We start from the raw sequence: 144,179 nt of genomic DNA on the forward strand, positions 1-144,179 counted from the left end.
CCGAAGGCTATAAATTTACTGATGGCGGTTTCTAGGCAAACCCGTTGCATTAGTTGAACACTTCCCGAGGATTTACATATAGGCGTCGGAATACCTGAACTCCCTTACTCATTGTGTTCCCTAAACGACAGGTTTCCGACGGGTTTTTAATCCATAGACGAAGAGTTGTTTCTGACGGTCTTCTGTGCTCCATCGGTGTTGACTTGGCGGAAAGAATTCGGGGACGGCCAAGAAATTTCCCTCCCGACCAAAGTGGGGAAAAAAAATCTCGACGAATTTTAATTTTCCACGGAAGTGGGAAAAGATAAATCCTTCAAAATAAACTTCCCACGAATTTTAATATTCCCTAGGTCTTAATGGAAGAATTACTCTTTCTTTTGTATCTGTTTTTCTTGATCTTTATCTCTGTACAGTTTTTTCCCTTCTTCTTCCATTAAGACCTTGTGAAACTTCGATCTACCATCTATCTAAGACACTTGCACACTGCGATCTCGAAATTAAACCCCATGTAAGTTCCCCTCTCTCTGAAATTTTCTTTGTTTATCTCCTGTAATGGTTGAATGTGAAACTATTTAATGGTCGAAATTCTTCTTTAAGTCTTCAATGGTGGATTCTGATACTTACTGTTATTGATTTCAGCAAGTTCAGGAAGCTTGAAAAAGAAGAGGTAATTCTTAAGTCATTGGTACATAGCTTATTTATGTTGGGTCTTGGTACATAGCTTGTTTCACTAAATAAACTCTGGAGTCTTAAGTACATAGCTTATTTATTTCTTCCTATTTGGATAGATATAGGCTTAGGGGTTTATAATAGTTCTTTGATCATGATCGTATCTTCTGATATGTAGAGCGGATTCAACATTATATGGCCTTCCGCATAGCTGCATTACTCCCAACCAGAGTAAAACTCAAGGTGTCGAGCTTACTTCTACAAACCTCTCTAATTTAGGGCTCATGTTACATGGTTTACTCGGGTCCATGTCTTTGATTGCCTTCATGTCATGACAGAGTTACAGGTACCTAAAAGCCTCGACTTCCTAACAGTCTTTTCGGACAAAGTTGGGCTCAGATGAAGAGCTCTTTTGGGAACACCTCTTTAACGGTTTTGTCAAAGGGTTGCTCGTAAGTTACGGGGGATCCAGCGCGTGCCGCTCATGTCAACCTCTTGCCCTTCTCCCATGTAGACCATTGTTACAAAACTACCAACAAAGGGAACTTCTTGACTATCTTGAGACGGAATTAATGTTCCACCAGATGGTTGGTGGAAGATCAATATAGATAGCATTTTTAGTGGGAAGTAGGGAAAGTCTTAACGCCACGTCCGTTAGAGGAGACTGAAGCTCAATCTTTTCTTATTAGTTTGGAAGTCGTGATCTCATTGGACCAGAGGCGTGCCGCGTGCGGGAGACTCTGAAAACCATGATCAGATATTTGCAAAATCCAGATGCCGAGGTTCCATGATGCATTCGTACTATTGTTTCTAATATAAGGCTTAGCATGACGGAAGTTCGTAACATCAGTTTCATATTTTGTAATCGGTCTTATAATGTACTCATAAAACTTGTTCAATTTTCGAGTACTTAAAAGGCATCTCAGACTTGGCCAGAAGTCAAGTATTGCAAACACCTTGTATTTGGGAAACTCTCCTCGGCGAGATTTGTAGATCAATGAAATGTTGCTCGTAGCAAAGAAAATAAAAATAATATGGCGTGTTTGGACGCAAGAATTCTAAGTAGGATTCTCACCAAAAATGAAATTCTGTAGGAATCGAGATTCCTTGGATTATTTTAGCTACCAAAAAATCATGACTCTTGAATTCTAAACTTTCTTACGTCCAAAATTTATTGGATCAAAATCAACTCTACCCTCTAAGATCTGCTAAGATTTAGAATTATTAGACCAAAATTTAAAACTAATCCAAAAAAATTCTTTAAAAACACATTTTTATACGCAAAGTAATAATTTTCAAAAAAAAATAAAATAAAGCTTTTGCAAAAAAATAAAGAAAAAAAAATCAAAAACATATTTTTACTTCTAAAATCCATTTCAAAAAACCATTTTCTTTAAACGTCGTCTTTTCCAAAAATTATTATTTTGAAAAGCGGTTGAAAAAAAATGTTGATGAAAAACGCTTTTTGAGATAAACCCCTTTCGCGATATTCGGGAAAAGAGTTTTCAATAGAGCATTTATTAGGAAAAGACGGATAACAACGTTATAAAATACGTTTTTATTCAGAAAACGATTTTCTAAAAATACAACAGGAAATTGGGCCGAAGGCCCAATTTCCTTGTTTCTTTTGTTAAAAAGACATCTTCAGTTTTTATAAAGTTAGGGCCCAAATAACTTTACAAAATGTTGTTCAAGGACAATTTTGAAGACACCCACATTTTCAAAGTCAAAATTGTCCTCTGTCTAATGAAAAATACCAAGGAAAACCTATTTGAAACCATAACCTGAAAATTTTCTCACCAAAAAGGAAAATGCCTTAGAGTCGATTTTCGTTCTCATTTGTAGAGAGAGAGAGAGAGAGATGTTTCTTCGAAGATTTGCAGGGCCATTATTGGCGAGGGTTAAGCAAACAACAGGTATCGTTGGACTAGATGTAGTTTCAAATGCAAGAGAAGTGTTGATTTCACTTTACAACAAAACCCTTAGAGAGATTCAAGCCGTTCCCGAAGATGAGGGTTACAGAAAAGTTGTTGAAAGCTTCACTAAACATAGATTAAAGGTTTGCGAGGAAGAAGATGACTGAGAACAGATCGAGAAGAAGCTTGCTTGTGGTCAAGTTGAGGAGTTCATCGAAGAAGTCCAGGATAAACTTAAACTCATCTCCAAGGTAATTACCCATTTCCTTAATATTTCTCCTCAATCAATTGACTGTTTTATGCCCAATTTTTTCACATATTAGTTATTCCCTAGTTTAATTTTTTGTTTAATTTACTATCATAGCTTGGATTGACAATAGATGGTTATTGTACACATCAATTTGTTTTTTTTCAATTTGGGTACTAAGGGTTAAAAATCTGAACTTTAGTCATCTTTCAAAATATGGCAGCCATGTTTGCATTGCTTATAGCTTGACATTTTTCAAGATATGGACTCGACATAAGTTTTATTTTAGAGATGAAAATGACTGAATTTTGCATTGCTTGCGGATATGGTTGCCATGTATGCAGTGTATCATGGACCTGCGTGTCTTAAAACTATTGTCGAGCGAGTCCATGGTCTAGCTGGTTTCGCATTTGGGCTAAAGAAACTTGGAACAGTGGAGGTTCAATGGGAACTTATCTTCGACACTGTCAAGATTAAGTGTGTTGATGCTCATGCTATTGCTGATGTTGCATACTAGAGTGAGATGAATTTGAGGATTGTGGATTCTAACATTGTAAGTTCGGTCAACTAATATTGTTGATTTCTTGAAACTTCACTAGAAGTACAACAAATTTTGATAATTTGATGCAAAATTTTTTAACTTATCATATTACCGTGGCCTTTTCAAAGTGTTTGATGGTGGCAAATCTGTCAGTATTGATTTTTCTACCTCATTTTGATGATGCTTCTACTAATTTTTAAAATGATTTCATTAAAATAACTCTCTTTATTATAACCCATTAGGTGAACTTCACTGCTGCATCTCTAGCACCAGAAGTTGAGAACGCTATCCCAGCAGGACTTGTAAGGGCAAACGCATACCTGCCTCACCCAATCTTTAACTCGTATATCATTTTTGGTAACTTCTTAGTATGAGACTATTTCTCTTTTATGGGCTGGTATTTAACTTCTATTACTTTGTTTCAGGTACCATAAAGAACATGAATTGCTCAGATACCTTCACAAATTACAAGCAAAAGATCTTTCGTTATGTCACAACATGATTCCATTAGGATCATGTACTATGAAGTTGAATGCAACAGTGGAGATGATGCCAGCTACATGGCCTAGCTTTGCGGCTATGCACCCGTTTGCCCCCACTGAACAAGCTATAGGTTATAAGGTAGCAAAACGTCAACTTCGTTGGGGAGTTCTGAATCTGGCTCGTTCATATCTTCCATATTTTGAGCGTTATTCTATTGAAAGAAATTGTTTCTTCTTTTTCTCATAGGAAATGTTCAAAGATCTTGGCGATCTCTTATGTACAACAAGAAGACTTGTAAACTTGATGTTTGAACCAGTTTTCATTACGTTATTACTTTTTAACGATAAGACTTGTCAATTAATTCATAAATTAGTTTTCATTAGCTTTCACTTGTCTTTTTTAATATATATTGTCTTCATTTTTGTTGGATGAACAATGTCGACATAATTTCTTATAATCTAAACCTTAAATCTTGATCTTGGCAGCTATTTTAGTTTGCAAACCACTGCAAATCAGTTTGCAAATCAATTTGCAAACCATATTGCAAATCAGTTCGCAAACCATATTGGAAATCAATTTGCAAACTAATGCAAATCATATTGCAAATCAATTTGCAAACCATATTGTAAATCAGTTTGCAAACCATATTTCAAATCAGTTTCCAAATCATATTACAAATCAGTTTGCAAACCATATTGCAAACCATTGCATACTAGATTGCAAATCAGATTGCAAATCAGTTTGCAAACCATATTGCAAATAAGTTTGCAAATCAGTTTGCAAATCAATTTGCAAATCAGTTTGCAAATCAATTTGCAAATCAGTTTGCAAATCAGTTTGCAAACCATACAATAAAATCAGTTTGGAAATCATATTGCAAATCAATTTAGAAATCATATTGCAAATCAATTTGCAAATCATATTGCAAATGAGTTTGCAAATCATATTGCAAATGAGTTTGCAAATCACATTGCAAATCAGTTTGCAAACCACTTTCACATCATTCAATTCTAACTATTTGTATTACGTGTTATTTTACGGGGGTTCGGGGGCGTAGCCCCCGTTCTTTTTTGTAGAAATTTTAAAAACATTAATTGAATAAAAAATGTGAAGAATTAATCTTTCGAAAAGGATTCAATCTTTTCCATTTTAATCTGTCGTTCATCTATTGAAAAAGACTTAATAAACATGTTGTGAATATTTAAAAAAGAAAAAGAAAAATTGAAACTGACAAATCAATTTGCAAACCACTGCAAATCAGTTCGGAAACCAATGCAAATCAGTTTGCAAACCAGTGCAAATCAGTTTGCAAATCAGTTTGCATACCACTAAAATCAGTTTGCAAACCAATGCAAATCAGTTTGCATACCAATGCAACTTAAATTCTTAAGACCAAATAAGTAATCAAATATGTACTCAACATAATAAAATCAAAAAAACTATTAACGATTCATCAAAATATTCACAAACACATTCATCAAAATATTCAGAACAAATACTATTTGGACGCTCCTTCACACCCTTTTCAATGGATTCTTTAACCATTTCCTTCAATTCAGCAACATTTTCATCTCTTTGTTCTTCCACGTCAAGGCCTCCCATTTTCACTTTCTCTTTTCCTTTTTCTTCGACGTCACTTTCAGTTTTTTCCTCGTTTGCGTTTTTCTTTTTCTAGTCCCTCATTTATCTCCTTCACAACATCAGATATTTCTTTGCTTACATCATGTTCATCCAATTCATTTCCTCCTCTACTATCTTCATTAGCACCATCTTTTTCATCTCTCTCGCCTCTCTCTTCTTCTTCGTGATTAGTTTGTAGGAACTCATCATTAACCTGCATAAAGTACATAATAAACAATTTATTTAGTTTATACCTAAAATGGAACGCTCGGTTTGCAAATCAGTTTGCAAATCAATTTGCAAACCAGTTTGCAAATCAGTTTGCAAACCAATTTGCAAACCAATTTGCAAACCATTGCAAACTAGGAATTTGAGCAAAATAGTAACATTTTAACATAAAGATCTTACATTATCACTCCCTACATCAAAATCAGCTCAAATGTTAACAAAATGAACAGAGGAAAAGAAAAAACAGAAAACGGATGAAAAATCTAAAAGACCTAAAAAGTAAGAAAGTTAAACTTCAAGTTGACGAACTCAAAACAAAACTACTTTCATCATTATGATCATCTTTATCAATAAAGAAACCAAAGTTGCTTATAAAAAGAATCATCATAAGACAATAACAACTAAAAGGCAATAAAGATTTCAATGACCTAAGTCACCTAACACAACTCATTAATGTCCCATAGGAAGGACAATATCGGATATCGTGCACGTACTTGATGCAATCGTCGGTCGTGACCCTAAAGAAAAACTTACGCTTGAAGTATCACAATTTGAGTTTTTACGTAAAATCAGTTTGCAAATCAGTTTGCAAATCCAATGCAAATGTAATTACAAAACCAAAGGTTTAGCATGTAATTACAAAACCAATTGAATGGAGCATTTCTACAAACAGGTTGTGAGCAAGATGTGAATAAATTCAAACACATGGGTAGCAACTAACCTATTTAAAACTGAAGATTATTTGGTTCAAGTGAAACAAATTCATTCAGACATTTCTTCATACACTTTACCAACATCTAATACTTACTTAAACAAGGTCTGTTCATATCTTAACAGAAGTAATTTATAGCCTAAAATCCTAGTTATTGTACAGTTATAACAAAACAAATTAAGAAATGAACCAAAATCTAATACTTACTCAAACAAAATGTAAGAATGCATAAGGGTTTATGATCAATCAACTCCATTTCCATCCAAAATCAACAAAAATCGAGTGTACAATTGACTAGTAAGAAGAAATGACAAGAGAATATCAAACTTACCGAATAGTATAATTGCTAGGACAATCAAAGACCCGTGGTTGTTGCTTCGATTGGTGATTCGATTGTTTCCTTCGATTGTCGCTTCGATTGATGAAAACCCTAGAGTTTTTTCGTTATCTAGTTAGAGAGAGAAACACGAGATAGAGAAAGAGGAAAATATGAGGAGCAAAAGTAATTTTTAATTTTATCTAATAAATAAGGTTAGTTTAGTCTTTTCCCTGTTTTTGATAATTTACAAAAATGCCACAGGGAGCTGAAGCCTACAAAAAGTTGATAGATCCTTTTTAACCAAAGTCCCAATTTTTTAGGGAGTTTTGGCCAAATTTCCCAAAATACAAGCAGTTTTTTAAGAAAATAAATTTAAAAACATTTAAAAAACCAAACAATTATAAATCTTATATTAGTTACCAAACAAAATCATATGCCCTTATGAATCCGCAAAATCATAAATATCCGAATGACTCATGAATCCGTAAGTTCATGATTTCTTTGTCGAAAGACACTGACTGTTTCTGAAAATGAAATGATTGTAACATTTTGGCGAAATATCAGTTGTAAATAACAATATTAGGTTCCGTTACGTTATATGGAAAAAGGAGGGGTGCGTACTGGTGCACCAAGTGTACGTTAGCTTTTAACTGGAATTTATTCTTCCCAAAAAAGCATTATGCATTCCCAGCAGCTGCCTTCGGGTATCTTCTCATCACTCACCACTTCCCCCTCAAGAAGAAATAATCACTATCAAAGACAATCAATGAACGATCAATCTGATCTTGCTTAAAACCCTAATCTCCAGATTCAAAGAAAATCTGGTTCTTCCCATCTCAGACCAATTTTAATAGCAAGGTATCAAATTGAACATTTTTCAGAGGTAATTTCTGTACTGATTCTTTTTATCCCAGTTTAGATTGTTTTTTCGGTTCAGTTATGGGTAATTTATTTCTCAAAGATTAAAATGGAGATCATCAGATATAAATTCTTTGTTCTTTTGAAAACCCTTGTGGGGGATTAGATATTTCTATTGTGGAGAGCTTTTAAAAGGTGAAAGCTTGATTTTTTTTTTGAGTTCTTCTTCCTTCTCTCTTTGTTAAATTTTAGCTATAATCCTGATCCTTTTGTTTGGTTTGAACTTGAGATAGCTATTTGAAAGTATTTGGTACATGCATAATATATATAACACCAAATAGAAAGAACTTTATTTGATTCTCTCTTTCTCCCTCTCTCTCTCTCTCAATCAAATGGTGCTTTTGCTTGCAGGATTTGAATGACATTGGGATTATTAGGTATCTAGAAAAACTATTATCTATCTATTTTGTATTAGTCATCACCTTCTAAGAAGAAGAGAAAATAAACATGGGTAGTGCTAATAATCCTAAGCAGAGAGTAGCATTTGTGCTAATAGATGGATTAGGGGATGTTTCACTTCCAAGGTTGAAATATCAAACTCCTTTGCAAGTGGCGAAAATACCGAATTTGGATGCAATTGCTTCAGCTGGAGTTAATGGTCTTATGGACCCCGTTGAAGCAGGCTTGGGTTGTGGGAGCGACACAGCTCATCTTTCCTTATTGGGTTACGATCCAAGAGTTTATTACCGTGGTCGTGGTGCATTCGAGTCCATGGGTGCTGGACTGGCAATGTACCCTGGAGATATAGCATTTAAGGTAATTTTGTCTTTACGATTTTGTGTCTTCATTCTGTCTTTAAGTTGATAAGTTATCTATAAGATATGATGATGAAATAAGGTAAAACGAATTGCTTGAATAGTTAAGACTTGTAACTTGTTATAGACATGTTTATGCATGACTTCTCATAATTGCAGAATAATTGTTGCTAAATTTTTCTTCTATTCAAAAACCCGCGTCGATGGTTAAGATTTTGATCTCAATATGAGACATAGAAGTATCCATAATTAGTTGAATGAGGGTTATACGAATAGAGTTAGTTGCTTGAAATAGCAGATTTGTGAACAGAGTATAAATCATATGTTCGAATAGCCTATTATCCCTTATAGAGGATGCGAAATAGATTCCAGTGGACAATAATCCTCCTCCCTTTACAGAAAGGATTCCAAAATATACAAATAAATGGACTTAGTTTGTTTGACCATTAAATCCTGTTCCCGTTTGTCCTTATTTAAGGCATTCAAATTATGCCATTTGATGCAGCTAGAACATTTATGAAATTTGTAGGTAGTAGGAAACTGCGAGCTTTCAATGTCGTTTCCGTAAGACTTCAATTGTGTTAACTGATAAAGTGATAACTGTCGATCTAACTTTCTATATTGCATTTTATTTTCGTTAATCATCTTCTACCCAAAGTGGAAATTTTATCCTATTGAGAATTATAAGCACCACGGTTTGTTGGAATACATAAATGCTTTTCTAATAACATAGTCATGTAAGTGAAGAAGACGGAGTTGCAGTACTTTAATCTCTGGAAAGTCTCTCGGAAGACCTTACAAGCTTCTTAAGGAGATTGTTGCTTCAAGATGATATCATCATTTTCTTAATACAAGTTTCCCCGCCTCGGAAATAGTACATATTTGTTCATCGTACCTTTATTTTGTATGGGTTGCAACTATTCGAGTTGTGGCTCTACTTTCACTACGATTAATTAATTAAGTATCTAGCCTGCGTGTTGGTGATTAATATGAGATGAGAAGTGTTGACAGAAATTTCTCTTTTGTCCATGTATTTCATGATTTTTCTAGTCTCTTGTGGTAGAAGTGGAACTTCTTTCTTGGTTCATAAGATCAAAATTTAACTATGAATTTCACAATTTTTGTGATTTTTTACATTACCCAAAGTTTTGTTTGGTTCATTCACTTTATGTTATCCTCAGTCCAATTTTGCGACACTGGATGAAGAAACTGGAGTTGTTACTAGTAGAAGAGCTGACAGGCATTTTGAGGAAGAAGGGCCTATCCTTTGTGCTGCACTGGATGGATTGAAGCTGCCATCTTTTCCCGAATATGAAGTCCGAGTCAGGTGATGATTCTTCTCATAAACGACTGAAAGAACGATTAACAATTTGTTGCTAGTCACAAAATTGTCAATTATTTTTTTCGAACTCTCTTTTTTACTGGACTGGTGTTTTTAGCATTTCAAAGAACCCATGCTTCCTGTTTGTGTGCCAAATGCCAAGTTCTATTCATGCTTTTCCAATATTAAGTAATAGGAACAAAATTCATGGTTTGAGTAGGTGATTCATTAGCATATAGCTTGTTTTTTCATTCTGTTTGTTAAACCATAGTAGTATTGACAACTCTAGCAGTCAGAAACTATGTAACTATTTGAAAATTGAGATGGCTCTGCTCTATATACTGCTGTCCTCTAATAGCCAGCTTTAGGTTTCATGTCAAGTTGGAGGTCTTTTTGGTGATTATCTTCAATGATATTTGAGAGATTCAGTTATCTTGTTGAATAAACTGATTCTATCTTCTCCTATAGATACGCGACAGAACACAGATGTGGGGTGGTCGTGAAAGGACCAAAGTTGAGTGGAAATATCTCTGGAACAGACCCGTTGAAGGACAATCGCTTACTTTTGACAGTTAAACCTCTGGATGATACTGAAGAAGCAAAACACACAGCCGTGGTTGTCAATGAGCTTTCAAAGGAGATCTCACGAATTTTGATCTCTCATCCATTAAATGCAAAACGTTTGGCAGAAGGGAAGAACATTGCTAATATTGTCCTTCTACGAGGTTGTGGCATTCGAATTGAGGTCAGATTCAAAGACTTTATATATTTCATTTTGTGGGGCATTTTTTACTTGTACCCGGATAAGAATCTTTAATTCTTATGTGTTATGATTGTTCCTTGAACATTTTTATTTATTCACTATTTTGGTTCTTTTTAGGGCTTTGTTTTCCCTTCTAATCAGATCAGTTTATTATGTCTGCTTCTTATGGATTTCAGGTTCCACCCTTTGAAAATAAGCATGGACTCTGGCCATGCATGGTGGCTCCAACCAAAATCATAGCTGGGCTGGGCCTATCCCTCGGCATTGATATCTTAGAAGCTCCTGGGGCAACAGGAGACTACCGAACTTTACTAACTTCTAAAGCAACAGCTATTGCTAAAGCACTCTCAGCTCCACTTCAACAATGTCCCAATGTGTTTGTGCCAGGAGCAGACGAACATAAACCAGGCCGAGAAAATGGCTACGACTTCGGGTTCCTCCACATCAAGGTTGGTAGCATTTTAAATTGCAGTTTCTCGTCACCAAGCTCTGAAGCATCTTAATAAGCTCCAAGAAAAATATTTCTCTCATAAATCAATCCTTCTCCTAGTACCCAATTTTGCTTCTGCTTCAAAGCATCACTAACCATCCAGACTAAAGGGGTAGAAATGTCATGTTTAATTGACACAGGCAGTCGCCTCATTATTAGGATGACAGAAGGGTACTGTTTCCTTGATAGTTTTACTCGACATTTGACTGAAAGGTCGATGTGACATTTTCTTGGCTATATACTTTCGTTAACGGTTTCTTGAAATCTCAATGATGTACGATCAAAGATACATACTTGTCTTGTCGGTGATTTTAGTAAGACAGAGTAAAACTCTATGTAATTGTAACATGCCTTGTCCTCCACTGATTAAGAAATGGTAGTTTTTGGCAGGCAATAGATGATGCAGGCCATGACAAGGCAAGTGTTTTCAAAGTCAAGGGATTGGAAGCCGTTGATCGAGCAATAGGTCAACTCGCGAGGCTCCTTTGGGAGGCAGAATCTAATGGGAACTTTGAATACTCAATTTGTGTGACAGGAGACCACTCTACTCCTGTCGAATATGGCGATCACAGCTTTGAACCAGTCCCATTCACACTCTGCCGATTAAAAGACTTTGTAGGAGCAATTGGAGGAGAGAATTTTGTAAAAGGTATTTCCCTCGATCCTTTTCAACTTCCGAAAGTCGATCCTGATTCAGATCTGAAAGAAGAGCTAAGATTGAATGAGGAGAAAGATGAGGCACAACAAGCTTTCTGTGGCGATTCAGTTAGCAAGTTTGATGAGATATCGGCAGCTAGAGGTTGCCTCGGACGATTTCCTGGAGGTGAGATGATGGGAATCATAAAGACATTTATCAAACTGAAAGCATAAAGACATCAGTAGATCTCTTGTGGAATTCTATAATTTTGTTCTGGAAATGAATAATAGTTCTCGACTTCTTGTGGTACTGAGCTTCTAACTTATATGGAGGAAGATGTTTTATCGGTTTGTCTGAAAATGAATAATGTCAAGTTTAATACTTATATTTTCTGAATATCAACTCGGAAGCTTAAATGAAGACTTATGATCTTAAAAGCACTACTAAAATTCAAACAATTGCAAATATACCAAAACTACTGAGTCGAGAGAGGTCTCTCTTATCTCCAAAGCTATTTCAAGCTATAAATACATTCGTAGAGACAAATAGTTTGAATATCAAGCTCATACAATAATCTCACTACAAAGAATGCTTCACGTCTAACAATTTAGACTGACATATATTTGCGCTAGTAGAAAGCAACAACAAAGAGGACGCAAGATCAAGAAACAATATCACTAAAACTCTTAGCAACATCAAATTCACAACCCTAGTATGGCTTCAGTGAATGAAACCCTTCTTTCTTCCATGTTTGGAAGTATTGTTCTTCTTCTGCCAGGCACTTGTCTTCAGATCACAGCATACTGCCACAAAGTCGAGGATGAAGGTAACACCAACCACTTAGTTGTCCAAGTCTTGAGCGGCTTCTATAGTAAACGGCACATTTTAACACCAAAGGTGAAATGGAATTTGAATGACTGATCCTCAAATTGCCTTGTCAAGCCATCTAGGCAATGTCAAAGAAGACTTCATCCCAAGTCTTGTGAGGAACACAGCATAAAGAATGTGTAGCAAGAACACAAAGAAGACGCAGTTGAGTAAAAGCTGTATCAAAAATCAATGATCCATATTTTAGTTTCTATATGAAAAATAGTAGCTAAAAATAACCAAATTGAGCAAGCAAGATACTCTAATTAAAGAGAAAAAGGAATATTACCACTGTGCCAAATATAGCGTATATTGTGTACATAGACGGAATTGTATTTACGCCTATAGCAGTGAGCATATAAGTGAGTGAAGCGTGAATGTTTATTGTGATCTGCAAGCAAATATAAGAATTCAGGCGTCATGGTATTAAGAGGGGTAAATATAGCTGTTGAGATTTGGGGAGAAAGATTAGTTACCAGTGAAAGTATGTTTTCTCGTATCAAGAATGAAGATATTAGAACATACCCCATTGCACCCATGGCTCTAACCTGCAAATAACGAAATTGGATTTCATTAGAAAATTTTGCTTGATACGAAGGCAAAATATCATCAAACAATGTCAGAGAATTGTAGCTGTAGAGATGAAACCATACGAATGTGCACAGAGTGATGGAGAGACTCCAATTTGCCCTCAACCTGTGAAGATACAAGAACATAACCACCAGCTAGATATTGTGTAAAGTTATAAAATACAACAATAAATTGCGGGAAAAGAATAGCTGCAGAAAAAGATGGCCTGAGACAGCATTTCTAATATACACTTCCAAGTCATTCAACTTCACCAAGTCACAATGTATTCCTTAGAATCTTAGGGGTTGTGATAAGCAAGTAGCTCGGGTACATAAAAATGGTCCGAGAAGTTAGTCAGGGTGTGAGGGACGAATTAAAGATCTAAAAGTATGTACCTCCACAGAGAACCCATGGCAAGACCAACCAATCCATGCATGAGCTGCGAAAGACAAAACAATACAAGCCAGGAGCTCCCGTTATTTAATAGTTGAAATCTAGTTTAGTTGAAATAAAACAAAATTGGTTTTGCTTCAAAGTTGTGCTTTCGTGTAAGAAAACCAAACAATACATATAAACTGATCATATATTGATATGGGCTTGTACATAGAGAGTATAGACATGTGTTGGACTCTTAACACCTATCTTGAGGGCTTCAACTCGGAGTAATGCTGTGGTTATTTAAGTTGGTTTAGCTTCCGTAATGCTTAGAATGGATGTATGTATTTATGAGAGGTTTTATATAGGAGACTCGTTCAGATTTCAGTCTCCCCTATAAATTGTTGGGACGTGCTCGTTCTCATATTTGAAGCACGGGCCATTGCAGGTGGTAATAAGAATATAAAAGTCAAACTGAAATAAAAAATGACAAACGAAAAGGCACACGTGTTGTGAATATGCTATCTCAAAGGTTTCATTAATAAAGAAACCTGCCAACCAAAGCCTATCCATTGGTTTTAAGTTTGGAGAACTGACAGAATTCACAACAGGACTCGAGTAAGGTGGAAACACACAAGGACTTGGCGTTCTTTAAGAGACTCAAATGGTACTCATGATCTACATGGGTTTTTAAACTTCACATAGCTCATCTATGATGAGACTAAACAAGGTAAAGGTGCTTTACTTCGGTCACGAAAATAACAACAAAAGGAAAATGCTATTCATCCTACGTACTTACTCCACACATGCTATCCCGGGTGAATAACAGACATAATTTACTTTTTTTCAATTGCAAACACAAAACTGCAGCACCAAACACCAAGCTAGTGCATTCATGCATTGTTTGGTTAAGTGCCCATCACAGCAAACTGCCACTCAATCGCTTAAACCACAGCAATAAGAAACAAGGATATATAATCTATAGTAACAAGCAAGACAACCCAAAAAAGGAGCACAAGAAAATCATAGTTTTCGTCGGAAGAGCTGAAGAATATAAAATATGCTCACCAGATATGTTAATGCCTTTACCGGACCAGACAAGGTAAGTAGTAGCATCGCAGTCGCTACCTGCACGAAAAAGAAGGTAAAAGAAAATTGAAGACTTATCTCTAAACCCAATGTGCAAGTGACGCGGACTCGAATCTCTAACCCATGTTAACTCTATGTGGCAGCAGCAGATGTTTTCGATTTCAACCCAGTTTTGGGATGACCAAGATATAGATAGAATATAGCCAAAGAAAGGAATAGAAAAATACCATAGTTTTCCTACCAGCTGCAAGATCCCATCTTATTGAAGATATTACAATTGGTAAAGAGAAGAAACAACCAAAATAGTTCTGCAGTAAATCGAAACTCAATTTTAGTTCATTTTGTATGATATAATACTAAGAACTATAATTTGGGTATTTCTGGATTTTCATCAAACTTTTTCTCTAATAAGATTACAATTGCCCAATCATGGAATTTCAAAATCCTATAAACTTGGGTTTATGATCTAATTGATAATCAGTTTCTTCATTCAGAGATTATGACAATATACAAAAGAAAGAAATGAAATTGAAGTATAATCATGAGATATAGGGAAGAGAAATCTCACTCTCTAACCTCAATTGCGAGTGAATTACTCAAGAAATAAGCTAACCCAGCAACAGCAGCAAACATAGAACATTCTACCAACCTCAAGGTCTTCTTATAAACAACTCCATCTGTAGCTAAATTATCAAACCCTCTTGAAATTCCAGTTTGTTCTAATTCACCACCACCACCCCAGATTGAAGCTTCTCCATCTGAAACTCTAGGGAGTTTAAATTCACGTTTGGGGAGAAAAAGAAGTGGAAAAGTAGAAGTAGTTGGAGAGAAGATAGTTTGTGAGGGGAAAGGTTTGGGTGGTTTAGAGAGAGAAAGAGAGAATTGTGAGGAGGAGGAGGGGAGGGAAATGGGGTGGAGAAGAATAGATTGGGGAATACGAGAATACTGAGAATGAATGTTCAGAAAGTTCATAATGGAAGAGGACTAGAAGAAGAAGAAGAAACGGAGAAGAAAGTATTCAGTGAGTCTGAAATTTCAGACAGTTCTAACAAATTAAAAGTTTATAGGTAAGATTTTTGGTTCTCAAAATTAGATCGTGTGACAGAGAACTCCAACGGAAGAAAGTAGACCATGTCACCACCTGTTTGGATACCCACTCCCCATACCCGAAGTCGCAAGTTCCACTCTTGCAGAAATGAAAGGCTACCGCTTTGGGGAAAGCATAAATATTTCCGGAAAAGACGGTGGAAAACAAAAAAAAATCAAACCAAACGCATTTTATAAGTCGTCGGCAGAAAGTCGCCTGCCGGATGGTGCCGGCAACGGCCGGCGACTTCATCATCTTCTCTATCTCCCTTTTCTCTCTCTCTCTTTCTCTCTCTTCTGTTTCTCTTTCTTCTCTCTCTTCTGATTCTCTTTCTTCTCTCTATTCTCTATCTCAGTCTCTGGCGAAGGGGAGGAGCCCCTTCGCCAGAGCTCGTCTAGTTTGTTCTTCAAACCAGATCCCGTCTAATTTGCAAACCAGACGAGATCTGGTTTGAAGAAACCAATCCCGTCTGGTTGCAAACCAGACGGGATCTGGTTTGATTTCCAGACGAAACCAGATCTGGTTTCGTCTGGAAACCATAGATCCGGCGAAGGGGCTCCTCCCCTTTGCCGGAGATGGAGAGGAGGATGAAAAAAAAAAATTGTCGTCGGAGATGATAGGTGAAAGGAAGAAGAAGATGAAAAGGATTTTCCACCCAAAACTTCACACCCCGGAAAATTTCTTTATTTCCCCGAAACACCGGCCGAATGAAAACCACGATCTATTAAATTTGGGTGAAAATATTAGTAGAAATAAGAATAAATTTATTACCCTTTTCTTCTTTTTTTTGTTGAAAGAAATTTACATTAAGCTAGTTATAAACAGATAGGATCTTTAACAAAAAAAAGTTATAAATAGATAGTCCATGGTAATTTCGACGAATAACAACCTATCTCTTTAATTTACTCACAAATATGGTTTGGGGATCTTCCTCCCAAACTAGATCCCAAAACAGTACTTAAAATAGAAAAAAGAAAGAGTGATGAAGAGATAGTGGTGAAGATTAAGATGAAACGATGGTGGAGATTGATTATGATGATTGAACGAAGAAGAAGAAGCTAAATTCGAAGCGTGATTCATCTTTAGTTAAACTCTGAAATCAGATACCATGAAATAATTATAAACTTTATGAAACTTTCTCTTTAAATTTTTTTTTTCATTAAAAGTGAGTACAATTAGTGATTAGATCACTTTATATATCTAATACAAGTTGTTTAGAGAGAGAGAGAGAGTTTGTTATTTCTAGAGAGAGAGAAACAGAAAACTAATTCCTAACTAATCTTTAACAGAATCTTAAAGTGTTAGTTATAACCTAAGTCTTAACATACTTGATTATACTTACACCATTGTTACACCGACGTCTATAGGCACCCACAATGCTTGAATCTTCACATAAGCTTTCATAAGCTATTTTTTCTCTAATAGAGACGATGAAGAGCAAGCGATTGCAACGGAAGAAAAAATGAAAATACAGTTTTCTTTCTAATAACATGTTTACTATATGACAAATTTCACAAACGCATAGACCAAATCAAGACCTTTCCTACAATGAGTGTATATAAAATATCCATATTAATAGAAAAAAATGGGATCTAATTTCTATTTTAAGTTAAAAAGACAAGGTATATTTTTTTTTTGGTTAAAAGCTCACAATTTATATTTTCTTTTGATTAAAAATCTAGATATTGGTATTTTGTTTGGTTAAAAACCGAATACTTTTTACAAAGATGTTACAAGGTGTTGCGAAGCGTTTCAAGTTCGCAAAGTGTTGCAAGGTGTTACATAGGTGTCACAAGTTGTTACAAAGCTATCTCAAGGTGTTGCAAAGTTGTCGCAAGTTGTTGCAAAATTGTCGCAATATATTGCAAATCTGTTGCAAATTAAAACAATACCGAGTGAGCTGAAGATTAAAAAATTTGAAAGATCTTTTAAAACAAAAAATTTATAGGAAATGTTGACCAAATTTCCATTAATAAAAAATAAAACGACATTGCACCAAATTACTTTTCACCATCACACTAAATTATTTTGGCTTATTTCTTCTCAACTAAAAAGTATAGCACCATTTTCTCAGATCAAACCTTGGTCACCCGCTTGAGGCCGAAATACTTTCCAATATACTGCAACTAGAAATTAGCATTACTTGGTGAAATACTGAAATGGGTTCTTTTCGAATCAATTTCAAAGCAAGTGTTAGAAGCCATGAAATTACAAGTTCAGTCTAATTGGAAAATGTATCACCCACCCGTCTCGATTCTCACCCTTATATGGATACCGTTCAGATTGAATCAGATATAGACTCAGTAGAATTATTGAGGGGAACTTCACAAGCAAAAGATTATATCTAAAGTTCTCTCTTGGGTTCAGATTGAATCAGATGCGAATTCAGTAGAATTACTGAGGGGAAGCTCACAAGCAAAAGCTTATATCTAAAATTCTCTAATAATGCATAAATGAGATGTCCTTGTTAGACATGTAAGACGATAGAAAGACAAAGGGAGTCTAGATTCTAGATAGAGAGAGAGTAGGAGAAATGTAACAGAATTTCAGTGTAGTGTTTTAAGAAGGGATGGGCGATATTTCGGGGGCTCTTGGTAAATGTAAGGAAGTGATGAGCGTTATTTCGGGATCTGTATGGACAAACACTAAAAATGGTGTTACCAAACATGGATGGTAATGGGGAACTAGATTTTTTTTTCTTTTGTGTTGAAAGAATGAAACTAGATGTTTGAAAAGGTAAAATTTGGAACCCAATGTCCACTTTTTTCCTTTTGTGTTTTTATTTTATTTTTTTATTTTAAGGTAGAACCCAGTCCATTAGACCATTAATATGAAAGTTAAATTAGAAAAGGATCGATAGGTTGATAGCATTAGGCCATTCTCGTGTAAGATTGTTCTTCCTAGTGAATTTCGCCAATGAAGCGGCATTTCAGTTTGGCCCGGTGTTTTTGGAAAACAAGAAAATTTTTATTCAATACAAAATTTGAAATGGAAAGTTGTGAAGAGCAACCGAAGAAAAAAAAATCGTTGACAATGGAAGCTTGCTAATGACTTTTACAGTCGTCAAGAAAATGGTTTGGGTCGGTGGGCGACAGGTGCAAAATAAAAAATATATTGGTTAAGGTCCAAATTTAATATAAAATAGGTAAAAAAAAGTTGAATATTTATTTTTTTCCCTCATACAAATAAAAAAATGTATCACTAATGTGGTAATCGTTTAGTGAATATGTACATATGTGTAGAAATGGGTTTATTTTGTACGCAACACAAATCAAATTGCGTGAAGTTAAATAGTAATATAAGCTTATTTACGTTTTGTTTGATGCAATAAGATAACAATGTCATGCAAAAATGATTTGGTGAATATCAAAACGTATATTTTATCTCCATGACTTTTTCTGTAAGCATCGTTTCGTTTCTGGATCCATTTATCTTGTCGATAACATTGCTTGAATCCTCTTCAACAATGGTTGAATACCTTATGAATCCTACCAAATAATTTCTAAAGCGGCCAATGCTTCACCCTCACATATTATCCTACGCCTCAGACAACTCTTTATTTCCCAACACGTCTATTCTGACATGTCATATTAACTCCGTGAATTCAAATGTTCGAGATCCATCCAATTGTTCAAACATACACCAAGTTATTATAATCCGCACTCGAACCGACCTCTTCGTAGCTATGAATAACCTTGTGAAATTTACTCTACTTGAGTGGTGATATGCCCAAGGCTTGCGCCCTATATGGCCATATCCACCATCAATCTTCTCATGCGAGAGAGTTGTACATTATTTCCTCCGTCTCTTGGAAGACATCTGATAAAAGTTGAATGATACAAAGAAAAAGAATTTACATGACCCCCTAGGCAAAGATGACACTCACAAACCGAGTAATAGTTTACTTTTTTAAAAAGCATAAATGTTTGTCCTTGTGTAAAACAATAATGATGGAGTATATTATAAGTGACCGGCAGTAATAATGGAAGTAAAGGAATTGTCCTCATCAAATCAAATGTTTGCCCAACACTTCACTCAATTTCCTTCCTCTCTCTCTCCACACAAACCCTTATAATAAATCCACATTCCCCTCTTCACTCCCAAGTCCCAAATGTTCTTTTCCTCTTCACTTTAATCATCACTCATGCTTTCTCTTTTGTTTTCAGTATATTAAAGTATGAAACCCCCTCAAAGCTGAACCCCAATCTCTCTTTCTCTTTCTCTTTCTCTCAAGAAGGTAAACAGAGGAAAAATGAAAGATAGAGGAAAAGGAATTGCAATTTCAAGCAATAACTGGTTTCCAGATTACTCTTATTCATCTGAACTTCCATGTAAAAAACACCCATCTTCATCTTCATCTTCAACAGGAGGAATTTGTGCTTACTGTCTCAGAGACAGATTGATTAAACTTGTTTGTTCAGATTGTGGGGAGCAACGTCTTTCTTCTTGTTCTTGCTCAGATATATCTTCCTCTTCTTACTCTGTTGCTGAGGTAGGAAGTGTGGGTAGAATCTCTTTCTTAATAGAGAATGAAAAGGAAAATTCCCCATTTTCAAATTCAAATATTAACAGAACAAGATCAGAATCAACAGTCAAACTCAAAAGAAGCAGTAGTAGTTCTTGTGATGTTAAAAGATCTAGTACTGGATTTTGGAAGTTTGGAAGGTTTTTCAGAAAGAAAATAGAAAAGGGTAGTTTTGATCTTGAGTTTTCTTCAGAAATGGGTAGTGGAAATGGTAATGGTGGTGGTGGTTTAGATGATTTAGAAGGTGGTTTTAATGGAGTTGAGTCAATTCTGGGTTGTGATCCAATTGATGAAAAGATTAGTAATTTTATTGGTTTAGAGCTAAAGGAGGAAGATCATTCAGTCACCTCAAAAAGTGGTTTAATGGATTTAGAGGACTCTGGTTTTATTGATATAAAATTTGGGTTTTCTTCAGAATCAGCAAGAAAATCTGAGTTTTCAAGTCTCAACAATGATGATGATTTCTTTGAAACAAAATCTAGTTTTAGGGTTTCAAGAGGTAGTGATTTGTCATCAGAATATGAATCTGATTCATTCAATTGTCTAAAAGGAGAAAAGATTTTCAGAAGTAAAAGCTCATGTAAGATCATAGTTAATGAGAAAGAAAATAAGAAGAAATGCCAAAAAAGCTTGAAAGTATGGAAATGGATTTTCAAGAATTATCCAGTTGGTGGAAGAACAATTTGCAAGAAACATGAAGATTATGGTATTAGATCCTGAATCTGATGAGACCCATGTCCCCTCTAGGGTTTTTGAGTAGTCCTACGCATGCACTCTATAAACAACAATGATACAAGTACAAAATGGGTGTACACAAAGCTGCACTTTGAATATTTTTGTTGGAAAAATGTCCTTGCTTTTTAATAGACTAGTTTCTTGTAAATTTACATGAGTATTTCTTTTTTTGTTGATCTACTAATTAGTCAACCTTCACTGGTTAAAAGGTCTACTAATTGACTTGGGCGACACACGAAAGATTCGTGCGTGCCCGTATATGAAATCATGAGAAACCAAGTAGACTGTCACTTGAGTCCTGACATGGGAGGTCAACACGAATCTCCCAGGTCCCTTGAATTTTGTCATAATTTAAAAGTCAATATAAGGATGGATCTAAGCCACTCTCCATTTGATTTCAACAAAAAAAAAATAAGCCACTCTCCATTTGAACCCTAACACAGGAATTTGCAAAAATATGCTTAGGCACCTTGAGTTCTCTTCTAGAGAGGGATGTCAGGTACGAGAAGCTAGATAGCATTGAAAATTTGTTTGCCCTATCTCGAGATACAACCATATTTACTATGATTAGAAAAGTTCTATTAGGGAAACGAGTTTCAAATATCGAAGAGAGAGAATGAGTCGGGTAGTAGAATCTGTTTTGTTCTTGAACAGACTTTGCTCCGGAGTTTCTAGAGAGAGAGAGATGATAGTTACTTTTTTTTTGAAGGTCGCCGACTCAAAAAATTTCCGACCGACGACATTCGTCGGAGAAGAGAAAGGTGAGTTGGAAAAAGAGAGAGGTGAGTTGGAGAGAGAGAGAGAGAGGTGAGATGGAGAGAGAAAGAGAGCTGATGTGGAGAGATATGTGTGGTGAAGAGGGTAGTGAGGTTTTTCTTTTTGATTTTATTTTGAAAAAAATATTTATAAGAGGGTAGTTAGGACATTTACATCAAAAAACAGGCCCATATTTGAATTTGTAGAAATAGGGGGTCACAAAAGCAAGCTGATCACAGAATAGGGGCCAAATAGAAATTAACTCTTTTTCAAATTATTTAGTTTTATCTGTATTTCAGTGCCTTAGCATTTCATCTTGAGATCAAGTCTCTTCTCATCTTTTATATCGTTTTTCCTACTGTGTTATCTCGTTCTCAACCGGCATAGGTTTCATGGATTCTCCAAATAATCAGTTTATCCAACATTTTTCTGCCTTAACTACAGAAGATCTACCAACAACGACCGTCGAAGGAACAAATCTTATTAGCTCATTCTCTGAAAATAACAAAGAGGGGTAATCAAATTCCTATGTTCTACAAAGATAGACATAGGTCAGGCAATGGTCTGATTCTCTCGTGTTATTCATGGACCTAATAAATTCACCTTAACTGAATAGCAAGACACAAGTTTCTCATTCGATTTGAAACGACAAATGTATTGGGTCTGGCCGATATCGCCTCTCCAGCTCTCACCCTCATCTTACTGTTGATGGAGCTTTCAAACCTCCACATGCAGCGACAGGAGCAGTCGCGAGAAATCATTTGGGGGAAATTTTAGGAACAAACACGATTAGGTTTCAGCCGATATCGCCTCTCCATAGTGAGACGAGGGTTAAAGCTGGGAAAGGAGCTGGGATATGAGGGTTTTATATTGGAGGGGGACTCAAAATCTATGGTCGAGATGCTTTCTGATGCATTCTCGTCCCTCCCGTGGCAGCTATCGGGCGACATTAATAGGCTACGTGGATGTATCTCCTCAGACTTAATTGAGTTACAATTTTGCCACCCTATTTCTAATATGGAGGCACATCAGCTGGCGAAATCAGCAATCAGTACTTGACTTGAACAGTTTGCATTGAAGTTATTTCAGTTAACTATTTTCAGCTTACTATCGGTTTACTTTGAACTTTAGTCCTTGAGTCATTGTAACGAATATTGGATGATTTATTTTATGAAAGCTTTATTAGAAAAAAAATCTATTAATGGTCCTCTCACTCGACCACCTTTAAGCATGTAATTCACCATTACCGCGGAAGCATATAAAAGACACATGTTTGCCCGGAAAAGAGATATGATCTTTACTCTTCATTGACTTTCAACCTGCAATACTGAACTGACTTGAACGTCTTTGCAGAAACTCTCCAACCCCTCCTCACCGGCTGTACGAAAGAATAGTAACTCGAAGGTACAAAGACGAATTCCGATATACACTTTTCGACATCACTACTTTCAAATCTTCTAATGAATCAAAGTCAATAATACTACATTTGCTCTTAGTAGTTGATATCACTATTAATGGGGACATTGATATTGGTTGATATTATCAGTTAACCTAAAAGGGTTCTCTGCAGCTGTCTTACATATGAACCCCAATTTCTTACTTTTTCTTTTAGCACCCATGAAAGAAGAAAAAAAATATTTTGGAGAGCAAATGAATGAGATTTGTTGATAAACTAGAAAAAGTTCCTCTCATCAGAAAAAAAAAACTAGAAAAAGTTAGCAATTTTTTGAAAAATTAGAAAAGAAAAATGGAAAACACAAAGGAAACACAATGATGGTGCGTTTGGTTGCAGGATTCATGAATCCACGGATTCATGAGTCCTCGGAATTCATGATTCCACGGATTCATGAATCCAAATGGTTTCTTTTGGTTTGTTTGGTAACCAATAAGAATTCTAGGATTCTTGATTCCTTCATTTAAAATCCTTTGGTTTGTTTGTCAATAATATTTAGATTCTTACAAAATAAGTTTCTAATTAAAATAATATCCTTCAAATTCATGAATAATATCCCAAAAACAAAATCTCATCCAAATATTGTCTCTAGGTAACTGAAATTTCATGAAACCTATTCTTTTCCGGTAACTAAAATTTCATGAAACCTATTTTTTTTCAAGAAAATTTTAAAAATAGTTATTTCTTTCTACAAAATAATTATTTTAATTTTTTTTTTTAAATCATTATTTTTTCGAAAATTATAATTTTTTCAAAATCATTATTTTTTCAAAAATCATTATTTTTTTCAAAAATCATTATTTTTTCAAAAATCATTATTAAAATTATAGTTTTTTCAAAATCATTATTTTTTCAAAAATCATTATTTTTTCAAAAATCATTATTTTTCAAAAAACATTATTTTTTTCAGAAAATAGTTATTCCTTCCCCAAAATATTATTCTTCAAAAATAATGACTTTTGAAACAAATAGTGATTTTTGAAAAAAAAAAATAGTGATTTTTGAAAAAATAATGATTTAAAAAGAAATGATTTTTTTAAAAAATAATGATTTAAAAAAAAAATAATGATTTTCGAAAAAAATAATGATTTTCGAAAAAAATAATGATTTTTGAAAAAAAATTAATGATTTTTGAAAAAAACAATGATTTTTGAAAAAAACAATGATTTTTGAAAAAAATAATTATTTTGTAGAAGGGAAATAATTTTTTTTTTGATTTTAAGTTTGAAATTTAGGTTTATTAATCCAAAATCCTAACAAATCCTAGGGGGTAGGGTGGGATTTTGGTCCAATACAAATTTTGGAATTAAGAATCCTTAGGATTCAAGAGTCCTAGGATTCTTGGTAGCCAAACAGACCAAGGATTCATGATTCCTACCAAATCCCACTTTTGATAGGAATCCCACTTAGGAATCCTGCAACCAAACACACCATGAACTTTTTTAGGGATATCTGACGGAGAAGCCTTTGCAACAACAAAATAAAAAGAAAGGAGAAGCCCATGAGTTTAGGAGGGAAATAAAGCGTAATAGGACACGCATAGTTAAGGACACGCAATCTAAAAATCAAATGTTTGCGAGGGTGCACATATTATACTTGCATTGTTGTCAAACACATTATAAATTTGTTGTTTACCACAGGTTAAATGTTGATGTAGTCGGCTTCCATTTGACGACCCATTTCTCTCTCAAGAAGACCCGGCCAAAAAGAGCCAACCACATCACCATTCGGCTTGTGGTTAGCTATTTTTTTGGACCACTTAGCATTTCTCTTTCATAATGCCTACTTATATAAAGGTCCAACTGCACAAGCACAAAGACATTTCATAAAACATGTCAAACTCACTTTTCCTATAACTCTACGAAACATGCCCTAAGACATGTTCGTACAAGTAAATCCAATGTAATTTCTTGAATGAAATACTTGTTCAAGGTTCAGGACATAGTCTGGACATTGCCTCATTATTTCGAATTAAAAAAAAAACATTTGATCTTTCATAACTTAAATTTCCCTGTGACAAATTCCCCATTTAACTAGTCTAATAAGTAGGCATGAAAGTCAACTAACACATCAATATGACATTAATCAAAGTTATCTTCTATAAAGATTTGTAAATAATCAAGATTAAAACCTCAAACTAAAATCAAAGAGGAGTTGAGAGGAAAGAAGAAAATGTATGTGACGAGGCCTTTATCGCTGCACAGAAGGATCCTAGTAACCTTTCGAATTGTAACGATACTAACGATTCAGGTTATCTTGTTATTACAAATGAGGAATCAGAAGCAGAAGATACATGTTGTTGGGGTATTTCTAAAGACTTCATAAAAAACCTCCCATTTCCTCAAAACAAGTTCATGAAAATTGTATATTCATCTGACTCTGGGGAAAATGATCATAGTAAACACGACAAGGTTTTGTTCGTTCCCGTTCTTGATCAACCTTTGTCTTCCAATCGTTATTACGTTATAAAAGCCACTGGGAGTCATCGAGGGTATGTTTTTCTGTCGTACCTTTACAAGAATATGTTTCACCAATAACAATACAAAATTATATATGTTTCTTTTCGTATGTTACCAGCCAAAGCCAAGTGAAGTGTTTCAAACAAATTTATTATTCATTTTGCTAGGCAAGCGTACACATGCTCAAGAGAGGAGGATGTGAGCACATGTTGTTTCTGCACCAACATCGAAGACTTTAAACCAATGATTTTTAATCATAGAAACATATACCAAGAAATAGAGATTGTCAAGTCTAGTAGTGGTTTCATGGCTAAATCCGTCTCTCCGGATGGTTTTCCTTCTAGTTTTCTTCGTCATAAAGGTTGGTTCGCATCAACCTCTAGTTCATACAACTCATCTATTGGTGAAGCCTTAGGGCTAAACGTTTTTTTACGAACACAAATTCCTTGAAAGGTTGGTATTGTCCCTTTATATTCATAAAAGAAGGAAAGCTTGAAAGATCAAATGAAGAGTTCCTTGGTGTATGAAATGACACTAGAGCAATATTGGGAAGAGATTTATTCATGTGATAATGATGAAACTAGTGAAAACAATACTCATAATGTTGTAGTTGTGAGTGAAAATGTGGAGAAAGAAGTAGTTAAGTGCTTTGGGAAAGAAGCTCCTATAAGGGACAATAATGGTGAGGCAAGTTGATGGATTTATTTGGTTTAGTTATGTTGAAAACAGTGAACAATTATTGAGCTTGGGATTGAGTGTAGCCATTGTAGGGAAAATGAATAGGGTTTATTGAAGAGAATGGGCAAGGAGAAGGAAGAGAAGGTGAAGTGAAGGTAGAAAAGGAGTTCAAAGGTGAAGATGGGTGGAAAAGATTTGGTTGTTTTGTGTTGGTGAAAAGGTTTTCTTTAAGAAGAATGGATGGAACTTTGTTGCTAACATGGGATATAAAAATTTTCATCAAATACAAACCAAGTGGATATGAATTCAATGAATATGATTGTATATAGAGAGTTGTGATTAAAAGTTATCACGCAATTGTATCCTACCACTTAGTTGATGCTTCGTTATGACGATATCTAAGAAGGGAGGAGGAGGCCGAATTGTCTTAGGTCATCATATTGTCTTAGGTCACCGTTCCAAGTTGTAGAGAGATCCAACAATATTTGTGTACCACTTTCAATGTGGTAGTGAAGGTACCCAAAATCCTGTACTAATTATCGACTCTGGACATTCTGTTCAGTGTACCACTTTCAATGTGGTAGTGAAGGTACCCAAAATCCTGTACTAATTATCGACTCTGGACATTCTGTTCAGTGTAAACCTCGTCCGGAAGGCCTTTTTTTTCTCCCATATCCTGCCTTTCATTTATGGGGTTCAAGATGACACAGTCAATGTAGATGAATATTGAGTGCTCAATGATGATGTTCCAAACATTTAGCAAGGCATCTTTGTCATTTGCACTAATCTTGTTTTATCTGTCTAGTCTTAATCTGGCCACTAGACTCTCTAGTCTCTTCAGCTACAATGAAGGGTTACTTCCCACATGTGCCCTAGTTTAAGATGGACTTTCTATTTGACACCCTACTTTCCCTAAGATCATCTCGAATGCAACACTGAAACTCTAAAACTTAAAACGTCATATAAGATTTTTTTTAGTGTCTTTCTTTCAAAATCATCTGCAGTGCAAAACTCAACATAAATCTTTAAAGTAATTAGGCATCATTTGTTTTAGAGATCCTTAAGAAGACACTTGTCCTCTCGAGGATCTCTAAGCGCCACTCAAACAAATCAATTAGTTTTATAATCAAAATATATATTTTAAAATTTCTCTTGAGTGTTGTATTGGAAAAGACTTTCTAATAGAATATCTCTAAATGACCAAGTAGGAAAGAGACCACCTAGAACTACTTTTCACATTTAGACGGTTGACACCTTTGATTTATAGAGTTAAAAATTGAGGTCTTACATACAGGGCACGTTAGAAAAAGAAATTAATGTTAGAAAAAATTAATAAAATTCTTAATAGTGCTTATGCAGGGGTGGCCCTGGGCCAAAGCGAACAAAGCGTCGCTTCGGGCCACCGGCTTTTAGGGGCCACCGAGACATTAATTTCTGTAAGAAATATATAAGAAGTCCAACTCTTTAAGAAAATTATAAGGGCCCCATTTAAAAAATGTTAAGTAAAAAGGGCCACCAAATTTGATGATCTTTAAATGAATGGTGAGCCCAACCGTTTGTTAGATTTCTGGGAAAGTAAAGTAGAAAGTGTTGCTTCAAAAACTGGTGGAGACAAGTGATGATTACGATAAGCTTAAGCCATTTAAAAAATGTTAAGTAAAAAGGGCCACCAAGACATTAGGTTTCAAGCTCCACAATTACGAGAAGATTTAGAAGAATTGGTGGAGACAAGTGATGATTCAAAAACAGTTTATGATGCCGAAAATATATTAAAACAAAACTTTGAAAATTTTGAATTCCTTTTGAGCATGGTTATTTGGCATAATATATTGTTTGCGTTAATATAGATATTGATATTGATGTTGCATTGAGAAATTGAATGGACTCATTCGTTATCTTGAAGATTATAGAGAAGTAAGATTGAAGAAGGCATGGTTGAAGCTAAAGAGATTGCCATTAAAATGACAGTTGAAACAACATCACAGAAAAAAAAATATTATTCGAAGAAAGAAACAGTTTAACGAGAATGCGTGTGAAGATCCATCAATGTCACCTGAAGAAGCATTTAGAGTTAATTATTACATATACATATTAGATCAGACTCTTTCTTCATTTAAGAGCAGATTTGAGCAAACTAGAAATACAAAGAAATATTTAGTCTTCTGTTTGAGTTAAAAAAGTTAAACTCCCAAGATGATGGTGATTTGAGATATTCATGTGTTCGCCTTGAAACCTTTTTCAAGCATAATGAGTCATATGACATCGACAGACTGGACTTATTTTCTGAACTGAAAGTGTTGAAGCGTCTTTTACCAAATGAGATCAAAAGACCAACTGAAGTGCTCGATTTTTTGAAAGATATGAAAGGTTGTTAACCGAACACATGAGTTTCTTATAGAATTATGTTAACAATACCAGCTATTGTTGCCTCTTCATAAAGAAGTTTTTCTAAGTTGAAGTTGATTAAGTCTTATATTCGATCTACTATGTCAGAAGAGAGGTTAAACGGGTTAGCTACATTATCTATTGAGAAGAATATGGCTGACAGTCTTGACTATTCGATGATTAGTAGTGACTTTGCATCGAAAAGTTTAAGAAGAACAAAATTTTCAGTGTTGTAATTATCAAAAAAAATTATTTTGTTATATAAATATGATGAAAATATTTTGCGGTACTTATTGTTTTCATGTAAATACATTTATACGTTTTACAATTTGATAGAAAGGGCCACATTTTCAGACCTCGCTTCGGACCACCAAAATGTCAGGGCCGCCCCTGTGCTTATGATAGGATTCCTACATTCCTAACAACGGAGCTACACCTTAAATCATGTTACAAGTTTGTTTACAGTATAGTTATTATTTCAAAACGGATGTACAAAATGAAAAGGCGTTAGGACACAAAGCGACCGCTTTAACTGTTTTGGTCGTGAACAGCCGGTGGAGAAGAAAAGGAAAGATAATATGGGCAGAAAATATAATCCTACTGTCCTACCCAAATTTGGATAGCACCCTAAGAAAATGGGGCCAAATTCTGCTATAAAAAAATTAATAAGCCATACAGAATGTTGGTCACAGAGAACCAAATTGGAATTAGCCCTAGAATAAACAACCAAGTCAATGTCTCAACTCAAAGTCCTACTCTAATAGTTTATGAAGTTATGTTTAGCACTACAAGGCACGATTATACTATTAGTTTTTTCGTTAAACCGACTATACTAATCCAATGATAATGAAGTTTACAAACAAAATTATACAAGTCAATAATGAATATTAAATAGCGATTCAAAAACGATATTGTGCACCAAATATATGTCATGCCAGACATTTCTCACCATCAATATATGAAGATAAACTCAAGATCCAAATGTATATAAACAAGATTAGCAGAAAACTTCAGAAGGAAACAAAGAAACGAAACATCAAATATGTACGTAACAAAACCACTTTCTTCTTTCAGAAACGATCCAAATTTTCTTTCGGTTTTTACGCCAGAAGGTCGTCATTCTGGTGACTTAGTAATAACTGATGAAGAAACAGAAACAGCAGATACATGTTGTTGGGGAACTTGTATAGACACTCAAGTAAAGGATTTTCCATTTCCTCAGAACAAGATCGTAAAAGTTACTTATACAGCAGGACATGGCGATAACCGAAGAAACGAAAGTAGAAAGGTCTGGTTCATTCCTGTTCTTGATCAACCTTTGTCTTCGAATAGATACTATGTTATAAGAGCTACTGGTCAACATATAGGGTAAGTGTTTTTCTTTTCTGACCTTTCATGTTAATGTTAATTCATTCAATTATCAAATACTAGTATTAAGATAATAAATTATAATTTTCGAATCATGGGTTGTAATAGACATAGTAACGCGTAAGAACTAATATGGTTTTAGCGATATTTATTGAGATTGTAACGCCCCAAATCCCGGTCTCAGTCAATGTGTTCCTAATAACGTGTCTGCGATCAATGAAGCCCGAGACAACCTTAGGTCTTCTCAACCTAGCGCTCTGATACCATTCGTAAGGTTCTGAATTATGGGTTTGAAGACAGTAAGGTTGGGATCGGGATTAAGGGCGTTACAGAGATGTATGAGAAGGATTTTGAAAATAATTCGGGACTGAATTGATTTTGTAGGTTAGCCTGCACGTGTTCAATAGAAGATGATTTGACTGTTTGTTGTTTCTGCACTTCTTTTGATGTTACTCCAAAGCTTTTTGATCCGACAGACATATATCAACAAGTAGAGATATTAAGGACTGATCATGGTTATACCGCTAGATCAGTCGCTCCAGACGGGTTTCCTCCACACTTCCTTAGACGAAAAGGGTGGATTGCACACACATCAAGTTCATATGATTGCCAAGTAGGCGAAGCTCTGGGTCTGAATGTCCGTTTACGAAATAGCCTTCCAAGGGTCACTAGTTCTAAACCCGTGGTTGTTGGGAAGTGGTACTGTCCTTGTGTGTTCATAGGAGAAGGCAGACTAAAAGATCAAATGGAGGATTCTTTATTTTATGAAATGACTCTAGACCAAACATGGGAAGAGATTTACTCGTGCGAAAATGATTCAACCGTAGGTAACATCGTTTCTGTCAATAGGACCTTACAAAAAGAAGTGTTTACGTTATACAATGAGGAAGCAGACAAGCAATATGTACGTGGAGTTGATCGATTAATAGCGTTTACAAATATGAAGCATGATGAAGAAGAAACAAGATTAGGATTGAGTTTAGCTATTGTCGAGAAAATGAGGTGGATTCAAAAAGATGCTGGGTGTTTAGAAGGGAATGGCAGAGAAGTGAAAGTGGAGAAAGTAGAGAAGTTTAAAGGAGGAAATGGGTGGAAAAGATTTCGGTGTTTTGTGCTGGTGGAAAAGTTTTCGTTAAAGAAAATGGATGGTACTGTGGTTCTAACATGCGAATACAAACACATTCATCAGATTCGAAGCAAATGGGAATGAGATCTTCATAATACTTCAATATTGGACTGTCTAATTTGTAAAGTACACAATATTTGCTTTGTGATGATTTCAAGTAATAATTGTGCTCAAAAGTATCAAAACCATATTCATCTATCAGCAAACTAGCTCAACTCTATGTGCAATAAGGGTATTAATTTCGTATTTAAATGTCACAGTATAATTGAGGAAGTCAGTAACACAGTGATTTTCCCGCCGTTCATCAGTTATTTGTGATTGGGGTTAAATCGAACATTTATGTCCACATAATTAGTGTGTTGATGACATAATTGTGTTATAAAATTCATGTCTATATTGCATAAGTTTATTATTTGCATTGTGTTCCATAATGGTTGATAATAAGCAACAGAAGACCATAATGAAACTGGGTTTAGGATTTCCCAATAAAACTGGATGAGCTTTAAAATCACCTATCTAATATGGGTAGAACTCAAATCTGGATGCACGTTCCCATTTAAGGGTAGAATTGCTCCATAAAGAATCAAGAATACAAATCCTAACCCTATCGAAGACGACAAAAACTTCAACATCTGATGTGTACTAAATCAATTGCTTCCACATAGACGCGCTTTTTCGTCATAAATAAGCATAAAGTTGGGTGCGGTACCTTATTCAATAAGATGCTTGGGTTAATATCTTTCTTCTACAAACATCTGAAAGCGTCAAAAGCATACTGCACGTTGCCAAGTTCTTCCTCGATGCGCAGAAGCTGTAAATCCAATTAGAAACAAAAGTAAAATAGGTGCAGCGAAGATTTTTGGAATACTTTGCCAACCAAGAACAAGAATACTAGTCTAGGAGAGACTCATTTATAGACTATAATAAGTGTTGCTAGTGATAATATTTTGGGCTAACTAAGAACAAGAATAATATCAAAGATTGTCTCTTTATCGACTATAAAATGTAGCCACAGTGATATAAGGATGCACGTAAACTACTGAAGAGTTAAGTTTTACAGGGAAGTGGGAATAATTGACCGAAAGTCATGTATTCTAAGGGCACATTAGAAGGACCCCTAGTTTAAAACCAACTTTCTGTTTAGTTCATTGTTTTTCATTAACTCGAGTTTGACTCTTTTCTCAGAATTCCATCCTGTGAAGAAAATGAGAGGAAAAAAAAGATGACTTGGAAAGAAAAAGAAACAGAAGAAAAGGGAGAAGATGATAAGAAACACAGAGGAGAGAGAAACAAAGTCCTAATCTAATAATAGTAACTTATGAAGTTATGTTAACAACTACAAGACACAAATACATTAATTTAATGACAATGACATTCCACCACATATTTATTTGAATTTTGAAGTGACAGCCACTCAGCCAGTACTCATCCATATATAAACAAGATTAGCAGAAAGTTTTAGAAGAAAATAAACAAGAAAGATGTATGTAACAAAGCCACTTTCTTTGTTCAGAAAGGATGCAAATTTTCTTTCAGTTTTCACACCAGAAGTCCTTATTCTGGTGATTTAGTAATAACAGATGAAGAAACGGAAACACAAGATACATGTTGTTGGGGTACTTGTAAAGACAGACATGTTAAAGGTTTTCCATTTCCTCAGAACAAGATCGTTAACGTTAGTTATACAACAGCAAGTGGTGAACACACACTAGCTGAAAGTAAAGAGGTCTGGTTCATTCTTGTTCTTGATCAACCTTTGTCTTCTAACCGATACTACGTTATAAGAGCTACTGGTCAACATAGAGGGTAAGTGTTTCTTTTGAGCTTTCATGTTAATGCTAATACTAAATTATCAAATACTTGTATTAGGATAACAACTTATGAGTTTCGAAACCATGGGTTATAACAAACGAAATTGGAAACTAAGAATTCGCTAGGTTTTTAGTGATGATGGTACATGAAAAGGATTTCATAACTGATTTCAGTTTAAATTGATTTTGTAGGCTAGGTTGCACATGTTCAAGAGAAGAAGATATGAGTGTATTTTGTTTCTGCAGTTCTGTCAATGATGTTACACCAAGGCTTTTCGATCCGACATACATATATCAACAAGTAGAGATATTAAGGACTAGTGGTGGTTATACTGCTAAGTCGGTCGCTCCAGACGGATTTCCTCCACAATTCCTTAGACAGGGAGGATGGAAAGTACACACCTCAAGTTCATATGACTGTCAATTAGGCGAGGCTTCCGGTCTCAACGTCCCTCTACGAACTCGCCTCCCAGAGCTCATTAGTTCTAAACCTGTGCTTGTGGGGAAATGGTACTGCCCTTTTGTGTTCATAAGGGAACGAATAATTAAGGATCAAATGAAGAATTCCTTATTTTATGAAATGACTCTAGACCAAAGTTGGGAAGAGATTTACGTGCTTGAAAAAGATTCAACTGTAGGTAATGTTGTGTCTGTGAATGCAAACATAGAAAAAGAAGTGGTGACGTTGTTTGGTGGGAAAGCCGAAAAGCAATGTATAGGTGGTGGAGTTGATGGATTTACATGGTTTACACATATGAACCATAGTGAAGAAGGAACAAGATTAGGCTTGAGTTTAGCCATTGTTGAGAAAATGAAGTGGATTCAACAAGTAGTAGGGTGTTTAGAAGGGAATGATGGAGAAGTATGATAGAGAAAGATATTCTCTATATTTAATATTATGATATATTTTAGAAGATATTCTATAGCTATTTAATATTAGGAGTTTCTATATTTTAGAAGATATTCTATAGTTATCTAATATTAGGAGTTTCCGTATTTTTATATTTCTAAATATTGAGTCCTAGTTAGAGTCTAATTTGTCTAGTTGTAGCCTATATATATGGCTGAGTTCATAGTAGTTAGATATGGATATGAATATTGAAGTTATTAATAAAGTTTTCTATTAGTATTACGTTTATCTTTGGCTGGCCTAGATAAGAACTTGAAGGTTCTTATCAATTGGTATCCAGAGCAAACGCTCCTATCATTCGCTTTCGCACTTTTTTTTCCCTTCGTTAGAGAATCTTGTTTTTGGTATAAACTCAAAAAAAAAAAAAAAAAAAATGGAGAAGCAATTGGGTAAATTGGCAGAGAAGATGACTGAGATGACGGTAAATCAATCATTATTGATTGAGAAGATTGATCGATTGGTCAACAATAGAGAGATTGTGTCTCAAAGAGGTAATCATTTTCAAGGTGAAAGGTTATATTTTAAACGGTTTAACGGATCAGATGTGGAAGGATGGATTTTTCAAGCTCAACAATATTTTGAAATCTATGACACTGCAGAAGACCAAAAGATTCAGTTTGCAATCAATTACTTGGATGGAAAAGCATTGCAATGGTGTCGTTGGGCCAAAAGAAGTATTCGTTCATGGGAAGAGTTTGTCGAAGCGGTTGTCGATCGCTTCGGGAAAACGACGTATGAAGATGCAGGGGATGCACAAGCAAAATTACAACAAACAACCCCATACAATGAATATCAAGAAAAATTTGATTGTCTTTCAAATATGGTTAAGAAGCCCGAAAAAGATGAGGAGAAGACAAAGAGAAAAACAACCAAAGTAGAGGAGAAGGAAGCTCACAAAGAGAACACAAAAATCTCAGAGGAAGACGACATTGATGCCATCCTGATGAATATACAAAAAGAAGAATCCAAAAAGAAGGAAATTCACATTGAAGAAAATGTTCCTAGACCTTATCCTCGATCAAACTGTTCGATGAACATCAATCTACTGAAGGAAACAAAACTGTTCATATATGGAGGATATTCCAAACAAGTAGCATCTAATAAGATTAACTGCTCTGAGAAGAGAAGTTCTACAGTAAGAAGGGTGTCTCTAAAGTTATCTCCAAAGTACTATGGTCCATACAGAATACTGGAAAAAATCAGTCCAATAGTGTATCGTTTGGAATTACCAGAGGGAACTAAAATTCATCTTGCTTTTCATGTTTCTGTTTTGAAGAAGGCACTTATCCTCTATATTGTGATTGATGATGAAATACCAATTGTCGAAGATGAGGGAGACCCGGTGTTAACAATGACCGAGAACATCCATGAGGGCAAGGATGCTGTCAAGGGAGGAGGAATGATAGAGAAAGATATTCTCTATATTTAATATTATGATATATTTTAGAAGATATTCAATAGCTATTTAATATTAGGAGTTTCTATATTTTAGAAGATATTCTATAGTTATCTAATATTAGGAGTTTCCATATTTTTATATTTCTAAATATTGAGTCCTAGTTAGAGTCTGATTTGTCTAGTTGTAGCCTATATATATGGCTGAGTTCATAGTAGTTAGATATGGATATGAATATTGAAGTTATTAATAAAGTTTTCTATTAGTATTACGTCTATCTTTGGCTGGCCTAGATAAGAACTTGAAGGTTCTTATCAAAGTAAAAGTGAAGAAAGTAGAGGAGTTTAAAGGAGGATATGAGTGGAGAAGATTCAGTTGTTTTGTGCTGGTGGAGAAGTTTTCATTAAGGAGAATGGATGGTACAGTGATTCTAACTTGTGAATACAAACATATCCATCAGATTCGAAGCAAATGGGAATGAATTGTTTCCTAATATCTCAATATAAGAGTGTCTAATATGTCTCAGTAACGAATTGTTTTTTTTCCCTGTTCATTACTTATTTGCAATTGAGTTTGAATTGAACAATTTTATCTATCTAGTGAGTGTGTGTATGAGATAATTGTGAAACAATTGGTTCCAGAGAACCTCCTATTCTGCTTTTTTAACTAATTATATTTGACATATACGTCTAATTCCACTTAAAGTCATAGACTCGCCTTTTAGTCATAAAGCATAGAATTTGGTGCAGTACCTTACTTCCATAAGATGGTTGGGGTTAATTCAGTTTCCTACAGATATCTAAAAGCTTCACCAGCATAATCCACGTCACCGAGTTCTTCCTCTATGCCCAGAAGCTCTGAATCCAATCATGAACAAAAATAAAGTTGGTTCAAAGAAAATTTTTGGAATATTATACTAACCACGAACAATAAAACTAATAATGGTTGACCCACAGTAGACTAAAAGTGTTACCACTGATATACGAGGATGCATCTAAACTACTGGATGGTTGAGTTTCACTGGGAAGTGGGAACACTCAACCTAAAATCATAGAAAAGGAAAAGACGACATACGAGGTTGATCTTTCCTACCCTCTTCTGGATTTTGTGATGGCAAAGCAATTAACTCTGATCAAAGTCGGAAACTAAAGAAGTTACCAATATTGGTCCAGCTATTGAGAAGACACTGTTGATGGCAGTACCACCTAGTTTCTCTCATTACTGTCAATCTAAAGTTTTTTTTTGACAAATTAGAAATATGAATCTAAACTAGTTTTGTGTAATACTTCTATAGTATGACTAATTGGGTGCTTTAATTCTTAACAGAATCGGTCTGAAAGCAAGTGTTGTTTTTCAAATTCAACTGTTTTCAGCTAGAAAATTATGAAAGAATTTGACAACACTTGTTTTGAGATCTTATTTTGTTGAAGACATAACTATATTCAAGACCTCATAGTAAGCACATAAATATATATATATATATATATATATATATATATATATATATATATGCGCAATGCCTTTTTTTTGAGATGTACCGTCGATTTATCTTTGAGATATTCGTGTCCGTCCGATATATCTATTATATAATTAAGTTGTTTTAACCACCTATACATGTGTCACTCAACTAGAAAAGCAATTAGAAACCACCTCATACCTCTCCTATTTTCTCTCCCTTAATACGGTTGAATTAAACTTGATTAATCAACTTAATTATATAATAGATATATCGGACGGACACGAATATCTCAAAGATAAATCGACGGTCCATCTCAAAAAAAGGCATTGCGCTATATATAATAGATATATATATATATACATACTAGGTGTCCACCGCGTCCGTAAGACGCGGTAGATCCCTTTTGGCTAACGCCTTACGAGACATGAGAACGTTCTCATCAAACTCGAGGGGGAGAAAATATATCCAAATGTTTATACATCGTGGAATTCAATTCGACACCATCCAATATTATACTGGGACTTGTAATTCGCATTTTCTATGCGAATCACAAATCTCGGTGGGATTTTAGATGCTCTAGAATTGAGTTCCACAATGTATAAACATCTGGATATATGCACGCCCCCTCGAGTTTGATGAGAACGTTCTCATGTCTCGTAAGGCGTTAGCCAAAAGGGATCTACCGCGTCCGTAGGACGCGGTGGACACCTAGTATATATATAGTCCACAATCACTACAGAAAAAACACACATCCGAAGGCTGGTGATACTTGAGTCATGCTTACAGATTTTGCTCTCAACCTAGAAATGATTCCACAACTAATCTAATATGGGTAGAACTTAAATTTGGATGCACATTCCTATTTAAGGGTAGAATTGCTCCATAAAGAACCAAGAATACAAATCCTAACCCTATCGAAGACGAAAAAACTTCAACATCTGATGTGTACTAAATCAATTGCTTCCACATAGACGCGCTTTTTCGTCATAAATAAGCATAACGTTTGGTGCGGTACCTTATTCAATAAGATGCTTGGGTTAATTCTTTCTTCTACAAACATCTGAAAGCGTAACTGCACGCTGCCAAGTTCTTCTTCGACGCGCAGAAGCTGTAAATCCAATCAGAAACAAAAATAAAATAGGTGCGGAGAAGATTTTTGGAATACTTTGCCAACCAAGAGAAAGAATACTAGTATCTAAGAGTGGCTCATTTATAGACTATAATAAGTCTTGGTCGTGATTATATTTTGGGCTAACTAAGAACAAGAATAATATCAAAGATTGTCTCTTTAGCGACTATAAAGTGTTGCCGCCGTGATATAAGGATGCATCTAAACTACTGAAAAAAGTTAAGTTTTACTGGGAAATGGGAATACTTGACTTAAAATCATGTATTCTAAGGGCATATTAGAAGGACCCCTAGTTTAAAACCAATTTTCTGTTTAGTTCATTGTTTTTCATTAAGTGGAGTTTGACTTTTTCTCATAATTCCATCCTGTGAAGAAAATGAGAGAAAAAAGAAGATGACTTGGAAAGAAAAAGAAACAGAAGAAAAGGGAGAAGATGATGAGAAACACAGAGGAGAGAGAAAACAAACCATTGGTTTCGTTACCTTGATTCCTTCACCTTTTGTTTGTTTAATATAAGAGACTGTTCAAAAACAAAAGAAAAGACAAACTGAGTATTAAAGTCATAGGGGTAATTTGGGGAGAAAAAAGTACCCCTTATTGGAGTTCAGACAGAACCTAAGAAAATTGGGTCAAACTCAAATTACAACAAATAAGAAGCCAAACAAGAAGCTAGTCATAAACTAGGGGTCAAATCAACAACCTGTATTCAAATTCCCAAGGACCTAATCTAATAACATCTGAAGTTATGTAAACCACTACAAGACACAACTACATTAATTTAATGACATTGAATTTTTTTTTTTTTGATAAAGAATGACATTGAAGTTCATCAATGATTTTTCTTTAGAGATTGGCAACTTGATGGATCCACTTACTTTTATTATGTCAATTTAAAGTCAAAGTCAAATCAACAACCTGTATTCAAATAACTTATGAAGTTATGTTAACCACTACAAGACACTACATTAATTTATTGACATTGAACTTCAGCAAGTCAAAGTCAAATCAACAACCTGTATTCAAAGTCCTAATCTAATAACTTATGAAGTTATGTTCACCACTGCAAGGCACAACTACATTAATTTAAAAGCCGTGATTCTATGCCCGACCAGTTTAACTTTCTCTCACTAGATCTTGTCCGGTCACGTCACCCGGTCGGGATTCAGCCGAGAGATTGGCCGAACGTAGTATCATTTTCCTTAATTTAATAATAATGAAGTTCATTAAGCAAAATTATACAAGTCAATAGTAATAAATGAATATTGAAGCGTCAGTCGAGGAACTTGTCCCAAATATTTATTTGAAATGACAGCCAGAACACATCCTTGTATAAAAAGAGAAACTCAAGATCCAAATATAACAAGATTAGCAGAAAATTTCAGAAGAAAAAAGAAACTAGAAAAATGTATGTAACAAAGCCACTTTCTTTGTTCAGAAAGGATGCAAATTTTCTTTCAGTTCTTACACTAGAAGGTCCTTACTCTGGTGATTTAGTAGTAACAGATGAAGAAACAGAAGCAGAAGATACATGTTGTTGGGGTACTTGTAAAGACACTGATGTTAAAGGTTTTCCACTTCCACAGAACAAGATCGTTAACGTTACATATACAACAGGACATGGTGAACACCGTCGAACTGAACGTAAAAAGGTCTGGTTCGTTCCTGTTCTTGATCAACCTTTGTCTTCTAACCGATACTATGTTATAAGAGCTACTGGTCAACATAGAGGGTAAGTGTTTCTTTTGAGCTTTCATGTTAATGCTAATACTAAATTATCAAATACTTGTATTAGGATAACAACTTATGAGTTTCGAAACCATGGGTTGTAATAAACGAAATTGGAAATTAAGAATTCGCTGAGTTTTAGTGACGATGGTACATGAAAAGATTTCATAATCCTGATTTCAGTTTAAATTGATTTTGTAGGCTAGGTTGCACATGTTCAAGAGAAGAAGATATGAGTGTATGTTGTTTTTCCAATTGTGTCAATGATGTTACACCAAGGCTTTTCGATCCAACAGACATATATCAACAAGTAGAGATATTAAGGACTAGTCGTGGTTATACTGCTAGGTCGATCGCTCCAGATGGATTTCCTCCACAATTTCTTAGACGGAGAGGATGGAGGGTACACACCTCAAGTTCATATAACTGTCAATTAGGCGAAGCTTTCGGCCTCAACGACCCTCTACGAACTCGCCTTCCAGAGCTCATTAGTTCTAAACCTGTGATTGTGGGGAAATGGTACTGCCCTTTTGTGTTCATAAGGGAAGGAATAATTAAGGATCAAATGAAGAATTCCTTATTTTATGAAATGACGCTAGACCAAAGTTGGGAAGAGATTTACGCGCTTGAAAATGATTCAACTGTAGGTAATGTTGTGTCTGTGAATGCAAACATAGAAAAAGAAGTGGTGATGTTGTTTGGTGAGAAAGCCGAAAAGCAATGTACAGGTGGTGGAGTTGATGGATTTATATGGTTTACACAGATGAAGCATAATGAAGGAACAAGATTAGGATTGAGTTTGGCCATTGTTGAGAAAATGAGGTCGATTCAAGAAGTAGTAGGGTGTTTAGAAGGGAATGATGGAGAAGTAAAAGTGAAGAAAGTAGAGGAGTTTAAAGGAGGATATGAGTGGAGAAGATTCAGTTGTTTTGTTCTGGTGGAGAAGTTTTCTTTAAGGAGAATGGATGGTACAGTGATTCTAACTTGTGAATACAAACATATCCATCAGATTCGAAGCAAATGGGAATGAATTGTTTCCTAACATCTCAATATAAGAGTGTCTGCTACTATGTTAAGTATATCATATCTGCTTAGTATGATGATTTCAAGCAATAATTGTGTTCAAAAGCATCGAAAGCACGCTCATCTCTAAGGAGGCTAGCTCAATTCTATGTGCAATAAGGGTATTAATTTTGTGCTATCATGTCTCAGTTGGTTTTTTTCCGATGTTCATTACTTATTTGTAATTGAGTTTGAATCGAACATTTTTATCTACGTGGTGTGTGGATGAGATAATTGTGATACAAATTTATATTTTTATGTACATTAGATAAGTTTATAATTTGCATTGTGTTCTATGTTGTCTAACTTTTTTTGATGAACAGTTCAATGATAATAAGCAAAAGAAGACCTTGATGAAATGGGGCTTACGATTTATCTAATAAAATTTGCTGAGTATTAAGTAACCTACCTAATCATTAATGGGCTAAAATTATTGATGCATTTAAGGGTAGAATTATTCCATAAATAAACCAAGAAAACAAATCCTCACCCAACCGAAGATGCAAATCATTCAACAGCTAAATGAGTACTAAAACAATTGGTTCAAGAGAACCTCCTATTCTGATTTTTTAACTAATTATATTTGAGATATACGTATCGATTCCACATAGTCGTAGACTCGCCTTTTACTCATAAAGCATAGAATTTGGTGCAGTACCTTACTTCCATAAGATGGTTGGGGTTAATTCAGTTTCCTACAGATATCTACAAGCTTCACCAGCATAACGCACGTCACCGAGTTCTTCCTCTATGCGCAGAAGCTGTGAACCCAATCAGAAACAAAAATATAATTGGTTAAGAGAAATTTTTTGGAATATTATACTAACCAAGAACAATAAAACTAATAATGATTGACTCACAGTAAACTAAAATTGTTACCACAGTGATATACAAGGATGCATCTAAACTACTGGATGGTTGAGTTTTACTGGGATGTGGGAACAGAACACTCGACTTAAAATCATAGAAAAGGAAAAGACGACATACGAAGTTGATCTTTCCTACCCTTCTGGATTTTGTGATGGCAAAGCAATTAACCTTGACCAAAGTTGCAAACCGAAGAAGTCACCTATATTGGTCCAGCTATTGAGGAGATACTGTTGATGGTAGTACCACCTAGTTTCTCTCATTACACTGTCACCCTAAAGTTTTTTTTTGACAAATTAGAAATATGAATCTAAACTAGTTTGTGTAATACTTCTATTATATGACTAATTGGATGCTTCAATTCTTAACAGAATCAGTCTTAAAGCAAGTGTTGTTTTTCAAATTCAACTGTTTTCAGCTAAAAATTTATGAAAGATTTTGACAACACTTGTTATGAGATCTTAATTTGTTGAAGACATAACTATATTCAAGACCTCATATTAAGCACATAAATATATATAGTCCACAATCACTACAGAAAAAAACACACAACCGAAGGCTGGTGATTCTTGAGTCATGCTTACATATTTCGCTCTCAACTTAGAAATGATTCCACAACTAAGCTAAGAACTGAAGTTCGTTTTAGTTATCTTAGTAAGCCTTCAATTCAAAAGCAATGAAAAGCTTCAAAGAATACCTGATTGTACTTGGCTAGTCGCTCGCCTCGGCAAGGAGCTCCTGTTTTGATCTTAAAATAAATATAAAAATACAAAATTTCAAAATATATATCAACAGAAGTAGACAAACATGTCCGCTTGCCAAGCCAACAGAAAGATCTGCAATGAAATTATCTTCCGTTTCACCACTCCTGTGGCTAACCATCACACCCCAACCTGCACCTCTAGAATCAAGAGCTGCTTGAATGGATTCTGTAACTGTCCCAATCTGGTTAACCTGCAATAGAATGGGGACGTAACGAGTTAGAATAAGACATCCATGATCCATCCAATCTGGGTCTAACAAGCTAATGAGAACCTGATACAAGGATGAATCGTAAATATCACTTTATGCCACATAGTGTGATATAAAAGCAGTTAGTATCACAGATGCCATGATTCTTGTGGTTGTTCGACAGCAACTACAGTTTGAAGGTGGACATTTGGAAATGTGATCCTACTCAGATAAACTCTGAAGACAGTGGTTCCAGAACAACTCTAAAGCTGAAATCTGCTTGTGGCGCCCGAGACACTCTAGTTACCTTCTTTATCTTTTTGGGATTGACAATTTCATACTATTAGATAAAAAGTAAAACGTATGCAGGGCATGGACTCATGGAAGATGTTGGTCGTGCAACAATAAAGGTCGTAGAAAAACAGAAAATCTTTAAAGCAGAACTAGCTTCAATGAAGAAATTCCTATTATAAAGAGTCAAATAATATGCCTTGCCTTCAACAGTAGGCCATTGCAAGCCTTCTTCTCAATCGCTTCAGCAATTCACTTCGAATTTGTGACCAACAGATCATCTCCAACGAGTTGAAGATCAACTGAAGACTGTAGTGAAGCCCATGAGCTCCAGTCATCTTGGTCAAAAGGATCTTCAATGGAAACAATTGGGAAGTCTCTGACAAATTCTTTGTACAGGTCACCTAGACTTTGAGCTGATAGCACATCAGCACCATAATTTTGCTGCTTCTTGAAGTTCAAATTGTATTTCTGGTCCTTCGTTAGAAACTCCGATGCCGCAACATCCATTCCTATTTTAATCTGTATCACCAATTGTTGAGTTTCACTGTCAAATGGGTTCTTTCCTTTCAATTGGTGAGTTTCTATAACATTGGTGAAGACCAGTTTTGGCGAGTTAACGTTCAATATATTGGAGCAATGATGCAAATTTTATGTCAATAGGTTCACACTGAACAATCATAAAGAAGAATAGGATAGAAAAATAAACATTATAGCTAATAAGAGTGTCCCATACTGACAGCTATAATATGTTCAGAGTGAAAGTTGATTTGAGTTTCCTAAATGAGGCCTAACATCCTTAATTGTTTTTTTTTTTACTTTCTCAGATACACCTGCAACGAAGTTTTACCCCTCGAGAGAACATAAATTAAACAAGTTAAGAAAAAATATAGAGAGGGCGGGCAGGAGAATAGACTAACCTTCAATACCCATACACAGTGCCTCTGAAGACGCGCCTACAGGTAATATCACGAATTCTTGCATGGCTAGATTGTTGCCAGCATGACTTCCACCATTTATCACATTGAAAGCTGGAACTGGCATGACAAGTTCCTTTCTTCCTGCGATTTCCTGGGTATGCTTGTACAAGGGAACTCCCTCCGCTCCTGCACCATCTCTACATACACTCAACGACCCCTCCAAGGATGGCATTAGCCCCCAATTTCGATTCGTTTGGAGTTCCGTCAAACTCTAGCATGATAGCATCGACATCAGCTTGATATCTAAAAAAAGAAAGAGAATATGTCAGAGAGTTTGGATTGGGAGCATTAGAGAGAAATCTACAGGATCATGGAAGAACCAACCAAGCAGCACCCTACAGCGTTGATATTTCTCAAAGGCGGCTCATTTCTTCTCAGATGGCGCCGTATTGGTACTACTATGAAATTTTTTACCCCTCAAAACCACCTTCCCAACACACACGCACACACCCCAACCCAAACTCAGGCCATTGAGCACTATCTCTCCAACCCACATTACTGTATATGCGCAACTAGACAAGCACCGACAGAGAAAAATATTCTCAATTGCATGGCGCAACTAGACACCAAGATCCTCAACCATGATCTCGATAACCACGCTTCAAAATAAAAAATAATATACAAACAACTCCAATTCTCAATAGAACTTTCAAATTCTTTGTCGATAGATACAAGCCTACTGCCGCACCGAATTCCTAAATATCAAATCATTCATAATTAATCACTTTTGAATTCTACCCAACTCTCAATTAAACAAATGATAAAAGCATCAATTTGAAACACTGGGTTAGCAGAAGGAAATTTAACTCCTTTTACAAAAAAAAAAAAAAAAAAATCAACTTTCATGCATGAGTTTGATTCATATGTCATATGAGCATAGAAAATCAAATACTAACTAGAACCATCATCAATTCCTTCAACAAAAATTCTTCATTTTGGTCAAAAAATTGAAGCATACATAAATTAAACACAAATTGAGAATCATATTGAAATATATTGAAGAGAAGAAAGATATCCAGAAGATATCTCCCAAGATAGAAAGAGATTAATATTATAGCAACTGTAATTATAGTTATTTCCTCTTTGTAATGTTTCCTTATTCATTATTTCTCTACAAACCCTAATGTATACTCTATAAATATGTATCCCACTCAATCAATGAAAGCACCTTTGCTAGTTATATTGGTAGCCAATACGCGGACAACCGTTTTTCTTATATGGACAACTATCTTATGTGGACAACGCAAAAAAATTAAATTTTTATATGGACATCAGTTTCTAAGGGGACAACTCTCTATTATTTTCACTCAAGTCCTCTTAGAATCAGATGTATTATTTGATGACCCCCTCTTTCTCCATAAACCCTAGGTTAGTTAGTCTTCATCTCTTCTATTACTTGTTCTTCATCATCACCCAAATTTCTAGAGAGAGAAATTCCTTGGAGAAGCATTGGTGGTTATGGCATCAAACAAAGGCAAGAGAGTTGTTGTAGAATCTTCCCAAAGACAAAGGTTAGAACCCTAAAACTCTAAAACCAACCATGAAGAAGAAGATGGTACTGATGGGAGAGAAAATCGGAGAAGATGTGGAAGACGAAGATGGATCTGTTGGTTCCGACTCTGAAAACAATGGTGAAGAGGAAGATGAATCTGGTAATTGGGGTTGTGCAAATATATGGCATAACAGAACATTACTTGCGACGTAAATCTGGCATAATCAGAAAACTTGCCAGATTTTCGTCGCAACTTAGCTTCTGTTATGCTATATTTTCGTCGCTTTTCTGCGAAAATATGGCATAACAGAAGCTAAGTTGCTACGAAAATCTGGAAAATTGTCCGATTTTGTCAGATTTTCGTCGCAAGTTATGTTCTGTTTTACCTAATCAATTTCATTAATGCCTATTATAGAAACGTCCGGAAAAACTTCTTCAGGTGCAGATTGAGGGATTTTGTCTTCTTCATCCATCTAGGGTTTGATAAAAAAAATGGTAGAAACTACAATTTACTTTTAGTAGAAGTGAAGAAAGAAGAATAAGATTAAGAAGAGATTTTGTCTTCTTCATCCATGTAGGGTTTGATAAAAAAAAATGGTAGAAACTACAGTTTACTTTTAGTAGAAGTGAAGAAAGAAGAATAAGACTAAGAAGAAGGAAGAAGATGAAGAAGAAGATAGTTTAGGTTTTCAATCTTTAACTATTATTTTTGTTAGTAGTCCACAAGTTACTAATTATTAGTATTTAAGACTTTATGGAGTTGTCCCCTTATTAAATCAAAGTCAACTAAGTCAAGCACAATTGACTCGCATCGGGCCCGAAAATAGTTGTCCATATAAGAAAAACGGTTGTCCGCGTATTGGCCACCGTTATATTTCTTGTGTCTCTATCAATTTAACATGGTATTAGAGCCAAATTAATATTTCTGGGATTTTTTGTTGGTAATAATTACTTCGTTACTTCGGTTTTATTCTTCCAAGGAGCTCTACGGATTCTTATTATCGTTATATTTTGATCATCCCAACTCCATCTTCAAAGGTCAGTTTTCATAAAAATTTAATTTTTTTTCGAATTTTTTTGATATTTTTTAGGTTAGAATTAATAATTCTGTTCCAATTCTAGGTTAGAATTGTTTCTGTTCCGATTTAAGGTTAAAACTAGTTCTGTTTCGTTCTGGGTTTTCTTCACAAAACCAGAACAGACATAATCCGGTTCCATATAAATCCGAAATAGAGAAAACCTAGTATATTAGGATACCAGAACCAAATTAAACCTGGTTTTTTTTCTCAATACCAGAGGATATCTTAAATCCGGAACAACACCTATTCAGTTCCAGATCGGAAACCAAAACTTATTTTTGGTTCACGACTTCATCTTCTCCGGCGATCAAACTCTAGAGTTTGAATCTCCTGTCGGAAATCTGCCCGAGTCGGAAACACCACCACACCTGGACCATCTTCTCGTCGGAAAATAACCACGATCACCTAGGGTCGTCCACCAAATCCATTACAAATTTGGCCGAAAGCGGCAGTTCCAGAGAGCTTTCTCTCTCTACGAATTCTCCATATTTACTTACTGTTGGTGGACGAAATCAATCGATTTCAACTACTCCCTCTTCGATTGATAGTTCCCCCTTGTTAATTACACCAAACCGATCATATTTGAAGAAACCCTAATTTGATAAACCCTCTGCCTGAACCCTAATTTTGGTCGGCGACGGCGCATCAAACAGGAACCCTAAATTTGGTCGGGAAAATCGACTGACCCTACCCGGTTGCTTTGACCCGTGACCCTACCCGGTTGTCTTGACCCGTGATCCTACCCGGTTGTCTTGACCCGTAACCCTACCCGGTAGCCTTAACCCGTGAACGACAAAGTCTACCCACTTTGACCGAAACAGTCTTCTGACTTTGACTGACCAATTTTTATTTGTGACAGCACCTCACTACGATCTTTTGTGACGGTTTTCTTTTACCACAGTTATCACCTGTTTGGAATTTTTATCTGTGACGGCATCTACTGTCCCTTTTTTACTTTCCCATATTTGGGACAGCTTATCTTTCCCACTTTTATATTAAGTGTGACTTTCTGCACCGTCGCTTATATTGTGACATAATTTCTTCTATTCTTTACAGAACAATGACTTCTGGACAATCTGCCAACATAAGTGATCTGAACTCGAATTCCGATGACACTCCACCGATGACAGATTCAACTCCTCTCCAACAAATATGTGAGGCTTATTATGTGCATCCTTCGGACAATGCAACTTCTGTTGGTGTTAACCCCGTGCTTACCGGGCCAGACTATGCTGAATGGGCTCACAGTATGCATGATGCTCTTATCATAAAAAATAAGCAAGGTTTTATCGATGGGTCGCTCCCTAAACCGACGGATCCTGCGCAACTTCATGCATGGATCCGTTGTGACACCATGGTGGCTGCTTGGATATCCAATTCTGTCAGCGAGGAAATCCGACGTAGCACGAGACGTTCGGCTTCTGCTTTTGATCTTTGGAAGAATTTGAAGGAGCGTTTTGCTACGTCTAACGCTACCTACATTTATCAACTGAAGAAAAAGATTTCTGCCCTTACTCAGGAGCACCAGACTATTTCAGCTTATTACTCTCAGTTGAAGTCTTATTGGGACGAATTGGATGCTATCATTCCACCCACTTCATGTGCTTGCCCTGTTGGCAAAACAACCATTGAATATCATCTTACCTCGCGTACAATTGAGTTTCTCATGGGTCTTCATGCACGTTATTCTGCAACTTGCAATAACATCCTTCTAATGGAACCGTTGAATATCATCTTACCTTGCGTTGACAAAGGAAAATAATGACCTTTCAGGGCTTTTGAACAACAATTTGGAATTTTCTCAACTACTTTGAGATATTCCTTTGGAGACACTTTCACTCGCTTTGAGAGTTCTCCTGCGAATGACATTCGCTTTTGTGCGGTGGGTTTACAAGATCATATCTTTAACCTTTCCTTTTCCGAGGAGCCGCAGTTTGTTGCTCTTGGTCGAATTTAATCGTCGTGTACAAGTTTCATGATTGTTCTTCATGACTCTTCATGATTTTTCTCATGATCGAATTAAATCGACTTGTACTATTCTCCCACTTATTCTTGTAATAATTAATGCTTTTCTCCCAGACTACTAGGTGTGCTAATTACTAGAAGAATACTATCATGAGCAACAAACACTTTGTTCTCTTGATTGTTTGTGGAAGAAGCCCAAATTTCTTCTGAAGAAATTGCGTCAGATATTAACTAAGTTTTGTAATGCTTTTACAAGCTTAGCTGTTAAACAGACTTTGGTAAGTGTGAAAACAATCGTTTATAGAATATGTCCCAAAATATTCGGAAGACTGGCTCAAACCCATCTTTGATCGAATTATGCATAGCAATGTTCGATTACTCCCACTGAATCCACCATCCCTCAGATGTGTTCCATGGAGCGAGTTGGGAAACGTTTTCTCAACTCCTTTTATGGTTATTTAGTATTTGACTCAAGTTTTTATCACTCCAATCTAATCGGATGACTTAAACTCTCTTGTCAAAATGATTCTTTTACTTCGGTTTGTATTTTGTTTGAACCTTTCAAACATTCCGACTTATACTTTATGATTTGTACGTTTCCATACTTCATGAAGTTGTCAGAGTACATATTTGAAGTTTCTCTCGTTAGCTTCTGCAAGTAAACTTATAGGTCTGCATAACACTGTATGAGTCCTAATAGATTACCAGTCTCTATGCCTTTTGAAAAGGGTGACTTTGTCAATTTAGTCCTTAAGACCTAATTGACAATGCTGAAGTTTAATGAGTTTGAATCTCTTGATTTTAGCCATTATCAATGTTAACCTTCAGTTAATTTTACCACCAGTTTAAAACATCACATGTTTCGAGAAGAACAAAATAATCACTATTAAGTTCTAAGCTAGATCAGTGTCTAAAAGAAGACTTTGATCCCTTTCAGCATCCCTAGCATTACTGCTTCTGCTCCCTCTTGGATCTTTACTTCTTTTAGTCAAGTATGTAATTCCCTTAAGCTCCCACTGAGCAGCTCATCTGGTCTTAAATACCTGATGAAGGAATTTTACGATACTTGTTTTTAACTTTGTTAACAAGGATACGGAACCGGAATTCGTAATTCCATTCATTTTTGTCCTCCAGGTGCTAAGGGTAGTTTCCTTTTAAATGGTCTAGCCATTGTTTAGAAACATTCACAGTAATGAGAAATACTCTTGATCATGTACTCGACAACTGCTTTTCTTTGATCAAATGTTTGTCTCACTTGACTGATCCTTTTGCCCTTTTGAATCTCAAGAGCTCTTTCTTAGATTCTTTGTACCAAATCTCAAGAACCTTTCTTAGATTAGATATTCCCGTATGTTCTGCTCAGTTTGTTCGTAACAATCTGAGTGACTCATTTAAGGTCTTATCTATCTTTGTTCAATCGATATTGAATTTGGGTGATAGATGTATTCTGTTGTCTTCCTTTAGGATGACTTTCAGATTGCCTTGGAGGTCTCGTACCTCCCCATTTATGACTTTTGTAGGAATTTCTTCCTCAGTTTGTCTTAATGGTCGTGCTAGCATCCATTGCTCTTTCAAAGAGAATGTTATACGATTGCTTGCAAAAGGCTTTTGACCTTCTCTTGTATGAGTCAACATTGGGATTGAGTATTCTAGTGACCTTCCTTTTGAATCTGAGAACTATTCTCGGATTTATTCTTCCATTCTAGGAAGTGGATCAACACCTCCCTAAGGTGTGATTCAATGTTGAAATCGTTTGTGTCATCTTAAAACTACATAAAGAAATGACAAAGTTTTAAAACTCGTTATCGTTTTTCAAAAACTTAGTTTTCCCACATTATTCAATAAAAATCGTCCCCGATTGAATAAGTGATTCCAAGACCCCAGTTCTTCGGAGTAAAGCGGACGAAGGCCCTACCCTTTGACTCCGTCGTTCCGGGTGAGTGAACTACTTCACTGATCATACCTTATGACTCTTGGTTGATAGATTTCATTAATGAATGACTAATCTATCCTTTTGCCTCGAGTATCTAAGACTCTCTTGCTGATCTCGTTGAGTAGAACCATTTAGACGTGTAGGCCTCTTCTATAGACCTACCCGCATTGTCCCAAGGTAGAGGAGGTACTCTGCGAAGGCCGACCCACCTTCCTCGAACAAGGGCGCAACGAGTGTCTTAATCTGGATAGGCGATTACTCAAGATTACGTTTTGGGGACTTTTACGCTAGTCTGGCGTTTGTTATAGTGAACTATTTAGCCTAACTAACGTCCACGACATAAAGCATAAATAAGTAAGTAAATGCGCGCGAGAAAGTAAATCAAGCAGACATGGATCCTAGTATGGCCCCTAACCTAGAAGATCTAATCTCCTTTGGTTTTCTTCTTGTTTCGCCTTTCGGTTCGTCTTAGATCGCCATCTTTGAACCTCCATTGATTTCTCCCACTCGCCTTTGGATTTCATCCTCGAGTTTCTTCAATGGACTCATAGACCCTAAACTCTAATTACAAGACTCTAACGATTCGCAGATCGTATAAACTTGAAATTAAAATTAATTACAAAGCATGCACCCATCCGTGCTTAAAACAAGAATAAAGATATAAATCTATGGCCATACTAGTTTCCCGCATTCACATCACATGCAATCATATAATATATCGAGGCTAAGAATTATATATGCATGATTATCTTGGGAGATACTTTTGTTGACATCACATGTCACATGACGAACCTTAAGTCTAAATTCGAAGAATTCAACTAATGGTGCGTTCCGATTTTATCTTTTATGATTTCTAAAATCAACTTTAAGAAAAACTCCGTTTTGGGCTCGAGAAAGCCCGGGTCAATTTCGGGAAAAATATTGGTTCGATTCTTAATGATTTCATAAATCAATTTAAAGAGAAATCCGTCTTGGCCTTCTGGATGGCCCGGATTGATTTTGGAATTATTTGGTTGGAATCGAAAGAAATTTTGGCAAAAACTCCCACTCGAATGATGGTCCCTTTTCGTGGTCCGGAAAGCCTCGAAAAAGCCCGGGACAAGTCCTAGACAAGTCCCGGCCCAAGCCCTCAAAAGGGCTGGGACAAGGTCCGGACATAGCACGGCCCATAGGGCCGGCATGTCCTGGCCGAGGCCTATTAAGGCCTGGTCTCGTCCTAGCCCGGAGCCAGGACGCTAGTCCATGCACCGGACGCGTCCTAGACGTGTCTGGTGCTGGACCGGACCAGCACTAGGTGTCTCGGACTAGTCCGAGACACCCAGAACCTCCCAGACGCGTCTCCAAGACGCGTCTGGTCGAGAGCTCTGGACGCGTCCTAGACGCGTCCGAGCTGCTCTGGACGTGTCTCCAAGACGCGTCCAGATGCTTCCATTACACCTGGTGGTCGAGTCCTAGACTCGACCTGGACGCGTCTCCAAGACGCGTCCCAGCTGCTCTGGACGCGTCCTAGACGCGACCAGTGGCAATCTGGTTGCAGCTGCTGGACGCGACCAGCAGCTTCTGTCCGGCCAGGAAGCTTCCTGGCCGGACACTAGGGTTTCCAAAATTATTATTTTTTTTTTTCTTTTTTTGTTGTTGTGCAAATCTTATTTGCTAACTTCCAATTTTAAAACTCTTTCTAAATTTTGAAATCTTTTAGAACACTTCTAAAATTTTACAAAACTTTTAGAAACTTTTAAAACTTTTCAAATTTTGTTTTGAGAGTTTCCTAAAACTCAAAACACTTCTTTTAGAACACTTCTAAATTCCAAAATTCCAAATTTTGTTTTTCAAAAGTTTCCAAAACTTAAAAACAACTCTTAATCAAACCAATTTTGGATCGAAATCTAGGTTTTTGAAACTTTTCAAAGAACAATTTTGAAATCAATTTGAAAAATCTTTGAATCCAATTCAAAATTAATCAAATTTCATGTTTAAAACCTTTTTAAACATAACTATCAACTTAATCAAGCATGGATTAGTTTGAAATTCAATCAAATTGAATCTTTTAAAACACTTTTAACAATTTGATTCTCAATTTGAAATTCATTGAATCCCATTCAATAATATCAAATTGTGAGTTTAAATAATTTTTAAAACACTTTTAAAATACTTTTATAAACTCAATTTATTAAACTATCAATCATATCCAATATGAACTAGTTCGATTCTTAGCAAAAACTAGTTCATTGCAAGAGGCTCTGACGCCACTGTAGGGATTTAAACCCTTATACTAGTGTTTATAGCGGAAATAAGACATCTAATGTCTACACTAGTATCCCCAGGATCACATGCAAAACTAGTAATTAAACTAATGGAGATAGTAGATTACCTTAATCGCTTTTCCCTCGAACTAGTTGAATTGATTGAAGAAGACCAAGAGCTTCAAGTGTAGCTCCTCTACTTGGGACACGAGCAATCAATTTGATCTCCCACCTTGTTGTATAGCTAGCACACCAATGGTGGTTGGAAAGAAGAGCACCTTCTTCTTTGACTAGATAGATAGTTAATGGGAATTAGCTCACTTTCTCCTCTCTATTTGATGTGGTAGAGTAAGAAAGCTTAGAGAGAAATTCCACACCTTATTCTCTGCCCTAAGAGTGTTTATATAGAATCCTAATAAGAATCCACCTCCTTTTAGGTTTCCCAAAACACCCTTTAGAATAAGATTTAGGGAAAGAGTCGAAAATAGCAACTATTGATATTTTCTCAATTCCCTAAGGAGATGACGTCCAAACCCAGCCAAAATTGGCAGATTTAATGTTCATAACATAAGGAAACGTCCCTCCAAAAATCAGCCCAATCCGTGCCCTAGAAGTGCCCGAATCGGCTAAGGCCCCAAAACCCTGTTTTTGGCCTTTTTGTACTATCTTTGCCTAATTCCTTTTAAGGCCTATGAGATATGTTTATGGGACACTCCCACTAGTCATATCCTAGATCAATTTGACACTCTTATGTGTAACCCGTTGTAGGATCCGATCGAAGTTAGCCGCGAATTACTTCGTAATTCGACGATCGTAGTTGGTCTCTAGCTACAACTCTACGATCCCTAAATCAATCGGACTTGATGATCTTCCACATCAATTGTCCTATCCGACAAATTGTTCGCATTGTCACCTTGGTCGAAGGACATCTCCTTCAACTCCTTCAGATGGTATCTGTAGGGATTTAAACCCTTATACTAGTGTTTATAGCGGAAATAAGACATCTAATGTCTACACTAGTATCCCCAGGATCACATGCAAAACTAGTAATTAAACTAATGGAGATAGTAGATTACCTTAATCGCTTTTCCCGCGAACTAGTTGAATTGATTGGAGAAGACTAAGAGCTTCAAGTGTAGCTCCTCTACTTGGGACACGAGCAATCAATTTGATCTCCCACCTTGTTGTATAGCTAGCACACCAATGGTGGTTGGAAAGAAGAACACCTTCTTCTTTGACTAGATAGATAGTTAATGGGAATTAGCTCACTTTCTCCTCTCTACTTGATGTGGTAGAGTAAGAAAGCTTAGAGAGAAATTCCACACCTTATTCTCTGCCCTAAGAGTGTTTATATAGAACCCTTATAAGAATCCACCTCCTTTTAGGTTTCCCAAAACACCCTTTAGAATAAGATTTAGGGAAATAGTCGAAAATAGCAACTATTGATATTTTCTCAATTCCCTAAGGAGATGACGTCCAAACCCAGCTAAAACTGTCAGATTTAATGTTCATAACATAAGGAAACGTCCCTCCAAAAATCAGCCCAATCCGAGCCCTAGAAGTGCCCGAATCGGCTAAGACCCAAAAACCCTGTTTTTGGCCTTTTTGTACTATCTTTGCCTAATTCCTTTTAAGGCCTATCAGATATGTTTATGGGACACTCCCATGATTATATCTCACTCCCACTAGTCATATCCTAGATCAATTTGACACTCTTATTGATGAGACATGAAAATGTCCCATCTGAATCTTGTAACTTGGGTTAGTTAGTCCATTTCGAGCAGTTACTCTGATGAATTGTCTATTTCTCTTTCCCAGGTGTCATTTACGGAGTTCAGTGTGAAAAATAGCTAAAATCGGGAGAAAGACACACTTGAGGGGCATTTCGGTCATTTTGTGATAAGAGTATTCTGGAAGTTTTAGTACTCGGATGAACACTAGAGTCCAAGACGAACCCAACGGCGAAGACGGAAGTCAAATCGGAGTCCGGATGAGCGAGATAGAACGGATCAAAGTATGGGTCCAAATCCGTTAATCAAAAGTTAGCTGTGACACGTGGCACTGATCCAGAACAGGAATTCGAATTTTCGGTACACTTGTGGTCACACGCTGGTGCTATTCGGGATCTCTTCCAGATTATGATTCAATGTAACCTGATGCAAGATAAAACATAATCCGGGAGGATCCAAGACGTAACCGCCTATCAGCTGTCATCTAACGGTCACTAAACAAGTAACCGCGAATCTAATGGCTGTACACGTATCTCATCAACTCTCGATGACCTTGGTCAGCAACAAAGAGTTGCACACTAACAGTACACGGATCTTATAAAGGGTATGATATATTACCCGGTTGATTAGATAGAAAGAAGATGAGATGGATAGAGAAAGAAATATTTTCTTTCTCTTAATAATACAGAGAGAGGAAAGCCGAGAGAGTGGTGATTGGGGGGATTCGAGATTTTTAGAGAGAGAGTTGAGCTGCTGATTTTAGAATGAAGAAAGAGGAGAAGGAAAGTTTCTAAAAGCTAGAGTGGTGGAAGAGGAAGGAAAGAAGACCGAGACAGAGAGAAGTATTGGGGCTCTCGGCTATATTACAACAGGGTTCGGTTTTGAAACGAGGATCAATCATCCCCTCCATTAACAGTTACAGGTCACGGCTAAAGAAAGAGAAAGAGTTTAGAGAGAGAGAGGCAGCTCATGATAAGAAAAACCGAGACCTAGAGAGAGAAAAAAAAAGGGAGAGACTTTGTTTCTGTTTCTGTTTCTTCTTCTTCTTTCTCCTTTTCTTAGTGAGAGAGAGGGGTTTAGATTGAAAGAGTTTGAAGAGAAAGAGAAATATTGTTTTGTAGAGAGAGAAAAAGATTGAATTGATTATAAAATCCATTGAAATTGTCTTCTTCTTCCCCTTTCTTTACTGTTCGGTTAGAGACATAAAGAGAGAGTTTATTATTGCTATAGAGAGAGGAAGAGAAAGGATAGAGTGATAAAGAAAGAGAAAACAGTAGAGAGAGAGAAAACCCAGAGAAGGAAAATAATTTTCTCACCAGGAAATCGTTTCCGGGAAGACGAGAAAATTATTTTCCCTAAGGGTCTGTTTGGCTGCACAGAGGGAATTTGCGAGAAAAAAGGTGTTTTCTTCTCCGATTCTTTTTCTTTATTTAATGTTATTATTTCTCATTTATCCCACCATGATTATGATCTCTTTAGTCATGAGTAGCTAACTTATCTAATCTAGGGTTAGGATGAAGCCTTAGTTTTGTATGAGGGAATGACATTTTTCTCACGATAAAAATGTTTGATGTGCTTTGATAGACAAATTTAATTTCTTTGCACTTGTTTCATAGTAACTCCTTCATTGATTATGCTTACATTTTGATGTTACATGTTTAGACTTAGTGTCTTTAATGTATCATACTTAGGGTTTGATAAGCAATAGTTGGAACATCTCTTAAATATTTGTCTCGAAATTAAAATATTAGATGTGTATGTCGCTTTGAAAGATTATTATTATTCGAGGTTTGGTACGAATGGTTACCTTCTCTTGAGTTATAAAAAGATTTAAGTTGTGAAGAATTAGGTCATTTTACATACATGATAAGGTGGATTCTGAAACCCTAGGTTTTCTCCTCATAAGTTTCTCCATTATATTTCCGTTGTTATAATCAAGTTTGTTATTTTTATCGTCTCATCACAAAAATCAATTTCAAAAGAAAACCAAATTAGTTATAGGAGTCAGAATAGATTGACTTAGTCTCTGAGGAACGAACCGGACTTACCGGAATTATTACTTGACGCCCGTATACTTGCGGGTGGTGACCTATTTAGGAAACTTTCTAGGCCCATCAAGTTTTTGGCGCCGCTGCCGGGGATTAAGTTTGAATTTGTCTTATCTTACTTCTATATTTGGAAAGTTTTATTTTTGGTAAGTTTTTATTTTTGGACACTTTGACTTGCTTTTCCATTTTTGGTGTGTAGAACGCTAAGGAGCAAAGGAAAAGGCGCAACAAGGAGAGGAGCTCAAGAAGGAAAATTTACATTTTATTTTTAGTATTTTTTATTTTTGGTGAGAAAGAGACTTTTAGACTTTCTAGTTTTTATTTTTGGTTTTTAAAGTTTTGACCCTAAATTGGAGGGCTTTATAAATTGTAACCGAAAACCAAAACGAAGCCTCGGGTTGGAACACTCACGGGAGAGTGGCCCGGGTCGTCTGCAAGGGTCATCGCCCGTCTTGAACGGGAGGTAATTTCTCTAATCACCCACGAAGCCCCTGTCAGTGGGTAATTGTGTGTTTTGTGTGCCTAATTGCTTGATCGAATTGTTTAGTATAAGCATTCTAGTAAGGGCAATAACCCAATTGAAAGATAGGAGACAGATTTCATCACCGTTCTCTTGCCCAAATAGGTAACAGCATTCTAGTATGTGTAACCCGTTGTAGGATCCGATCGAAGTTAGCCGCGAATTACTTCGTAATTCGACGATCGTAGTTGGTCTCTAGCTACAACTCTACGATCCCTAAATCAATCGGACTTGATGATCTTCCACATCAATTGTCCTATCCGACAAACTGTTCGCATTGTCACCTTGGTCGAAGGACATCTCCTTCAACTCCTTCAGACTCCCACTTGGACTTAGAACAAGTGCAATGCCTCGATTCCCGTGTCAATTTAGTATCCCATCTGATACGTCACGTCATTCAGACTTTCTTGATATCCGAGTACAACTGTAAAAGACAAACGATTAACTTTTAATCCGTTTGAGCGCGGCCACGCATTTTCAGTTGCTACTCATCAAGTGGCCTTGAGACACTTTGTACCTAATGTGATTAGGATGACACAATCATTTCTTGCACTCCCAGTTAACTTCATGTCTATCCTGTCCTTCCCAGTATCCGTCTTTATAACCTCCTTTTACGGCGCGGCGTTTGACGGAACCAAAGTCGGGCATTCCTTACATAAGATGAGTGAAGCACTCATGTTTTGAGGAATCTATCCAATTGTCTTTATGAGAAGTATTGACGTTCATCACGAGTGATGTACTTCTCATTTGAGGGTTATCCAGTGTGTAAACCTTTTACACACCCACGTAGTCGAATAGAATATACTATTCCTATAGCCCATGAAACTACGATATCCCATCGACTCCCGTGCTAGTCTTCGTGAGTCATTGTTGTCCATGCAATGACCTGGACCAGGGTTTTTGATAATAAATATTCCAAGTTCACTTAATAGGGTTTCATTCATCAGATCACGTATCTAACAAACCTATTCGGAATGTTTTATTATCGATGGACTGTCGTTTAAATACTAAACCAAATTTAGACGACTTGTGAAATAACTCTATTATTTCTGATAACGAGAGTTGTAAATCTGAACCTCTTCCGTAAAACTCTTTTTACCCACTCAGTTTTACTTGTCGAGGTTTAAAATTATACCTCATGCCTTAGACTCGTGTATGACTCTCATACTTTGTCTTAGGTGACAGTTTAGTTTGACTACGGATGTAATCCGTTTAAACTTTGCTAATTATCAATTAATTTGAAGACCGTTATCTTCAACCTTGATAATTTCTAGTAACTTTTACTAGAGTTAAGGCTTTTAATTCTTTGTGTAGTATTTGCAACAGTTTCCGGCTTAAACACTTTTAGCCTACTTTCCTTCCATGTCTGAAAGTTTGCTACGATGACATGTTCAACTTTTGTACTACTTCATCCTTTAGCCTTCTAGGATGTTCCTAAGTAGTGTTTCGGTTTTCAAATCCGAATTTGGATGTTTAAATGCTAATCATGTCCAACATGATTGACATGAATGTCTCTCTCATGCTTGCTTGCTCATCGGTGTCTTTAGACTCCGAGTCTCGCAACGCTCTCTGTCATAAGTTTTTGGGTCGAAATTCTTTTAGACTTTCCGAGTCTTAGATTTTTTGTTTCGAATCTCAAGCATCTCAGCGTAATGAGTCTCTCCAATCCTATCATCCTTTTGATCTATGCTTATAGATCTTCAGATGCCCAAAATGGCATTTCATCCTTGTGTGTGGTCCTTTTATTGAGTCAGTGTGTTCACTGTTACACAACATCTAATGTCGTACTCAATCTTTTGAATGTACTCAGCATACGGACCCGGAAGGTTTGTTTCTCCCACTTGCCTTCTTGAAACCCGTGATTCAAGATTTTCTTCATTCCTCAGGAATCAAACTTCTTTGATTGCCTTTTTGAATCGAAGGTTCTAACTCTTGCGTTCTTTTAATCCGTCGATAGATTTCTGAAGCATGCTTATGGACATAACTTGATTGGAAGAATCTTATTCTTTTTGTCTAGTTTCGGGAAACATGAATGTTTCCATCCTTCTCAGTTTTCTACTTTGGAAAACCAATTTAGGTCTTCTGTTGACTTAAATTATCAAGCTTCATGTCTTGACGAGATATGGATTCCACGATGATTTTGGCTTCTAGCCAAAATCTAGAGTCAGTTTCCGTTTCTGCGCAGGTCTTTTATCTCTTCAGAAATAACCTTTATTTTCTGAGTCTTTAAGATTTTATTTTGACCTTTCAGGGCTTTTGAACAACAATTTGGAATTTTCTCAACTACTTTGAGATATTCCTTTAGAGACACTTTCACTCGCTTTGAGAGTTCTCCTACGGATGACATTCGCTTTTGTGCGGTGGGTTTACAAGATCATATCTTTAACCTTTCCTTTTCCGAGGAGTTGCAGTTTGTTGCTCTTGGTCGAATTTAATCGTCTTGTACAAGTTTCATGATTGTTCTTCATGACTCTTCATGATTTTTCTCATGATCGAATTAAATCGACTTGTACTATTCTCCCACTTATTCTTGTAATAATTAGTGCTTTTCTCCCAGACTACTAGGTGTGCTAATTACTAGAAGAATACTATCATGAGCAACAAACACTTTGTTCTCTTGATTGTTTGTGGAAGAAGCCCAAATTTCTTCTAAAGAAATTGCGTCAGATATTAACTAAGTTTTGTAATGCTTTTACAAGCTTAGCTGTTAAACGGACTTTGGTAAGTGTGAAAATAATCGTTTATAGAATATGTCCCAAAATATTCGGAAGACTGGCTCAAACCCATCTTTGATCGAATTATGCATAGCAATGTTCGATTACTCCCACTGAATCCACCATCCCTCAGATGTGTTCCATGGAGCGAGTTGGGAAACGTTTTCTCAACTCCTTTGATGGTTATTTAGTATTTGACTCAAGTTTTTATCACTCCAATCTAATCGGATGACTTAAACTCTCTTGTCAAAATGATTCTTTTACTTCGGTTTGTATTTTGTTTGAACCATTCAAACATTCCGACTTATACTTTATGATTTGTACGTTTCCATACTTCATGAAGTTGTCAGAGTACGTATTTGAAGTTTCTCTCGTTAGCTTCTGCAAGTAAACTTATAGGTCTGCATAACACTGTATGAGTCCTAATAGATTACCAGTCTCTATGCCTTTTGAAAAGGGTGACTTTGTCAATTTAGTCCTTAAGACCTAATTGACAATGCTGAAGTTTAATGAGTTTGAATCTCTTGATTTTAGCCATTATCAATGTTAACCTTCAGTTAATTTTACCACTGGTTTAAAACATCACATGTTTCTAGAAGAACAAAATAATCACTATTAAGTTCTAAGCTAGAACAAAATAATCACTATTAATGAGTTTGAATCTTCTGGATATCTTTCTTCTCTTCAATATATTTCAATAAATCACAAACCTGACATCAACACTAATAAGCTTTGGAGCCAACAACTCATTGATATTCTTAACAGCATTAAGAACACCTTTCCCTCCATAAACCCCCCTCGTATCACCATCTGTAAGCTCCAACGCCTCGTAAATTCCAGTTGAAGCTCCGCTTGGAACAACAGATCGGTAGAGATCATCCATCAGTAACAAGATCAACCTCAAATGTCGGATTCCCTCTACTACCTATGATCTGTCTTGTTAGTGGATTTTAGCGGGGACGGAGAGGAGGAGGCGACGGAGCACCGAACTGAAAGATTAATGACGTAATATGTAGATTCGAACAGGGGTATTTTAGGTAAAAATTCAGCTCATTAAATAAAGGCTGGTGAAAAAAATGACGAGAATATGATATAGGGGGCCAAATTGGAAGCTGGTCATCTTTAGGGGATCATTTTGGTAAGTTTGTCATCTTGAGGGGGCCAAAATAGAATTAACCCTTTCTTGTATGTGAGAGTATCTCTTTTATTTATCTTCGGTCGTGGCTGACAATTTAGAGGCCTAATGCCAAATTTTTAGGAGGGTATTTTGTACATAAGAGTAAGCCAGTACGGGCCCTGACTTTTGGGAAGCCCTAGGCGAACGTATCGACGGGGCCCTACACTTTAAGTCGTGGGAGTCAAACCCCCTGACCTTAGGTTCACTAATACACTACTCTGCCAACTCTACTACCCAAACAAATGTGATGTATATGTGCATAAAATAACGCATACAATAATATTATCTATATATAATGTTACTTAAATCAGGGGCCCTCTAATTTTGGGGGTCCTAGGCAGCCGCCTGGGTCGCCTAGGCCCAGGACCGGCCCTGGAGTAAGCGAAGTAAAAGAAATATGTTACACGTAAAGAAATAAGCATAAATTTTAAAAGAATTTACCTGTAAAAAGTTTTATTAATTAAATCACTGAAAAATCCAAAACCAAATAATGACATTGGTCCCTAACATTTTCCAAATAAAATTTCTTTTTTGGGTAGGCTTTTACTTAAAAGTTGGGTTCTAACTTTTCCAGCTCATGCAATTCAAAATTAAAATCGGGAGAGATAATTGATAAAGAGAGACGAAAAAAAAATAACTAAAGATTTACAAATTAGGGGTGTATATATATAGAGACAGATAGAGAGAGAGAAGAGTTGCACAAAATGAAGAGACATAGTTTGAGAGATCTTAATGTATTATCTACTATGCAATGGTTAAACTAAATTATTTAACTATTGAAACTAAAATAGTTAAATAAAACCAACAAATATAGATGAAGTAAGATGGAAAACATTGACCTAAACTAATTGGCATAGAATTTCAACAAAAAAACTAATTGGCATGGAGGTTGTTGGCTCTTGGAAAAAAATATAAAAAACAACATTTTAGGGAATTGAACCCATGACGTAATTGGACAGAGCTCAAACAACTTTTTTTGTTGTTGAAAGGAACAGGAAGAAAGAACTAAACACCAAGATCATTATTTAACTCATGAACGGAGTGCCATGTGCGTTGAGAACGATTCTTCTTTCCTCATTTTGCAAGTTTGTCCGCCATCTTATTGTGCTCCATAAATTTCTCTGATTGCCAGTCTATCGTCGGGCCGTCTTGGTTCAAGTATCTGATGAGGTTCAGGTTGTCGCTTTCAATGTGCAAGTGCGAGATCTTTAGGTACGCTGCCCATTGCATTGCGTGGAAAATAGCTTGACATTCACATTCTTCTGTTGTTTGCCCTTTGATAGTGTTCGCCCTTGCGATGGTGAAGTCAGCCTGATCATCATGGATGATGCAACCAAGGACCGTCGGGTCTAAGAGCGTCGAAAAGGATGCGTCAACATTACACTTGATATAAGGCTTTGTTGGAGGAGTCCACCCTGATTCTTGTTTTTCCTCCTTTTGTTTGCGAGTTGGACTGGTTGCTGCTCCTTGTATGCTCGTGATCACCTACCTGCATAGGGGATTGTTCTTTCGAGGAGAAACACGCATCTAGTTCTCCAAATAAACCATAGAATGTTGGCATAAAGAGCTGCCTGACCTGGTTCAAAATTATTCCATTCAAGAATCCAATCCTGAATGTTAGTTATAGAATCTGTAATGATACCAAAGTGAAACCATATGGGACGAGTAAAACAACAGTTAAGTAGTACATGAGTGATAGTTTCTTCATTGTTGCAGTAAGCACAGCAGCTGTAAAGATTACCTATATATTTGCCAATCTTGCCTCTCACAGGAAGGCAATTATTACAACATTTCCATAGGAATAGTTTAATCTTCGGGGTCGTTGGTATTTTCCATATAAAGTTCCACTCCTTAATATCATAATCATAGTTTCTGGTTCTCAAATGATAGTACATTGATTTAATGGTAAAATTAGCTGATTTAGATAAAGTCCATTTCATTGAATCGCCTTTATGAGCTTGCAGATTAATACTGTTGATTGCCCTGCATAATCACTATTGAAATAAACATTTAGTAAATTCATATTCCATTCATTGTTAGTAATAAGTTGAGCCACGCTCTCAAGGAGGTAGTTGTGATCGTTAGCAATCGACGGCTTATGGTTAGGAATCCAATAGTCATGCCAGATTTTATATTCGTACCTTTCTTCACGTCCCAAAAAACCAGACTAATCACCTGGTCATAACGTTTGGATAGAGATTTCCAGAGTCAGGAATGGTGAGGTTTAGCTGGAGTGGGTTTGTCAACCTTGGGATAGTATTTGGCCTAAGGATCTTGGCCCAAGGAGCATTTGGGTTCTTCAGGATACGCCAAATAAGTTTGCTGAGAAAAGCTTCGTTATCGATTGTGGGTAGCCTGAGACCTAGGCCACCAAGTTTCCGTGGTCGGCAAATGGCAGCCCAGTTTATGGTGTGGATGGAATTAGATTTTCCCTACCAAAAAGACCGTTGAATGGTCTCAATGCGGTTGCTTATGCCTTTGGGAATGACAAAGCACTGCATTTGGTATCGGGGAACGATCGCTGCAATTGTTGAGATAACAATGGAGTGGCCAACTTGAGAGAGCAGGTTGGTGTGCCACTTGGAGAGTTTGTTGTGGATCTGATCGAGGATGGTAGAGAACGCCTGTTTCTTGTTTGCTCCTATGAAAAGGTGAGTGCCAAGGTATTTATCAAGAGAGGAGGATTGATGCACCTTAAGGTTACGGATAATCATACGTTTGAATTTGGGATGGGTATTCTTGGAGAAGAAGATGGTGGATTTGGTGTAGTTGATGATTTGCCCGGAGGTGGCACTGAAAGAACCGAGGATCTGCTTAAGGTTGGTAATATTATCAAGAGAATTCTGGCAAAAAATGATGCAGTCATCAACGAACAGAAGGTGGTTGATGGAGATGTCCGAGTTAGGGATTTTGAAGTCAATAAAGTTGTGAGGAATGCCAGGTGAGTCCAGAAGCCTGCTAAGCCCTTCCATCGCTAAGGCGAATAGGAAGGGGAGAGGGGGTCGCCTTGCCTGATGCCTCTGGAAACATTGAAGGAGGGGTCAAGGCGACCGTTGATAAGGACAGACATCGAGGAGGTGGAGATGCAGGTGTGGATCATCTTGATCCAATGGTTCGAATAGCCCAACTGGGACATAATCTTCTCCAAGTAGGACCATTCTACTCGGTCAAAAGCTTTGGACACGTCGAGTTTCAACCCAAAATAGCTTTTTGCACCGCTTTTAGTTTTGAAATAATGTGACAGTTCCCGACAGATAATTATGTTGTCAGTGATCTGTCGTCCAGGGACATGTAGGGATTTAAACTCTTATACTAGTGTTTATAGCGGAAATAAGACATCTAATGTCTACACTAGTATTCCCAGGATCACATGCAAAACTAGTAATTAAACTAATGGAGATAGTAAATTACCTTAATCGCTTTTCCCTCGGACTAGTTGAATTGATTGAAGAAGACCAAGAGCTTCAAGTGTAGCTCCTCTACTTGGGACACGAGTAATCAACTTGATCTCCCACCTTGTTGTATAGCTAGCACACCAATGGTGGTTGGATAGAAGAACACCTTCTTCTTTGACTAGATAGATAGTAATGGGAATTAGCTCACTTTCTCCTCTCTACTTGATGTGGTAGAGTAAGAAAGCTTAGAGAGAAATTCCACACCTTATTCTCTGCCCTAAGAGTGTTTATATAGAACCCTAATAAGAATCCACCTCCTTTTAGGTTTCCCAAAACACCCTTTAGAATAAGATTTAGGGAAATAGTCGAAAATAGCAACTATTGGTATTTTCTCAATTCCCTAAGGAGATGACGTCCAAACCCATCCAAAATTGGCAGATTTAATGTTCATAACATAAGGAAACGTCCCTCCAAAAATCAGCCCAATCCGAGCCCTAGAAGTGCCCGAATCGGCTAAGGCCCAAAAACCCTATTTTTGGCCTTTTTGTACTATCTTTACCTAATTCCTTTTTAGGCCTATGAGATATGTTTATGGGACACTCCCATGATTATATCTCACTCCCACTAGTCATATCCTAGATCAATTTGTCACTCTTATGTGTAACCCGTTGTAGGATCCGATCGAAGTTAGCCGCGAATTACTTCGTAATCCGACGATCGTAGTTGGTCTCTAGCTACAACTCTACGATCCCTAAATCAATCGGACTTGATGATCTTCCACATCAATTGTCCTATCCGACAAATTGTTCGCATTGCCATCTTGGTCGAAGGACATCTCATTCAACTCCTTCAGACTCCCACTTGGACTTAGAACAAGTGCAATGCCTCGATTCCCGTGTCAATTTAGTATCCCATCTGATACGTCACGTCATTCAGACTTTCTTGATATCCGAGTACAACTGTAAAAGACAAACGATTAACTCCTAATCCGTTTGAGCGTGGCCACGCATTTTCAGTTGTTACTCATCAAGTGGCCTTGAGACACTTTGTACCTAATGTGATTTAGGATGACACAATCCATTCTTGCGCTCCCACTTAACTTCATGTCTATCCTGTCCTTCCCAGTATCCGTCTTTATAACCTCCTTTTACGGCGCGGCGTTTGACGGAACCAAAGTCGGGCATTCCTTACATAAGATGAGTGGAGCACTCATGTTTTGAGGAATCTATCCAATTGTCTTTATGAGAAGTATTGACGTTCATCACGAGTGATGTACTTCTCATTTGAGGGTTATCCAGTGTGTAAACCTTTTACACACCCACGTAGTCGAATAGAATATACTATTCCTATAGCTCATGAAACTACGCTATCCCATCGACTCCCGTGCTAGTCTTCGTGAGTCATTGTTGTCCATGCAATGACCTGGACCAGGGTTTTTGATAATAAATATTCCAAGTTCACTTAATAGGGTTTCATTCATCAGATCACGTATCTAACAAACCTATTCGGAATGTTTTATTATCGATGGACTGTCGTTTAAATACTAAACCAAATTTAGACGACTTGTGAAATAACTCTATTATTTCTGATAACGAGAGTTGTAAATCTGAACCTCTTCCGTAAAACTCTTTTTACCCACTCAGTTTTACTTGTCGAGGTTTATTCCAAATTTACCTCATGCCTTAGACTGTGTATGAGTCTCATACTATGTCTTAGGTGACAGTTTAGTTTGACTACGTATGTAGTCCGTTTTTAAACTTTACTAATTATCAATTAATTTGAAGATCGCTTACTTCAACCTTGATAATTTATAGTAACTTTTACTAGAGTTAAGACTTTTAATTCTTTATGTAGTATTTGCAACAGTTCCCGGCTTAAAACACTTTTAGCCTACTTTCCTTCCATGTCTGGAAGTTTGCTACGATGACATGTTCAACTTTTGTACTACTTCATCCTTTAGCCTTCTAGGATGTTTCTATGTAGTGTTTCGGTTTTCAAATCCGAATTTGGATATTCAAATGCTAATCATATCCAATATGATTGACTTTATGTATTCGAACATAAATCTCCCTCTCATGCTTGTTTGCTACATCGGTGTCTTTTAAAACTCCGATTTAGCAACGCTCTTAGTCATGAGTTTTGGGTCGAAATTCTTTTAGACTTTCCGAGTCTTAGATTTTCTGTTTCGGATCTCAAGCATCTCAGCGTACTGAGTCTCTCCAATCCTATCATCCTTTTGATCTATGCTTATAGATCTTCAGATGCCCAAAATGGCATTTCATCCTTGTGTGTGGTCGTTTTATTGAGTCAGTGTGTTTACTGTTATACAACATCTTATGTCGTACTCAATCTTTTGTATGTACTCAGCATACAGACCCGGAAGGTTTGTTTCTCCCACTTACCTTCTTGAAACTCGCGATTCAAGATTTTTCTTCATTCTCCAGAAATCAAATTTCTCTGATTGCCTTTTGAATCGAAGATTCTAACTCTTGCGTGTTTTTAATCCGTCGATGGATTTCTGAAGCATTCCTATGGACATAACTTGATTGGAAGAATCTTATTCTTCTTGTCTAGTTTCGGGAAACATGAATGTTTCCATCCTTCTCAGTTTTCTACTTTGGAAAACCAATTTAGGTCTTCTGTTGACTTAAAATATCAAGCTTCATGTCTTGACAAGATATGGATTCCACGATGATTTTGGCTTCTAGCCAAAAACTAGAGTCAGTTTCCGTTTCTGCGCAGGTCTTTTATCTTTTTAGAAATAACCTTTATTTTCTGAGTCTTTGAGATTTTATTTTGACCTTTCAGGGCTTTTGAACAACAACTTGGAGTTATCTCAACTACTTTGAGATATTCCTTTAGAGACACTTTCACTTGTTTTGAGAGTTCTCCGGCGAATGACATTCGCTTTTGTGCGGTGGGTTTATAAGATCATATCTTTAACCTTTCCTTTTCCGAGGAGCCGCAGTTTGTTGCTCTTGGTCGAATTTAATCGTCTTGTACAAGTTTCATGATTGTTCTTCATGACTCTTCATGATTCTTCTCATGACCAAATTAAATTGACTTGTACTTTTCTCCCACTTATTCTTGTAACAATTAGTGTTTTTCTCCCAGACTGCTAATTATTAGAAGAATACTATCATGAGCAACAAACACTTTGTTCTCTTGATTGGTTGTGGAAGAAGCCCAAATTTCTTCTACAGAAATTGCGTCAGACTTTTGCTAATTTTGTAATGCTTTTACAAGCTTTGCTGTTAGACGGACTTTGGTAAGTGTGAAAACAATCGTTTATAGAATATGTCCCAAAATATTCGGAAGACTGGCTTAAACCCATCTTTGATCGAATTATGCATAGCAATGTTCGATTACTCCCACTGAATCCACCATCCCTCAGATGTGTTCCATGGAGCGAGTTGGGAAACGTTTTCTCAACTCCTTTGATGGTTATTTAGTATTTGACTCAAGTTTTTATCACTCCAATCTAATCAGATGACTTAAACTCTCTTGTCAAAATGATTCTTTTACTTCGGTTTGTACTTTGTTTGAACCTTTCAAACATTCCGACTTATACTTTATGATTTGTACGTTTCCATACTTCATGAAGTTGTCAGAGTACGTATTTGAAGTTTCACTCGTTAGCTTCTGCAAGTAAACTTATAGGTCTGCATAACACTGTATGAGTCCTAATAGATTACCAGTCTCTATGCCTTTTGAAAAGGGTGACTTTGTCAATTCAGTCCTTAAGACCTAATTGACAATGCTGAAGTTTAATGAGTTTGAATCTCTTGATTTTAGCCATTATCAATGTTAACCTTCAGTTAATTTTACCACTGGTTTAAAACATCATATGTTTCTAGAAGAACAAAATAATCACTATTAAGTTCTAAGCTAGATCAGTGTCTAAAAGAAGACTTTGATCCCTTTCAGCATCCCTAGCATTACTGCTTCTGCTCCCTCTTGAATCTTTACTTCTTTTAGTCAAGTATGTAATTCCCTTAAGCTCCCACTGAGCCGCTCATCTGGTCTTAAATACCTGATGAAGGAATTTTACGATACTTGTTTTTAACTTTGTTAGCAAGGATACGGAACCGGAATTCATAATTCCATTCCTTTTGTCCTCCAGGTGCTAAAGGTAGTTTCCTTTTAAATGGTCTAGCCATTGTTTTAGAAACATTCACAGTAATGAGGAATACTCTTGATCATGTACTCGGCAACTGCTTTTCTTTGATCAAATGTTTGTCTCACTTGACTGATCCTTTTGCCCTTTTGAATCTCAAGATCTCTTTCTTAGATTCTTTGTACCAAATCTCAAGAACCTTTCTTAGACTGGATATTCCCGTATGTTCTGCTCAGTTTGTTTGTAACAACATGAGTGACTCATCTAAGGTCTTTATCAATCTTTGTTCAATCAATATTGAACTGGGTGATAGATGTATTCGGTTGTCTTCCCTTAGGATGACTTTCAGATTGCCTTGGAGGTCTCATACCTCTCTATTTATGACTTCTGTAGGAATTTCTTCCTTAGTTTGTCTTAATGGTTATGCTAGCATTGATTACTCTTCCAAAGAGAATGTTATAAGATTGCTTGCAAATGGATTTTGACCTTCTTCGGTATGAGTCAACATTGGGATAGGGTATTCTAGTTAGCTTTCCTTTTGAATCTGAGAACTATTCTCGGATTCATTCTTCCATTCTAGGAAGTGGATCAACACCTCCCTTAGGTGTGATTTTAAAGTTGAAACCGTTTTCATGTGTCATCTTAATTCTACATAAAGAAATGGCAAAGTTTTAAAACTCGTTATCGTTTTTGAAAAACTTAGTTTTCCCACATTATTCAATAAAATCGTCCCCGATTGAATAAGTGATTCCAAGACCCCAGTTCTTCGGAGTAAAGCGGACGAAGGCCCTACCCTTTGACTCCGTCGTTCCGGGTGAGTGAACTACTTCACTGATCATACCTTATGACTCTTGGTTGATAGATTTCATTAATGAATGACTAATCTATCCTTTTGCCTCGAGTATCCAAGACTCTCTTGCTGATCTCGTTGAGTAGAACCATTTAGACGTGTAGGCCTCTTCTATAGACCTACCCGCATTGTCCCAAGGTAGAGGAGGTACTCTGCGAAGGCCGACCCACCTTCCTCGAACAAGGGCGCAACGAGTGTCTTAATCTGGATAGGCGATTACTCAAGATTACGTTTTGGGGACTTTTACGCTAGTCTGGCGTTTGTTATAGTGAACTATTTAGCCTAACTAACGTCCACGACATAAAGCGTAAATAAGTAAGTAAATGCGCGCGAGAAAGTAAATCAAGCAGACATGGATCCTAGTATGGCCCTTAACCTAGAAGATCTAATCTCCTTTGGTTTTCTTCTTGTTTCGCCTTTTGGTTCATCTTAGATCGCCATCTTTGAACCTCCATTGATTTCTCCCACTCGCCTTTGGATTTCATCCTCGAGTTTCTTCAATGGACTCATAGACCCTAAACTCTAATTACAAGACTCTAACGATTCGCAGATCGTATAAACTTGAAATTAAAATTAATTACAAAGCATGCACCCATCCGTGCTTAAAACAAGAATAAAGAAATAAATCTATGGCCATACTAGTTTCCCGCATTCACATCACATGCAATCATATAATATATCAAGGCTAAGAATTATATATGCATGATTATCTTGGGAGATACTTTAGTTGACATCACATGTCACATTACGGTCCATAAGTCTAAATTCGAAGAATTTAACTAATGGTGCGTTCCGGTTTTATCTTTTATGATTTCTAAAATCATCTTTAAGAAAAACTCCGTTTTGGGTTCTGAAAGCCCGGGTCAATTTCGGAAAAAATATTGGTTCGATTCTTAATGATTTCATAAATCAATTTAAAGAGAAATCCGTTTTGGCCTTCTGGATGGCCCGGATCGATTTTAGAATTATTTGGTTGGAATCGGAAGAAATTTTGGCAAAAACTCCCACTCGAATGATGGTCCCTTTTTGTGGTCCGAAAAGCCTCGAAAAAGCCCGGGTTAAGTCCTAGACAAGTCCCGGCCCAAGCCCACAAAAGGGCTCTGACAAGGTCCGGACATTGCACGGCCCATAGGCCGGCATGTCCTGGCCGGAGCCAGGACGCTAGTCCATGCACCGGACGCGTCCTAGACGCGTCTGGTGCTGGACCGGACCAGCACTAGGTGTCTCGGACTAGTCCGAGACACCCAGAACCTCCCAGACGCGTCTCCAAGACACGTCTGGTCGAGAGCTCTGGACGCGTCCTAGACGCGTCCAGGAAGCTACCAGTGCAGCTTCTGGTCGCGTCCTAGACGCGTCCGAGCTGCTCTGGACGCGTCCAGTGGACGCGACCAGCAGCTTCTGTCCGGCCAGGAAGCTTCCTGGCCGGACACTAGGGTTTCCAAAACCCTAGTTTCCAAATTTTTTTTTTTTTTTTTGTTGTGCAAATCTTATTTGCTAACTTCCAATTTTAAAACTCTTTCTAAATTTTGAAATCTTTTAGAACACTTCTAAAATTTTACAAAACTTGTAGAAACTTTTAAAATTTTCCAAATTTTGTTTTGAGAGTTTCCTAAACTCAAAATAACTCCTTTTAGAACACTTCTAAAATTCCAAATTTTTGTTTTTCAAAAGTTTCCAAAACTTAAAAACAACTCTTAATCAAACCAATTTTGGATCAAAATCTAGGTTTTTGAAACTTTTTTCAAAGAACAATTTTGAAATCAATTTGAAAAATCTTTGAATCCAATTCAAAATTAATCAAATTTCATGTTTAAAACCTTTTTAAACATAACTATGAACTTAATCAAGCATGGATTAGTTTGAAATTCAATCAAATTGAGTCTTTCAAAACACTTTTAACAATTTGATTCTCAATTTGAAATTCATTGAATCCCATTCAATAATATCAAATTGTGAGTTTAAATAATTTTTTTTTAAAACACTTTTAAAATACTTTTATAAACTCAATTTATTAAACTATCAATCATATCCAATATGAACTAGTTCGATTCTTAGCAAAAACTAGTTCATTGCAAGAGGCTCTGACGCCACTGTAGGGATTTAAACCCTTATATTAGTGGTTATAGCGGAAATAAGACATCTAATGTCTACACTAGTATTCCCAGGATCACATGCAAAACTAGTAATTAAACTAATGGAGATAGTAAATTACCTTAATCGCTTTTCCCTCGAACTAGTTGAATTGATTGAAGAAGACCAAGAGCTTCAAGTGTAGCTCCTCTACTTGGGACACGAGTAATCAACTTGATCTCCCACCTTGTTGTATAGCTAGCACACCAATGGTGGTTGGATAGAAGAACACCTTCTTCTTTGACTAGATAGATAGTAATGGGAATTAGCTCACTTTCTCCTCTCTACTTGATGTGGTAGAGTAAGAAAGCTTAGAGAGAAATTCCACACTTTATTCTCTGCCCTAAGAGTGTTTATATAGAACCCTAATAAGAATCCACCTCCTTTTAGGTTTCCCAAAACACCCTTTAGAATAAGATTTAGGGAAATAGTCGAAAATAGCAACTATTGGTATTTTCTCAATTCCCTAAGGAGATGACGTCCAAACCCAGCCAAAATTGGCAGATTTAATGTTCATAACATAAGGAAACGTCCCTCCAAAAATCAGCCCAATCCGAGCCCTAGAAGTGCCCGAATCGGCTAAGGCCCAAAAACCCTATTTTTGGCCTTTTTGTACTATCTTTGCCTAATTCCTTTTTAGGCCTATGAGATATGTTTATGGGACACTCCCATGATTATATCTCACTCCCACTAGTCATATCCTAGATCAATTTGTCACTCTTATGTGTAACCCGTTGTAGGATCCGATCGAAGTTAGCCGCGAATTACTTCGTAATTCGACGATCGTAGTTGGTCTCTAGCTACAACTCTACGATCCCTAAATCAGTCGGACTTGATGATCTTCCACATCAATTGTCCTATCCGACAAATTGTTCGCATTGCCATCTTGGTCGAAGGGCATCTCCTTCAACTCCTTCAGGACATAGGCCGCTTGAAAAGGGGATATGATGTCTGGCAGAGAATCTTTCAGCCGATTGGCCGGAATTTTGGTGATGATTTTATAGGTAGTGTTCAGAAGACTGATAGGTCTGTAGTCGGTAGTGGATTGAGGGGATTTAGTTTTTGGGATGAGACAGATGTGGGTATGGTTTGATGAAGCCGGAAGTTGGGCATGATGGAAAAAGGTGGTGACCATGTTGATGATATCATCTTTCACAGTGTCCCAGTTGGATTTGTAGAAGAAATGAGGGTATCTGTCCGGGCCGGGCGCGGCATCGGATTTGAGGGAAAGATAGCCTTTTGGATCTCCTCTTCGTTAGGAATTTCGTTAAAGCGATTGTTTTGGTACTCGGAGATCTGAGGGGTGAAGAGATTAAGGAGGTTTTCAGACATAGTAGATCCCATGGAGGAAGAGATCGCGATAAGGTGAGAGGAAAAGATGTATGTGATCTCTCCGCCTCGTCAATAGTCCAAGAGTTATCGTCCTTCTTGATGGAATAAATTTGGTTTTTCCGGTTACGATGGATAGCTTTAGCATGGAAGAATTTAGTATTTCTGTCGCCAAGGTGAACATTAGCGATTCTGGATTTTTCTTTCCAAAGGCTCTCTTGCTCATTGTAGGCTTCTTCGAACTGTTGATTAAGGATGCAAATAGTGTCGTGGTTCTAAACATTTTGAAGGGCAGTAGTAAGGTTTTTTATTTTGATCTCTAGATGTCCAAACACCTTTTTTTTTCAAAGAGATAGATTGATGGCTAGAGAGTTTAGCTTGTTTTGGATCAAGTTGCAAGAAGAGGGCCAATGATTGCTAATGAAATTACTGCACTCCGGATGGGTCATCCAGGTACGAATAAACTTGAAAGGTTTCAGACCAATCGTGTTACGAATCTTAGTAGTGAGGAGGATAGGAATATGGTCAGAGCCCATACCGGGAAGATGGTAGAGAGTAGAAGCGGGGTAGTCAGTAAGCCACTAGTGATTGGATAAGGCTCTATCAAGCCGTTCCTGAATGAGGTTGCCAGAAAACTGTCTGTTGGACTAGGTATAGGGGACTCCACTGAAGCCAAGGTCCAGAAGGCCAAGAGAATTAATATGATTGTTAATCTTCCGGGCATGGGCCGGAAAGGCCTCCTTGCCGCCTAATTATTTCCACTCGTTTAGTTTTAGTAGCAAATAATTATTTCCACTCGTTTAGTTTTAGTAGCAAATAGAGAACCTCATTACCAATGGGCCCTTTGTAGTGGGGGTGCATGTCCCGCACTGGGCCTTACACTGGCCTTACACGAGCTCAAACAACTTACCAACCTAGCTATGATCTTTGCACATAATTATTTCAACTCGTTTAGTTTTAGTAGCAAATAGAGAACCTCATTACCAATGAGCCCTTTGCAGTGGGGGGCACAGTGCGGGCGCACGTCCCGCACTGGGCCTTACACGGGCTTGTATGTATCTAATACTATTTACTACTAGATATATTAAAGAAATGTCAATTATAACCAAAATTACTTAAGACTTTGTTAATGAAACAGTAAAACATAGTTTGACCCCACTCACTAAATACATAAATGAAATGCCTCTTACAATTCTTAATTGCAAACAATTACGAAATTACAAAAAAAAAAATTGATGACAAATATAGCTCACTAATTCTTTAAGAGTGGAGAATTGAAATATATTCTACCTTCACCTCACTTTTCCGACCATTTTAATTCAAAGAACGAATTATTTACCTCAATTTTTTAGCAACCTTCGTTCTTTAATTCTATGGGTGCAAGACATTTTTTGTCCATTCCGTACGTACTACTTTCCAATTTTAGAAGAATCGACAAAAGGTGCATTGCAAAAGAAACAAGACACTATTGCAAACAAATATGACATCTAATTTAAAAAAATAAAGTATTCATAGTTGACATTGACGAACCATTTCTCAATATCGTCCATGCAAAAGGATTTTATTTTCGACAATTCGAACACAAAATCGAACTTAAATCATTACTTCTTTCACATCCACGAAAACTCTTTCACCCATTGCCTAGAACAAAAATGATATAGTGGGCGACAAGTTTAGGCCTACACCATAGCGACCAACCATATGACGACACATGGACCCTTTAACAACAATTCACGTGATTTTTCTAACTTCTGTACAATTCGCGTTTCACCCCACGACTTCACCGCATTCTAGATTAAGTCCCTCCAAACTCATCAACTTGTCCCTCCATCCATCCTAGATCTCAAGACTATTGAACTCCATTCCAAACATAGGTACTTCAACTTCTATTTCTGATCTAACATTGTGTTTACCATCATCAAACGTCATAAAGCTCCAATCTCCATCTTATGAACTTTTTGTAGCCATCTCTCAACAAAAGTAGTTACTCAAAAAGGCAAAAAAAAAAAATATTCACAGTGAGTTAAATTCAAGTAATAAATAACCCCAAATGCATGCTAAATGAATCAAATTTAAAGGTATGTCAATGAAACTAAAACTAGATACTTGTCAAACTAAAACTAGATATTGACCTAAATACTTGAACAAAGCATGAACAATCAAACCATAAGCTAGATTTTATTAATAATGTAAAAAACCCTAATTAAACTTTAGTCTTTCACCTTCTAGGTAATGGGTTCGAGACACGTTGACAATACAAAAAAAACTAAAACTTTACCTCACAAGATCTCCAGAAATTAGTTGACTTGGGCTTGAAAGTGGATGAATCTTTAAAGATAAAATTCACCAGTAATATAAAGATCAAAACCCCTGAAACCAAAGTGGGTAAAAATAATATTAGAAGCTCCCTTTGAGTCCCTAGGTTCGTTTTTAGAGAGAGAGAGAAAGAAAGAGAGGGGAAGAAAGTGAGATTTCACGATAGAAAAGCTGCTGGTTATGAAGGACATTTTTGTTTTTAATCTGGACCGTTGAAAATATCAAAGGTTCGGATCTAGGATGGGTGGAGGGACTAGTTGATGAATTCAGAGGGACTTAATCCAGAATGCGGTGAAGTCGTGGGGCGAAACGCGAATTGTACAGAAGTTGGAAAAATCACGTAAATTGTTGTTAAAGGGTGTCATGTGTCGTCATATGGTTGGTCGTTGTGGTGTAGGCCTAAACTTGTCGCCAATATATCATTTTTGTTCTTAGAATCACCGAGGTATAACGGTGATGATGGTAGTGGCGGTTGAGGTATGGAGGTATGATTGTTGTGGTGGTGGCGGTGGTGGTTGAGTTATGGGGTGAGGTGGTAGTTGAGGAATAATGCTAGTTGTGTTATATATGATATTAGGTATGACTCGGTGTCGTTCTGCCTATGTTGATTTAAAGATGAATGAAAGTATGAAATGAAACAACTGCACTTATAAAATGGCTACTCTCAAAACTTTGAATTAGACTAATGAGTTTGAAATAAATAAGAGATAATTAAAAAAATGGTATCCAGATATAAACTTGATTAGTAATTTGTTGGGTTTTTTTAAGTTACCCTCTCAATCATAATTGGTAATTGAGTTTATCTCCTTTCATAATTGGTAATTGGGTTTACCTCCTTCGATTTACTATTTTCGGCAAAATGCTGATCAAGTTTGGGATAGAAAATTAGAATCATAAATCGAATAATATACGCACAAAATAAGTCTCTACGAATCATATTCTCGACTAAACTCAACACTAAAGTAAAGTATCACAATTACTACTAGTGGTGGTCAATGAGATGTCTCGGTCCGGAAACAGACCGATGCGACCCGTTTGTAAGACAACGTGACGTTGAACGACACATCTCGTATCGGATCGATCCGTCATAGGTCAAATTGGTCGGGGGGGCGAAGATTTTAAGCTCCCGAACCCATTAACCACGACATGTTAGGAACAACAACACGGGTTGCCACGGCCAGTGCCGTTCTTGACCCGCCACGGTCACGCTAACCCGTTAGAAACGACTTATTTTAATACGGAATATATAAAATATAACTACCGCTTTGTTGAAAATAATTATTATTTTATAAAAACAAAAAAGAACAAAGTAAAACTTAAGTTAGTAATATGGTTCTACATCTAAAAGAATAACTAAAAGAAAAGTGAAAAATTATAAAAGATAACAACTCATCTATATAATAAGGGAGGAGGGTATCTTTTTTCCTCCTCCCAATGGTCCAGATTTATCCTCATGCCCATATAAAAGACGGTCGAGATTTATTATCTCAAAATTTTAAGGTTGAAATTTGAAGAACAACTATCCAAACCGTTCAGATTAAGAGAAAAGGCATCTTTTAGAATATACTTCTTTCAAGTTACCTCTCCCTCCCCATCTCACTTCGACTTTTGCTTTCTCTCTCGCTCTCCAGCTCTCACTCTCCTTTTCAAGCAGGTACCTCTTCTTCTCCCGCTCTCTTTCTCTCGGTCTCGCTCTCTTTTTCTCTTTCTCAATGTCTCACTTTCTCTCTTTCTCACTCTCTCTCTCTCTCTGCAAAGTCACACAACTGAAATGAAGTTAGGGCTTTGATTGATTTGTTTGATTGATTGTTTCCTCCTCAACTGAAATTGATAAGGGTTTTGATATGGGGTTTCCCATGGATTTGTAACAGCAGTACCCAAATTTAGGGCTTAGGGTTTTTATTTGTACAAAGTAATTTTTTTTCGGGTGAGCTTATTTTCCTTCTCTCACATTACATGGATTTGTAACAACAGTACGCAAATATAGTGCTTAGGGTTTTGATTTGTACCAAGCATACTTAATTTATTTTTACTGAAATTTAGGGTTTGATTTGTAACATCAGTACCCACATTGCTCGAACTCATTTTGGGTGATCTGATTTTTTAAATAGGGTTTTCTATATCAAAGAGGTACTAATAAGTTTTTTGTTTTGTCTCATTGTGTAATTAGTTCATTTTTCAGGTATTTCTCAATGTTAGAATAACTTATCCATTTAGGACTCCAAAACCAAACCGTTGCTGGCAGGTACGCTTCTTTCCCTAACTCATTTTGTAACAAATTGGTTTAGGGTTCCGATTAGGGGTTTGAATAAAAAGGTTACTATTCTCACTTTTACTTTTATCATTTCCGATTTTGTAACTTATTTTTAGTATTAATGTGTACAGAGCCATGTTTGAAGTATCACATGTATTTTGTAACTTATTTACGTCTATGTCGTCGAAAAATCTTTGTCGCTTCAAGAAATGGGACTAGGAACTTGAACTCACTCACATTATGTAACTTAAAAATATGCTTTCCAATGATTTAATTTTCTAGAGACTCCCTTTAGCTTTATTAGTTAGACACCTACTATACTAAAAAATGATGAGCCAGTTTTGTTGCATATATGTTGGGCATATTACTCTCTCTAAATCATGGTTGCCCATTATTCTTATTGTTGAAAATACCTATTGAAATTATAGATCCTCTCTAAATCATGGTTGCCTCTTATTCTTATTTTGTGAGCTAAATCTCATTCACATGATGACAATGTTATTGAGGGTATCATGTGTTTATAATTGTGAACAATTACATCTTTGAACCATTATGCCGCACATGAAATAGATGATTAATGCACTTTCTATTGTAGGCAAATAAAGCTCTGATGAACCAATGACCATGTTCGAGAATATTCTTCCGTATTACAAACTCTAGCGGAGCTTTCTTGCCGGTAGAGAAGGTTAACATGTGCAAATGTGAAAATGATTGTAAGTCTACTTGGTTTCAACTTGATTTAGGGTTCTTAACTTTGCACAGAGTTCTGAAATGACAATTTTTGAAAATCTAACGTCTTCACACGTAACTTCTTCAGTAAATAAGGTCCACCTTCATTCAGTTAATGCCCTTCCTGTTGTGCAATTCGAATACAAAAATATGTTGGTGTGCGGTATTACTTTTTATGTTTCCAAAAATATTTGCTGAAATATTTGGTACGCTACATTGTTAGAATTTTAATGTTGATGGTTTTATTTCTAGCATTATCTCATTCAATCTCCACGGTGGAAACACAACATTTTCATGAGTATTCCATCGCATTAGTTTAATTTGTGCTTAGAAGGACTAAAGGAGTGTTGTAACTCTTGATTCTTTATTTTACAATGTTACAATCTATACTATGTAGGTTTTCTTTTAAGAAAGTAAAAAAGAAGTTGTGATTGAAACGGACGTGAATCTATTCTAGCTTACATCATACTACAAAGAAAACATAACTCAAGCAGAGTCGGGTTATCTCGACAAGTTCACTGCTTACATGGACAAGTAGTTTAGACGCATCATAGAGCACCTGTTTGCTATGCTTTCCATATATTTCGATTTGCTGCTATGCTACACATTCAACTAATGAATAGTCCTTTTCTTTTTTTGTGTTTACATTTATGTTCCTCTATGTATTATGGGATGGTTTTAATTTGATTTTATGAAATGATGTCAAATTTGATCTTATTTGGCTTATTCATTTTGCCATTTTGTTATGTTGCTTGCAGTGTTCTTGCATACTTTCCTGATGTTGTTATTTATATGGTAGGCTTATTAGTTTTTTTTTTTACATTAGTTTCTATTGAAGGCTAAGTTTTTTTTATGCTTTTAATGATATTGAGATAATGGAAAATTGACCTCATATGTAACATATGATAGAGCAGATTTTTAGACACTTCCAATTTTCATCCTATAGCTCATGGTTCATCCTATAGCTCATGGTTATGGCCATATTCAAAAAATGAAGCACCAAATGATTACTTCAAATTTACTACGATCAGGATATTTTGTGGTTGTACTATTAAAATTAGTAACAATATGAATGTGCAGATTCATTGGAGGTGATAAATGATGAGGAATATCTACCAAAGGCCATTCGTGAGAGGAAAGATATACAGGCATTTCACTGTGGAGTTTCCCGACTCTTTCGCTCCGGAGCAGTGCTAGGCACCAGAGACTGTGTTCCGGCTAAGACAGTTATTCAAATGACAAACAGGAGTTGGGCCAATGAAAGGAAACAATAATGTGTGATGTGAACGACAAGGAACAAATGGTCCTTTTGTACCAAGCTCAAGCTCAAACTCGGGTTGAATAGGTATATGATAAGGATGAAGATATGCATGTTGGTTCCAAGAGGGTCCAATGTGCCTTGCAATAAGAAGGCTAATGAATTGATTTTGACTATTTTTTGGCGTTTGATTCCTTAAATTGTTTTTGAATGTTTAGCTCATGCTTATCTCCATAAATATTTGAGATTGTAAATTTCGCTCTTTAATGCATTCATAGAACTCTCCGTGCCCCACGGGCACGGGTTACACCCTCATTTCTAAACAAAGAAGGAACAAACATGTTAAGTTTCAAACAAAATACCACAATGTTTAACTTTAAAAAAGATTAAGTGTTATTTGTTAATTTTTTTTTTTGGTTTACAAGTCAAAAAAATATTTAATTAATGGAGAAAACCAGCAACAACTGGACCATTCACCACAATACGACAACATTCGAAAATGCCACGACAACGATTGGGTCATTCCTATGGTGTTTCTACGCCCAGACCTTTCTGGTCTAACCACGACACGTCTGCCAGGTGTCGTGTCGCCGCGACACGTCTTCCAGGGGTGTCGTGACGTTGTCGCACGTCTTTTAGAGGTGTCGTGCCCCAAGTGTGTCGTTCCGTCGTCGCACGTCTTCCAGGGGTGAAGTCAAATAATTTGATCCTGATATACACTTAGCATTGAGACTTCTCAATATTAACAAATTGTAATATGTTATTCATTACTGTGATACTCAAATGGGATCAATCAGTATCAAGTTACATGTTCGACATGTAATTTGTTCTGTTTCGACATTCACATCAAGCTGAAAATATTTGTAATAAATTATTTTTCTAAATTAAGATATATTCGTTTTTAATGTCAATTAAATATTCTTGTATTAAAGTAAATATTTTTAATTAATCTTTATAGTAGTAAATATTTTAATATCCTTACTAGAAAATGTAAATATTTTCTTATTAAGTATTTTGTACAACATTCGTATTCAGTGATTTAAGTTCGTTTTACTAGCATAAAACACTAAGTAAGATAAATAATTCATCTTTACATTGACAGAGTTAATAGAATTTTCATCTTTAAAAAAATTAGGTTATATGTCTTCATCAAATACCAAAGAGGGAAAAACAATTCAAATAAACAAAAACCTTAATACATGTTGGGTTTGCTTTCTACGAGAAGAAGTTGAAAGGAGAGAGATAGAGGGATGGAAGAGAGTTAAAGAGAAGATGCTAAATGATGGTTGTGAGGAGGCGAAATAAACGGTGACAATTTTTCAAAATGTCCGTCAAAAAAAGACATGATCGGAAAAAAAGGTGTTTTTGCTAGTATTCGACTAATCGATGCTCTGTTTCTTCTATTCGTTTGCCTTTACAAAGTTTTTCGTACGGAACTTGCAAATCTTCATCGACTTACTTCGTCTTGTTTGAATATTCAATCCCATGTACGTGATTTGTTACTTGATTTGCTTCGTGAATTTCGATAACTTAAAGTTGCTTACAAGTATCACACTGTTGCTGAAGATAAGATTATCTTTCAAGATCTTGACCTACGTGCAAGAAATATTACATCTTCGTACTCCCTTGAGCAGAAAATATTTAGGCGTTATAATTATTACTAACAAAAGAAATTAACAAAGAACGCTATAGATTAGTAAAGATTTAGGTGTTAAAAAACACTTTCAACTAGTTAGTAAACACAGTTTTAACAATATATTTATTTAGATTTTATATATTCTTTTTATAATATAATTTTGATTAGTTCTTTTCTTTAATTCGGCGTTGACGTCAGAATGGGTAGTACATGTAACGATTGTCGAAAAAATAGTTTAAGATCTCTAAGTTATATCTAATAAAATACAAACCTATTCAACTTATTATTAATTACATTACTTTCGTTGTAATGTAAGTAATAAGAGTTATTTCGCGAATAAGGCAAACATAAATACCGAGTGTTGAGTTTGAGACATGAAAGTGTTCTTTTTTTAGTCTAGGGCATAGACTAAGTTTGACTAACTTTACCATCTAAAAAACAAAGGCGTCTTAACAACTCATAACGTTAGTAAGCTTTCGTTAGTAAAAAAATGTGTGATGCCCATAAAAATAGTTGTGCACTTTTTTTCTTTAGAAATATTCAAAATAAAAAGAAAAGACCTAGTAACATCTATAAATGCATATACACATGACCTATATACTCACATAAATTCATAAACTTCGTAAATAAACCTACGTATCAAAGAAACCATAACCATAAAATTTAAGTGTATGCATTTTCTTCAATCTTTAATTTATGTGATTAGTAAAGTTATTTGGGGAAAATTAATGCTACACAAATCAAGATTCACAAATATTGAAGTATAAAACAAGAGTGAGATTGTGTGAAAATATAAAAATTATATTATCAATCTTTGCTAACAAAGTAAGAAACAAGACTCATCAAAGTTCTGCATTCTTGTTGACGTAGCACAAGATGATTCACAAGGGGCAAATGGCTATTGTCTTGCGATTTAATGATGATGGCGGATCTATCAAAGAAAGATTTTTTTATATTTTACATGTGAAAATACCACCTCTTGGACTCTCAAGTAAGCAATAACTGATGTCTTTATTCGTAACGACCTTCATACGAAAAATATGCGAGGTCAAGGGTATGATGGTGCTAGAAATATGCGTGGAGTTTTACATGAGCACGCATTATTTCTTAGAGATCGTCCCTATGCATACTATGTGCATTGCTTTGCCCATAGATTACAACTAGCACTAGTTGGAGCACGTAAAGACATAACTACTATTTGACGACTTTATTCAACATTGAATGCAATCGTTAATTTTTTTCGTGCTTCACCTCCATGACAAGATGAATTAAAATCTCTTCGAGTTAATGAAATTGCGAGGTTGTTAGAAGATGATGAGCTTGAGACGTGGAAAGAGTTAAACCAAGTAGGTAACCGCACCAAATAACTCTTTACATGGAGAAACCGAGGGCTTGTCCATTGCAGTGTGATGAAAATGTCTCATCTGAATTTCTTAACTCGGGCTAGTTAGTCCATTTCGAGCAGTTACTCTGATGAATTGTTTGTTTCCCCTGTCCAGGTGTCTTCTGCGGAATTGAGCGCGAAAAATAGATAAGATTGGGAGAAAGACATACTAAGGGTGTTTTGGACATTTGGTGATTATGCTAGTCTAGTGAATTAGCTAAAGTAGAGTCCAAGACGAACCCAACGACGAAAACGAGAGTCCAATCGGAGTTCAGATGGGAGAATTATAGCTAGTCAAAATCAGGTCAAGATAGATCTTTCAGCAACACGTGGAGCGCAAGAAGAAACCAAATCAGATGGCCGCAAGGATTAAGTGCGGTCGATAGCATGGTTTGACCGTGTACCCGAGCTTATCTATTTGATTGAACGGGCCAGCTTCAATCCGAACACAAGGCTGCATCTCAGGTTGTGTCACAACTTATTATAGTCACCCACGATGCACCATATCTATATATCTCACTTAACGACCCTGCCTTTACCCGAGATTGGGTGATTCCCCATTAATTTGGGAAATCCGATTCTTTCTTATATATCTTGATCACATCTTTATCTTCTCTAAACACAGTAGAGAAAGAAATAAATTGTTCTTTATTTTGAAAGGAAATAGCTGGATATTTTCTGAGGAGATTTCTTTTCTTAACAGAAGACGGAAAGAAAAAAACGAAAGAGGGAGATATGGAATGATATCTTTCTCTGCTAGAAATATGAGAGAGATTTTCCAGCGGTATTATTTTAGAGAGAAGATTCGATTGAGATATTTTGACTAAGGGAGAGAAAAACCGAAATTGAGATTGAATTAAAAGAGACAAAAACAGTGACATCGTTTCAATCCGTTTTTATAATACACTTGATGTGTAAGATTATTGAGATCACTGATTTGCTTTGTCAATCTCTTCAGCGAAAATCTCAAGATATTGTCAATGCAATGAGTCTTGTAAAAAGTACAAAATCAATTTTTAAGGAGTTGAGACAAGATGGTTGGGATGCTTTCATAGAACAGGTCGAAGTATTTTGTAAGAAAGATATGAGTGTTCCTTATGTAGTAGGTTCACTTCGTTCTTGTCTGGAACAAGACAGTATCGCAATGACACATCATTACCATATAGATTTATTCAATGGTGCCAACGATTTTCAGTTAGAAGAGTTGAATACGAGGTTTACTGATGAAACAATCGAACTTCTTATGCTTAGTTCAACCTTAGATCGTACAGATGCTTTTAGGTCGCGTAAGATTGATGGCATTTGCCTTTTTGCTGAAAAGTATTATCCAGAAGATGTTAGTAATCAAGACATAATTGGTTTGATATGTCAATTGTTACATTATGAGCAGCATGATGTGTTTTACCATCCAAAATTTCAAAATTTGTCTAAGATATCAGAGTTGTGCAAGAAATTGGTTGAAACAAAAAAGTCAAAGTCTTATTGTCTGGTTTATAGATTGATTTGTTTGGTGTTAACTTTACCAGTTTTTATGACAACTACTCAGAGAGAATTTTCAACAATGAAACTTGTCAAAACAACACTTCGTAACAAAATGGAAGATGATTTCCTGAGAGATTGCATGATTATACACATTGAGAAAGAAATAATCGAAACAATCGATTTTGACTCAATAATTGATGAATTCTATGGGTTGAAGTATCATAGGGATCAACTCAAGTAGTATAGTTAATGTCATTTTGATGGGTTTCGATGTTTTGTACATCTTTTGTTTTTTTTTGCGATATACCCTTTTTTTATATGTTAAATGTGGTAATACATACACAATGAAATGAAATATTACTTTGATCTTGTTTACTCTTTTGTGAACTTTTTAATCCAATGGACTATCGTATCGTATAGATAAATTATTGCTATATGATATATTTCAAAATGTTTCTTTTGGTAGGTAGTCTTTTGGAAAAAGTAACAAATATAATTGCAACAGATAATTTTCGTCATTCTTAATAGGTATGCTCTTGCTTTTCATGTTTCGAAATGATCTACCGTTAAACTTTAATTTAGGTAATTACATATGTGGTTTGTGACAATAATGATGCAAAACTTCACTTTGGCACAAAAAATCGCCTTTACGTGTTACTTTCGGCGATTATATATTTACCTTAAGAAGAAATTTAGTTATAGATATTTTAGACTAGTCCTATATAGTTTCAAATCCTGGCTAAGCCCTTAGAAATGAACTAAAAGAGGCAACGTTACAAGACATTAATAATACATCACGAAAAGATAATACAAAGATACATCAAGACTAATGAATTGACCTGATTCTAAAACATCCTCAATCATTAAGCATCCTAATACCCTTTAATAAGGCCACTGATTTGGGGAAATAAGAAAACTATCTGGGGTGCAAAGACTTTATAAAAAACTGATCAAACTTTAGTTGACCAATATATTTTCTAATTGTTATAGGGAAAAAAATTTGTTCACCATTTCTTCTCCATACCGGCAAGGGTCGTCGGTAAACTGCCATTGGCGACGAACTTAATTTTTTATTTTCAAATATTTTTTCTTTCATATATCTTTTTCTGATCACCAAATCCGACAAATGATCAGAAACATTCATGTCATTGACCGAGTAGTAGTGTAGAATTATGGGTCTAGACTAGAAACATATGTGCATGTGTTATGAAATCAGGAATAAACGAGGTAATAGAAGCAACAACATACTACAATAACAAATTATAATTGTTCTTCATTATTACAAAAAAAGCATAAAGAGATAGAGAATTGAGATGGCTTACTTGAATAGTTGTTCCATGATTGCAGTTCTTCAATGACTGTAAAATAGGAATATAAGCCTCGGAACTTGCATATTCCACTAGGTTAATGATTGTCTCTCCTAAGATCCCAGACCAGGATGATCCCTACAAGATAAGAAGTTATAAGAAACTTTATTAGTTGAATCGAAAGTTGACTATAACAATCAAACTAGTAAGACAATAAAGATAAAACTAGTGATTCTTAACAAATGTGTAATACCATTCAAATGACAATCTTGAGGAGACACTCTTCAAGCTCCTTCAAACAATCTTAAGGAGACAATAAAGATAGACTGTGAGAGAGATAGATATATAGACTATGTGTGTCAGAGAGAGAGAGAGAGAGGAAAAAAAAGTGTGAGAGAGAGAGGGAGATGTACAATGAAAAGGAGAGATAGACAGTGAGAGAGAAAACAAGATATAGAGATGGTAGTGGTGGCCATAATTGAAGAATAAGAAATGTTTTATTTCGCTTTAAAATTTATTTCCCCGGTAAAATTTCCGAATTTCACATCTTCCCTTTAAAAATTTTCGCCCCGGATAATATTTTTATTTCTCCAAATCAACGACCTTTAATAAATAGAAAAAATGGGTCAGAGGTCTAAAAACAAGGCCTTAATAGTACTAATAGTTCACCCATCTCCCAAAATGAATCAAAAGGCCAAAACAAATTATAAAGCCACATCTAGTCCAAAAAATGGATCCCAATGCACCAAATCCCATCTCAATTTTTTTTTTTATGTCTTCCAACTTTACCCCTATCTATATATATAATTTTGCATACATTTTTTAGAATTATAGTACATTATTAAAATAGTTTGTACATTTTTCAGAATGTGTGTTCTAATTGTCTTACTATATATACATTTTTCAGAATGTCTAAGGAATGATAATATAATGTATTTTCTTCACGCTTCTTTTATATCTTAACCATTATTATCGCATCGTATTAGTTGTACCATACATCACATACAATGTATACTTCATTTGTATTTTATAATTTAACCATTACTGTAACATTGTATAAGTTGTACCTTACATTACTTGTCATGTTTTTCAAGCATTACTTATGATTCTCCATGCATTTTTCAGAATTATTGTACATTATTCACATAGTTTGTACATTTTGCAGAATGTATATTCTAACTGTCTAATGATATAAAGTTTGTACATTTTTCAGAATCTCTAAAGATCAATAATACAATATATGTTCCTGAAGCTTCTTGTTTTATCCACTATTGTTGCATTGTATAAGTTGTACCATACATTACATACAATGTATGCTCTTTAAGCTCCATACAATATACTAGATACAATTACACACTTAAAAATACATTCTACAAACTACCGGATATAACATACCAACATTGAATTAGAAATGCATAGATTCATGCAAAGTCATTTATACATAGTCCGTAACCTAATTTTTCAGATGCTAAGAACCTAAATCAATAGACTAAAATGGATTACAAATTTAAAAATGCATTGTACAAACGGTTAGATGCATTATACAAACTACTAGATGCATTATATAAACTACCACATATATCAAATGACAGAAGGTGTTTTAGGCATTTTAAATAGAAGACTGAAAACATATAGATCTTTAAGGGTGGATCTTGCACCAAATTTTCCCCAACTTTTGAACTTCTAATAAATATTGGATTCCACATCCATTGGATCCAAACGTGCCCCGACATTATTGGGAAGACATTTCGTTTCGCAACATTTAAAAATTTTCACTTTCCCGGCAAAAAAAAGACCTCCAGCAATGGAAAACGAGCACAGAAGATCCAAATCAAGACTCCATAGCAGCGGATCTAGAGGTAATCAACCCTTCACAATTTCTTCTCTCTAGATCCCCCTTGTAGCTTCTTCACAACCCAGAAGAAACTTCAAAAAATTTATCATTCCAATTTCTCTAAAACGAGTCACTGAAAAAGAATTTGAAACTAGGGTTTCAAGTTTCAACTTGGAGATTTTCTTTTTTATATGAACGGATCTTGTGTCTGCAGTTTTAGATTGTCAGGTTTTCTTAAATTGGGTCTTAAAATCGAGCTATAATCTTTGTTTCGTGTGTAGATTGTGGCATTAGAGGGATGGAATCGGTTGTTGCTACTGTCACCGGCTACCATGGTTCAGAAAGATTTAAGCTTATCAAGCTTATTAATCATACTGGTGCTAATTATGTTGGGGCAATGACGAAATCGACCACGCATTTGGTTAGTTTTGATTTCTAGGTCATTGGAATTAGGTTATTTGATTATTCTTAGCTTCCTTATTAGATAGAGTGACTGATTATTGTTATTTTCTTAATTAGGTTTGCTGGGAATTGGAAGGAAGGAAATTTTTATTGGCTAGAGAGTTTGGTACTATGATTGTTAGCCATCGTTGGTTTGAGGACTGTGCAAAAGAAGGCAAACGTCTTCCTGAACATCCATATCTCTTGCAGAGGTGGGAACAGTTATATCTTACTGTCTATTTAGACGATCTAAAATTTCATTTATACTTAGGTGTTTACCATATCTCAAATACATATCTCTTGTTTCTATATAATTTGAGTATTCGACTATGTATTGTTATTCCTATTCAGACAACATATTGTTTCTATTTAATTGGAGTACGTATTATTTCGTTTTGATTTTAATTTGTTTCTCTGTGTGGTTTTAATTCATGGGTCTAGCAAATAGTGTTCTTCTGTACCTTTACATTGTCAGAATGTCAGTCAGTTAGTAGAATGAATGATTAGAGCCACTTTGTCATTAAATGGTGAAGATAAGGAAACGTTATGACAAGAACAAGTTTGCATTTGCCAGCATGTAGGCTTCTGTAGTGACATTGATAGTTTATCACCTTAATAAAACTTCTCGCCGCCTTTTATAGAACAATTTTAGAGGATGAGTTGGAGACTTTGTTTTGATAGAGATGTGATTTATTCAGGACTATATGGTTATATACTTATATTGTCTAGAACAGTGACTATGTTTCTTCAAGCTCAGTTTGATTGAGTGGTAGTTAGTAACATGCATGTCTCTCACTCTCTCCACTGGACTGGAGAGACCATGGTTCGAATATTTCTGTTTCCAGAAAAAAAAAAAGTGACTGTTTTCTTCTTGAAATCAAAACTATGTGAAAAATGTGGTTTACGCTCAGTTGGTGTTGAGAACTCAGTGGTTGAACGCACTTGTGATAATTTATCTGCTAAATCTCATTGCTAATTCTTCTAGTATTTATGATGTTTGCAGTGGGAAGCGGATAGGGCCTTTATTATGGGAAACACCATTAACTCTTCCAAACGAGAGTTTTACAACAAAAGATAATGATTCTTTGATTTACGATAGGTCAAATTTATGTAACAACGCCAGGTCAATAGAGATCAATAAAGAGTCTCCAAATCCTAGTTTGCATTTGTTAACCGAGGTAATGCTATACCTAACCTAGTTTGTTGATACTTGAGTTCTATGTTGCATTTCATTTCTTTTGGGATTATTTAGACTTCCGCTTCCATGTACATAAGTTGCTGAAATAGCGTAGTACCTCAAGCTTTCTAACTTAGACTTTGTACATGGAGGTCTTGGACTAACTCTACTTTCTTTGACCTTTTGAAAAAGCTGATTTCACATTAACTGACTATATGTATACCATTACCAATTCAAAAAGAAAAGGGACTAACCCTAGTTCTCTAAGTGCTTGTGTCTTTGGAAAACAATATTGCTAAAATGTTTTCTAATTTCTTTGAAAACAATATTCTTCATATGTGAACGCTCTTTCTTGTACAAATTCTGATTTGCTGGCGTAAAATATACTTCCTTTTATATTGCTCATATTACAGTTTTCAGCGTGATTTGTTCTTTTACTTGTTCGTATATCCTTCTTTCCTGCAAGCACAGGCTTATCTGGGAGCATGTTTGTTCATGTTGAAACTCTTAAAAAAGATCCTGAGCTTGTTGAATTTAGTACTTCTTACTGAGTTATTAGATGATCCCCTTCAACTCCATATTCTTATCAATTTGCAATCTGCAATCTGCAGAACTTAATTCCTGATCCGGGGAAGGAGAACAGAAATTCTCGTAAAAGCAAGAAAACCGTTAACCTGAGAAACTCAAAGGACGTCAGATTGAGCATCAAAGACTTTTTCCTGGAGCATCCTTCCTCTAGAGGAGTAAGAAAACAGGTACTTCAGTCTTATCTTTATCTGCTCCCTCCCGATGTTGCTAGTGTCTAATGCTACGTTGCTGAGATATTGGATGTAGTGATTATTTATTTGTATAAGTGTTTGAAGTTAAAAGCTCACTGAAGGACGCCAAATCATAATTCAGAGTGCAATTTCGTATGTTGCAGTTGGCTTCCTAACAGAAAGCAGCATTTCCTCCCCCATAGATGGGAGATTTTCTTACTACTTTATAAAAAAATTAAGCAGCATTTCCTCCCCCAATGGGAGATTTTCTTACTACTTTATAAAAAAATTACATATATTTTGAGGTGAACGGAGTTTTTAGGTTAAAAATGAGATAAAATTCAGTGATTATGATCGAAGTAGAAAATAAGGTTAGTAAACTACACATTCTAGGAAGTCCTTATTAATTAACCTAATTCATGTGTTATTTTCTTAGTTTAAAATGGGATGTACTGACTTTCTATATGGCATGAGCCACCTGATTATGTAAGAGTCACCACTAGGACACAGAGCTGTAGGCAATCCTGACAGAAGTGCAACAGCCCACATCTGGTTGTTATTCTGTTTGAAGTCATTAAAGTCTTTATTTCCTTAAGTATTTAGACTGATAAGTGATAACTAAAGTGAGAAATTCTTAGAGGTTACATCCATAGTGCTTTTTCCTCTTACTGCTTAGAACTTCTTTCTCCTTATGTATTGACTCTGTGCTATCCTAATTATCAGATCCCTTTTGCGCTTAGTTTTCTTTCAAGTATTCAATTTAATAACTTAATTTCTTTTCTGCTTTGAATAATTATGTTTTTTCTTCTTTCCACAATTGAAACATGAAGATTGTTGCTTGATTGCTAATATACTCCACTTCTGCACTTGTGCTCTTCTTAGCACGGGGAATCTAGTTCTTATGCAACCTCTTCTTCTGGGAAAAACAAAAGTATCTTGGTTGCTACTGGAAACAGAAGTGAAGTTAAACCTCCTCGCAAAAGTCGACGACTTGTGAAGAAGAATGCAGTCAGGGGCAACTATGAGTCTGCTTATGATAAAAGCAGGCAGCATTATCGCCGTACTGAACGTTGTGATAAAGTTCGCACCAGTACTTCTACATCTAATGGTTTGGATGCTTCTAGTGATGATTCAATAACAATATTGGATAGTGAGCAAGAATATTCCCCAATTCGCAGTAACCAACAGAGCATTGATGCAGCATTTAACGATTTAAATGGATTGAGAAATGTGAATGTACCCCGAGGATCAACTTTGCAGGATGGATTCTCCAGTAGAGGAAATAGGAACGAAGACCTGGTTGATGTTGAAGACATGAGCAACTTAAATAATGTGACTGCTCTTAATGGTTCAAATTTATGGAGTGATAACGTGCAGTCTTCTCAAGAAAGGATGCCACCACCTAGATTTTCTGATTTTGAGGATGTCGATAGAGTGAACAAAGATGTCGATGTCTCTGGAGAATTAGAAAACTTCCCTACTTCAACAGAACTATCATGTGTAATATGTTGGACAGATTTTAGTTCCACAAGGGGCGTATTATCATGCGGACATCGATTCTGTTATTCATGCATTCAGGACTGGGCTGATCATATGGTATGCAATTTTCAGTTTTCACTATTCTTCCTTTTATAGAAGTAATAACTCACTTAGGCAAACCTAATGCTTCCAGTTTTCTTGGTTCAAATGTTAAAATTTATAGTATTTGTCTCATCAGGTAACTTTTATCACTTCTCAAGGAACACAAATCATGGATAATATATTTCTCAAATGAGCTAACTGTTCCTAAGTTGGTGAAACTTTGACGTGCTTTAGGTTTAGATCAAGGACTCAGGATGACAAATAGGAAGCTACTTAAACTAGAATTTATTTCTTCTGATGCGGCAGCCCAGCTAATGATTTGAAATTATTCCTCTAAAATGTACACAATTAGAAGGCTAAACTAGTCCCAGTTCAAAGTTCAAATAATATACTTATCCATTAATATGTAAAGATAGGTTTTAACCTCTCTAATTTCATTTACTAGCACTGGTAAAATGGAGCATACTACTATATAGAGCTTTTGTTCTTATCCTTAATGCCGGGCAACTATTCAATAATTGTAACTTGTCCATTACTAGCTTTTTCTCCTGTATGTTAAGGCTTTTCCACTGCAGTTGATCGAATTTTGTCGATTGTATGAACTCGGATGTTGCATGCAGGCATCAGAAAGAAAGGTTTCGACGTGTCCTTTGTGCAAGGCTAGTTTTACAAGCATCACAAAGGTGGATGATGCTGCCTCTTCTGATCAGAAGATATACTCACAGACTATTCCATATGCTTCATCAACAGCAAGAGATATTTTTGTGCTACCTGATTGGGGCTTTTCTGGCTCTGGAGCACAGGTATATACATATGCTTTCTGTATGGGTTGATTTTGTTTCGTATTACATATTTATGACATATGGATGTGCGGTCTTTACTTCCTCTGGCATGAAGTGATAACATGTAACAGTTTTATGTTGTACTTCCAGAAAACATTTTATCTGCCTATTTCTGTAACCTCCACATATATACATGCATGAAGCCATGAACAAAAAGTGAGTATGGTGGATCAAATATATGTCTTCTTGTCTTAATTAGTAGGTCCTCTGTAGGTGAAGTTTTCTCTTTTACCTTTTCAATCAACCAGTATTGTTCAAGACGGATCAAGACATCAAGTATATACAAATTATATGGGTGTTATCAAATGTATGTTATAGGGTTCAAAAGTAAACACGTGGAGTAATACATAACATACATGAAATTGTAGTCTAAAACCTTAATTTGCTTCCAGAGAAAAACTGAAAACTTCAGGCACTAGTACGATCCTTGCTACTGCTAAAAGGAAGGTTAATGTCATAATATGAACTCAACTAGGAAATCTTTAAATGTGTATAACAATTGAAGAAATCAAAGAGAGAGAGAGAGAGATAGAGTGAAATCACTATGCAGCACTAATATGCTATAAAACGTTTGAAGGAACTTTACTAATCTTTTGTGGAACGAGGATCTTTACACTTTCCAAGGTTGGATATATCTGTGTGAAGTCTGAAATACATAAATGTCTTTTTACTCGTATTTTTTGTTATAAATATCTTTGTACTCGTATTTTTGTTATCATACTTTTTCTTTGTTTTTCATTGAAACATTAAACTGTAAAGTTCTCTGTTATCGGACAAGTTCACCATGATGGATATATTCCACATATCAATAATTAACTCTTATGATGGTTCTCAGTTTGCGTCTTATCTTCTCTTTCTCGTCTTGTTTTTCTTTCCCTCGGTTGCAAACGGTTCCATTCTTTATTAGTATTACTTTTGGGTGCTGGTCAGTGATCTCTGGTCCAATCTTATTTAACTGGATGCTGTATAGAACAATAAAGGGGTTATATTTCTTAAATACATTTTTCAATGTCTAATTATTTTTCAATTTTTGGTGTTCCAGATTTCTGGAGGATCCGTTTGTTGTGAATGTCGTTCAAGGGAGCCCGAGGATCTTCTTGAGAGTTGTCAATTCTGCCATAATCGTTGGATCCATTCCTACTGCCTAGACCCTCCTTTATTTCCTTGGACATGCATCAATTGCAGAGGTCTTCGAATGTTGTATCAACGCCTCCATTGATGTAGGTATAGAATAAAATTTCCGTTTACACATTTGACAAATTATACAACTACGAAGCTAAAATAAGATTTCTTGAAGACCGAGGAATTTGCAGTATGTAATGCTTGACTGATTATCCTGGTTAGAAAAACTCGGAGATCTATCTTCCTTGTTCTTCCATTATCAATCTGTTAAGAGTTTATGGAAAGAAAGAAGCAGAAGAAATTCAGACACGCTGAAAACAACAGTAACCAGCAATCATCGAACTTTAGTCTTTCATCTTCATACAATTCACTTAATAGGCATCACATTCAAGTATAAGACGAGAAGAACTCAGGCTCATCAGCTAGGTTAATGGTAGCCTCTTGTCCAGACGGGCTGTCATTCGACTGTACTGTATCTGTGGTGATTTATCAAAACATCATTTAATTTATAATAATTGTTCAGAAGAATTTTTCTCGTCAATCATCGGGACGAGTTTCTGCAAATAGAGTTCATTTACATAAACATGTATGAAGTAATTTGAAGGTGAGAAGTGTGCTGGAAGTTGAGATTGAGATAGTTTATCGTATGCAATAGCCTTCCTGTGTGTTTTAAATGTACTTCCTTCGTAACTTCGTGCTTTTTTTTTCAGTTTATGATCATGTTTTTTGAGTTTCAGACAAAAACTGGCTACGACCGCTAAACTAACCGCCAAGTTTAACATTAACTAACATTAGTCACTCAAACCTAAACTTTCCGAAGTACACAGAATGATCTGTGAGAGTTAGTATGATACTGCTAACTAAAAAGTACATGTAATTTCGATTCAACTCTTTATGATTTTACTTATTAATGGAATAATGTGAGAAGGTAAGCTACTTTCCTCAAGTATGGAACCCACAACCTCTTCAATTTTGATGAGGTGCACAACCATGGGGCACGAGCTTAATGTGAATTAAAGTTATTGTTAGTATCATGTTATTTTACTAACAAAATTTCAGCCAAATGATAGTTTTATTTCAACAATGTATCATGTCATAAACGGAAGGTGCAACTTCCGTTAGTTTAGGTTTAAGAGAGTAAACTTGAAATACCAATCTATTACATTGTTATCCAGGGGATAAGTCTGAACGTCTATTTTATTTTAGAGATTTGGATGGGAACACATCCGACGGATGATATAAAATCTTTTTATGTAAATAGACTAAAAAAATAAGAAGGGTATCTACGTAAATCAACCTAAATTGGTTAGAAAAACTACTACCCACATATTTCTCTCCCTATTTTTTTCTTCCACGATTACATTTTAGATTCTACCAATTTTCTCAACTTTACAGTAGAAAATCGTGCGAGAGATAACTAATCCACTCTCCACATCTGACTTAAAATTGAAATCCTCTCATTTCCTTTCCAAATTCTTTCTCTATACCATGAAACCATGATTTTTCTCTCTCAACAACAAAGAAATTTTACTCAAAAAACAACAAAAGAAATCTCCCTAGACAAATTGATGTCTCAATTTTTTTTTATTAAATTTTTTCTGTTAGTGATTTCTTATATGTTCTTCGTTCACATAAAACATGATTTATAGGCGAAGCCAAGAAGGATCTGTCGCCTAGTATCGGTACACAACAAAGAGATGTTGATATGGCCAGCCCCATTGGGTTGGTCATCTAGAGAGACGGGGGGTTCTCCACATCAACATCATTCGGACCGATAGCATTTTATCATAAAAATGGTACAACAATATGGGCCCACAATGAGTTATGTTGATATGGATGGCTCCATTGGACGGACAACCATAGAGTAGCGGGTTGGCCACATCAGCATAATTGGGGTCAAATAGCATTTATACAAATTTGGAATAAATTTGGACCCATGACAGGGCGATGTTGATTTTTTAGCACTTATAAGTGCTATCGCTTAATCACTTAGTAAGTGATATCACTTGTAAGTGCTATGGACTTTGTATTCTATCACTTCTAAGTGCTTGATTTTTATTTTTATATTAATTCTAAATCTCATAAAAATAAAAAATTGTCTATTTTGACCTTAAAGTATATACATATTAGCATTTCATACTAATTCATTATGATCGCGAGTTTGGAGACAAGAGAATTACGGTTTATGAATACTTTGTATTGAAAATATTAATCTCAAGTAATTAAAAATAATGAAGGAGAATGAACTTACGTTGCATTATGGAGTTCGTGTGGTCCCATGATTAATGAAGGAAGAGATGTGAAAAAAATTTAAGAGAAAAATTCAGGTGAAGGATGAGTGAAGAAGGAAAAGAGTCATTGATGAAGTCATAAAAAGATTTTTTTACTTATCAATTGTTTAAGATTTTCTTTTTAGTTATAATTATGTTGGTAATTATTATATTCGAAGAAGGATAAAAATGTCTTTTTTAGCACTTAGAAAGTAAGTGCAAAAAAATAAGCTCAAACTTTGAGCTTACTTTTTGTACTTACTTTCGCCCCACTTACAAGTGATATTCACTTATTAAGTGAAAAAACAAACGACCTAAAGTTGCCGGCCCGCACTTATTAAGGGAAAATCACTTAATAAGTGCAAAAATCAAACACCCTCTTGGTCGGATTCGGGTGGGGTTGGCTACATCTTCATGGTTGGGGCCAGATATCATTTCTCAATACAAGATTGAATCTATATTGAGTTTTCTTTAAGTGCAAAATGAATTACAATGAGTTTTCATTACCTCTAAATCCATACAACAAAATTTGAGCTTAAAGTTCATTAAAAAAACGTTTTTCTAGTTACCTCAAAACCCAAACAACATATAACCCTATTTTTAGGCTGATCTCAGTTTATCTTCAAATTTCTGTTATCTATTACTCCTTCCGTCCCATTTTGTTTGAGTCTTATTCCTTTAGAGGAAGTCCCAAAATATTTGTTCACTTACTTTAAATATGACTCATTTATTAATAATTTTATTATCATTTCCCAGTCTACCCCTTACTTTTAATAAAGTTCCACACTATTTCCAAATTAGTATTTATTGTAATACTCTAAAGTAACTATGGGTAAATTAGGAAAATACATTTATTTAGCAAGCAATAAATGAAAATCCTAAATAAGTTGGATTTCCTAAAAGGTCAAACAAATTGGGACGGAGGGAGTAGTTGTTTCTCCAACACAATTCAAACCTGTTTATCTTCCTCCTTAAGAAGACCTTAACAAAAACCATCTTCATTCTCTTTCTCTCCAAAAGAGAAAACAAACAAGAGAGACAGAGAGAAGAGATTAACAAGATATGTCGTCTTAGCAATACCTTAATCATAGTCATAATTCATAAACATATTACCATTGTTAATATCAATACCCCTGTTATTCAGATCAATAGAATCACGAATACACGAAGAAGGAACGAAAACCGAATGTCAAAAGATCTATTAAACACCACTTTTAGAATTTTCAGTATTCTTATTTACATTATCTCTATTTGGGATGTTGGGTTCATGTTGTGAATCATTTTCACGGCTTTTATGGATTTATATATTTGTTATGTTCTTTATGATAATTGGGTTATCGAATTTGAAGATATTTGTGTTTGTAATTACAAATCAAGAAGCAGGAGAAGCTGTTTCGGGGACAGGGTGCGAGAAATATAACGTGCCGATTAATTATTCACATTGGTTACAAAAACATGTTGCTGATGATCCTAAATGGGAAAATATTAAGAGTTGTTTGTTTGATATTCAGACTTGTATCAACATGTTGTTGATTATTCACATTGGTTATAAACACCAAATCCATCATTTTGTCCCGATTATTCACATTGGTTTTGCCGATCTCGTTGAGTGGAACCATTTAAACGCGTAGACCTCTGCCATAGGTCTACCCGCATTGTCACAAGATAAAGGATGACACCATGAGAGGCAGACCCGTCATTCCATGATCGAGGGCTCAAAGGGTTGTAAGAAATTACATGTCTCTAGTGTTGGGAGCGAAATCTCAAACATCTAATGTTTAACACTAAGTTATCCAGGATCATATACATGAACTATCAATAAACTAGAATGGAAGAAGAATACCTTTATTCGCTTTCCCACAAACTAAATTTCGACCAGTATTCGGAAGATAAAGAGTTTCAAGTCAGGGCCGGCCCTGGCCCAAAGCGAGCAATGCCTCGCTTTGGGCCACCAAAATTTGGGGGCCACATTTACAAGAGCGTCTATAAGAAATGTTACCAGTGAAGTGTTATATTCCAGGCCCAGGCCGTAACTTGTAGAGAGCCCACATTCATAACCTGTTTTATTCATTGTGTTTCTTTTCCACAAATGGGCCCACCAAAAAGTTTTCCTAAAAATGACCTTTTGAATTTGGACACATGTCTATATCTAAGTGCATCTCCCATCTCCCTCTCCTCTTTTTATCTCTCACTTCTGGAAGTTAATATTTTTCACCTCTTTCATGAAAAAAAATATTTCCCACCTGATTCTATCACCGTCCCAATCTTCATCTCTCTCCATATTACTCTACGTATTTATTAGTTATTTATTTATAATATTTGTTTTTTGAATCCATACAAAAAATACCTTTTCTTTTTAGAAGATATGTAGCTTTACTTTTTTCCTTTAGTGTTTGTTATTGTTATATAGTTGAACTTCACATATAATTTTCTGTCTTATTAAGTTGTTTCAAATGAGAGTTTTGTCAATAAAAGCTAGGATTTTGAACCCTTCCTAATATCTCACCTCTATATACAAATTAAAATTTTTCCATCAATGGAGGTGGAGAAAATTTTAGTTCCGTGACGAAAAATTTTGTAATCTGCGTGATCATGTAAAACATAAAATAAATTTTATAGGTAATGTAATTAACAAATGTTAAAAATAATTTAAATTAGATAAACGTTATTTTGTCGACCATTTTTGTTGGGGGACATATCCTTCTGACCTAATATGAGATTTCAAACACATTACTAAAAATCTTCTTACCACTTGACTTTCGAATATGTTATAACGACACTCTTTCTAGATCTAAGCGTAGTCTGAGAATTAGAATTACCTCATACTTTAACTCATCGAATGAAGTCTAAAAACTTTGATGTCTAAAGCAAGTGGCATAGAAATCAAAGACAGAATAATCAAAATAATTTTTCGTCCTATTTTAGTATCACAAAAAAGGTGCATCCACATCTGCTGGCTAACTATTGCGATGGTTCTAGCCATGATTAATTGATCAAAATATATTATGAATACATTTTTTTTATGACGGGAAAGACATTTAGTTTCTATAAGATTTTTATGGGTTGGGCTCTAGGTCAGCCTAGGCATGAGGGCCTAAGGTGAACTTTGGGGCCTCATTTTCTTAACTTCGCTTCGGGCTTCTAAAAAGTCAGGGCCGGCCCTGTTTCAAGTGTACCTCCTCTACTTTAGACACCGAATGTATAACTTGAACTCCCTACTTTTAGACAGCTAGGACCTTCTTGAAGGTTGAGATGAAGAACACCTTCTTCTAGACTTGATAGATAAAATGAGAACTTTTTCTCTAAAATACTCTCTCTCCAATAGTTGTTTGAAGAGAGTGATTTACTTATATAGGCATTACTTTTTCTGAACTCTAAACTAGTCCTTATATAGGCATTACCTTAGTAGAGTCCCACTCAAATAAGGAATCCTAAAAGTCCCTTAATGGGCTTAGTCGGTCCGGCCCATATCCCTCTTATGGTCGGCCAGGGATCTGTTGGGTATTGTTGTGTCTACTAATGTCGTTTAGCGGAATCTTAGACATCACATGTCTAACATTAGTATCCCAGGATCACATGCATAAACTAATGATTAACTAAGAGTCTACAAGATTACCTTAATCGCTAGTTTTCCCTCAAACCTTTTCAATCGTTTAAAAGACCAAAAGCTCCAATTATAGCTCCTCCACTTATGACACCGAATGGTCTACTTAATATTCCCACCTTGAAAGCTAGCTAAATTCCAATGGTAGTTTGATAAGAAAAACACTTTTTCTTGAATGACTAGTTGATAGCTTTTTGGGAATTAGCTCACTTTCTCTTCTCTACTTGATGTTGTAGAGTAAGAAAGCTCTTTGAGAAATTCCACACCTTATTCTCTGCCCTAAGAGTCATTATATAGAAACCTAATAAGAGTGCCACTCAAATTTGGTTTCCTAAAAGACCCTTTTGAATATGAGGAAATAGTCGAAAATAGCAACTAGTTGCTATTTTCTAAGTTGCTTGAGGAGGCGACGGCCAAACCTAGCCAAAATTGGCATATTTAACCTTCCTTATGGTAGGAACCGCCCCACCAAATTTCAGCCCAATCCGGACCCTAAAAGTCTCTTTTTGGCCCTAGGCCCAAAACCCCTCTTTTGGGCTCCTCTTTTGGGCCTTTTGTATTATCTTTCCCCAAACTTCTTTTGGGCCTATAAGACATATTTATGGGACTCTCCCATGATTATATATGTTACTCCCACTAGTCATATCATCCGATTAAATAGTCATTCTTATGTGTAACCCGTTGTAGGATCCAGTCGAAGTTAGATGAAAGAAAAAGTACATCGGGATTTGTATTTTTTATGGGTTACACGGTATTTACTTGGTCTTCTAAGAAACAACTCATTGTGACTTTATCTACTTGTGAAACGAAATATGTAGCCGCTAGCTCTATAGTTTGTCATGCAATTTGGTTAAGAAATATGTTGAAGCATCTTCAATGCCCTCAAGTTGGTCCAACCGAAGTTTTTCTTGATAACAAATCGGCTATTGCTTTAGCCAAGAATCCCGTTTGTTATGAAAGAAGCAAGCACATTGATACCCGATATCATTTTATTCGTGAGCATGTTAAAGAAGGGGATATTGAAATAATGTATTGCAAGTCTCAAGATCAAATAGCGAATATATTTACGAAGCGTTTGAAACATGATCTCTTTGAACGATTGATGCGGATGTTAGGTATGAGAAGTTACGGAAATTTGGTTTAAGGGGGGATATTGAAAAGTGGGCTTTAAACCAAATTTGAATTTGGGCCTTATATGAAGTATGAGTGTGGGCTTGAGTACTAGAGGGTTATCAAATATAATTGTGTGAAGTAAAAGTAGTGAAACAGTGCAAGTGTAAGAAAAAACATGAGTATTGTGCTTTACTTGAGAAATATAGTAACCTAGTGAGAGAAAGTAAAAGGGAGTGTTCTTGGTGGCTTATTTGGGAGTTTTCCGTTATTTTAGAAAGAGAAATTAATGGAGCAAGTTTCTTGAGTTTAATGGTGAATGTTTTGTACATTTCCAAAGGTTAGTAGTTATTGTTTGGATGTTTAACTTTGTTATTGGAAAGAGATTTGACCTCATATTTTGAATCTAATTTTAATGAGATTTATTGATTGATAGAATTGGGTCTTACATATTGCTTGTGGTTTCTTGTGGTTATATCTTTTAACATCTATCAACAGTTCCAACACCTCTCCTACAAACATGTCAACCTATACACAAAGAGCTTCAAAAGCTTAGGTTACGGTCAAACTATGAATTTTCTACAAGATCAGTGCATGGGTACGAAAGAAAAAGAGAAACGTATCTTTAAGAACTTCAATAAGCAGTAGTAGTAGTAGTAAAAGGTTTACTCTCGTGGAGGGAGATAACAGTTTCGAAAGCACCCACCAAAGCTTTCACCTTGCTCTTCCTTTTCTCGAAAAGCTTACTCGCAGTTTCTTCAATAACATTATTTACCAAACCTTGGGTGTCTTTCTTCCCTTGCATATCCTGGTGCCTTAGATCGATGTTTTCAGTTTCAGGCAGACTAGTGTTTGTGTCACTGATGTCATTTACTTCCTTTCTTCTAAACTGTCTCCTACTGTCACTTTCACTATTTTGGTTGTTTTCTGACTCTCTTCCTCTCCTAAAGTTCAACTTCAAAGCTAGTTCTGAATCTTCATCAACTGTTTTTCTCGAAACTTTCTTGTAGTGCAGATTTGAAGTTTCAATTAGGTTTCGGTTTTCGGTTACGTTGCTCCCTGAGCGAGTCTCATTTTCCGACACCTCTCTGTTTCTTAACGTCATGAACCTTTTCATGCGGTTTAATATAGCTTCGCTGTGAGATTGTATACGATCTAAGCCATTGCAAATTTTAGTTAAATCAATATCGACCTCCATTAGGTCATCCATACGTTTCCTCACACTCTCATAGGATAACTCTCCACTGTCTCCAAGCTTGTCTTCTATAATGACAAAGTCTGTAAGAGTCCCCAAAAGCTCATGTGTGCTTAGTTTCCAATCAGCTGTATCAGTCTTTATCTTCTCAGTCAAATTGTCAATCTGGTTCATAATAATAGATTTAAAAAAAAAAATTAGATCCAACAAAAACTAAGATCATTCATTACACACATACAGAGAGAGAGAGTCCAGTTGTTTACTAATAATACCTTCTTTAATTTGCTGCAACACAGACCCCATTCACCATGATATTTGTCATTATGAGTTTTCATATACGCGTACATTTCGTCATGACAAAAACCAACGATTTCCTAAATAAAAAAAGAAAGATAAATTATGCTTCATAAAATTTCTGTAAAAAGATTTAACAATAACAGAATATTATTTATTACCTGAAAGAGTGCAACTTCAATTAGTAAATCTTCGTACTTGACTACAGAGAATAGCTTTATCATTTTGAAAAAATACTCACCCACAAATGTGTCCATATAATCATACAGATTAACAGGCACACCTTCCTTCTGCTTCTCTTCAAATTTTAAGTCCTTCCACCAATATAAATATACAAGAACATTTTCCCTGAAATAACACCGCAACCATAAAGAATATTAATCAATTGCTAAGATATGTTTATAAACAAAAAGATGTGTTCATAATGAAGAACGACACCCACTGATAAGCTGCTTGTCGGATTAAGAGCACGGGTGTAGATTTGTAGATATATTCGATACGATAAAACGTCTTCATCCGTAAATATGTATATAGCAGCATACACCCCCAGTGATCGAACGCTACTAAAAACATAAATTACCAATGGTTTATGTAACAAGTCCTTTCTTTTGATTTGTGTTGTTTCCCCCCTTAAATATATTCTTCTCATTAATATTCTTTCAAAATTTTTTTTTTTAAAAAAAAAAAGACAAACTCATGCACAAGAAAATTATAATTTAGCTGGTAGGGTTCTGTAATCATACATTATTATAATAGAACTTAAATCTAAACAATAGACTAACAACAGAGAAACCTTATCAATAGTAATCAAATTGAAACCCTAAATATCATCATAATCATCACAGAATAGGGAGTGGCTCTCCGCAAAATAATCAAAAGATAGAATTGGGGAAAGAAAGAAAAACAAAGCAAAGTATAAGAGATGATCTAAATATATACCTAAAAGCCTTCAGTTTTTCCATCAAATATCTCGACTCTTCATGAACATCTTCTCGTTTTTGCATCTCACCACCACGGGATTGGTCCAGAGCGTTTTCCGACTCCATGATTTCTTTTCTCAGTTTTCTTTCTAGGATTTGATTTGAGAGCTCGTGTGATGATTTCTTTTCTCAGTTTTCTTTCTAGGGTTTGAGAGCTCCTGTGATGATTTCTTTTCTCAATTTTCTTTCTTTTTTTAAATTAGGATTTTTATTTCCATAATTTTTAGGTATTCTACTTATTATTTATTCCCATTTATTTCATTTATTCTTAAATTAGTTATTTTATAAGAAGAATTTCAATTTCCTTTTTTAACCCTTGCAATATCCGTAAAGATTTTTTAAATTTTATTTCTACGAATGACTATATCTTAAATTTTGAGAAGGACTTCTAGACAATATCTATATAATAAAACAGAAGGGAAATCGATGACTGGGACAAACATCCTTTTTTTAATAAAGGATATTGTCTAGAAGTCTCTCTCTCAATAAAATAATAACTAATTTAAAAGAAAAGAAACAAAAAAATTATAATAACTAATAAAAATCTTTCTCCCAATAAAATATGAAAAATTAATTTCGTAACATTTGATTGATACAAGTGTCCGTGTCGTAGGGCACGGAATATACCCTAGTCTCATATTAAATAAGGATGTTTGTCCCAGTCATCATTTTCCCTTCTGTTTTATATAATAGATTTTTTATTTAAACCGTCATTTTCTATTTTTTTTTAATAATTGACTAATTAACTTTACCCAAGAGTTGCGGTAAGGTTCGATCCATTTTTGTGAAACAAAAAAACTGCAATTGGACTTGGTGGACTTGAAGTTGAATTTTGTCACAAAATCGACATGAATCTACCAATTTTAACTGTTTTCAGTAGTGTCGATAAAGTTCAACCGATTTTGTAACAAAAATCAATTCGAACCCACTGATTTTTTATCAATAAACGGTTGTAACCTACCTTTTAATCTCGGCTAAATGATTTTCAACCAAAAACACAAGTAAAAACTACAAAACATCATCTTTTTTAGCCTATCAAAGAATCCTCCATTAAATTCAACCAAAAACCCCCAAATAAGAACGGTCGAGATTGCCTAATTTTGATTCGTCTAGCGAGGAGTTCAAAGAGAGAAAGAAAAGCTTCAGAGATTATCTCGATAATTGAGGCTTCAACGATTTATTGTGCAGGAGAATCGAAGTTAGAGAGAAATAAAGTTTGTGATATTATGGTATAACAATAGATAACCGGAAAACAAAAAGGAGTTAGTGTGTGCTTCTTTGACATCGATGGACTCAAACCGCCTTTAGACCACATTCGGTCGAGTCTATCGATTTTAAGTCAAACAAAAAAGTAGAATTGTCTCTTTTGTGAGGGGGGGCACTTTTAAGAATTTTTTTTCACATAGAGGGGTGCGCTTTTAAGCGGAAGACAAAAATAACACAAACGAGAGATGCTTTAAAACTTCCCAAGAAAATAACTTTTAACGTAAGGAATATGAATTTACGTGTCTCACGTTCATCTTCTTCACCTTTCCAATGTTGTTGTAGACCGCTACTTGTAGGATTTTGGTATCACCTAATGTTTTAAGCGGAATCTCATATATCAAATATCTAACACTAGGCTGGCGGCTATCATGCCAAAACTAATAGTTAACTAGAAAGTCAAAATTACTTTAATTTGTTTTATCCCTCAGACTAGTTTGATCCCCTTTTCCTGAAGATCTAGAGCTCCACTTGTGTAGTTCCTTTACTTAATCGGCCTGTATAAATTGCATGATTGTTCCTTGTGACTCCTTATGACTTTTCTCATGGTCGAATTAATTCGACTTGTACTTTTCTCTAGTTATTCTTGTAATAATTAGTACCTTGTTACATTAGTTACTATAAGAATACCATCATAAGCAACAAACACTTTGTTCTCTTGATTGTTTGTGGAAAAGGCCCAAATTTGTTCTAAAGAAATTGCGTCAGTCTTTTAGCTAATTTTTTGTATCCTTGTAAAACATTTTTACACAGGCTTAGCTCTTCAGACGGATTTTTGGTAATATGTTGGAAATGTGTCTAGATTTAGTGGATTTTGGAGGATAGGGTTCGATTCGTCTTCTTCAATTTTTATCCTTTTGGACTCACCAAATTGGATAGGTTAGAAGTACGTTGACGATCAACCTCTGTTTCTGACTCAAGATTTTCTATCTTGTCAGTCGATTCAGTGCTTCCTTAAGCATTCTTGGTTGTTTTGGACATACCGTCCTCATCCCTTTGTCATTGGGATGAACTTATTTATGAGAGTTTCATGTCTCTATTACATGTTTAATCAAGATTAGAATCATTCAGTATAATTGGTTAATTTAGCACTTTATAACATCTCAATATAGAATTAAACTTCTTTATTGATTCTCCATAATATTTAGTACAGAGATGATGTTAAACTAGAAAAACACTCAATCTAGATTTTGTGCCTAAAGAAGACGTTGATCCCTTTCAGCATCCTTAGCAGTCTTGGCTTCTATTTCCTCTTGGATCTTATCTCCTTTAGCCAAATACTCAGTTCCCAGCTGCTCCTGTACATTCATAATGATAGGGCATTTAGGTAACTCATACCAAAATTTGGGAATTTTACAGTATTTGATAAATTAACTGTTAATACCTGAACCGGAAACCACTATTCTGTTTTTCTTGTCCTCCAAGAACTTAGGGCAGTTTCTCTTCCAATGGCCCTTGTCATCACAACAGAAACATTTGGTGTTAGGAGGAGGACCTTTGTCTTTAGGTTTGGCATCCCGTTTGATATGCAATCCGAGTCGGTCTTGGTCAGAAGACCGAGACGCATCTGCGTCTGCATAGGCCAGATGTGTGTCCAGAACGCGTCCGACCAGCAGCATCCATGTTACTCCAACTTTTTAGTAACTTCCATAAATTTTTTTTTCTTTTGCTTCTCAAGCTGAAAATTCCAATTTGTAGAAACTACTAAAAAAACCAATTTCTTGATTATCATCAAATTAATCAAAATCAATGAAAATCAAAGTTTTGAAAACACTTTTTGTAGACGGTAAAACATCTACGGGTCGGAAAGTCTGACAATGAACGGGTCAACGGTCAAAAGTCTTGTCGGGTCGGGTCGGATGCTTTGGGGACCAGCTACGTGTCGAAAAGAACCTGCACACAAAAAGAGAGAAAAGATCGTGAAGCCTCTGGGACACCGGGATGGTGCCGGCCTAAGGAGGCTCCGACGGTCAAGTCAGATACTCGATCAAATATAAATAAAGTGAAAGTGGGCGATAGTGAGGTAACCGTCGTCGGAGTGCTTAGGTGTCGCGGCTCGTGGAGTTGTCGGAACAGATCCCCACGGTAATGATATACTTACTGTAGTGAAAAGGGTGATGGTAATGATGTATTGTCGTTAACTTGCTGGTCGTAAGTGGGACTTGCAATAAGGTGCTGGTCGTAAAGGGATCAACAATAAGGTGCTGGTCGTAAGTGGATCGGATGGTGAGGATCGTTGGATGGATGACATTGATACGGTCAGCTCGTTACCGTTGAAGGGAAGATATATTAGACCAGAGAGCTCTCTTATGCAATAAGGTGGTGGTGGTATGGTGTCGATACGGCTAGCTAGTTATCGTTTGATTTGTGACTACCAGACTCTTATCTCCCAACTTCTAAGATGATGAGTCAGAGACCTTGAGAGAATCGAAAGATCTTTGAGATGCTTATGAGAGAGTAAGTGAGTGGAGAGAATGGATTTAGCTACTCGAGTACTGTTGTCGAATATTGGATGCCCTTGTCTGAGTTTTGCTTCTCGTATTTATAATGGTGGAGAGGGATTGCCTTGATGACAACCAGCTAGTAACCGACGTATTTATTCCGTGTCATTACTCCTGAGAGATACGTTAAGGGCTAGACGATCTGACCGTTAGATGAATATTCGAATTTCTCGAGGGACGGCTAAGATGTTACCGCGTGTGCGGTAAGCTACTTGCCGGTAACGCCCGTCTTTAAGTGGCAGATACGGAATATTTACCACAAGTGCGGTTATGGATTGCGCAATAACCCTCTGGCCGTAAGATTGCCTAGTACTGGCAGGTGGCTATCGCGTGACACGTGTCAGATACGCTTAGTGCTAAGCGGGTATGGATTCGGTGACCGGAGTAGCGACTTGGGCCATTATCAGGCCTTCTTATTTAGCCTCGCGGGTTTTACCCTTACAAAGCGGTTGTTCCTTTATTCTACAGGCACTTCGTGGGGCGAATATTTGCCCATACACTTTTCAACACCGAAATCAATCAAAATTGAATCTTTTGAAACACTTTCAATCATAAATCTTTGATAATCAATTTAAAAACTATTGAATCTCATTCAAAACAATCAAATTGAATGTCTAAAACACTTTTAGACAAAACTATGAAGCTAATCAATCATAGATTAGTCCGAAACTTAGCAAAAATTAGTTATTTGCAAGAGGCTCTGACGCCACTGTTGGGTATTGTGGTGTCTACTAATGTCGTTTAGCGGAATCTCAGACATCACATGTCTAACATTAGTATCCCAGAATCACATGCATAAACTAATAATTAACTAAGAGTCTAGAAGATTTTACCTTAATCGCTAGTTTTTCCTCGAACCTTACCAATCGCTTTAGAAGATCAAGAGCTCTAATTATAGCTCCTCTACTTGAGACACCGAATGATCTACTTAATATTCCCACCTTGAAAGCTAGCTAGAACTCCAACGGTAGTTTGATAAGAAGATCACTTCTTCTTGAATGACTAGTTGATAGCTTTTTGGGAATTAGCTCACTTTCTCTTCTTTACTTGATGTTGTAGAGTAAGTGATGCCCGAAAGGGTTGCAAACCCAAGCGGAGGTATCAAGTAGTAATCGGTAAAACCGGAGTCGATCCAAGGATAGGAAGGTGATTCGGATAACAAAGGAGTCTCGTTCGCCAGTTTAGGTATCACTAGCTAACTTAGACTAAAAAGGAGAAAAACAAGGATAAATGGGGGGTTACGATGAATAAGCAATAAGAGATTAAAGCAAGTAAAACTAAGATAAATTAGCAAAGTAAAACGGGCGAGAGGGATTCGAGAGAAGAGTCGGAGGAACAAGAGTCGGGAGACAAATAAGTGAAAAAGGTGTCAAACCGAGAATGATAAACCTACGACTACGTGTAGTCCGATCCAATGTTTCAAGGTATAATCGATGTTCGACTCCTAAATTAGATGTCTCTAAGTACTACGTATAGAGATCATACTTAGTCAAACAAACGTCTAAATCGGTTGATCCCGAGTCAACGAAAGTGTTGTCTAGTCGCCTAACTATGTGAAGTGCATGACAAGACACATGAAAATATACCTTAGACTACGATCGAAATCGAATACTTCTTTTTCCCTATTAACTATGTGAAGTGCTTGACAAGACACATGAAAATACGATCGAAACGATAATCGAAATAAATGAACATCAATTTATAATCAAAACATCAAATCATATTAAACGTAATCACAAATTCATCTCATTTCATCTCATATAATAGACACACTAAAGTTAGCTAAACATGGTGAATGAATAAGAAATGGAAAGAAAATGATGAGAGAATCCCCCTTTTTCGATGTGGTTCGAGGCTAAGATCGTCGGAAAATATGAGTTTTTAGTTGCAGCTGATCTCCCCTTAGCAATTTTCTCGGTTCCCCATAGCGACCACCATCATCTTCTCCATTTAGAACACAACTTCCATTAAAGCTAACCTAGCTTTCTCCCTCTAGAAATTTCTTGTCCAAAATCAAATCAAACCACATGGGTAACTAGCTAAGATGATGGGGAGCAAAAGCCCTAAAGTTTCCGGCCAAGAAAGTGGTCGGTAACCCTAGAAAAATTCGGCCAAAGACAAGAAGAATCCGGCCAAAAAATATTCAAAATCCGTTCATCATACTTTCCCGAGCCGGATGCATCCATCCCGTGCCATATGCAACTGTCCCGAGCGTTTTGCAAGCCGTCCCAAGCACTTGCAAGCAATCGCAGTAAACGTGTCAATGGATATCCAAATATTCGACATCCGATTCGCATTCGTATTCGAATTTAAAAAAATATCCGAAATTTCGGATTCGGATACGGATTCAGATATTCCTTATCGGATATCGGATACGGATACACTCATATTCGATCAGATAAATATCCGTATCTGATAAGAAATATAAAAAATTAATAAAAATTTAAATTTATTCATAATAATATATAAAATGTATGGTTGAGATTTATTGTTCAGATCTAATTGTTAAAAAATTTAAAGAACAGATTTGAAATTTTGTTAAAGTTTCGGATATCGGATATTATCCGATATCCGTTAATATTATCGGATTTGGGTATTGATTTCTAATATCCTTCGGATAATTATCGGATTCGGATATTTGGATAGCTTATCGGATTCAAATACGGATATGCCTATATCCGATCCGATAAGCTACCGTTTACAGGCCTAACTCGCAGCTGCGATCTGGCCGTGCACAGCAAGCTGCTTTTCGTCTGGCTCCATCCCGAGTGGAAGCTTCCCGAGTCCCGTGCTGATAGCGTACCGTGTAGTGATTTGCTCGATCCGGCGTCCCGTGACAGCAGCTCCAAGCCCGTGCTTCTCTCTTGTGCTGGCCAAAACTTTGGCCGACCAAGCTTTGGCCGGCTTTCCTTTCACCTTCTTCTTTCTTTCTTCTCTCTAGCAAACCCTAACTCTCTAAACCCTTGAACTTCCAAACTTGAAACCCTAGATCTCCTAGCCTCCTTTCTCTCTCTTCTTTTTGCCTCCTTTCCAAGGTAGAAGATGATGAATAGTAAACTCTAACTTCTGTTTACTACTCAAACCATAAGGTCCCTTGACTTAGTCAATTTCTTTAGACTTTGTTGACTTGGATCCATAAAGAGAGGGTGCCCATATAATTCTTCCTTGTCATTCTTCTTTGGGCTCTTGGGCTTTGATTTAGAAACCAAGGAGTGCCATTATCCTTGTCTCTACATCTTCAAATTTTCACAAAAGACTAGAATACCCTCGGACTTCTTTCTTTCATAACTTCCCCGTCCGAACTCCGAATTAACTTCCATTTTTACCGTCGAACTCGTCATTGACTCACTTGTCATTTGATTTGCTTGAAATCTTTTCCTCTCGTTTTCGACACATGAAATGATAGTGATAATTCGTTCTCTTTATTCCAAATTACATGTTTATCTCCAAAAATGATACCTAACAAGAAAAACACATAAAATGTTATTGATAACACTCGAAAATGACTAATTAGTCTAAGTTAGGCTCTCCAAATGTGACATTTTTCGTGTCACATCAGTAAGAAAGCTCTTAGAGAAATTCCTCACCTTATTCTCTGCACTAAGAGTCATTATATAGAAACCTAATAAGAGTCCCACTAAAATTTGATTTCCTAAAAGACCCTTTTGAATAAGATTAAGGAAATAGTCGAAAATAACAACTAATTGCTATTTTCTCAGTTCCTTGAGGAGGTGACGGCCAAACCAAGCCAAAATTGGCAAATTCAACCTTCCTTATGGTAGGAACCGCCCCACCTAATTTCAGCCCAATCCGGGCCCTAAAAGTCCCTTTTTGGCCCTAGGCCCAAAACCCCTCTTTTGGGCCTTTTGTGCTATCTTTGCCCAAACTTCTATTGGGTCTATAAGACATATTTATGGGACTCTCCCATGATTATATATCTCACTCCCACTAGTCATATCATCCGATTAAATAATCATTCTTATGTGTAACCCGTTGTAGGATCCGGTCGAAGTTAGATGAAAGCTTGAAATAGTACATCGGGATTTGTATTTTTATGGATTACACGGTATTTACTTGGTCTTCTAAGAAACAACCCATTATGACTTTATCTACTTGTGAAACGGAATATGTAGCCGCTAGCTCTATAGTTTGTCATGCAATTTGGTTAAGAAATATGTTGAAGCCTCTTCAATGCCCTCAAGTTGGTCCAACCAAAGTTTTTCTTGATAACAAATCAGCTATTGCTTTAGCCAAGAATCTCGTTTCTCATGAAAGAAGCAAGTGCATTGATACCCGATATCATTTTATTCGTGAGCATGTTAAAAAAGGGGGTATTAAAGTAATGTATTGAAAGTCTCAAGATCAAATAGCGGATATATTTACGATGTCTTTGAAGCATGATGTCTTTGAACGATTGAAGTGGATGTTAGGTATGAGAAGCTACGGAAGTTTTGTTGGGGGATGTTGAAAAGTGGGCTCTAAACCAAATTTGAATTTGAGCCTTATATGAAGTATGAGTGTGGGCTTGAGTACTAGAGGGTTATCAAACAGAAGTGTGTGAAGTAAAAGTAGTGAAACCGTGCAAGTGTAAGAAAAAACATGAGTTTTGTGCTTTCCTTGGAGAAATATAGTAACCTAGTGAGAGGAAGTAAAAGGTAGTGTGCTTGGTGGCTAATTTGAGAGTTTTTTGTTATTTTACAAAGAGAAATTAATGGAGCAAGTTTCTTGAGTTTAATGGTGAATGTTGCGATTTCTTGTGGTTATATCTTTTAACATCTATCAACAGTTCCAACACCTCTCCTTACTAACATGTCAACTTCACACAGAGAGCTTCAAAAGCTTAGGTTACGGTCAAACTATGAATTTTCTACAAGATCAGTGCATGGGTAAGAAAGAAAGAGAGAGAAACTTATCTTCTAAACTAATGTCATTCACTGATGTCATTCACTACCTTTCTTCTAAACTGTCTCCTACTGTCACTTTCACTATTTTGGTTGTTTTCTGACTCTCTTCCTCTCCTAAAGTTCAACTTCAAAGCTAGTTCTGAATCTTCATCAACTGTTTTTCTCGAAACCTTCTTGTAGTGCGGATTTGAAGTTTCAATTAGGTTTCAGTTTTCGATTACGTTGCTCCCCGAGCGAATCTCATTTTCCGACACCTCTCTGTTTCTTAACCTTATGAACCCTTTCATGCGGTTTAATATAGCTTGGCTGGGAGATCGTATACGATCTAAGTCATTGCAAATTTTCCCTTTCTCAATATTGAACTCCACCAGGTCATCCATACGTTTCCTCACACTCCCATAGGAGAACTCTCCACTGTCTCCAAGGTTGTGTTCTATAATGTCAAAGTCTCTAAGAATCCCCAAAAGCCGACTTGTGCTTAGTTTCCAATCAGCTGTATCAGTCTTTATCTTCTCAGACAAATTGTCAATCTGGTTCATAATAATAGATTTAAAAAAAAAAATTAGATCCAACAAAAACTAAGATCATTCATTACACACATACAGAGAGAGAGAGAGAGAGAGAGAGAGAGAGTCCAGTTGTTTACTAATAATACCTTCTTTAATTTGCTGCAACACAGACCCCATTCACCACGATATTTGTCATTATGAGTTTTCATATACGCGTACATTTCGTCATGACAAAAACCAACGATTTCCTAAATAAAAAAAAAAAGAAAGATAAATTATGCTTCATAAAATTTCTGTAAAAAGATTTAACAATAACAGAATATTATTTATTACCTGAAAGAGTGCAACTTCATTTAGTAAATCTTCGTACTTGACTACAGAGAATAGCTTTCTCATTTTGAAAAAATAATCACTCACAAATGTGTCCATAGAATCATACAGATTAGCAGGCACACCTTTCTTCTGCTTCTCTTCAAATTCTAAGTCCTTCCACATATCTATAAATACAAGAACATTTTCCCTGAAATAACACCGCAACCATAAAGAATATTAATCAATTGCTAAGATATGTTTATAAACAAAAGATGTATTCTAATGAATGACACCCACTGATAAGCTTGTCGGATTAAGAGTACGGCTAAGTAGTACGACTCGGAGTCGGCTCGGCCAAGGGCCGAGTCACTCAGCCGAGTCACTCTGAATATTATGAAGTTGTTAGTAGTGTATGTATATAAAATAATAACATGATAATACTTAATAAAATCAAGTTCAAACTTCAAAATTAAATTACTAGTAGAGTTAGGAGCAAGTAGAACCAAATAATCACTCTAGTAGACTCATACTCTAATAGTAATAACTAATAACTAGAATAAAAAAACTAGTAGACTTACTATAAAAATAAATAGATATACAATCTCTACCGAGTCAGGTCCGAGTCAGGTCCGAGTCAGCCGAGTCACTCGGGCTAACCCTAGACTCACCTGACTCGGTGGGACTCGGCTCGGTGTACTGCTGAGTCCCGAGTCACTCCCGAGTCATTCGGCTGACTCGGCCGAGTCGTACTGCATAGGAGTATGGGTGTAGATATATTCGATACGATAAAACGTTTTCATCCGTAAATATGTATATAGCATACACCCCCAGTGATCGAACGGACTAAAAACATAAATTACCAATGGTTTCTGTAACAAGTCCTTTCTTTTGATTTGTGTTGTTTCCCCCTTACATATATTCTTCTCATTAAATATTCTTTCAAATTTAAAAAAAAAAGACAAACTCATGCACAAGAAAATTGTAATTTAGCTGGTAGGGTTCTGTAGTGATACATGATTATCTTCACAAATATACATTAGAAACAACATATCCTAGAGAAAAACCATACAGATAGGGATGGGTTTTTGAGGAGAGAGAAACACCCAGCTGATGTCAGATAGCCTTCGTTTCTTCCCTCTCCTTTTCCCCAAACCAAACCCTAGAACCTCATCTCATCACCCAAATTACCCAAACACAGTAACCTAAACATACATGCAATCACTAAAAATCCACCAAACACATCATTTAATTAATACCCCCAAACCAATTGAATCACCCAAACAACTAATCCCAACCAAAAAACAAATCAACCACCAATAGTTATCTTCCAATCACAAACTTCAGGGACGAGCAGCAACATTGCCGAAGCACGCAAAGGCAGCCATTAACAACACACTAAAGACGAAACCTCGAAATCAAGCAGCAAGATCAACCGAATAGGATGTGTTTGTTTTATTTCTACTACCTCTGAAGGACGAGGATGCATCTTGGAGACGTCTAAACGACTCTTATCGGACTAGTTCATCACTTTTCCAGGGAGTTTTTATCCTTCTTCTTGTTACTTATTATCTATTATCATCTAAATCTCTAGTTTGCTGTTGATAATCTCTACTACTCTAAAACTCTACCTCTTGTCTGTGCCTTTCGATTGTCCATCTTATTTTCTTAGATCTAATTAGATCTAGTTTCATTTTGGCTGGTGATTACAGTATAGTATTTCTTGTTCTTAGGGTTTGAATCATCATTCTATTTTTCATGAATCTCCTTTAATCGATCTATAAGCTTTATCAGCGTAGATAGATCACTTTATCACAACAGAGATCAATAGTCTCTTATCTATATGTGAGCCTAATTAGAGTTAGAGTAAAGATAGTCGTAGACTACTGTTGATTTCACTTTTTGCACCCCTGAGTCTCGAATTTTAAGTTGATTTCTATCAGTGATCGAGCTCTGGATCATCTAATGGAGGTCTCTCTCCTCATACCCCTCTATGATCAAACCCTTATTTTATATTTTCTTTGCAATCTTGTTGTGTGGAACCTTTATGCCTGCAACAATCATACATCCTTTCCTAGTTATACAGAGATTTCATGTGGTCGATCTAACTACGATCATTTAGATCGGCTATCTATTCTAGTTTCACCGATTTTGCATCGGTTTCAGTTTAGGTACACTAATCGTACATATGCTAGACACTTCTGTATTTCTATCAGATTAATAATAAAAGGCATTCATCTAAACTTTCCCTTCGACCCCGGTCGGCAATCTACGTCGTATATTAATATCCATTTTCGACGTGCAGTTTATGTTACTTATCTTCCAGCTCACTTTTTGTTGATTATATTGGCTTTTGGCGGTATTATAGATTTAACTCTTATTCCAAGTTCTGTAACATGTTCACCTCCACCCCTTTACGCAATTGAATTGCGGTCTTTTGTCGAATTAGCAGGGTATTTATACTCGGGCTATGACGGCGATCCCATTTACCAGGTGTCTGAACTGCTTCTACATTGTAGAATTCGATCGGATATGGTCTCTGTATATGGAGAATACTGGCGGGATACCCCGGAATCATCCTTTGATTCCATCTTACAGACACCCTCGTCTCTTCCGGAGATTTTGGGTGTATGTTTAATCCATCTCAAGTGTTACAAGAAGTTAGATATGAGGTTCATCTTTATAGCTACCAGAAGGACTCTTAAGATTAATTATGGTATATTTCTCATGAAGAGCTGCAAGCCTTGCAAGCGACACAATGAAGACTGGTCTGCAAACCGAAGTAATACTATGCACTTCTTCCGTTGTGATATTTTGTTGTACTTCTTTGCTTTTTGTATTTATGTTTTCCGTCTTAACTTATTGTAATAGACTCTTTATATTAATGTAATCCCTTTCAACAAAAAAAAAAACAACATATCCTAGCAGCAGGTATAGAATTTAAATCTAAACAATAGACTAACAACAGAGAAATCTTATCAATAGTAATCAAATTGAAACCCTAAATCATCATCATCATAATCATCACAGAATAGGGAGTGGTTCTCCGCAAAATAATCAAAAGATAGAATTGGGGAAAGAAAGAAAAACAAAGCAAAGTATAAGAGATGATTCAAATATATACCTAAAAGCCTTCAGTTTTTCCATCAAATATCTCGACTCTTCGTGAACATCTTCTCGTTTTTGCCTCTCACGGCCAGGGGATTGGTCCAGAGCGTTTTCCGACTCCATGATTTCTTTTCTCAGTTTTCTTTCTAGGGTTTGATTTGAGAGCTCGTGTGATGATTTATTTTCTCAGTTTTCTTTCTAGGGTTTGAGAGCTCGTGTGATGATCTCTTCTCTCAATTTTCTTTCTTTTTGTATTTAGGAAATAAAAACTCTTCGACCCAAAAAAACCCCACCAGCAAGCAGTTTATACCTGAGGGGAGTAGCATAGTAGAAGTGTCTTTTCCTCTCTCTCTCTCTCTCTCTCTCTTAGAGTTACTAATTTTGAGTCCTGATTTGGATTTTAAGCTGTTTATAATCGTGTATTTAGTTTTCTCTCCTTCTGATCACCTAGTTACTAATTTGTTTTGAGTCACTCTCCTTGCTTAATTTAGTCCTTCTTGAAGGTATTAGAATAATTTTAATGTCTTCTTCCTTCCACTCTCTCTTTCCTTGAGTTTCAAGTTACTGATTTTAACTAGAGTATCAATCTTTCAACAAAAAAAAAAAAACGAGAGTATCAATGTGAATTTTGACTATGTACTTTTTAGAATGTTATTCACATAGTCACTCATTTGGTCTTAGTTTCTCTATATTTCCCTTCTGGTTACTTCTTCTCATAGTTCTTTGCTAAGGATTTCATTTTAATGTTACTTTTTCTAATAGTCCTCTGTTAAGAATTTCTTTTTAGGGTTGAGAGATTTTTTATTAGTTTGGATTGCTAGATTAAAAAAAAAAAAAAAAAAAAAGTTTGACGTTTCTTGTTCCTTCCTCTTGTTACTTTAGTTTATTTCTTTGAATTTTTTCTTTTTTCGGCTTTTTTTTTTTTTTTTTTGTTAATAACTTCATATATAAAAACTTAAATAAGTACACTATTACAATACTTATTAATTAAAAAAGAAGGAACAACTTTCCAAAACTTAAACTTCTTCTGCTTCCTCGCCCATTTTGCAAGTTTGTCTGCTTGGTCGTTCAGTAGTCTATTAGCATAGCTGAAATGCACACTGTCCATTCTACTTTTAGCTTCTTTGATCTTCTTAATATGGATGTTAGAGAACCAATGAATGGCTTTCCTCCGATCTTTGAGATGATTGATGAGGTTAATATTATCGCTCTCTATCATTATGCTTCTATAATTATTCTTTTCAGCCCAGATGAGACCTTGTAATATGGCAACTGCTTCTCCTTCTTCACTATTCCTTACTCTTTCCAGGGACGCGGATGCTCCCAGAAACTTGGAATCCGCATTATGAACTATAATACCGACTCCAGCGTTTTCCATCACAGAGATGAAAGAGGCGTCAACGTTGATCTTGACGTAGGGTTCTTTTGGCGGTTTCCATTTAGTTGCTTTGGGATTGTTTATCTTGATCTTTTCTGCAGATTTTTTCGGGAAACTATTGATATTAGTTATAACAGTTTTAGGATCTGTAATGTTATTTTGGAAGCAATTATCACATCTCATTTTCCATATATTCCATAGAATCGTTGCAAAGTGAGTGCTAGTAGCTGTAGTGTTGCTCTTAGTCGAGTCTTGCCAAGTGAAGATCCATTCTATGATTGATCTGATGTTTTCCGAAATGACATTAAAGTAAAACCAGATGTTTTTTGCCATCGGGCAGTGTAGAAGTGCGTGCTCCATGGTTTCAGGGACTGAACATTTTGAACACATAAGATCATTACCAATGTACTTACCGATCCTATTTTTAACTGGTAAAGCTTTGGTGCAAATTTTCCATATGAAGAGTTGGATTCGATGAATAGTGGGGATCTCCCAAATGAAACTCCAATTATAGTTGGTGGTAGAGTTATCGATATTGCTATTTCTCAGATGGTAATACATAGACTTGACTGTGAAGTTTCCAGAGTTAGTTAATTGCCATTTGAGTTGATCCTTCCCATTACTATCAATGGGAATAGCTTTAATCATGTTTCTAGTATTCTCATCAAATGTTTCCATTAAAATGTTCTCATTCCAGGTATCATTCGTAATGAGTTGGGAAACCTTAAGGAGGTTTGAGTTGAAATTATTAGGAGGAGGGGAATTAATAGTTGGTATCCATTTGTCCGTCCAGATATTGATATCTGTCCCCGAATGCGTTTCCCAGCATGCAAGTTCATGCACTTGATCATTATATTTGTTAATATTTTTCCATATCCAAGAATGGTTTGATCTGACACGTCCCGGTGTGTCTGTATTGGGATAATATTTAGCTTTAAGCAGCTGTACCCAAGTTGCATTAGGTTCAGTGCGTAATCTCCACGCAAGTTTACTGAGAAATGTTTTATTATCTAATTCCGAAAGGTGTAAACCCAGACCTCCATCTTTTTTAGGCAAACAGATAGAGTTCCAAGCTTTAGTACAAATACCCTTAGACTTACCCCACCAGAAAGACTTTTGAACAGTCATTATGCGTTTACTTACACTCTTAGGGAGTGCAAAGCATTGCATCTGGTATCGAGGTACGGCTGCCGCCACAGAAGAAATCACCACCGTACGGCCTGCCTGAGAAAGGAAAGAGTGATTCCATTTGTTAAGTTTTTTGTTGATCTGCTCTATCAGTTCGTTGAAAACTTTCGTTTTGGTTTCCCCTCTGAATAATTGCGCACCTAAGTATTTCTCCGAGGCTGAAGCATATTTGACTTTGAGAGCTCTAGTAATCATCCTTTTGAATTTAGGGTGAGAGTTCTTAGAGAAGAAAATATTAGATTTACTATAATTAATCATTTGCCCCGAAGAGTCACAAAAGATTCGTAGGAGGTTCTTAAGATTGGCTATATTATCCAAAGAGTTTCTGCTGAAAATGATGCAGTCATCCGCAAATAATAGATGTGTAATTTCCAGCTCAGGATTACTTGTCGGGAAGCCTAGAAAGGAATTATTACCTGCTTTAGTGGAGATGAGCCTGCTGAGACCTTCCATCGCAATAGTGAAAAGAAAGGGAGAGAGGGGATCTCCTTGTCTAATACCCCTGGTGGGGTAGAACTTAAGACCTGGTCTACCATTAATTAGAACCGCCATGGAAGAAGTTGATATGCAAGCGTTGATCATGTTGATCCAATGATCCGCATAGCCCAATTTCCTCATGATTTCTTCCAGGAAATTCCATTCGATCCTATCGAACGCTTTAGACATATCTAATTTGAGGCCGAAGTATCCTTTGTGACCTTTCATCTTTTTAAAAGAGTGGATAATCTCCTGCGCCATGATGATGTTGTCTGATATCTGCCTACCTGGAACATATGCAGATTGAAAAGGGGATATAATATTGGTTAGTGTTTCTTTGAATCTATCAGGCAGGATTTTGGTGATAATCTTATATGTAGTGTTAAGTAGACTAATAGGACGATAGTCTGCCGGAGTCTGAGGTGAAGTAGTTTTGGGAATGAGACAAATATTCGTGTGATTTGTGTCTGAGGGTAGATGAGCAGTACAAAAGAAATTGGTAACCATCATGTAGATATCCTGGTTGATAGTATCCCAATTAGACTGAAAGAAGAAAGGGGGGAAGCCATCAGGCTCAAGGGCTGCCTCTTTCTTTAAGCAATGAATGGCCTCATCAATTTCCGTCCTATCTGGGGTTCTCGTCAACTCACGATTCTGAATATCAGAAATAGAAGGTTGGAAAAGATCACTAATCTGATGGTTCATACTAGTATTGTTAGTGGTACTAATGTTTAAAAGGTGAGACGAGAAGGTGTTTTGGATGTCATTAATATTTTCCTGCCAATTCCCCATATTGTCCTTAATGGCCAGGATACGATTGTTCCGGTTTCTATAAATCGCTTGAGAGTGGAAATATTTGGTGTTTTTGTCTCCCAGCGTAATGAAATTATTGCGCGATTTTTCCTTCCACATGCTTTCTTGCAGTTTGTAAAGCTCCTCGAGCCTCTTACTCAGGCTTATATAATCATTGTTGCATTTACATTCCTGCATGGAAGCCACTATTTAATTAATGTTGTTTGCTCAAGTTTGTAAGATTAGCTTGAATATCAATCCGAGGGTAGATTTTAGACTCCCATTTGTCAGAAATGAAGTTCTGACACTCCGGGTGAGACATCCACGTACGGATAAACTTAAAAGGTTTCGGTTGCTTAATATGGGGTTCGAAACTAGAGAGCAGAATCGGGAGATGGTCCGAACCAATACCTTCCAGATGAGTGATGCCCGAATTATTGTATTTTTGCAGCCAAGGCTGGTTGGCAAGGGCTCTGTCTAAACGTTCTTGAATCAGGTTATGACCGAACTGTTTATTAGTCCACGTATACGGGATTCCCTGAAAGCCCATATCCATCAATTCCAGATTCGAGATAATATGTTTACCTTAGGAGTGGTAGAGTTGGAGTTAGAATTACCCCCACTCTTATCCTGTGGGTCCAGAATGATGTTTAGATCCCCGATAATCATCCACGGCATATCTGAACCCAGGTTGATATGAAGAAGTTGTTTCCAAGGTTTCATTTTGTTTTTATTATATGGGCTACCATAGAAACCCGTGATAAAAGATCGGTTATTGTTTTGGTTATCAAGCATCTCCATGTGGATCATATTATGGTCTGAGAAAAGAATATTTACCTGAAGATTATGTTTCTAGAACATCGCTAGACCTCCGGCCTTGTTCACCGGTTCTATGAAGTGACTAGCGTATTCTTTGCCTATTCGAATATGTTTCATGATGTTAAACGATTTGTTCTTAGTTTCAGCAAGAAAAATAATATCCGGATGTTTACGTGAAATAATATTGAGGAGATGTTTTTTCGTTGTAAACGAAGAAATGCCACGAACGTTCCAACTTAAAATAGTTGGGCTGATTTCTAGGGTGGCCAGGCTTCCCATGAAAATCTAACGGCACCCTCTCCTTCAACCCAGGACCGAGGCAATCACTATCTTCCAACTTAGGTCGAACACCTCAGCAAGCAAAAACACAACAAGCCAACCAAAAACAGCAAGAGAACAGAACTAATCTAACTCTAACAATGAAAAAGATAATAAATTAACAGCTTAGAAGCATAATCACATCATCATCATAAAACTATAATAGTTACAGTCCCTAGTACAAAACACTAACCTTAACAAAATAACATTAACTGAGACTACTCCTATCTAAGACCATTAGGAGTAAACCAAGGACTGGTAAGCAAAATACTACACAAACTAAACACATCAACCAAGCTAATAAAACTTAAACACAGATAAACAAAAGATAAACTGAACAAGAAGACATACACTAATCAACTAAACTAGGTTGTTCATCAACCCCCTCATCTCTAGCATCCGAAGCATCATCAGGAGAAACCAACAATGAATCTGCAAAGATATGTCTCCTCCTCTCTTCCTGGCTGTCTATGGGTTCTGGGAGAGGGAAGTACCAATTAGGAAGGTGAGAGTGGGCTAGATCATATTCAACAATTGATTTGTGTCTATTACCACCTCCACTGCTACCCTCACCAAAGGCACCAACGCCCCTATCTCTGACTTTCTTCGCCACTGATCGATGAAATTCCCCTTCCTCTACCTTAACTTCCATAAGATGGTCAGATTCCTTCCTCTTACTATTCTTATTAGTCTGTTCCAAGCTAGGAACTTTCTCTTTGTTCAGTATATTAGAAGGCACCACTGATAAAGCCCGATTCTGAACAGAGGGGATAGGAGAGGGGGAGATGTCCATCTTAGAACTGGAAGCTCTAACATTAGGCTTGATACAAGGGACTGGGGAATGCTCAATAATACGACATCGATGGCAAATAGCTTTAGGAAAACGTAAGTAACTGAAGTTGACTGGCTTACCTTCATCTGTAAAGATTGAATTCAAAGTAGCTAAAAGGGGAGTCCTCACATCATACATGAACTGGATACGAATCACTGTGTTGGTCACCATACTAAAGTTCTTTGGTTGGACTTGCATAATATAACCCATACATGAAAAAATGATATCGAGATCCTGACGATTCTGAATAGCTGATGGAAGACCCGCAAAGCTACACCACATAGGCTCACACATCAGTTCAGGAGCCTCATTACTCAAGGGGAAATCCACTTCTTGCATCACCACTAAAAGCCCCCTGATTATCCATGGTCTACCTTGATTAATCTCGTTCATGACTATTAAGCTCCTGGGTTTGATAATAAAGTGATTAGGACCATAGGTAGATTTAGAAATCTCACACTCTCTAAAGAACCTAGATTGAGCAGAAAGATTTCTCCTGATGAAACCTATGCCATAGTCATAGGAACAACACAATCTCGCCACAAAACCAGCTTCAATCTCTTGCAAGTCTTTATTAACCGATGGCTTCTGATAAGCTATGGTTAAGTTACCATATTATGTAATATTCATCTGAAGAGCCATCTTATCCGAGAGTTCGTCTATACAGAGTTTAGAAAAGGTGTTCGACATTAACAGATGAGATGGAAGATGAAGAGGGAGGAGAGTGAGTGAAGTCTCAAATAGGAATGAGCAGATAAACAAAATGAATCTCTCTCTCAAGGTATTAGAGCAATAAAAGCTCTTTGCATGCATATTCTTGGTAAACGAAACTTCTCTAAACCAGATTCCAACCACTGAAATACGTCAATGAACCTTGGGAAGATGCGAAAGACCTTAATCCGATCACCACTTGTTAACGAGTAACGTAATGACCAATCCCCTTAAACCAAACGTAAGAGAAGACGAAAAATCCGGCGCACGCTTGATGAGGGGTAATGAACAGCCTAGTTTTGATTAATTACTCTTGACACATGTAAATAATGCACAAATAGAAGAATTAAAATTACTTACCTCAGTATCCGAGGAGAATCCTTCGTGATTATACCTTTGGATTTTCGCAGATTCCCTAGGACTTAGATGAAGGTGCCTTCTTTATGCTTCTTATTCCCTCTTTTTGTTCTTTGCTCAGCTTCTTTATTGTTTTTTGGTGTTAGTTGTTGATCTTTTGCCTTTTTGTCTACCAATGATTTCGATCTGACGGTTACTAGAAAGGTTCTATGAGAATCTCTGCTTGCATGTGGGCTAAGATAGAGATTAATGTCTTTTTTTTTCGGCTTTGTTGATTTAGATAAAAAAAAGTTAAAAGTAAAGTTTTGTTCGTATTATCTTAGTATTTTTCGTTAGTGTATATGTACGTCAGTCTCCTTCTCAACCTTATTCACTATTGCATATATGGTATATCTAGATTTAGATTTATAGCTCCCTCTTTGTTGCAGTGTAATCTTCCCGTCTGACCTTTAGTAGAATTTGTATACGAATATTGCATGTTTTTTAGTTGTTTCTTCTCTTTCTTTCGGTTTAGTTCTATTTCAGTGCTTTATCGGTGTCTCTTTCTCCTAAACTTTATCTCATCTTTCCGTTTCCTCTTTCTCCTATCCTCTCTCATCCTCCTGTTAATAGTTGGTAGTGCCCTTAAAGTTGTAGGCCTTGGGTTGAGAGTCTGTTGGGCTTCCAAGCCTTTAGAGATTCAAGGGGGGCCTATAGATCTCAGGCCTCCCTTACCCTCTCGAGGGCCTGACTCCTCTCTTGTTGGGTCTATTGTTATGGCCTCTATTACCAACACCAACTCGAGCCTCTCTGTTCTTATTTGGAATGTTAGAGGTACCTCCACTTTCATCACCAAAAAGCACCTCCTTCACCTTATTAACTCTAAACAGCCAGACGTGATTTTCCTTTCTGAAACTAAAAACAGATCTTGTAATGTTGCTAAGCACATTCCTATAAGTAAAACTTATGCCATCCACTTCGTAGAGCCATCCAATAGAGCAAGTGGCCTGGTCCTTTACTGGAAGCGTTACTTAAACCTCTCTATCATTCAATCTAACCCTAACATTATTCATGCAGAAATCAAAGATACAACTAATAACATGCACACTTACCTTACGGGCTTTTATGGCTGCCCCTATAATAAAAATAAACTTCGCCCATGGAAAATGCTAACAAACCTTAATATGAACTTGAACCACCCATGGGCGGTTATAGGTGACCTAAACAGCATTCTCGATCCACAAGAAAGGAGTGGTGGAAAGGACACGTCTAATTCTTCCCTCCCTAAAATCCTAGACATTGTTCAGCAGCTAGGCTTGGTCGATTTAGGTTTCAGGGGCAACCCGTTTACGTGGTCCAATCGTCAGTTAGATGGAAATCTAATTCAAGAGAGATTGGATAGAGCTCTCGTCAGTGATACTTGGCTTCAATCCTTCCCCAACTCCAACCTAGCACACCTAGACACTAGTGGATCGGATCACAATCCTATTTTACTAAACACCATAAACATTAATCAACCTAAACCTAAACCTTTTAAATTTATCAAAACATGGATGTCACACCCAGACTGCCATGATTTCATAGCCAATAAATGGAATAGAAACAACCTTAATTCTCCTCAACATATTCAGACAAACTTATCTAATTTAGGCAAACATCTATCTAAGTGGAATAAGGAAGTGTTCGGTAACCTAGACGTGCAAATAAAAAACACCATAGCAACCATTCAAACTACTAATAATAGCAATGAACTTATTAATCTTAAAACTCGACTAGAAGATCTTTATAGGCAACATGAAAGTCTTTGGAAAGAAAAATCTCGTAATAACTTCATATCATTAGGGGACAAAAATACAAAATATTTCCACTCTCAAGCCATACAGAGAAATCGTAGTAATCGTATTCTGGCAATTAAAGATCCTCATGGGAATTGGCAAGATGACATCAATGATATTTTCAACATCTTCACTAACCACCTCCTTACTATTAACACTACCTCCAATTGTAGTAGCTCTCCCACAATTCTAAATCTCTTCAACCCTATCATATCCCAATCTCAAAACTCAGAAATGACAGCAACCCCAGACAGAGCAGAGTTTGATCTTGCTATCCAGTGGCTGAAAAAGGATGCAGCTCCTCTACCAGGCTAACTGGGATACCGTCAATAAGGATATATGCCAATTAGTTCAAAATTTCTTCCAAACAACTGTCCCCCAAACCAACTGTCCCCCAAACCCCGACAGACTACAGGCCTATTAGTCTTCTTAATACTACTTACAAAATCATAACTAAAATTCTAGCAGAGAGACTGAAAATCCACCTGAACCTCTTCATCCCTCCTTTCCAAGCAGCCTTTGTCCCAGGTAGGCAAATTTTTGATAACGTCATAATGGGTCAAGAAATTATCCACTCTTTCAAAAAAATGAAAGGAGCTAAGGGATATTTTGGCTTTAAGTTAGATATGTCTAAGGCCTTTGATAGAATTGAATGGTCTTTTTTAATTGATATTATGCAAAAGCTAGGCTTCTCGGAGCATTGGATCAACATGATTTCCAACTGCATATCTACCTCCTCTATGTCTGTCCTTATTATTGGTCACCCTGGACCTAAATTTCACCCTTCCAGAGGCATAAGGCAAGGGGACCCCCTGTCACCTTTCCTGTTCACTCTAGCCATGGAGGGGTTAAGCCGAATTCTAGAGTTCTCCGCTGAAAACTCTAAGTTTTTAGGTTTTCCCACCAGCAACCCAAATCTAACTATCTCACATCTTCTTTTTGGTGATGATTGCATCATCTTCGACCAAAATTCGATCGAGAATGTACATAATCTGAAAACCATCTTTAGCCTTTTCTGTTCGGCTTCTGGACAAACTATCAATTACAACAAATCGAATATATTCTACTCCAAAAACTCACATCCAAAATTTAAACGTATTATCATGAGGACTCTAAAAGTAAAATATGCTTCTACTTCGGAGAAATATCTTGGAACTCAGCTTTTCATCGGAGCTCAAAAAACAAAAATATTTAATAGCATTCTAGATCAGATTGAAAATAAATTATCTAAATGGAACCACTCTTTCCTCTCTCAGGCAGGTCGTACAGTAGTTATCTCTGCTGTAGCGGCAGCCGTTCCCCGATATCAGATGCAATGCTTTGTCATTCCTAAAGGTATAAGCAAACGTATAGCGACTTTGCAAAAGTCCTTCTGGTGGGGAAAGTCCAAAGGCATTTGTACGAAAGCCTGGTCGTACATCTGTCTCCCGAAAAAACTAGGGGGGCTAGGTATACATCATCCTCATCTAGACAACATAGCCCTCCTAAGCAAGCTAGCATGGAGACTCAAGTCTGACCCAGAAGCCATTTAGGTAAAATTTCTGAAAGCTAAATACTTTCCTCAGACTGACTCCCCGGGCCCGGCCAAATCCCATCACTCTTGGAATTGGAAGGTAATTAGAAAACACTATGATCTTATTGATAATCATATCACTTGGGAGGTGCATACTAGGGAAAATATTAACATTTGGATCCCTGGAGTTAACCAGCAAATTCAGAATACAAACAATTCAACCCTGACTAGTGTATCTCAACTCATTAGTAATAACATGTGGGATGATAACATCTTAGACATAACTTCACCGACGCAATCAGAAACCTCATCAAAGCCATCCATATTCAACCTGAAGGTACCGATAAAATGAAATGGAATCTAACTCAATCAGGAAAGCATGTCAGATCCAAGTATCAGCACCTTAGTTCGATTAACCAGTCTCTTCCTTTTGAGGTAGTGAACTGGAATTTTATTTGGTCCATTCCTGCCATCCCTCGCATTCAACTCTTCATATGGAAAATCTGCACTAAAGCACTACCAGTTCGTCAACGGATAGGTAAGTATATTGGTGATAATTTTATTTGTCCAAACTGTGTAGAAATTGAATCTATTGAACACACACTATTGTACTGCCCCCTTGCGAAAAACATTTGGTTTCACTTTAATATTATCTCGACTAATATCCCTTCTTTTTCTGAATGGATACTTTCGTGGAAAAATCCTGATCAACTTAGTTGTACCACAGATAATATTCATTTTGTAACAATTCTATGGCATATTTGGAAAACCATGTGTGATCACTGCTTTCAGCAAACCCTATACAATGTTAATAATATTTTAGTTCTTATTAAATCGTTTCCCAGGATTAGTCCTGCCTTCATTAAATTAAATGTAGATGCATGTTTTGTAAATATTGAACAACTTATAGGTACCAGCTTTATTGTACATGATTCTCAATCTAAATTCATCACTGCTAACGTGCATACTGGCAGAGCCAGAAATAGTGAGGAAAGCGATTCTAAACAGTCTTATTTGGGCGAAAGAACATAACCACATGCAGGTCATAATTGAAAGCGACAACATCAACTTGATCAAACACCTTAACAATCCCAAGCATGAAGTGCAATGGCAATCGTTGGTGCATATTCGTAGTATAAGAAATGTCAAGCGTGAGATTCAGCATGTCAAATTTAGCCATGTCAAGAGAAACGCTAATATTCAGGCGGACAAACTCGCTAAATGGGCTAGAAGGAAGGAAAGATCTAAAGTGTGGAATTGTATTCCTTATTTTCTTTTACACATGTACTGTAATGTCACTTTGAATGCTTAGTTCTTAATCTATTTATCCTTAACAAAAAAAAAACTATGAGCATCTACAACACTCAAACTCTAAATCTTAGAGGACACGTAGGATTCTTTTAGTTATTATTAATAATTTTTTATTTAAACAGTCATTTTCTATTTTTTTTTAATAATTGACTAATTAACTTTACCCAAACATTAAAAAAAAAAAACTTTACCCAAGAGTTGCGGTAAGGTTCGATCCATTTTTGTGAAACAAAAAACTGCAATTGGACTTGGTGGACTTGAAGTTGAATTTTGTCACAAAATCGACATGAATCCACCAATTTTAACTGTTTTCAGTAGTGTCGATAAAGTTCAACCGATTTTGTAACAAAAATCAATTCGAACCCACTGATTATTTATCAATTGACGGTTGTAACCTACCTTTTAACAAAAATCAATTCGAACTAAGAATATATATATAGACTTGTAGTTTGATCTAATTATCGGTGTTTTGGCTCACGAAGCTAGGGTAAGAGTTAAGCACAAGGAGTTAGGGTTAGAATTGAGCATATTCTGATATATACATTTTGTAGAGTCACAATGTTCTTAGTTCTCGATCACTATAGTTCTACCTTGTTTACGTATATAGACTACAAAATTATGAACATTAACGATTAGAGTTTCATGTTTTAGACAAACTAAATAACCAACCATGACAAACCCTATCTTTGAGGACCTTGACTCTTGATTTGCACACTTTTTTCGACTTATTTGAGATCAATATTCCAATGTCTAACCCTTACAATGTCTTTTGTGATGAAATGTTCATATAGTCTGGATGCTGTAAACCTCCAATGTTTTGTGGATTCACATATGTGAATGCCACCTATTGGGAAGCGCCCACAACAGGACCAGCAGCAGGAGATAGTGATTGTACAACATGGAGCAATGACCAAGATATTTTATGCTACAATTGCAAATCTTGCAAGGGTGGGTTTCTTGCTTCTCTCAAGAGTGATTGGAGACGTTTAACCATTTTCAATGCGTCATTAATTCTCTTCCTCATTGTTATTTATACCATCGCCGGGTGTGCGTTCAGGAACTCTCGCCGAGACTACAAACCTTACCGTGCTTATCCTTGATCATCCATCTACTTAATTTACTAGAACTTGCTACTTTATGTGATTAACTTTTTCTTTTAAGTATCTAACTTATTAGTATATATATTATTATGAGTTATAACATTTGGGTTGATCTAGTATAATTTGAATTTTTATTTCTCATTTTAACTAATTATATTAACAGTTGATGGGGGTTGATTTATTATAAGTATATAGGTTTTCTAATGATCATTATTTCAATATTTTATCTTGCCACTTCTTTGCTTGTGTTTAAATTGGTAAAAATAGTTAATGTGGGATAATTATTTGATGGACTAAAGTGAGTCTAGAGGTTAAATAGTTAGTACAACACTCAAGACCTTCATTGGTTTGTTCTAAGAAAACTAGATGATGCAATTGGGGGTGTTCACGACGGGAGTTAATAGGAAGAAACATCATAAATATACAATATGAAGACATATTATGCGAACAATTACTTGCTCAATTGGTTGCGCATCTATTCAGAAGATCCAAAAGTCACATGTTCAATTCATGATGAAATTGGAAATCTATCATTTATTAATTGGAAATCCAGATATTACAGTTTTAGTTCATGTCGAAAATAGTATCTTTTACGACGGTATTCACGAATTCCGCTGCAAATATTCAAAAAGACCAAGCTTTTGTAGAGAAATAAAGCAAAAGTAGGCAGAGATGAGGTTTTAAGCCTCACAGGATGATATCTTTAATAATGACAGTTATAAAATTGATTCAGTTCCTGAAGTGCTATTAACACAAGTTAACAAGTGATATGTTCACAATCAAAATTTATTTTAGTTGGAATATTGGAGTCGGTAAGCAACCTTTGAAGGACAGAGACATCAGACATGGATGATATATTTACGTTTTAGGATAGAACGTCACAAGTATATGATTGGGATCACGATCAATATTTGTTTTATAGTTTCTTACGGTGTATGTGAATAATAGAACTCACACAGTTCATATTCAGCTCACCGCATCACTACCATCACACCACCGACGGTCGATGAGGTGTCAACATGTTATTTGATGTAATCATGTATTATTATTTTAATGATTAAATTATCAATAATTTAATAAGGAATCACAACTTAATTATTAAATAATAGAAAACGAGACGACAGATGCTGGTGAAATAACCGCATCAATCAATATGTATCTTTTCTCCAAAGCTAAATTCCAAATTTGGTGACAATATGAACAGAGATAATGCTTTATTGTTCTCGAAAAGGCACTTATTGATAACCAATAATAGGTCAAGTGGTATTATATTAATCTAATGAACCCCATTTAACAGTACTTCCTATTACTCTTATTTTTTTCAAAACTTCGATCTTCATAATCTTGACTAAATTTACAAAATTTTCTCGACAATTAATTGTTAAGATTCTGAAAAACCATTGTTCATTCCCTTCTTCAGTGTTTTCAACAAACGTTTTAACAAGTCAAAATCTTCGACCCACAAAATATATTTAGTCTGAGTTCCAATTAATTGTTAAGACATCGGAAAATCATTGTTCAGTCTCTTCTCAACCAATTGGCCACCACCACGATCTACCCTTGATCATAGTATCTATTTAAGAAATGGTAAATTTCCAACTCTGATTTCTTTAGCCAAGAACTATCATGCATTTTTTTGTAGTTTTATTTCTCTTTCTATGTTCTTTTGTATGTTTTCTTTTTCACCTCTTTCCCTTATGTCTAACTCTGGATAAAGCTAAAACCCAAGAATAATAATTAATAAGTTAAGACTACACGGCCAAGATAAAATACAATAATTTCAACAAAAAAAAAAAAGATAAAATACAATAAGATAAATGTATCAAAACCCCTATAGATATAGTTAAAAACCCGACAAAAATTATATTGACAGATGACAAAATATTTATGTCTTCCAAAGCTCTTAGGAACTCCCTTCCCATGGATGTTTTCCCAAATTTCCAAAAAAAAAAAATAGTTCCTCACATTTTTTTGGGTAAGTGATAATAACTATGTACTTTTCATATTTGGCTTTAATTTACTGTTTTTCAAAATCGAAAAAACTATATTTGAATATTGGGTTATTTCCCTAATGGCCCCCTACTTTGTGATCAGCTTCCCGCCTGGCCCCCTACTTTACGAGAAATACCCATATGGCCCCCTAAAACCGTTAACTTTAACTTTCCGTCACTCTCTCTCCTCCATCTCTTTTTCTCTCTCTGCCATGTCACGCCACCCCATCTATTAGGCCACCTCATCACCTTCTCCGGTAGAGGTCGCCGGCCGGCCAAATTTCCGGCCGGCGACCTTCAAACTAAAAAAAAAAAATATATATATTTTTTTTATCTCTCTCCTATTTTCTCTCTCTTCTTCTTCCTCTCTCTCATCTTCTTCCTCTCTCTCTCTTCTTTCTCTCTCTCTCTCTCTAAAATGGTCGGCAAAGGGGGGAACCCTTCGCCGGCCGTCGGTCTGGGAAACCTAGACCGACGAAGGTCTGGTTTCCCCAGACCTTCAGATCTGGGAACTCCCAGATCCGGGAATTCCCAGATCTGAAGGTCTGGGGAAACCAGACCTTCGTCGGTCTGGGTTTTTCCCAGACCTTCGTCGGTCTGGGTTTTTCCCAGACCTCGTCGGTCTGGTTTCCCAGACCGACGGCCGGCGAAGGGTTCCCCCCTTCGCCGGCCATTTTAGAGAGAGAGAGAGAGAGAGGAAGAAGATGAGAGAGAGGAAGAAGAAGAAGAAGAGAGAGAAAATAGGAGAGAGATAAAAAATATATATATTTTTTTTTTTTAGTTTGAAGGTCGCCGGCCGGAAATTTGGCCGGCCGGCGACCTCTGCCGGAGAAGGTGATGAAGTGGCCTAATAGATGGGATGGCGTGACATGGCAGAGAGAGAAAAAGAGATGGAGGAGAGAGAGTGACGGAAAGTTAAAGTTAACGGTTTTAGGGGGCCATATGGGTATTTCTCGTAAAGTAGGGGGCCAGGCGGGAAGCTGGTCACAAAGTAGGGGGCCATTAGGGAAATAACCCTTGAATATTTAGAGGAACAAATTGTAGCAATCCCATCAAACATAGTGTAATTTTTTTTTTTTTTTTGTAAAATTATAAACCCAATTGTGACTTACCACTAGGGAACTCCCAGTAAAATGCATTTTTAAATATATAAAATTTAAGAGAATTTTAAATATATAAAATTTAAAAGAATTTTAAATATATAAACATGTAAAGACCAAATTATTTTCAAACTAATATATCATGGGTTAATTCTATTTCACTCCCCTAAAGATGACCAACTCACCAAAATGACTCCCTAAAAATGACCCGATTCTAATTTGACATCTTTTTTAATTTTTTCCCGTCTTCTATTATGTTAGACATTACTGGTATGTCATTTCTTACCAAAAATACCCCTCACCAAATCAATTAAATTGTCAAATTATTTGAACTTTTAAAATTTGCTCTTTCTAACTTCCCTCTCTAATTGAAATTTAACTTTTCAATTACTTAAAGATGAAGATTTGCTCGAAAAATAATTGATGAATTTTCTGGATTATGAATCAACCAATGGGAAAACTAGAAAAACATGAGAAGATCGATTTGTTAAAAGTAACCTAGTTTTTCAGTAGGAACTTCAAAAAGATTGAGAGCTTAATTTAGAAAAACATGAGAAGATCGATTTGTTAAAAGTACCTAGCTTTTCAGTAGGAACTTCAAAAAGATTGAGAGCTTAATTTCACTAGGTCAAATGAAGAAATAAAAAACCTTAAAACCCCTAAATCTTATACTCATCCTCTTAAACTCAAGAAAAAATTTAAATGTATGGAGTACGAATTATCTGAAGATTGATAATACCCATAGCTGTAAAAATCATCAAACTACCATCAACCCACAAACTCATCAAAACTATCATAAACTCTGAATGTTATATTCATCCTTCATGGTTTAACCCACATACAATCAAAACTAGCATGAATATTTTGTTTCTCTATCATTGCCAATAATGGTCTGAATTCATTACTTGGAATCTCATCTTCAAATCCCCAGAGCTGATCCAATATAATAAGTCAACTTCCTCGTCACCATAAGAAGATGATGAAAAAGTTGGTGGAAGACGAGATCTATATTTTTATCAAGTCGGATTCACCAACGGTATCATCAAGGAAAGTTCTCTAGATGTGTAAGAGAGAGAAGTAAGAGAAGTTGGGAGAGAAGTTGATGTTAGTGGTGTTGATACTAGGTCTGCCATAGAAGATGGGCGAGAAGTTAGAGCGAGAAAATTTTGGTAGTTTAATTGACTTGGAGAAACGGTCAGAGGGTAATTTTACTAATTCTAACGGAATAGAAGACGGAACAATGGAAAATGAGGTCAAGTTAGAAGTTGGTCATCTTTAGGAGATCATTTTGATGAGTTGGTCATCTTTAGAGGACTAAAATAGAATTAACCCTATCATAAACCTAGTCATATTACTAAACACTTACATAGTCTAATACTAAACACTTCCCGAAAAAAAGTTTACTAAATAAAAAGGACATCTTAAATACGTGAAAACTGGTCATCAAAGTTGAAATATGAGGCAGGTGAGGTCCAAAAGTCATTAGGTCATGTTTGCCAAGATATAACCTTTTTTTTTTTTTTTTTTTTTTTTTTATTTTAATAAAGGAAACATAGCATTAAACCAACAAGAGTATTACAAGCCAAAACTAAAGTAAATGCGAAATAAAAGACGGTACATCATTCCATTCTTTTCTGACTATATTCTTTCTTCCCCATTTCGCCATAGCATCGGCCGGAGCATTGCCTTCCCTGGAGATGTAAGTGAATATGATTTTGTCAAAATTGTTCATAAGTGTTTTGATCTGCTGTATTGTCTTTAAAGTTTGTCATTGTAGCACTATACTGTGTCCATTGATGTAATTTATCAGTGCCTGGTTATCACTTTCTATATGAGCATGGGTAATGTGTAGGTGTAAGGCCCATTGCATCCCTGTTAATATAGCGAGTCCTTCGCTTTCTTCCGCATTCTGGCTGCGCACTGAGGTTGCTGCCGCTATAATGAATCTTGAATTCTCATCTCTGATAATACATCCAACTCCTGCTGGGTCTGTAGCTTTGGTAAACGAGGCGTCAACATTTATCTTTAAATATGGTGTCGATGGAGGGCTCCATTTTTGTTTCTCAGTTGATTTCCTGCAATTGTTATTGTTCTCCATCTTAATCCTAAGTGGAGTAATAGATACGTTATTGATTCGATCTATAATTTGTCGCGGGTTCTGTTTGTTTGTGTTGAAACAGTTTTCACATCTGGCTTTCCATATGAACCAAAGAATTTTGGCGTAATGGTTAGTAGTATCTTCCTCAAGGGATTTCCATTGTTTTATCCATTGATTAGTCGAGCTAATCTGGTTTGTTCTCACTCCATAGTTGAACCAAATTGCCTTAGCAAAAGTACAGTGAAGCATCACATGGTCTAAAGTTTCGTATTCATCACAGTTAATACATTGGAACTGATTGCCAATGAATTTGCCTATTTTCTCTTTAACTGGTAGGCTATTAGTACAGCATTTCCATAGGAATAATTTTACCCTATGAATAGTATTCAAATTCCAGATAAAACCCCAATCAATTTGATCCTGCCTAAGATTCATGCTTTCCGTCCTTAAATAGTGATACATCGATTTAATTGAGAAGTTACCTGATTTGGTTAATGTCCATCTTGGTATGTCATCTTGATTGCTTTGAAGGTTGATGCTGAGAATCGCATTACATATGTCATCATTAAAATATTGCTGCAACAACTGAAAATTCCAAGTGTTATTAGAAATAAGTTGGGCTACCCATTCAATATTAGCCCCCGCGTGATTAATTATGGGAGGTGGGTGATTGGGTATCCAATAATCGCTCCAAATATTTACCTTTGTACCTGTATTAATGTCCCAAAATATAAGACCAGCCACAGCATTATAATGTTTGCTAATAGATTTCCAGGGCCAAGAGTGAGTGGTCTTCGGGGGAGTGGGTCTATGGGACTCCGGGAAGTATTTACTTTTAAGCACACGAACCCAAATCGCATTAGGGTTATGACTAATACGCCAAATAATTTTATTAAGAAAGGCCTGGTTATCAAGGTGAGGTAGACGTAACCCAAGCCCACCAAGCTTTTTAGGCTTACAAATAGCCGACCAGTTAATAGTATGGAAAGTTTTGGATTTTCCCCACCAGAAAGTCCTTTGAAGGGACTCAATGCTGTTGCTAATTCCTTTCGGGATCGCAAAACACTGCATTTGGTATCGGGGAACGGCCGCTGCGATAGTTGAAATGACTACCGAGCGACCAGCTTGCGAGAGAAGATTAGATTGCCATTTGGCAAGTTTGTTTTTGATTTGGTTGAGGAGAGGAAGGAAGATAGATTTTTTATTTTTCCCGATGAAAAGATTAGTGCCAAGATATTTATCACCATTCGAGGATTGGGGAACCTTAAGTTCACGGATGATCATCCGTTTAAATTTCGGATGGGAGTTCTTGGAGAAGAAGATGTTGGATTTCGAATAATTAATCATTTGACCCGAAGCATCACTGAAATCCTTCAGAATCATCTTGAGATTATGAATGTTCTCTAGAGAGTTTTGGCCGAAAATAATACAGTCGTCAGCAAAAAGAAGGTGATTTATAGAGAGGTTAGAGTTGGCAATGGGAAAACCAATGAAGGTGGACTGACCATTACGACTGTCCAGAAGACGGCTAAGGCCTTCCATCGCAATAGCGAAGAGGAAAGGCGAAAGCGGGTCACCTTGGCGAATGCCTCTGGTAACATTAAAAGTACGGCCAGGGCGACCATTGATCAGAACAGCCATGGAACTGGAGTTTAGACAAGATTGAATAAGCCTGATCCAGTTAGGGGCGAAGCCCATCAGAAGCATGATTTGCTCTAGATAATGCCACTCAATGCGATCGAAAGCCTTGGACATATCCAGCTTGAGTCCGAAGTAGCTTTTCGCTCCTTTGACTTTCTTAAAAGAGTGAATGATCTCCTGGCTAATGATGATATTGTCTGTGATTTGCCTTCCCGGCACATAAGCTGCTTGGAAAGGGGATATAATCTCATCCAGCGTCGATTTGAGTCTATTGGCCAGGATTTTAGTGAGGATTTTGTAAGTGGTGTTTAAGAGACTAATCGGTCTGTAATCAGCCGGAGTTTGGGGAGTTTTGGTTTTAGGGATTAAACAAATGTGCGTATGGTTGGACATCATAGGGAGAGTGGTGTCGCGAAAGAAGACAGAAACCATCTGAAGAAGGTCCTCCTTAATTGTTTCCCAGTTGGCTTGATAGAACAGAGGAGGATAACCATCTGGCCCTGGAGTAGCTCCAGGTTTCAAGGAGAAAGTAGCTTTGCGAATCTCCTCTAAACTCGGAATGTCAGTAAGGGTGTTGTTTTGTATTTGAGATATCTGAGGGGTAAAGCAATCTGTTATATTATGAGACAAGTAGGAACCAGCAGTAGTCGAGATGTTCTGGAGGTGAGAAGCGAAAGCATTCGCAATTTGAGCTTCATCCTGAGTCCAAGTGTTGTCCGCTAGTTTAATGGAATGGATTTGGTTTTTACGATTTCTCGTAGTGGCTTTCGCATGGAAATACTGAGTGTTACGATCCCCTAAATTTATGTTAGCTATTCTCGACTTTTCTTTCCACAGGCTTTCCTGTTGAAGGAGGAGATTCTCAATTTGCTTGAAAGTATCCTTGAACTGATCAGCGTTCTGGATGAATTGAAGTTTCTGAGTGAGGCTTTTAATGTTATTGTCAATGTGGCCAAAGACCTCTTTATTCCACTTAGAGACCTTTTTTTTTGTTGAACTTGCCAAGATATAACCTCCTCGTCAAAGTTGAAATGTTTAGCAAATAAATAAAGGCTAAGGACAAGACAAGATAAGATGTTTTCTTTAAAGAATTCTTTTTTAAGATAATAATTCTTATTTCTTATTTCTTTGAGAACTACATGAGAGTTACCTTTAAATGTAAAGTGTCTCATGAAGAGAAAGAAATTGACAGACACAAACTCAAACAAAAGACCTTAAAGGTCGACAAAAAAGATCCTAAAGATTGAGAATGAAAGATCCTACAGATCGACAAAAAGAAAATTACAACAATAATATTAAACTAATAATATAGAGATACGTCCCTCTTCTGCCTCTCATCGCACCACCACCACCGCCACGGAAACATCACAAAACACACCACCACCACCATTGAATCACAGATCCACGACCATCACCATTAAATACATCCATCTTCTTCATTACTCCATACCACCGCCACCACACCACCACTTAAACACAGAACCCGCCACCACCACTTAACACACCACCAGATCCTATCACCAACACCGCCCCTAATCACACCACCACTAACCGCACCATCACAACCAGATTTAACCATTAAAATCAAATCAATCCACCACTAAATCAAAACCCACCACCACTATCACTAAACACTCCTGGAACACCACCAGATCCTATCACCGACACCACCCCTTATCACACCACCAAATCGAACATCAACACCACCACTAACCGCACCATCACAACCAGATTTAACCATTAAAATCAAATCTATCCACCACCAAATCAAACCTCGCCACCACTATCACTAACAACTCTTGTAACTCCACCAGATCCGTACACTAACACCATTACAAAACCTACCACAACAACCAGATCGTGCTCCACCAACTTCAAAACACACCACCACATACTAATCCCCTGTTAAAGAGAGAAAATGATAGAAGGAGAGATTAAAACATAGAAAGATGGAGAGAAGAACCCTCGCCAGAACCGACGAGGGTTCAAACCTAACATTGAACGGTTTGAGCGTAGGAAAGAGGAAGGAGATGGATTGTTTTTGTGTGGTGTTCTCTTATTTATTTATTTATTTATTTCTGCCCTTGAGAGTGAGATCTTCTTTAAAGAATCTATGAAGATACAAACCCAAGTTTCGTCTACAACTCCGTGGTGTAGTGGTTCAACATTTGTTTCGCATTTCGAAAGATCCAGATTCGATTCTTATGGAAGTTGAAATCTATGATTTATCAAGCAAAGATAAAAATAAGATTCATGTAGAAATAAATGAATTTCGGAACCACAAAAGATGAAGGTTCTTTATATAGGTTTAGGATCCATAATATTTTTATGATAGCAGCTATAAAAAAAATTTCACTTCAGATTAACATATGCCATAATGCATTAGTTTAACAAAAAAAAATATGCCATAATGCATTGATGTCAATTGTCATGTAATGACTTTTGGGTCTATGTAAAAAATAAAATAGCATGACTTATAAAGAGTTAAATTGTAACAAGAATCATTTAATAACTAATTGGGTATTTTCTTCGACAAAAAGAAAAATAAGTCCACTATTAACACAAAATAGGCCAAAGTCCACTATTAACTATCAACACACACTGCCAATAACTGGTAGTCTAGTTGGTCAGTGCATCTACTTCGCAATGCGGAGGTCTCAGCTTCGATCATATGGACGTGTAAATCCAAGAATATTGAACTTGGGTATAAATAAAGTAGTTTATGTAGGCTTTAGGTCATTTCATTTCGTCGGCTTTAAACCATTTAATTTCGTCGGACTCTAGGCCAGAAGTAATTCGATAGTTATCGTGCTTATCACATCTTATCAATGTATCAATGCCCTTGTAATGACCATGTGGTCAATCTTCAAAAAAAAAAAAACTATTAACACAAAATAGGTTAAAAGTCTAAAAGAATACAAATTTTAAAATGTACCAAACAAATCATTTATATATATATACCATTTTTTTGGAGATTCACTAAAAAAAATTATTTTTTTATAACATTATTGTATTAAACAAAACGTAAATAACCCTATACATTTTACTGTTGAAGTTCACGCAATTCGGTTTGTATTGCGTATAAAACAAAGTTGTTCTTACGCATATCCATCCATTCACAAAACAATCAACATATTAGTGATACATTTTTCAATTTGTACGAGACAAAAGAAGATTCCTAAAAAATTGAAAATTTTACTTATTTTATATTGGGTTATTTCTCTTCCATCTTATCACCTCATCCTCTCGCCACCTCAGTGTCTTCACCGACGAAGGTCGCCGACCGACCAATTTTCCGGTCGGGCGACCTTCAAACATAAAAGAAAAAATTATTTTCTCTCTCTTCTCACTCCTGTTCTATCTCTTCCTCTCAAAAGTCTGGTTCAACAGACCTCGGGCGAAGGATTTCTCTTCGTCGGAGTGTTGAGAGAGAGAGGAGAGGAATCTTTTCTTTGAAGGTCGCCGGTCGAAAAAAATTTCGGCGGACAACCTTTGCCGGAGAAGAGAGAGATGAGGTGGAGAGAGAGAGTGAGAAGAGAGAGGAAGAAGAAGAGAGAAAAAATTTCATGTTTGAAGGTCGCCGATCGAAAAATTGGTCGGTCGGTGACCTTCGCCGATGATGACGATGAGGTGGCAGAGAGAGGTGATGAGATGGAGGAGAGAGATGTGATGACTAGTTAACAGACATTTAACGGTAACTGAAAAAGAAGACCTTCTGGATATATTCGATAAAACAAAGGACTACGTAGGAAGCTAGTCATAAAGTAGGTCGCCTTTCGAGAAATAACCCATTTATGTTAATTTTGGACCTTACATCCAGTTTATTTTTAACTTTATTTCTAATATTATAGAACCACTTCCAAATATTTTATTTTGAGAAACACTTCCAAATATTGATTATATGACACCTCGCCCATAATCTGACCCGTTTCACGACAACTATTATTACATGGTTAACCAAGAGTAGACCGACAGATGGGTGGCATTTCATGGAGTTTTTAAATCCACATATTGTAGCGGGTTGCATCTTTAAAGTTGGTTTAGCAAATAATTCTCATTTGACCTCAATTTGTTATCAACACTTTGATTTGGATTCAACAAAGAAAAATATTTAATTTGATCTCCAATAGTGTCAAAAAGTTTGATTTAGCTTCTAATAATGTCTAAAATTTGTTTTGATTACTCAATTTTGTCAAATTTTCGGATTCTTTTCTTATATGATTTTTATAATTATACTTTTTTTTTCTAACTCATCACTTCCACTTCATCTTTCTCTTTTCTCCACTTCACTTTCTTCAACATACGAAGGTTTATTTTTTTAACTCATTCCACCACGTCTACCTCCTTTCTTTCTCTGTCTTCTCTTTCTGACTTTTGTATCTCTACCTCCCTGCCTCTTTCTATCTCCATCCAACTGTTTCTCCCTGTTCCGACAAAAGGGAGAACCTTCAGTCACAGTTTCGTCAAGATCTGCATTTTGTGTAATAAATACGTATTATATTTGGACATTTATCTTAGTCTTTATCATAACTTTCTAATTAAACAACATAACTAGACGTCTTGGGTCAATAAAGAGCTCCACCATCAGACTTCTGGTCAATTTATATATGTCATAGTTAAATACAATGTTTGTTGCTATTTATTGAGATATAAATATTATAGTGTCGTAATCTAACATGTCGCAGTTAAATAATTTATTCTTACGTCTAGTTGAATTATACAAAGATTTACCGCTATTAACCAAACTCATTGAATCATTCTTTTATAGAAAAAAATCTACCTAATATTATTAAATGGGCTTAAAATAGAATCATATTATTATTCGGTAAAGAATTTAAAATATGATCCTGTAAAGATTTTTCAAATAGAAGAAAAGACCGTTCATTTAAGATTTATTAACGAGACTAAATACAAATAAATCATCTTGAATTTGCCCAATTACATGACAGCGAAAATCTTATCTTTTTTCTTTGTTGAACAATAGTACAAAATTGCATTAAACTAAGGTTCCCAAAAAAGTAGATCACAGATTCACTTTTATAGAATTAGTTGTATATTCCGAATTTTCAAAGTTTGAAAACAAAAAAAACATTATAAAATTCTAACTTCCCATATTTTAACACTTATTTACACTTGTATTTTCATGATGAGTTTTACTCTTACATTTGTATTACCTTATATATAATAAAGTCCTTCTTTTTCTTGATTCTATTACCCATTGAGTGAGTCAGTGTAATGAGTCCTTCTTTTTCTCCTCTACTAGTCTATCTTCTTTCTTCAATCTCTGCCCTAAAATCAACATGAAACTCAACTCTCTTGATCTTCCTCCTAAGAGGAATCAAACCCATTCTAATACACCTAAAATTATTGCCCTAGTTGGTTTTTCCCTAATTTTACTCACTATCTTCCCTCTCTATTACCCTTTATTAGAGTATTCTTCTTCTTTACTTGGTACAACTAGAACTACTACTACTACTAGTCCTCTTCCTACCCAGTCTTCTTCTTCTTCTCAGGCTGGTTCTGGTGGTGTTTTGGGTGGTGAAAATGGTGGATTTGCGGTGGTTGAGAGTTCATCATCTGTGAAATCAAGTAAAAAATGTGATATTTTTACAGGGGAATGGATACCAAATCCAGATGCACCATATTATACAAACAATACTTGTAATCATATTCATAATCATCAAAACTGTATGAGATATGGTAGACCTGATACTGATTTCATGAAATGGAGATGGAAACCAGATGGTTGTGATTTACCTATTTTCAATCCTTATCAATTCTTAGATATTCTAAGAGGGAAATCATTGGCTTTTGTTGGTGATTCTGTTGCTAGAAATCAAATGCAATCCTTGTTATGTCTTCTATCTAGGGTAAGTAATAAGAATTTCAAATCTACCCAATTATCTTCATTTTTGTTCTGTTTATTGTTTAATTTCGATGTTTTGATTCGATATTTTCGTCGATATGTTCATATACATTGATCTAATTCAACTGTTTTTAGAAGATAAAAAGTTAGAAACTATAGATTGTTATTGGGTTTGTGTGAAATTAGCACTTGAGAATTTCTTAGATTTGAACCCACAACTTCATAGTTTAAAATGCATTAAACAATCTTACAAATCTCTAAGAAGTCGTTTTCGATGTTTATTGATGGATTATTAGATCTAATGTACAGTATTTAATTCACATGGTAGATTTTGAAATCACTTTTAGGTTTTTAGAATTCAATGGGTATGAGAAAGTTTGAAGTTTATTGTTGCTTTAGGTAACAAGTTTGCTTTACCTAAGATTCTAAGTCAATCAAGTTAGGTGAGATAGGTGGAAATGGAATTAGTAAAAGTAATCAAAGTTAGTAATTAACATTTGATTTTTCGGACTCGGTTGTGATGATACATTTAGTCTCCGAGCGGACTAAAATCTAAAGATCTTGGAGCCACTAGATTTGATATCATATAGTATACTAAAAATGGGCCTCTAGTTGAGATATGTAATCCTCAATAATGGCCACTTCTTTATGTGTACGAAAACAAAACAAACTTTATCCGACTTTTATAATAATGGACACTTAACATTGACAAGAAACATTTTGTTGGTCCAACGAATGAAAGGCCGGCCGCCAGTAAAATGGGCCCAACCACTATTATCGATCTTCTTGTTGTTGTTTAGTAACAAGCTCTGATTCGTGATACTTGCACGCCTTTTTTCTACAATAATTCACTAAAGAAAATATCTTTACTTTATGCACATTTCTATAGCTCATGGTTACTTGTTTCAGTAGTTACGAGTTTATGCTCTAGATCCTAATTTTTGCAGTTTTAGGCAGTGCATATGGTTTCTTGAACTTCACACTAGATAAAGGAAGATATTGGTTAGATCAAAGGCCAAATTGAAGAATACTTTAATGACTTTCATTGGTTTTAGAATAGAATTACTTCACTTATCCCTTAAGTTATCTTAAAAGTAGGAAAGATATTAAGAGTTTGATTAGTTGGTCAATCTCTTTCTTCTTATATTTTTTTCAAATAGAATGGTTGTTGGATTCTGCTGCTTTACTTCATTGAATCTTCCCATTAACATATACTTCTGATTATTTACCAAATTTAGTGGGTCGGGACCGTCCACGGAACTGGATAAATTTCCTAATGGATTCTGCGGTAAGCGCAGATTGATTGTTCACAAATTAGTTTGTTGATGTGGTTTTTAATTTTTTTTTTCAGGCGGAGAATCCTAATCAGGTTGTCGATGAAGAAGTTAGTAAGAATTACGAAAAATTCAACTACCCAAGTTATAACTTCACTATAGGAACTTTTTGGACACCACATTTAGTAAAAGCTAAACAAACCGATGAACCGGGCCCAACGAATACGGGTCTCTTCAATCTTTACCTCGATGAAGTAGACGACGTTTGGACACCTTACGTGGATAAATACGACTACATCATCATTTCAGCCGGTCACTGGTTCTACCGCCCTATGGTCTTCTACGAGAAAGGTAAAATTATCGGATGCCATTATTGTTTAAAAGAAAACGTAGTTGATCTCACAATGTACTATGGTTATAGAATGGCATTTCGAGCTGCTTTTCAAGCTATAAACAAGTTAGAAAAGTTCAAAGGAACGGTTTTTCTAAGGACATTCGCTCCTTCACATTTTGAAGAAGGAATATGGAACCAAGGAGGTAATTGTGTTAGAACGAAACCGTTTAAGAGTAACGAAAGTCGATTAGACGGACAACCATTAGACTTATACATGGCTCAGGTTGAAGAATTTAGGGTTGCAGAGAGAGAAGGAATGAAGAAAGGATTGAATTATAGGTTGCTTGATACAACACAAGCAATGGTTTTAAGACCAGATGGGCATCCAAGTAGGTATGGGCATTTGAAAGAAGAGAATGTGACATTATATAATGACTGTGTTCATTGGTGTTTGCCTGGACCAATTGATGCTTGGAATGATATGTTGCTTCATATGTTCAAGATGGAGAGATCTTCTAATCTTGATGATATCAGTTTCTAATGGTGATGAAATTTCTTATTTATTTTTGCTATTTCTTGTTTCTTGTTCACATTTTTTATGAACTTTTTTCTTATAATCTCATAAAGGTTGGTGGGTCTTTTTAGTAATTTAGCATGTTGCAAGTATTTTTAATTTTATATATTTTGTGATAATGCTTAATGTAAAATTAGTTCTGTAATATGCAAATTATATTACCTTTTTATAAAATTTAGAAACCAAAGAAGAAAAGATCAAGATATTGTGTTGACCATATTATAACATTCCGTTAAGGAGTTCAACAAAAAAAAAACATTCCATTAAGGTGAGGATGAAGATGAAAAAAAAAAACATTCCATTAAGGTGAGGATGAAGATGAAGATTAGGGGACAAATAACAAGCAAAATGAATTTTGGACTTGAATTAAAGCTGCTTCCTCAGTCAATTTTGATTGACCAAGTCTTTATGTCCCAGAAAATATTTTAGATGGCCCAAAATTGTGGTCATAAATCATGTTTTCCGTTGTATGAATCTTTTTTATGTTACAAGGCATTGTATGAATATTATTCGACGGAGACTCTATCTTGTTGAATATAAGTAGTTCGAGTTTGATTTGTTCTGGCCAATGACACATTTATAATATATAGTTTTAGGATACATCTATAATGAGCTTCATTTAGACTTATTTTATGACTAACCTAAACAAATCTACAATAAACTGAAGTCCCTCATTCAGACAAGCTAACATCACGAGAGAAAACTAACATTCTGAAATCTAGCTTGAGTCCATTCCGGTCTTAAGTCAAGATTTCATATCTGAAATAAAACAAAAAAAATCGAACACAACTTGAATTATTTGTCGCGGTACTCTTGGAACCTAGATGACTTTTATTCCTTTATATACTGTTGAAACTCAACTTGTTACTTGTTTTGTGTGTCCAAGTGAAGAAAGCCAAAAATCATTTGGTATTTTTAAGTAAAAAAATGTACCATCCTACAAAAAAGGTGGAACCCTACCATTTGGAGCTAGGACCAAGAATCTCATCGATTTAGCTGTCAATAGAATTTGTTTAAATATGAACCATGAGTTCCAAAGGATATATCATATGTTTGTAGTAAAAAAGACATGTTTGTTAACCTTTAGTTATGTTTTCTTTTTGGGGGAAGATAGGTCAAAATACAGATGGGTATCCTCAAGTCTACAGCCTGGTCAGATTGTTATAGTTTTGTTGGGTTCAATTATATATTCACAAAGCTGAATCTGAATTATTACAATTCAAGAAGATACTTTAGTTGTGTGGGTACTGGGTAAGATATCACTTTCAGAGTTCCATTATACAAACTTTCATGAAGAACTTTTAAAGGGAAAAACAAACCTCCCTTTCTTTACCAAGTGTGCTAAAAGCACCTGCCAAAACAACTAATAAGCAGGCAGGGCTATTAGCAGGCGGCCCAAGCATCCTTCCCCGTAGAGCATCTCCAATGGGACTCTCGAACTCTATCACTTAGCGTGCCACTTGAGGTTTTTAGAGGTTTTGTTAAAAAACTTCTCTAATGAGACATTTTACTAGGCACTCTATGATGATGTAGAACATTTATTAATAGAGGTCAACAGTTGGTAGCCCAAGTGGTTCCAAGGTGTTGACATAAACTCCAGAAATCCCTGGAGATCCCAGGTTCGAATCCCAGAGAAGGTGGAATCTTTAGTTATTTGAATTTGGGTTATTAGGGTGTAAATAATGTTGTTGGGCTTTAGACCATGTCTTGTTGGGCTATAGACCCGGTTCTGTTAGTGTTTGAGTGGGCGGTTATCGAGCTTATCACATCTATGATGTATCAAGTGCCAAATGTAACGACATACGTAGATCGTAGTCGACTTCCAAAAAAAAAAAAAAAAAATTAATAGAGACTCTAAAGAGAGACAATTTAGTGTGTCTACTTGAACTTGAGACTCTCTAAGTGCCATTTTAAAATTCTAACCGATAAAAACCCTTGCTTTTTAACTACTTTTATTTATTGAATTGAAGAGTGATATGTGCATTAAGTAGATGTATTTTAGAGATCTCTATTGGAGACAAACAAAAATTAGAGTGTCTCTATATTGACACTTAAGAAAGAGCTTCATTGACACTTGACAACTAAGACTTTTAGAGTGTTTATTAGAGTTTCCAATTGGAGATGCTCA

At 36.1% G+C, this 144,179-nt stretch overlaps 9 protein-coding genes, 2 long non-coding RNA genes, 1 other non-coding gene and 3 pseudogenes across 16 annotated transcripts; 11 read left to right on the forward strand and 4 right to left on the reverse strand.

The window, feature by feature from the left end:
• The first annotated feature begins 2,257 nt into the window (after positions 1-2,257).
• LOC147543255 (uncharacterized) lies at positions 2,258-4,338 on the forward strand. The gene is made up of 4 exons (XR_015223697.1): positions 2,258-2,836; positions 3,177-3,385; positions 3,616-3,675; positions 3,799-4,338. It is a non-coding gene; the product is annotated as an uncharacterized LOC147543255 (long non-coding RNA).
• Positions 4,339-5,281: 943 nt separating this feature from the next.
• Positions 5,282-6,883, reverse strand: LOC147543256 (uncharacterized). The gene is made up of 2 exons (XR_015224071.1): positions 6,748-6,883; positions 5,282-5,690 (listed from the first exon to the last, which is right to left on the reverse strand). It is a non-coding gene; the product is annotated as an uncharacterized LOC147543256 (long non-coding RNA).
• A 456-nt stretch (positions 6,884-7,339) lies between these two features.
• LOC147543257 (uncharacterized) lies at positions 7,340-12,039 on the forward strand. Of its 2 annotated transcripts, none has more exons than XM_086633717.1 (6): positions 7,340-7,618; positions 8,005-8,409; positions 9,590-9,735; positions 10,198-10,474; positions 10,669-10,941; positions 11,373-12,039. In XM_086633717.1, exons 2-6 carry the CDS (start codon positions 8,101-8,103, stop codon positions 11,850-11,852), a joined length of 1,485 nt encoding a protein of 494 aa, XP_086489843.1. In that variant the 5' UTR covers positions 7,340-7,618; positions 8,005-8,100; the 3' UTR covers positions 11,853-12,039. The 2 variants fall into 2 exon arrangements, with proteins under 2 accessions (XP_086489843.1, XP_086489844.1); XM_086633718.1 differs by having other exon boundaries at positions 7,415-7,593.
• A 47-nt stretch (positions 12,040-12,086) lies between these two features.
• Positions 12,087-15,752, reverse strand: LOC147543258 (uncharacterized). Its single transcript, XM_086633719.1, has 8 exons — positions 15,097-15,752; positions 14,748-14,828; positions 14,500-14,559; positions 13,452-13,495; positions 13,140-13,182; positions 12,963-13,034; positions 12,776-12,877; positions 12,087-12,663 (listed from the first exon to the last, which is right to left on the reverse strand). The coding sequence occupies exons 1-8, from the start codon at positions 15,490-15,492 to the stop codon at positions 12,544-12,546; spliced, it is 918 nt and encodes a 305-aa protein (XP_086489845.1). The 5' UTR covers positions 15,493-15,752; the 3' UTR covers positions 12,087-12,543.
• Positions 15,753-19,410: 3,658 nt separating this feature from the next.
• Positions 19,411-19,518, forward strand: LOC147543259 (U6 spliceosomal RNA). Its single transcript, XR_015224454.1, has one exon. It is a non-coding gene; the product is annotated as a U6 spliceosomal RNA (small nuclear RNA).
• Positions 19,518-21,075, forward strand: LOC147543260 (micronuclear linker histone polyprotein-like protein). Its single transcript, XM_086638458.1, has one exon. It carries the CDS (start codon positions 19,860-19,862, stop codon positions 20,850-20,852), a length of 993 nt encoding a protein of 330 aa, XP_086494584.1. The 5' UTR covers positions 19,518-19,859; the 3' UTR covers positions 20,853-21,075.
• A 4,173-nt stretch (positions 21,076-25,248) lies between these two features.
• LOC147543261 (uncharacterized) lies at positions 25,249-26,231 on the forward strand (annotated as a pseudogene).
• Positions 26,232-29,535: 3,304 nt separating this feature from the next.
• Positions 29,536-31,504, forward strand: LOC147543262 (uncharacterized). The gene is made up of 2 exons (XM_086632993.1): positions 29,536-29,966; positions 30,351-31,504. The coding sequence occupies exons 1-2, from the start codon at positions 29,641-29,643 to the stop codon at positions 31,174-31,176; spliced, it is 1,152 nt and encodes a 383-aa protein (XP_086489119.1). The 5' UTR covers positions 29,536-29,640; the 3' UTR covers positions 31,177-31,504.
• A 1,069-nt stretch (positions 31,505-32,573) lies between these two features.
• On the forward strand, positions 32,574-35,904 carry LOC147543263 (uncharacterized; annotated as a pseudogene). The gene is made up of 3 exons (XR_015223160.1): positions 32,574-32,898; positions 33,096-33,765; positions 35,530-35,904. The product of XR_015223160.1 is annotated as an uncharacterized LOC147543263 (transcript).
• A 1,430-nt stretch (positions 35,905-37,334) lies between these two features.
• On the forward strand, positions 37,335-93,190 carry LOC147543264 (zinc finger (C3HC4-type RING finger) family protein / BRCT domain-containing protein). Its single transcript, XM_086632991.1, has 9 exons — positions 37,335-37,379; positions 86,397-86,620; positions 86,877-87,016; positions 87,115-87,248; positions 88,040-88,214; positions 88,825-88,968; positions 89,854-90,567; positions 91,173-91,355; positions 92,437-93,190. Exons 2-9 carry the CDS (start codon positions 86,566-86,568, stop codon positions 92,611-92,613), a joined length of 1,722 nt encoding a protein of 573 aa, XP_086489117.1. The 5' UTR covers positions 37,335-37,379; positions 86,397-86,565; the 3' UTR covers positions 92,614-93,190.
• LOC147543265 (enolase 1, chloroplastic-like) lies at positions 37,689-62,757 on the reverse strand (annotated as a pseudogene). The gene is made up of 11 exons (XR_015223531.1): positions 62,750-62,757; positions 62,316-62,557; positions 62,064-62,204; positions 60,108-60,446; positions 43,614-43,916; positions 42,898-43,277; positions 42,259-42,405; positions 42,149-42,199; positions 41,243-41,345; positions 38,280-38,317; positions 37,689-37,776 (listed from the first exon to the last, which is right to left on the reverse strand). The product of XR_015223531.1 is annotated as an enolase 1, chloroplastic-like (transcript).
• LOC147543266 (uncharacterized) lies at positions 39,067-40,864 on the forward strand. The gene is made up of 2 exons (XM_086632992.1): positions 39,067-39,526; positions 39,724-40,864. Exons 1-2 carry the CDS (start codon positions 39,201-39,203, stop codon positions 40,550-40,552), a joined length of 1,155 nt encoding a protein of 384 aa, XP_086489118.1. The 5' UTR covers positions 39,067-39,200; the 3' UTR covers positions 40,553-40,864.
• On the forward strand, positions 82,883-83,695 carry LOC147543267 (uncharacterized). The gene has a single exon (XM_086635406.1). The coding sequence runs from the start codon at positions 82,883-82,885 to the stop codon at positions 83,693-83,695; it is 813 nt and encodes a 270-aa protein (XP_086491532.1).
• A 6,708-nt stretch (positions 93,191-99,898) lies between the features above and the next one.
• LOC147543268 (uncharacterized) lies at positions 99,899-114,819 on the reverse strand. 2 transcript variants are annotated; one of them, XM_086632995.1, is made up of 4 exons: positions 114,580-114,819; positions 111,480-111,666; positions 111,293-111,394; positions 99,899-100,860 (listed from the first exon to the last, which is right to left on the reverse strand). In XM_086632995.1, the coding sequence occupies exons 1-4, from the start codon at positions 114,684-114,686 to the stop codon at positions 100,135-100,137; spliced, it is 1,122 nt and encodes a 373-aa protein (XP_086489121.1). In that variant the 5' UTR covers positions 114,687-114,819; the 3' UTR covers positions 99,899-100,134. The 2 variants fall into 2 exon arrangements, with proteins under 2 accessions (XP_086489121.1, XP_086489120.1); XM_086632994.1 differs by lacking the exons at positions 111,293-111,394; positions 111,480-111,666; positions 114,580-114,819 and adding exons at positions 100,968-101,069; positions 101,151-101,337; positions 101,929-102,179.
• Positions 114,820-137,221: 22,402 nt separating this feature from the next.
• LOC147543269 (protein trichome birefringence-like 19) lies at positions 137,222-142,225 on the forward strand. Its single transcript, XM_086634374.1, has 2 exons — positions 137,222-139,873; positions 141,221-142,225. Exons 1-2 carry the CDS (start codon positions 139,304-139,306, stop codon positions 142,016-142,018), a joined length of 1,368 nt encoding a protein of 455 aa, XP_086490500.1. The 5' UTR covers positions 137,222-139,303; the 3' UTR covers positions 142,019-142,225.
• Positions 142,226-144,179: the final 1,954 nt, after the last annotated feature.

Source organism: Eschscholzia californica, unplaced genomic scaffold (genome assembly GCF_041429995.1).
Source record: "Eschscholzia californica isolate CP2 unplaced genomic scaffold, dmEscCali1.0.p SCAF_4, whole genome shotgun sequence".
NCBI classification, from domain to species: domain Eukaryota; kingdom Viridiplantae; phylum Streptophyta; class Magnoliopsida; order Ranunculales; family Papaveraceae; genus Eschscholzia; species Eschscholzia californica.

What these genes read in the sequence shown, in the direction of transcription:
- LOC147543257 (XM_086633717.1), top strand. Translation starts at nt 8,101, where the DNA reads ATGGGTAGTGCTAATAATCCTAAGCAGAGAGTAGCATTTGTGCTAATA. An exon ending in GAATATGAAGTCCGAGTCAG is followed by an intron (nt 9,736 to 10,197) that starts GTGATGATTCTT and finishes CTTCTCCTATAG; the next exon opens with ATACGCGACAGAACACAGAT. An exon ending in GTTGTGGCATTCGAATTGAG is followed by an intron (nt 10,475 to 10,668) that starts GTCAGATTCAAA and finishes TATGGATTTCAG; the next exon opens with GTTCCACCCTTTGAAAATAA.
- LOC147543260 (XM_086638458.1), top strand. Translation starts at nt 19,860, where the DNA reads ATGAAAGATAGAGGAAAAGGAATTGCAATTTCAAGCAATAACTGGTTT.
- LOC147543262 (XM_086632993.1), top strand. Translation starts at nt 29,641, where the DNA reads ATGTACGTAACAAAACCACTTTCTTCTTTCAGAAACGATCCAAATTTT. An exon ending in GCTACTGGTCAACATATAGG is followed by an intron (nt 29,967 to 30,350) that starts GTAAGTGTTTTT and finishes TTGATTTTGTAG; the next exon opens with GTTAGCCTGCACGTGTTCAA.
- LOC147543268 (XM_086632995.1), bottom strand. Translation starts at nt 114,686, where the DNA reads ATGGAGTCGGAAAACGCTCTGGACCAATCCCCTGGCCGTGAGAGGCAA. An exon ending in ATGAAGTTGCACTCTTTCAG is followed by an intron (nt 111,395 to 111,479) that starts GTAATAAATAAT and finishes TTTTTTATTTAG; the next exon opens with GAAATCGTTGGTTTTTGTCA. An exon ending in GTTGCAGCAAATTAAAGAAG is followed by an intron (nt 100,861 to 111,292) that starts GTATTATTAGTA and finishes ATTATGAACCAG; the next exon opens with ATTGACAATTTGACTGAGAA.
- LOC147543269 (XM_086634374.1), top strand. Translation starts at nt 139,304, where the DNA reads ATGAAACTCAACTCTCTTGATCTTCCTCCTAAGAGGAATCAAACCCAT. An exon ending in TGTTATGTCTTCTATCTAGG is followed by an intron (nt 139,874 to 141,220) that starts GTAAGTAATAAG and finishes TTTTTTTTTCAG; the next exon opens with GCGGAGAATCCTAATCAGGT.
- LOC147543264 (XM_086632991.1), top strand. Translation starts at nt 86,566, where the DNA reads ATGGAAAACGAGCACAGAAGATCCAAATCAAGACTCCATAGCAGCGGA. An exon ending in CCATAGCAGCGGATCTAGAG is followed by an intron (nt 86,621 to 86,876) that starts GTAATCAACCCT and finishes TTTCGTGTGTAG; the next exon opens with ATTGTGGCATTAGAGGGATG. An exon ending in CATCCATATCTCTTGCAGAG is followed by an intron (nt 87,249 to 88,039) that starts GTGGGAACAGTT and finishes TGATGTTTGCAG; the next exon opens with TGGGAAGCGGATAGGGCCTT.
- LOC147543258 (XM_086633719.1), bottom strand. Translation starts at nt 15,492, where the DNA reads ATGAACTTTCTGAACATTCATTCTCAGTATTCTCGTATTCCCCAATCT. An exon ending in GCCATGGGTTCTCTGTGGAG is followed by an intron (nt 13,183 to 13,451) that starts GTACATACTTTT and finishes GTATCTTCACAG; the next exon opens with GTTGAGGGCAAATTGGAGTC. An exon ending in GAGAAAACATACTTTCACTG is followed by an intron (nt 12,878 to 12,962) that starts GTAACTAATCTT and finishes ATTTGCTTGCAG; the next exon opens with ATCACAATAAACATTCACGC.
- LOC147543267 (XM_086635406.1), top strand. Translation starts at nt 82,883, where the DNA reads ATGTGTAAGATTATTGAGATCACTGATTTGCTTTGTCAATCTCTTCAG.
- LOC147543266 (XM_086632992.1), top strand. Translation starts at nt 39,201, where the DNA reads ATGTATGTAACAAAGCCACTTTCTTTGTTCAGAAAGGATGCAAATTTT. An exon ending in GCTACTGGTCAACATAGAGG is followed by an intron (nt 39,527 to 39,723) that starts GTAAGTGTTTCT and finishes TTGATTTTGTAG; the next exon opens with GCTAGGTTGCACATGTTCAA.